Below are 121,431 nucleotides of genomic sequence, written 5' to 3' on the forward strand. Positions count from 1 at the left end.
TGGTGTTTACAATAACTTTTAATGATAAATTTGTGAAGGACAATCACATGAGAGATCTATTTGGAAGCAGGAAAGACAGTATATGTGCTTTGTAGCTAGTTACCTTACTCATCACTCTATATTTTGTGATCAATTTACCGCAACAAATTATTTTTGAGTTATCAGAGTCAGTGTTTATGTCACGGGGGTTTGGTCATTCTACAAGGTTCCTTTGTAAATTCATATTCATAATAAGGAACATAGAAAAAAAGATACCACAGTACATTCATGATTTCCACAATTGTTACGTGCAGAGAAAACGAACAAAAGGGTGAACTCAGCAGTTAACGTTTAAACAAAATTTATTACGAAAACAAAACTAATTGCTAAGTTAGGGACAGAGTACAAGCTTTAAAAGTGTACAGACTACTTATCTCAGCTGGGACGGCAAAGCTCCAGTCTCAGAGTTGTAACAGTCAGTTGAATGAATGAACAGTCCTTGCAGGCTTGCAGCTGCACAAAGTCCACAGTATAAATCCAGCGTTGACAGTGAAGGTCTTGAAAAGTCTTGAGAATGACTACTGCTGGAGTTTAGTAACACACAAGAGACACGATCCAAAAGTCTGACTGGAAGCTGTGCACGTCCCTTTTATAAAGGCATATAAGAACAATCTAGAACTTTTATTGACATGCTAATTACTGTTCTAAAATTATCTCCCTTACACAACTAATCAACTTTCCAGAACATTCCAAACATGACTAATTGAATTCAAGGTTGTTAGGTCATCAAGGGCAGTGACCTTGAGAATGTTCTAGACTAATTGAACTCAGGTCATGATGAGTGTGGGGGAAATGACCTACATAACACACCCCCTCTTCAAAAAAGAAAATTTTTCAATGAAAAATCTTTCTTTTACAAATGTAATCTTAAAAGTGTGAACAACAATAAGTTCTAAATACGAGAGAGACAGTCTGCAATTAATTGTCTCTGCCTTTGATATGTCTAATGTCAAGATTAAACTCCTGTAACATTAAACTCCATCTTAGCAATCTCTGATTTTTGCCTTTAAATTTCTGCAGAAAAAACAAGAGGGTTGTGATCAATATAAACCACTATTGGCTGATTTGAAGAAGTAACATAAACTTCAAAATGCTGTAAAGCTAATATCAAAGATAAACACTCTTTTTCAATTGTAGAGTAGTTTCTCTGGGATTTGTTAAATTTGCGTGAAAAATAGCAAACAGGATGATCTACACCATGACTATCCTCTTGCAATAAAACAGCACCAGCAGCCGTATCACTAGCATCTACAGCTAATTTGAATGGCAAAGTGAAATCTGGTGCAGACAACACTGGAGCACTTTGCAGTATGGCTTTAAGTGTATCAAATGCCTGTTGGCATTGCTCTGACCAAACAAACTTTACTTTCTTTTTAAGTAAGTTAGTCAAAGGCTCAGTAATTGTGGAGAAATTTGGACAGAATTTTCTGTAGTAACCAGCCATACCGAGAAAGCGCATCAGTTGTCGTTTGCAGTTTGGTATGGGAAAACTTGAAATGGCACTGATTTTGGCATCAACAGGTTTTACCTCACCCTGTCCTACAGTATGTCCGAGGTAAGTTACCCTCGCCCAACCAAACTCAGATTTGGCAAGGTTGACAGTCAACATTGCTTTACTCAGTCTCTCAAAGAACTTCCGCATGAGCTTGATGTGTTCCTCCCAGGTGTCACTATACAGGATGACGTCGTCAACGTAAGCTGCACACCCGTCTAGCCCGGATATGACGTCGTTGATCATCCGTTGGAACGTTGCCGGAGAGTTCTTCATTCCGAATGGCATCACCTTGTACTGGAACAATCCGTCTGGTGTAACAAAGGCGGATATTTCACGAGCACGATCCGTCAGAGGGACTTGCCAAAATCCCTTCAGTAGGTCAAATTTCGTCACATACTTGGCTTTTCCCACTCGGTCGATGCAGTCATCAATCCTCGGGATTGGGAAAGTGTCTGTCTTTGTTAAAGTGTTGACCTTCCTAAAGTCCGTGCACATACGATAACTGTGATCTGGTTTGGGAACAAGTATGCACGGCGAACTCCAGTTACTTTTACTGGGTTCAATAAAGTCATTGTCCAGCAGGTATTTGACTTCTTCCTGGAGATATTTTGCTTTTGTTGGATTCAGTCTGTATGGATGTTGTTTTACAGGCTTACTGTCCCCAACATCAACGTCGTGATAGATGACGTTTGTCCTCGTTGGAACATCTTGAAACAGGTGTTTATATTCGTGGAGCAGTTCTTTCACCTGTTGTTGTTGTTCTGGCTGGAGGTGTGCCAACTTTGTAGACTCCAGCTTCTCCAGGATTTCTGAGTTCTGAAGCTTGACCGAGCCCAGCTTTGAGTTTAGAGTATTTTCACTCAAGTCAGTTTCAGTATCACTATCTTCATAATGGCCAGAACTGACGGTACTGACAGGCTGAGTTATAGTAGGATTATCCCTATCCAAATATGGCTTAAGCATATTTATGTGACATAGCTGCTTTTGTTTTCGCCTGTCAGGTGTTATTATGATGTAATTTAAATCACTCAATTTCTTATCGATTAGATATGGCCCAAAGTAACGAGCATGGAGTGGTTTGCCAGGAATTGGAAGTAGAACAAGAACTTTTTGACCTGGTTCAAACTTCCGTTTTGAGGTGTTTTTATCGTATTTGGTTTTCATTGACTGCTGAGATGACTCAAGATTTTCTCTGGCTAATTCACATGCTTTAGAGAGTTTGTACGAAAATCTGACACATATTGCAAAATATTCAGACAATCATCATCGTCTGATAGGAATTTCTCTTTAACGAGCTTAAGTGGGCCACGGACTGTATGTCCAAATACAAGCTCAAATGGGCTAAAACCAAGAGACTCTTGAATTGACTCTCTAACAGCAAAGAGCAGAAAATGAATTCCTTCATCCCACTGCTTCTCTGTGTCAAAACAGTAGGTCCTAATCATGTTTTTCAAAGTTTGATGAAATCGCTCAAGAGCACCCTGACTTTCTGGATGATAGGCGGATGACCTATACTGTTTAATGCCTAGCTGATCCATTACTTGTTGAAAAATACCAGACATAAAGTTGGAGCCTTGATCGGACTGGACACATTTAGGGAGGCCAAATAAAGTGAAAAATTTGACTAAAGCTCTCACTATAGTCTTTGTCTTTATGTTTCTCAGTGGTATGGCTTCTGGGAACCGAGTTGATGTACACATAATTGTCAACATGTACTCATTTCCTGATCTTGTTTTTGGTAGGGGCCCAACACAGTCTATTAGTATCCTACTAAATGGTTCTTGAAATGCAGGAATTGGCTGTAAAGGGGCCTTTGGAATGGTCTGATTTGGCTTTCCTACCATTTGACATGTGTGACAAGTTTTACAGAAATGTGCTACATCCTGCCTGAGATTAGGCCAATAAAAGTGACTGAGAATTTTGTGATAAGTTTTCCTTACTCCCAAATGACCAGCCCAGGGGGTTTCATGGGCTAGGCGCAATATTTCAGCACGATAGGGCTTTGGAACCACAATTTGATGTTTTATAGCCCAATCGTCATCAACCAAAACATCTGGAGGTCTCCATTTACGCATGAGAATACCAGATTTTGTATAATAGGAAACAGAGCTATCTGAAGTTTTACCTTCATCATCTACCCTGTCAAACAAAGACAAAATATCTGGGTCTTTGTGTTGTTCTGCAATGAGATTTGATCTAGAAAATGTCTGACTTTGGTCAGCAGAAGTTTTACTGGAAGTTTCAAATCCACGAGGGATAACGGAATGATCCTTGTCAAACACCTGACTGAGAAAGGTGTCATTTAAGTCAACATCTGTGACATTATTTTTGAGAGTATTTTGATTCTCGGAAGTTTTCTTTGACATGGCTCGAGTAATGGCACATGAAGGAAATAAATCGGGTATCTCTTGTTCAATTGGCTCTGGATCCTGATCTAAACTAGGATTATCAGTCACAAGTGGATTAGTAATGACCTTGTCCCCAGCAAGGTCGTTTCCAAGAAGAAGGTGAATCCCTTCAAAAGGCAAAAAAGGCCTAATACCTAAAGCCACAGGTCCAGAAACAAAGTCCGAAGACAAATAGACATTATGGAGAGGAACAGGAATGTAGTCATTGCAATCTACCCCCTTAATAAGAACTTTAGAACCTGAAAATGACTTTTCAGAAAACGGCAGGGTATCTGCCAACAAAAGAGACTGGGAAGCCCCGGTATCTCTTAAAATTTTGACAGGGGTAGCGGAAGAGAAATCACTAGAAAGTGATATAAAACCATTATGAATAAATGGCTCGAAAATACCCATAATGCTATCTTGAGAAGAATTGACCTTGACCTCATTAATTGGGGATGAGAGGGGTTTAACCTCAGAAAATGTGTTGCACACATTATTAGACTCTAATTGAGTTGATGAAGAAATAAAGCCGGTTGGCTTAGATCCACTTTGACCACTTTGACCTTCACGTTTTCTTTTCAATTTGAAACACTCTGACATTAAATGGCCGTCTTTCTTACAATAATTACAAGAAAGTGTACCAAACTGTTTGTCAGAAGGAGATTGAGACTTGGGATCTGATGATGTGGGAGTGTTACTTGAACTCTGTGAACTGTTGTCATTTGATTTTCTACTCTCCTTTGAGAAATTCTTGGATGAAAAGGAGGAGTTAAATTTACCTGCATTGTTTCTGTATGAAAAGGACTGGGATGGTTTGCTGAGAAATGAAGATTTGTGGGTCAATGAATAATCATCGGCCAAACGTGCAGCAACCTCCAATGTATCTGCCTTTTGTTCATTGATAAACGTCTTGATGTCACTCCGAATGCACCTCTTAAATTCTTCAATCAAAACAAGCTGTCGTAATTTGTCATAATTCTGACTGACCTTTTCAGAAGAGCACCAACGATCAAACAGTTGTTCTTTTGTTCGAGCAAATTCAACATAAGTTTGATCCTTCACCTTCTCACAATCCCTAAATTTCTGACGGTAAGCTTCAGGCACCAACTCATAGCCCTTGAGAATTAATTCCTTCACAGAATCATAATCTGAAGCCTGCTCTACTGACAACTGAATGTAAATTTCTCTGGCTTTACCCACCAAAGCACTCTGCAAAAGCATAGACCAGGACTCCTTAGGCCAATTCAGACTCTGAGCAATTTTCTCAAAATGAAGGAAATATTTATCAACATCCTTTTCTTGGAAAGGGGGAACTAACCTGAAATGCTTAGTGATGTCAAACTTGTCTGAAGGGAAGAATTTTCCTGATTGTCCAAGCTCTAAACGTCTCATTTCTAACTGTAGTCGATGTTCTTCCAATTCTCTCTCCTTTTCTCTGTCTTTCTTCCATTTGTATTCTTTGTCTTTCATTTGTAATTCTTTGTCTTTCATTTGTAATTTTTCCTGCCTTTCCCTTTCTTCCATTTGCAATTTTTCCTTTTCTAATTCCAATTTCTTAAGCTCCAAATCTGCCTGTATTTCTAATTCTAATTTTTGAGTTCGAAGGAAGACTCAGGCTCATAATCTTTAAGGCAGACTCCTCAAAATGGCCAGAATTAACTAAATGTTTTGCAATCTTGAACTGAATTTCTCGCTTGCGCATAGATCTTTTGACATCTACTTTAAGGAAATTTTGCCAGTGCTATGAGGTTGTCTTTTCTGAGGGAATTAAATGTGTCCTGATCAAGGTCATCCATAAATTCGTCTGGCTGAATTCCGCCATGATTGAATTTCGCTGAGTTCACAGTATACAGTAGTTTGAAAAGGCTGTCAAAATGTTGTCAAACGGCTCAAAATATTCGTCTCCGGACGAGCCCCCAATTTGTTACGTGCAGAGAAAACGAACAAAAGGGTGAACTCAGCAGTTAACGTTTAAACAAAATTTATTACGAAAACAAAACTAATTGCTAAGTCAGGGATAGAGTACAAGCTTTAAAAGTGTACAGACTACTTATCTCAGCTGGGACGGCAAAGCTCCAGTCTCAGAGTTGTAACAGTCAGTTGAATGAATGAACAGTCCTTGCAGGCTTGCAGCTGCACAAAGTCCACAGTATAAATCCAGCGTTGACAGTGAAGGTCTTGAAAAGTCTTGAGAATGACTACTGCTGGAGTTTATAGTAACACACAAGAGACACGATCCCAAAAGTCTGACTGGAAGCTGTGCACGTCCCTTTTATAAAGGCATATAAGAACAATCTAGAACTTTTATTGACATGCTAATTACTGTTCTAAAATTATCTCCCTTACACAACTAATCAACTTTCCAGAACATTCCAAACATGACTAATTGAATTCAAGGTTGTGAGGTCATCAAGGGCAGTGACCTTGAGAATGTTCTAGACTAATTGAACTCAGGTCATGATGAGTGTGGGGGAAATGACCTACATAATTTCACAATGTTCCCTGATCTCAGCAAACTTGCTGACGCTGACTGCATATCATTTTTATTACATTTCACTAATCGCTCAATCAGCAAGTGTTATCAGTTCCCATGGTAACTAGTTAACAAGCTACAACCTTCATCCCTATCAATTGTAATGCAAGTATATTTTCACATTTTTGAATGTGCCTTTTTCATTTTTCAAATACACAACCATAGTTCAAATTAGTCAACGGTGAAATTGAGTACCGGATATAAAATGCCTTTTTTAACTGGAAAGACACAACCATCTAGTTGATCTAGATGAGTGCTGCTGGAAGCAATTGAAAGGCACACATTACTTTCATACACTTGTGCGAGTTCCAGAAGCTTATATTTTTAACCAAAACAAACAGATATGTACAAGAGAAAATACTAAACTGAAGACTACACCAAAAAGAACACCATTTTTTTAAAGCAGCTTTTTTCCAAGTTACCTTAGATACATTGGAGTATACGCTATTTGAAAAATTTAGCAAAAGTTTTCTTTAATAACCCACAAGTCTGTAAATTTCTTCATGTTATGAAAGCTGACTGCTGACCTCTGACCCCTGGTTCTAGGAATGAAAAGGTAGGACAAATATGGAAATCCAACATTTGACTGTTCATTCATAAAAACTAAGTACAAGTCAGTAATTGACATCTCTCTCTATTTTAAATACTGCACAATGTGTCTGGTTACACTACAAGACATTGAATTCTACGTAATTATTAACTGATTATCTACCTCTAAGCATCCCTTTCTGATTTTCAAAAATAAAACACAGTGGAAAATCAATGACGCCAGACAAGTCGGCATGACACACTGTATCTTGGTACAGCTACGTACAAAACTTGTGGAGCACCTGCAGAATGTTTGTATCCCTGGAGACTGAAACTCATAGAATGCTTTTCAAGTACTGTGCAAATCACAGTCACAAAGAGAGATCACTACATCAACCTGGGACACTTCAAACACAGACTTTATCTAAGTATGCCTTTTTTAACTCAGTTTGAAATATGCAGACTTCCCTGTTTATAACGTCCACAGACCAACGCTCTTCCATCGCTGCAGTCACTTTGCAGTCATTTTCCAAATATACTAGTCAAAAGGTGAACTGACAGAGGGTCAAGACACTTGTCAAAATGTGAACTGACAGAAGACAGGGTCAAGACACTTGTCAAAAGGTGAACTGACAGAGAGTCAAGACACTTGTCTAAATGTGAACTGACAGAAGAAAGGGTCAAGACACTTGTCAAATGGACTTACAAGACTTATAAAATAAGAGAAAAGGGCTAGATTAGAGTATAAACTGACTGTATGCAAAATAATGATTTTGATATATTTGATACCAGGGTCAACTGGTAAAATTCATAACATTGTTGTATATTCCTGCAAATATAACTTAGAAGTTTTTGTTTTTGGATAGAGTAACACTATAGCAAAGTTACATCTGTTACCAGGTTGATACATGGGAGAAACGACATCATGCATAAACCAATCTTGCACTGCCACAAAATAACTGCTACTGAGTCACTATCCAGAGTTTCCATTTACAATATCAGACATTTCTTTTTCTTGGGTTGTTCTGGGGGCTCCAGCGCTGCTAGAATTGCTTCATCAAAAACATTCTTTAGTCCTTTCTGTAGTATGAGAAAAACGAGAGAGATTAAGCTGGTTGCCAACCCATATGGTCTACTTGTGATTAATATGTCTTGTAACTCTTACACATCCCATTTGCTAGTACTGAGGTCCTATTCACTAATAGACGACAATAAGGCTCTACCATAGTGTGGCAGTGAAGGGGTAACACTGTTTTGGGTGGCAAGTACATGCATGTGACCACATGACATAAACACAGCCTAGTGGCTTGGGATATATATCTGCCAACAACAGTTTGTTTGGGAAACCAAGTCTGCTCACATTAGAAACTCACACATCCACTGGAAGCTTGTGGACAAAATGTTGAAGAACTGTACTTCTGCAAAAATATGTTCCCATTTTTTTTTACGGATGTTTTGAAGTCCAAGTAGATGAGATGACGCCATGAATAAATTCTGACATATACAATCTCTACTGATACAGCCCCGATCTAAATACATTTCACCATTATTTAAAAGATAATGGGGAAGATTTTTCCTCTTTTATGCCTGCTTACCTGTGTAAGTGCTGAACATTCAACATATTTGACAGCTTTTAATTCTTTGGCTAGTTTCTCTGCTTGCTCCGGAGAGATTGGTTTCTGTTTATTCTTTGCCAGCTTTTCAACTGTGGGTGCATCATCACGCAGATCAACTTGTGTTCCAACCAGCAGAAACGGTGTTTTGGGACAGTGATGAGTTATTTCAGGTACCCACTGTGCACAGGACAAAGACAAATTCATATGAGTTTTAAAGTCCTATCAATGATTTATGATCTTAAAATAGTTGAAGTCAAAAGAACAAAGTTGCTGTATTTGTACATCATTTTTGTTAATTTCCATTTGAAAAGTCAAGACTCTATTGGTCACAGCATTGTAAGATGTTGTACGTACACAAGTACCAGAAACAGCAAGTTGTGGCATGATTACAATAAGAAATATATGCTGATGACGTTACAGTACCCACTACTTTCACACGCTTAGGGTCTACACTGTCTACAGCTCTGTTTTATCCTTTTTCTACAAAGCTGGAGTTTGTCAAATGTTTTGTTTTCCAGAGTTCATGATATCTCCAAAGTTACAGTTCACAATAACTGAAACTATGCATTATCTTTGAACTTGCATCTTAAGTAATCTTAATAAGTTACATTTGATTTAGTGTCGCTGTTTAATGCCTGTCAAGTGTCAATATGGATTTTTTCAAATATCAAAATACATAACAGTTTTTGACTTTTGGAGATGTCACAGCTCAAACCAAAGGCTCTATAAAATTAAACTTTGTAGGACAATGGATCGGTTTAACATTAATATCATACATGATTACAATCACTTTAAATAGGAACTTCCCCTATAAAAGCCGGATTATCATAAATCTACACAAATATAAATAAGCAACGCTACTGATTGGATGTGCTGTATTTGGTCTCAGAGTCCCATAATTTTGTCATGTTTCAGGCGTTGATTGTCATTGAATTTTGGATATGATGTCTGTGAATATATAGCGACTAAACTTGAGTTGAAAATAAAATGACAAAATGTTCCGTTTTTGTCGGGGAACGCATATGTTCGACACGTTTTCCCTGTATGACCATTTGACCCCTCTTTTCATATGTCACAAAAGTGCCCATCATGATTATTCAAATTTATCATACGGTCAGATGCTATGAGAATTCAAAAACTCCGCCCAGTGTGTGCAAATGGCTGCGTCATCAGTAATCCCCCTATTGTACACCATGATCCTGTAACTGCCTGTTTAATTCATGAAATCCAGGACTGAATTGAGGTGTTTCATGACATTCATAAAGTTTATGGTTGATTTGAGGGAGTTTTATGATATAGAAATGCAATGAAGAAAAAAACAACTTTGTCTCTATGATACAACAAGTCATATAGCCTTGATTTGTCCTGTACCATCTTCACTCTAAAACATAAATTCCCATAAAGCTACTATTTTACCAAAACAAATCTGGTAAACAATATCCATAGTAACACTTGCATAAGGAAAATATCACAGGTACACATCACATGATTCTTTACAGGTCATGATGGCTGAACATCATCTGTCAAAACAATCTTACCTTTTCTTTGACATTTTCAAAAGATGATGGTGAAACAACAGAAAAACACACAAGGAAGACATCTGTCTGTGGATAGCTTAAGGGTCGTAATCTGTCGTAATCTTCTTGACCTGATACAAATAACATCCACAACAATTGAATATCATAAAGGCCTTCATCCTTCATCTTTCAAATTAATTACGTCTACAGCAATTCTCCAAAATTTTGTGTTTTTCCATTTATGGGATGTTGTCAAAACTACATGACAACTTATCAGCAGTTTTGGGCAATAGAATTCTGATGGTAATCAATGTGTGCATAGTATGGCAGAGATATTCCCCCTGACTAGTCATTCCTTATAATAAGAAGAAACTAACAAAATTATGCTGATCTCTCCAAATTGGTCATGAATACCAAAATGAATTTCATTGAAAGTATGCCAAATTTTCTATGAACTTACTTGATAATCCAACTATTTTCACAAGTTTTATTACATTTGATAAATCTTCAATTCAATGCATAATCTCCATACTGATGTACAATTTTGAAATGCTGAAACTGTATTTACTATTTTTTGAATTGTCATTGATATAAAAACAGATTCAAATGAACTACCAAAGCAATATTATTCCCAATACATTGAATGCAGCCAAAACTTCACTACAAGTCTAAGATGACAATGAACATACAGATATGTCATTTCCCCGCAAGATTTTGATTGCATCAAGGAAATTTGAATAAAGTGAAAAAAAAAACTGATGTGAAAGTATCAATAGCACTATTTCTGACATGAGTCTCTTCTTAACCTGTACATCCCCAATACACAGTAATTAGATCAAAAATCAGCACTGCTTACAGTGGGTTTGGGAAAAACCAAGCAATATGGTTGATGGAATCTAGAATTACACACTGCAAAGAATTCAACGCCTGAATTACAAAAGTAAACGACGCATTGTCCAGGGTATTGGATGGACGTTGTGATTTTGAACAAGTGCTTGAACAGAAATTTACCTAGAGTTATTTCTGAAACTGGCGGGACATAATCAACATTACAGGCATTAAATAGCTTACCAGCTGTATCAAATAAACCCAATGTGTATGGTTCTCCACCAATCATTACTGTCACCGCATAGTTGTCAAACACCTAAGTACAATGACAAGATTTCATCACCATTAGAAAATAATCAGAGTAACAATATGATAATGATATTTACTGATAACAAAACAAAATAACTATATACCTACTGGTATATCTCTTAGCTTTCAGCTTATTATAGCTTTTGGCACATTATAAATGAGGAGTGCCGCGGTAGTTAAAAAGACAGGTTGACAACAAGGCACAAATAACGGTGTAAATAGGTTAGAAAGAATTTCAACTTCATTTCTAATTTCACATAACAAACAGCTAAACAAAAGCTGATGAACAATAGATTGTTTCTAATATCAGTGATAGATCATGCCACTTAAAAGAATACCACCAAATGCACTGATTGGGAAATCAGATATAGCATTGTGAGAAGTATGTCATAATGCCACGATGGTTGAACAGTGTAGACTATTATTGACTATGCCTCTCAGTTTGTAAAAGTATTTCTTTTATAGGTCTCTGTATTGGAAGGTACAGCTGCTTAAGCATGGGTTTTTGAAGAGCCCTATCTGAGAGGGGTGCATGGAAGGACGTCAATAGAACACAATTTGTGTGTCAACTACAGAAGAACCTGAAAAACCTTACTTCCAAATGATCAAGAAACACCACAATTGTTTATAAGGTGAAAATTAGTAGAGGAACAGCCAATGTAAGATATGGAAGCAAATCAATAAGGCCTGATATTCACTATTCTAATCCCTTTGCTGCACTCTTGAACAATTATCACTTATTTGCATTAATATGAAGACGTGTATTTTAGATATTTGTTTATCCAAAAGCTTTATGAGTGAAGTTGTTTGTATGGAAGATTAGAAGCTATGATCTGAGAATTTCACTCAAGATTCATGACGGAAGTGATCAAAGCTCACCAAAGACATTTAAGGAAAAGCATTGCAGTATGTGAAAACAGATAAAGTCTCTGGTGAGCGGATACAGAACTGGGATTAATGAAAGCATAGACAATGAAGTATACTGTGACCTATTACAACACTTGAAAGTGAAACCAGGTGACGACATATTCACAAAGAATATCCCACAAGGCACACATACTAAACTTATTTCTCATACACAAAGAAGAATTTTCAAAATCTCTCAATATTCACTAACTCTGATACATGCAACGAATGGTTTATATAACAGACATGTAGGCAGTAAACAATTTACAGTAATGTAAAATTAAACATATAATGACTTACCGTTGGCACATATTCTGATGGAAATTTATTTGTTGTGTATGAAATCAGAAGACATGTTTTACCAACGGCGCCGTCACCAACAACAACACACTTTATAGTCTGCATAGCTCGATGCTATTCTGGTTGAAGTAACGCTGTAACAACTCCAAACAGTACCACAGTACAAACTTTTGACCTAAAGAATTGTAGAAAAAATAAATACAGAAAATCATCACAAATGCAAGAAAATATTTGGGTCTTCAAAAATGAGAAGTCAGTGTCAAGAGACATACATTAAAGAAATGACATCTAAGAAAGGAAGACACTTTTATCAAAGAGTTTTACAATTCTATTTATAGTAACGGTTTGTTATTCTATAAATAGAATATAGCAAGGGTTCTATAGAGTCTATCACTGTTAAGGGTGTTAGCTGTTTGCATACAGGTTTGACAATAACAATAGAATGACTCATACTACACATGTAACCATACACAACTAGTGAAACTTTTCTACTGCTATCAATGATAATTTAGCGCACAATACTTTTATGTGTTTTATTCATATCAATGCAAAATATTGTCCACAGTGTGTCATTAGACAGGAGTGTCAACATATCTGTACCTTTACAAACATGTTTGGTGTTTTTACACAGACATAGGGTAACAATTATTTGATAATATATGTAGATGATCACTGTTTTTAACTCTTATCCTGCCAGGCAGTGTCACTTATCATCTGCCAATTCTGTAAAACACAGCATTAAGACAAATCTATACATATTTCACCGACTTAGCAAGCATACTATAGAAGATTTAGTCAGTAAAAATCATGTGTACAGTATCAATGATTTCAGGGGCCTTCAGATATTCAAGTCTTTGTTAAAAATGCAATATATGGAACATGACATCACGTCTTATTGGTTTTCATTGCCATGTTTGTATATAAAGTACACTCTCTAAAAACTGCACATTTCTCACAGAATTTTCCAATGTTATGAAACCAGGTGTATGTGATTGGCAAACTATCCAAAACTAAAAGTTTGCAGTCTTCGTAATACTTTCTGCTTAGCTCCATTACAGATTGCCTTCATAATCAACAAATTAAATGTTTATCATTTTTTAAATTCAGCAAGTATTTTCAGCTCATCAACTTTCATTTATCCAATAAATTTAAAAATTATTGTCAGCTTAGGGACAAACAGGGACATAGTGAGAAACTCTGGGATGTCTAACTTGACTGTTCAAGCACCGACTGACTTTCAAACCAACGATGGGAGGATCCCCCATTGCACCTATAAAACAAATTATTGTGTCTACGTCACTACATGTACCCTCGCACAAAGTTTGAACTAAATCAGTTCAGACACAACAGTGCGGAGAGGTCTGGATTCCATATAATCCATGAGTTCCAAGTTTAGGGAAACTTACTAATGACACAAAGCTCTGCTGCATTCATCAGAAACATTATCAGCAAGCCTACTTTAAAATTGTTTGTTCCAGGCACAGACATTCCGTACATGTATGGTATCATTAGAGTGTATAATTGTAACAGTATCAATGATTGAGTACTTCTGATGTTTTTTAAGCTGCAGCTGTTGTTTACACGCTCTGTGTAAAAACTAACGAAATTTATAAAATTTTCAAGGGGAAGTAATTGACTGACACCATGTAAACAGCCACTGTTAACACGACCTAATGAAAGAACTAGGGATTGAGAAGGGGCTTTTGATAAAAGTTTCTATAAAAATGTCATAGAGAAGTAAAAATGCTTGGTAATAAAACTGATACACAGCATATCACAAGAAATGAGGTGGTTTGGGTCAAAAACTTGAATAGCTTTTATCCTTTACTGGACTTTTGACACTACCCAGGGGATATGGCTAATTACAATGAATTAACAAACACATTTATATCATACAACAATTGATGTCAGTCACTGTCGACCTGATGATGTCACTGTTAATAAATATTCAAATTTTTTACTTCCTGACAACAGTAATTTCTGGAAGGCTTTTCTCATGTGTTGCACACACAAGCCTGGCATTTCAGCATTCAGGCTACACCATCAGTGATTATAGATGACATACCTAAATGGTTTGTCATGTAATTATTTGCCAAATCTTGAAAAATACACACACACTAAACTATTAATTCAAGGGCATCTTAACAGTCAGTATGTCCACCATTTGTGTTTTTGTATGTGATTGAACAACATGAACACTGAGAAGGATGGGAGATGATATCCCTTTTGAATCAAGAATTTTTAAATGTTCATTCATTCATTCATACTGCTTGCTTCCAATTTTATTGGTATTACTGGTTAGTGTATTGTCTGTGTGAACATAGGAAGACCATATTTAAATAAGACACAGCCCGTTGACTCATCATGCAAACATGAAAAGTCAGTGAGAATTTCTGAGTGTACTTTGGTGTACATACATCCCATAGATGAATGTTGAGTAAATTTCTGCAATGTGGAAGACAGAAGTGCATAAAGTTATCTGAAATGGTGACCTTGTCCAAGACAATTATGAAGAAATATTACCATCAACATGCAATAGGTAGTGTACTCCACTACGTATATAATATATATCATATCTGCAAAACACACTGTTTTGCTTGTCACTGTAATTCACATATCTGTAAAATGGTGCATGTGCATTTCTCAAAAACATTGAATCAAGAGGTTTGTGTTATATGTTCGTCACAAGCGAGTGGTGCTTACTGAATCTTCCGCTTCTATGTGCAATGGTCGGGGTATATTTGAGAAAGAGCACCAAAGTAGATTTTAGTACAACTTAAATATTTCATCCAAGTCTTGCAGATCTTAAATCGGGAAGTGCGAGTGAAATGGCACCCCGCCCCATTATCCTCTGCTATCGTATAAGTTTGCACGTAAACAAACCAGGAAGTAATGCGCCTTTACGAACACACCCGACTTGTCTACATCATGTCAGAGCTATTTCTGTTTGACGCAATTTCTCAATATTTCAGAAAATATTTTATATGTTTCTACTCGACAATAAATACTGTTATAATAATACCGGAGCTTATAACTGTACTCGTCTGTTGTGTTCGATTCATTGAATGTGGGACATTACTGTCGTCAGCCTGCACTGTGTCCTTCTCAGTCATCGTGATTTCCTAACACTTTGTGACAGCAGTTTTGTAGAAGACGACGTTGAACACTTGAATTAATTCTTATAATTAGGCCAAGGTGCCAACACATGTCACCACAAAGACTTAGTACGAGTCTCTACATCGAAGATAGGTTTATAAAGTTACCCAAGAAAGTATTATTTCAATGAAGTATTGCCAAGTTTAGAGTCCGAGTTCGGGAGGTTCGTTATCACGACAGCGTCAGTAAATTCACAAATAAAACAATATCAACGTTTTCAAATACATCAATATTAACTTTGGATACTTCAATATGACAGCCTGGAACTTACCTGCTATTCAAATATAAAATAGGTGATCAACAAGTCAAATTCTGCTTTTAAAATTCTGGTCCTTTTTTTCCTATATCAGTTATGTCCGTCCGCCATGACACTCGACCGTTTTCCGATGTATTGCTGGGCGTTGGCATTAGACGGGTTTCCCCAGCTCAAAACCCACGGGTTCGGTTGCTGTAAAACAGTGGAGCTGTTTCAATTTTTCAGTGCACAGTTCTGTAAGTTTATATGATTGACGATATACATCTGTTTATCCGCAAAAATGGTTCCTGCTTACGAGGGATATGTTTAGGGTATAATTTTTTTTTTAATTATTGAGTATGTGTAGATTGATATATCCTTTGAGTTTTCGAAAACTCAGAGTTTTGCGGCGACATGGCTGACGCAAAAATGAAAGGCCTAGTAATTTTTTACTTAAAACTAAGTTTTTACTTGGACTCTTTACTGTGTATACGATTGTTCCCAATCAGTATAGATTAAAGCGCTAAACTTTCTATGTTGGATTTTTAGATTTATTGCTTTTGTCTTATTTATCACTCGCTGAGGGATCTTTCTGAGCCATATTAATTGAGTCTTGTCATCGAACAGACTTGTTTGGACAGGCGTTTTAGCGATTTCTCGCTTGCTCTTTCATACGGTACAAATTGCAAGTGTGCCAAGGAACGAACAGTGAAACTTTCAAAGTAAATTTTGGTTTGTAAAGCGTCATGGTCGTATAATCACATATATAGGCCTAGAGTGGCTGGCTAGACCGTGTAACGCTATGGTCGTAATTTCACTGTGATTGATATGAGCCAAGACTCATCATAGTTGAGTACAGATGCTTCATGCATGCTTCATTCATCCAATAATTTCATCTGGAACAGTTCTAAGGAAGTACTACAAGGGAAGTGACTAGAGTTTACTTCAGGAGGGGGGGGGGGTCCCTGTTCAAGGTGATTTTCTAGGGCCCTCAATTATGGCAAAAATTTATGATACCATGATCATGCAGAATCCTTGTTTTTCCCATAGCACATGGATATTTTCATGAAAAAAAAGGTGAAAGACCTTTGTCCCGTCGCAGGTTTAGGCCGACTGAGAGTCATAGTGAACAACAAGGGGATAGACCATGATATGCATATAAATTCAACATGACGTCGCTAAACTGTTCAACAAAAACACAGATTTTTCGGAAAGTTATTGAAGACTAATATTTTAATCATCAAAGTTGCAAACTAGAATCTCACGAAATAGGGCGTATCAACAAATCGCGATCGCCCTAAATTTGCAGAAATAAGTAAAATACTTAGCCCGGCCAGTATACCCATCTCATCGAACAGTCTGTATACTACAGATACTATCAGTACGACCACTGAAAGTCCAGACTTTCCCCGATCAACTATCGCTCAAACTTCAAAATTCCACTGCGTTACGGATTACACATCTGAGCTATGATGCCCCTGATTATTAGTATACTCAAGCTGAAACCTAATCCAATCATCTATAATCCTCATCAACTTTCATCGGACAGGCCCTCATTATGAAGTTTGAGTATTTTGACATCATGTTCATGATCGATTTCCGTCGTTATGTACAGACTCACTATGACGTTTGGGAAACCAAACCATTGTCCATATTCTCCATTAGGCCTAAACCTTATTATCCTTATTTTAAAATCATAGATGGTAAGAAACAGAGAGAACTGACTCTGATGAGGCTGTTATAGTAATTCTTGAGAACGATAGCAGCAGCGAAAGTGAAAAATAAGAAAGCATTTCCGATTACAGTAATAGTACTAGTGACATTGAACATTTACGAAGACAGATTACTTTGAGAAGTGGCAGGATTAAGGTGGTTTTGTTATGATTTATTTTTTTTAGCTCCAAAAGACTCCGTGTTTTTGCGACCCCCTAATTTCTCATGTATTACATTGATGCGACCCTGAACCCCCCGTACAATCTGGACACTCCCTAATTACAAGGCAAGTTTACGATGCCACATGGAATCCTTCGTGCCATGCGTCTGTAGAGTACATCAGATGATTAGATCATCTTATGAATCAAAACAGTATAGGCCTACAGATCGACACAATGGGATTACATATTGATAATCAACTTTCTCATTTCTTTCAATAATTGCTTTAGCTAGCTTTGCATACATAAAAAGGTTCCAGGACGAGATATCCTTTTCAGAAATTTAAAATTAACCATGAAGCACGTTCTCTAAACATAGATGTATTGGTTTACCTTTTGGTATCGGTAACTGTGAACTTGTACTTAAGCTTGTTTGAGGGACGGGAACATGTCGATAATAGGGGACAACATTGGGTGTACGCATAAATTACTTTCAACACAGTCCGTGATGACTGTGGTCTTATTGAGATTTCGACAATTTGGTGTCTGACAAATATTGCCTTGTTCGTCAAAATAAAACAAAATACGGTAGGCTACATAATGAAATAAAATAAAATAAGTTCCATTTTGACAAGTAAAGCATTTATTTTAAGTGATTTCTAAAACTTTAGTAGGCCTACTAAAATTCGAGAACATAGGCCTAATTATCACGATTGGAACTAATTTGGGATAGTTAATGGTGAAGTAATCCCCATTTAATCTTCAAATGCGATCTCATCTGCTTTTCTTTTTACATTACACACTTGTTTTTATGAGTAATTTGTAATATTGCAACATTCAGATTTACGACACCTAACACTTTTGAGAAATTTGAAAAATATGAAAATCCAATTATCCCAAATTAGTTCCAATCGTGTTAATTCTAACGCTATACAGGCCATATCGCCCCTGCTCAAAATTTCTACAGGAGCAGCCAAAACAAAAACTGCACAAGAGAAAGTCAAATATGACTTGGCAAAAGTTTAGAAAGCCTTCAGAAAGTTCACATATTCTCATTACAAGATATGATGTTCGTTATCATTTACATATATCCGCGAACGCGTCACACATTCGGATATCGCGTGCCGCCACGTGGTTGGGCGAGATATGGAACAATCGGATTTCCAATGGTTCTGTGTTCAACGTATTTCGAACGCATTCTTCCAGTGTTAGCGTCAGGAAGGAAAATATTCATGAAGATCGTTGCACATTACTGGGAGTAGTAAACATCATAGGCAACGAAATGGCACCACATATCGTCATCGTGGGACTATTTCTGACTGCCTGTGAGTAAATCTCATGACTTTCTCGTCTGGGCAGTGTGTGGTTTCCAATAAGTTTTATCTGCTGAATCTGAACGGTGAACAATGCTAAATTACCAAACGGCCTCGCTAAAGAGCAAATGCATCGATAATTTACGTGTCGGATATTATTCTATTTTCCAATTTGGTCCTTCAAACAGATGACAGCCACACTCTTCATTATCATATAGGAATTTGAATTTCACTGCATACTTTCACAATTTGTTGGATCTGCAACTGTCTTATTAGCTTAATAAGTTGTAAAATTGCATGCATTAGGAACATTTCTTTGTACCCCGGCCAGGTTTGCAAGGCTCAGTCAATTATGGAGCATTTGCGCAAGTCACCGGGGGTACGGCAACAGCGGGTACTGCAGGTACGGACAGTGGTATGACAGTAGTAACGGAAGAAGCAACCACTTACGGACAAACCGGAACACCAGAACCAGCATGGTGTCACGTTTGTGAGTTTGAAACTGACAATGCCGAATGTAACACCGTAAGTTATAGTTTGTTTTAATCTGGTGCTTTGGTATCGTACTTCGTGTTGTTGTTGTTGTTGTTGTTGTTGTTGTTGTTGTTGTTGTTGTTGTTGATCATGATTGTGATGATGATGATGATGATGATGATGATGATAATAAGGATGTTGTTGTCGTTGATGATGGTGACGATGATGATGATGATGGTGACGATGATGATGAAGATGATGTCGTTGATGATGATGATGATGATGATAACGATGATGGTGACGATGATGATAATGATAACGATGATGATGATGATGATGATGATGATGATGATGATGATGGTGACGATGATGGTGATGATGATGATAATGATGATGATGATGATGATGATGATGATGATGATGATGGTGATGATGATGATGATGATGATGATGATGATGATGATGATGATGATGATGAAGATGATGTCGTTGATGATGATGATGATGATGATAACGATGATGGTGACGATGATGATAATGATAACGATGATGATGATGATGATGATGATGATGATGATGATGATGATGATGATGATGATGATGATGGTGACGACGATGATGATCAGCAGCAGCACCCACATTTGAAGAACCGTCTTATTACACTTCTACATCGCATGCAGGGCTCGAAATTAACTTTTTCCCCTGGTAGTCCACTTGGGCTACCATTTTCTGAAGTTGGTAGCCCAGTGACAATGGCTGGTAGCCCATGCATTTCATAGTTCAGGGATATTTTACCCTTAACCAGGCAAGAAAAGACCTATTTTTCAAGACTCTGCCCAATGTGAATTTTCTATTCATTTGATGTAAATACTTGCACACCTTTAAGATTCCAAGACAAGAAATTGACCATTTTAAACCAACAATTCTCTAGTGTTTAAAAAGCTCAGAACCCCCGTAAATTGTATATTTTCGGGAAGCCTAGATATAGGGAAACAGTTTGGTTAACATAGTCACACCATTGTTTACATAACTATCACGTGACAGGTAATTTGCATAACCTTTCAAAAATCGGTTTTCCCTATGTTTTGTTTCAATGCTTTGAGATATGTGGCTGAAATTTGTGTGAGTGCAAGTTGTCAAAGGGTCTTCAAAATTATGTCTCAGAATTTTTTAAACCTTCTACAACAGTTTTATGCCAGAAAAACTTCCAGAGCAGTGAATTTAAGCGTAGTTGATTTCTTTAAAATTGTGCTCCAAAAAAACTAAGCAAGATATAAAAATCTGAGACACACTTGGAAGAGCGTTGTGACAGCTTACATTCCAGCAAGTTTGAGTCAGATATTTTGAAGTATTGAGACAAAACATAGGAAAAACCGATTTTTGAAAGGTTATGCAAATTACCGTGTCACGTGATAGTTATGTAAACAATGGAGACACTGTGCTTCGCAAAATGTTCCCCTATATCTAGGCTTTCAGAAAATGTATACTTTACAGGGTTCTGAGCTTATTAACCGTTAGAGAATTGTTAGATTAAAAAGGTCAAATTCTTGTCTTGGAACCTTAATACCCAAAGGAAAACAGTAGTATGAATTTGACAGCATTGACACTCAAAAGTTTGGTGACGTATTGACAATCCGTTTCATACTCAGAGTTGTATGCAAATTTTGACAGTCGCCATGACAATGACTTTCTCTCAGTCAATGAGACATACACTGTAGCGTAGCATGGCTAGAATACAGCATATGATTTCTGTGCAGGGGAGGAGACAATAATTTCCGTGTAACTGTGATTGATACATTATGATCTAAATGTAGTGAAAATGCATTTTCATTGGCCATAATTTCCTGTGCCTGTCAACCAAGTACATCATTTCAGATATTGAATCATTGTTGCAAAATTCCACTGCGCTGTTGTCTTTGCAATTTGCATGACAAAGTCATAGTCTGGCCTTTCTGTATCCAGCTAGCTAGCTAGGTTTGACTACATTCAGCTCATCCCAAAGTGACGGACATCGCATGCCAAGTTTCAAGTTCTGATTTTGGCTCTGGTAGTCCACGTTGGCTACCATTTCATGGATTTTGGTAGCCCCAGGGAAAAGTTGGTAGTCTGTGGACGCGGGACTACCGCTAATTTCGAGCCCTGGCATGAATCAAATACCTTCATGGCGCATTAAACATTGTCTCGCGATAAAACATATGACAATTCGCGTGGCTGGTGACGCGTGTATTGTCGGCCTTTTCAGAAAACTCACGATACGAGTCGTGCCATTCTAGCCGTGATGAAAGTTTGTTATAAAGTCGAACCAAAAGTGAACATCGATGGTTGGCAGTCCTTAATAAAAGCAAGGGGGACCGAATTTCTTTTATACATTTTCGATAATGTCTATCGATGTTATTATGATTGGAGGAATGCATTTGATAGCGCAATATTCTCTCCTACACTTTACATTTCAGGCAAGTGATGGTACGCCAAATATTGAATATTGTACAGGTCAGGAGACACCTACATGCTGGACACAACTTCGCTTCAATGAAAGGGGCAATGGATATCGTATAGAAGCAAAGGGCTGCATTGAAGTGGTATGTGCTTCATTTAAACTTTCAGGAAATTCTAAATATTTAAGTGATTCAAAGGGTCTGAACTGATCTCAGATAAATGACGTCATCAAGTTTTATTAGATTCTAAATGTACTTTCGAGAAATATCTGATGGGTTATCTTCTTGTTAAGGTAGAACGCACAGACATTCGGACTCTCAAACTTTTACAATTCTCTTCCGATATACCACATGTGGGGGTTCATTTTAAAGCTCTTGGTGAAAGAACACTTTTCACCTGCAAAGTTTTTCGAAATTCGAGTTAACACAGGGATGGCGGAAATTTTGAATTTCCAATATCGGAAATCTTGGGTAATTTGTTTCTCTAGTACCAAAATTTGCACGGTGACCCCCTATTTTTATTCTTGATTTTGAAAGAGAATGATTGAAAGGTTCCTTGAGGAAAGTAAGAGCAAAAGTTTAAGTCTTTCACTTTCGAGGTGCATACTACCTTAAACATCTTGAAAGTCTCCGATACGGTCACCACTAACATTCGAGATTGGTGACGTCATTCGACAGATTTGTTCAATGCAAATTTGCACATTTCCATCTATGGTAAGTCGGCCATGTTTACTCATATAGAGAACATCAGGCAGTACTAGAGACGCACTTGTTTTTTGCAATGGCTATCTGAGTGAAAATCAATGGTTGGCCACTATAGATATCCATGACAGAATGCCTATAATATTCACATGAACAGTTTGGATGCATTTGAAGAGCAAGTATAACAAAGGGTGTGGAATTTAAAATTTCCATTTTTTCAGAGAACTAAAAACTTTTCTAAAGTTAACACACACATTTTTGGAAAATAAAAGTTTTCTGCTTTTCACTTTCCCCCAAAGTGTATGAATTTGTGTTAGTCTACAAACAATAGGTTGGGGTTAAGTGCGCTTGAACAGTGTTGTTGAATTTTCATCTTTTAAGACGATCTTCTGCATAGTTATGTGGGTTTTTGTTTTGTTTTTTCTGAAATGGTATCATTTTTTGTCATGGTTTTTGAAAAGCATTGCGGAGATCGCAAAGGTGCCACTTATCTGCAAATGTGGTCAAGAAAATTGGAAGCATGTGGAGTGCCCTCAACCGTTGTATTTGAATTTTCCAAAGATGGTTTGCGCAATTGACATTAAGATTCTTAACATCCTGATTCAGAAACAATTTGGACAGAAATATGTTTCATGTTTCTTCAAGACGGCCCTTATTTTGGATGATACTCATTTACCATGGCATGCATCCTTGCGCATGCATGTCCCTGATTTGGGCACATTATGTGTGTATTCATATTTATCATATTGGCGTGTATCACTCCCTGTCAGTTTCTTTCCTGTAAGGATTGACCCGAATCAAATCATTCTTTTTCCTTTTATTACCAGGATGAATGTTACGAATATCTGGAATATGAAATGTTCAGTGATGACTACATGACATGTCATGGCGGTGAAATTCCAAACCCAGGTTTGGTATGCAACTATTGCTGCTCTCAGCATGATATGCCTGGATGCAACGATGATTTCCCATGGTACATCACAGTAAATGAACCAAATGAATGGGATGATGCATTAGATGCACCTGGTGCTGGAGTTGGCGCTATCTTTGCAAACACTCTACTCACCATAATATCACTCCTGGTCTCACATTTTTAATGCGCACTAAGTCATGTTTGGATACCCATATCACAAGAAAATTGTAAACATTTTGATTTCATGCTATCCTTGATCTAAGCAGAAAATTTTTCAGGCAAAAAGCAAAAATACTTCGGAGCAATGTACATGACATAACTTGAAGGGGAAATGAATGATGCATTTTTTATTTTGCTGATTATTTCCTCTGTAATCACAGTATTCTTGTAATGACTAGGTGTGCGAAACTTTCAACATTATGTGTATTTATGAAGCTGATTAAATGCGGATGATATACACATTATACAAGTCTCATATTCTTTTGATTCAATTTTGATGTATAAAAATCTTCCATAAAAATCTTGGAAAAGGAGTTTGTGCCAAATGGATTCCTTTTTATTGCTTATATTGGAATACACTGACATGCAGACTGTAACAGATGGGATTCAAGGCACATATCTACAATGGGATAGGCACAGGGTCAGGCTGAATTTGCCAGATAAATGTTGCATCAGAGCAATCGTTCTTTTACTGGTTCCATGATGCATAGCTATAGGGTATGCAAAGTGTACGTTACCCGTAGAACTTTTTAGCAATAGGGTAGACGCACAATGCAAGGGTCCATCCTGACTTATATTGTCATCGGCGATGGATATAAAATACACAGTGTTTTTGACGTTGCTCATTTGTGTCATTCTTGTATAACAATCCGTTGCACAACACAAAATCAGTAAGATTGTTGTTTGAGTGTGTATAGTTTTTAATGCAGCCACAGCAATGCATTATGGGATAACCGGGAAAAGGTCTATTATTCTGTCTCTGTGTATCACTTAAATACGGGCATCCACAGACATGCAGACTGTGACTGATATGGTACAAGTATAAAGCTATAATATGACAGACACTGTGAGGGACAAACGCTGTCACATCATTTAGCATTATAGCTACTATACTTCATGTTGGATAACATCACTGAGCACAAACTAACATTTTCGACACAATTAAAAGCCCAACCAAAGTTAATTTGGGTGTTGTTTTCAAGCAAACCACAAATTACCACTCATCAATGGAAATGTGAAGGTATTAATGTGAGTAAGAATACAGAGTTCAACAACCTGTACAATCCAAGTGATGTATCACTGATTAATAAAACCATGTACAGGCTTGGAAGAATGAAAACTGATCAGAGAAAACAATTTTACAAATCTAAGTAATCTTAGGGAGTTCTATTTCCAATAAAATTAGGAAAAGACCCTAATAGTAAATCCTACTTTTTTCATAAGGCAGACTGGTCCCATTGTCTTCAAGAGCACAAGCAAGTCAAAAGAAATTTTATTTTACGTCAGACATGGTTACTGAAGGTAGCAAATTTACGCATAGAGACACAGTATTGAAAATATTACTAAAGTTTTATTTTCAAAGATCAAGACTTCACAATGCAATGATTCATTTTGTTCAGAACTAAGAATTTCACTATTTTTTACACAGTTTTGGTACATAGTATGTCACATCTATAGATTGTGTCCTCAGTAAAATCCCTTGAATTCATGGGATGTACAGCTAAGTTGCAATATTGTATGCAGGAAACTTCCACAGTATTAACCCTTGCAACACTTACAACAATACACCACATCAAACAAACGTCAGCACATTTGCAGATTTACAACGGCTGAATAGAGATATAACATTGGTATAAAGAACTCTTGTTATTTCTTTTTGTTGTCCACCGTTAATTTATCAGCTGATTCATCAAATTCTCCACTCGTTACGTTCAACATTAGACTATTTGCATTCAAGTAGACTCTGTTCTGAGAAGCGGCAATCTGAAATAGAAGATGAGAAATATTTGAGTGAAATGTCTGCGCCAGGAACACAATCTCTCTCTCTCTCTACTCTCTCTCTCTCTCTACTTTGTACTTGAAGTAATTTGCATTATTATTTATTACGATCTGCTTTCCGCATTGAGCACTGTAATTTCCTATGCGGACATCTGTGTACTTCTTCGATCAATGTTATTGATGGTCTTAAAGACACCCTCTATTACAGAGTTTTAATCAAAGACAGGTGAAATATTATCTTCATCTTTGAGTATAGGATGCCATATCAGGGTGCATAAATATTCTCCATTGATAACAAAGAGTTATTTAGAAGTTATTACATGAAGTTTGGTCAATATCGTGTTGTATTTAAATGATGTATCCATATTTGGACAGGTAGCGCATAAACATGTCAAAATGCAAACTGAAGATCATTTTTTAATGCAAAAATATGGGTGAACAAGATGCACAGTGACAGAATTTCTTAATAACAGACACTTACTGTCCTGGCTATATTCTGAGCAGCTCTAACTTTTCTAAGTTTCAGGTAACCTGGATTTTTACCTATTGATTCTCCAATGTAGAAATACAAGTTAAGAAAAATCATCAGTGAGGAAATCATAAAGCAGTTGATTAATGGTCACCACAAAGGTTAAAGGTCATCAGATTACTAAAGATATTAGCTCATATCTGTCAAGAACGTGACTGTCAATAATGCCAAATCCATCCCATAATACCCATTCCCATCCCCCTCTGGCTGTAGTGTCACCTGATTACCTGGTTGCTGGTACTATGGCAACAAGACCGGCAAGGTTAACACCACTTAAATGTATGTCTGGCCTTACAGTGAGTATGTATGTATCTATCACATACCCACCAAGATTACAGACACTTGGCAAAATACTCTGGTTTTCTTGCTAGCTGTTCATTGACAGGTTAGCTGTAGTGCATTAACTCATCATGTGACCTTCAGTGACCAATCAGAATGTGTCCCATTTGACTGTACCGTGACAAAGAGCAGTGTCCACACACTCAACATCTGATAAGTGTTGTTAATAATATTTCAGGCCAATAAAATTGTTAAGATGGCGTCAGTGCCACTGCTTTTCACCTCTGTTGTTCATCTCACAGATAAAATGAATAGATAACTTCATTGTTACCTCATCCTGGAATCAAAAGGTTCACTCTATCTGAACTAAATTCACATATTCTTTCAATACATTACAAGTCCCCACTGTTCATGCCACACATTCTTTCAGTTTGTTTGAAAGGCTCCTTCTTTTGAAGAATAATGTGTGAACTCCAATAGCTTGTACAATATGAGGACATCTACTCCTTAGACATGCTTCATGAAGATATCGTAGGGGTCAGAGTCAAGGTATTTAAAGTGTTGGGAAGGTAGGTGTGGCCAGGGGGTGTTTAACCCAGACATGGTTGGGGCTAAGGTGAAGGCAAGTGTTGGGAAGGTAGGTGTCAAGGAAGTACCTGTCCAAGAATCAAAACTGACTCAAACACAATTTCAAAGGATATCATTTTAGCAGCTTGGGCTTCTCCCTCAGCTTGTACAACTTTCCTATTTTTTTCTTGCTTAGCTTGTTCTACGATGAATTGCGCCCTCTGTGCTTCCTGCTGGGCAACCTGCTTGGCTTCAACTGCAGCTGCATACTCCTTGCCTGGTTAGTCACAAAAATATGGCAAATGTTAACAAGCCTAGTGTAAGGTTTTAAGGCTGTGTCATGGGATGTCTATCATAAACAAGAGAAAAAGTTGAAGATTTTCTTTTCCTTATCCTCTTGACAAAATGCTGCATTGTAAATTGATTAATGAGTAACAGTACTGTTGAAAATCTGATTTAATGTAACAGGAATCTATGTCTGACATCCTTTTGCTTTCCTCAATAAAGTAATCATACAGACCCGCCAGAAAGTATTTACGCACCTCAAAAATAAACATTTGGCAAAAAATATAACTCAAAAATCGCACCAATGTGACTTATTTCCAAAAATAATTGATCTGCAGAAGGTTTAACCCATTTTAATCAATGCAGACCTGTTGTTGGACGTTAAATACAAACGTACGGCGAGTGTTTTCAAGATACCGAAATTTCCTATGGAAATTTCAATGGCGACGTACTCATTTGCATATCATTAACTCTGGCGCCAAAGTCCATGCGGTTAAATTTCTTCCATTCATATTCAAATATCGACCAATCAGGGTTTTTTAAATATAATTCTGATTAAATTTTGGGGCGGGAAAATCTGCCAGACTTGCTTATGAATATTCTGATAGAGGTCGTCGGAGGTTACTGTATAATTTCCTGTTGTTAAACATTGCGTGACTGAAACATGCCAAAAGTTCGAGAACTTCCGGAATACATGAAAGGACAAATAGAGGCACTTCATACTCAGGGTGTCAAAAACCGGGAAATCGCAAGGCAGCTGAGCATATCTGAAGGCAGTGTAAGGTACAACATCAAAAAACTGTCGCAACATGGTACCATGGCCAACGTACAACGGTCTGGACGCCCGAGGCTCACGACTGAACGGGAAGACAGAATGTTGGTGAGGTCGAGTCTGGCTGACAGGTTCGAGACAGCGCGCGAACTCCGTGCAAAATTTCATGAAGACACCGGGAAACTCTTGAGTTTGAGTACAGTGAAATCACGGCTTTACAGAGGAGCTAGCCTTCGTGGATGTGTTGCAAAGAAAAAGCCGAAATTGCAACCCGGCACATCGCAGCACGATTACAATTCGCTAGACATTATGTGAACTGGACACGGCTCAGTGGTCCCGTGTTATATGGACCGACGAGTCGAAATTTACGGTATTCCGAAGTCGCGGGAGAGTTTACGTACGACGACGACCTGGCGAGGAGTACGAAATACACTGATCCAAGATTTTACGATTTTTGTCTTTCATTGTCACCTATTTACGAAATATAGTTTAATTTTTCCTGAAAACCTTGTACAGTGTGTGCTATTTATTACTTTCGAAACTTTTTTACTGCTGAAACTAGGTGCGTAAATACTTTCTGGCGGGTCTGTATTTTTCACACATCATTTGTCAAGATTGGCAGCCCTTTGGTATATTTGGTCCAATATTGAACCGGGAACAGAAAACATGAACCACAAAATTTACATTTCTGTACAAAATTGAATTCATAACTGTGTCAGATGATCTTGTTGGTGTAACTAAACATCATCTTAAGGATTTCAATGTCTGTACGACCATTTTGACTATATAAATTGCATCTGTAACATCCCCTACACATTTAGACTGTGTTACGTAAAGGTCATCTGTGACATCCCCTACACAATATTCATTCTACTGAAACGTACACCAGCAAGGTGGCATTATACAGAGTATATTCACAATATATACTGATCATGTCATTTTTTTTGACATGCACTTTACAAGTGTAAAGCAGAACATTGGCTCATTCAAATACTTAAGACAGAAACAAAATCTGTGATTTGATCAGGAGCAATTTGCACAATGGGAGCATACAAATGCTGTATTTAGAAAAGCAGGTTTGCTTACCAAAACTAAGTTCAGTTATAGCTACATCATCCAGAATGATATAAAAATCTTTGGCCCTTTCAACCAATTGTTGCCTGACCATGAGACTCACCTGAAATTAAAACACAGAAAGAATTAACACATTAAAATCACAGTCAGTGACACAATGGAGTCAGTGGACAGCGCTGAAATGCTATGAACAGTTCAAGCACTACTGTCCTTGACTTGACAAGAAAGATACAACTTGATGTAAAGGAAAGGTAGAAAATGGCCTCCAGTCAGCAAATTCAGATCAAGATGAATTACAATAACTTATGTGATTTACCACATTGGTCAAACAATGTATTTCTTTACTGAGCAGCATTGCAACATAGAGGGCGCTCTTCATATTTAAACTTTGGATGGGACTCTGAATGGTGGTTACGCTTAGTTTTTCTACAGACATCCACTTTCATCATCACTCCATTCTGCTATTTTCCTTTACACAAAAACTTGGCAGGCTGAAATTCAAGAACTATAAGAACTATATGGATGCATTAACCCTTTTCCTGCCGAGCGCCCCTGTCCGTTATCCTGCCAAGTCGGTCAAAACCGGCCCCCTTTTCCGTGTCTACAGAAGATAGGCTCTCCTGCACGCTTTCCTGCCAGGCATTTGGCGGGAAAATACCGCATTTTCGGGGTACGATTACCGACCATATACGTGTTAGACTTCAAAAATTTTGCATGCCCGTATAGAGGGGCAACCGCTGATGAGGTTGTGTCCAGAAAATGACGAGGTCACGGGCGTTGTTTGCCCCGGGGGACGTGCACTTTTATGCCCTTTTCTAGCTTACTTTCGCGGAAGTAAAGCTCGTTCGCCGGCACGCACGGCCACACCGGGGAAACGTCACCTCTCTCGTGGGTTAGTAGAAGACCCAGGGGTTAGTGCTATGGGTGCGGGAGCACCCTCAAACCTGTCCTGTTTCCCTGGGTTGTGTCACTTGGCCACGTACTTTGAACGACTTGGAAGAGTCGCACATTGCAGTCTGCTTTGACGTAGTGTCAACGACATAGTTCCGCCATTGAAGGAAGGCGTGTACGTAGTTTGGCCAGTTCAGTGAACACTTAGCTCGTTAGTGTTACCGTTTCCTAACACGTTAGTTGTGCAGTTGTTACTAAGGTGCAGTTTTGTACCACCTTAGCTCTGGACAGTGCAACTGCTCTATGCACTAACCCCAACGACAGATGGTTGGTACAACGTCTACGTCGCACGAGCACAGCCTCCGTTGGGCTGTGCCCCTCCCACGTGATACAACGCACGTTCATCCATTACTATAGCGTCCTTACGGATCTGCCAAAAACGAAAGTGGGGGTAAAAAACAAAACAAACGAAAATATGCGATCCATAGATAGTATTTATTCGGGAATAATTTACATTATGCCGAACAATAAATCTCGGAGTCTGTCTCGACGTCCGAGTGCATGGTCCGTGTTTCAAAAATTACAATCGGGGTGGCAGATCCGTGTTTCAAAAATTATAATAGGGGGAATTGTACAAAATAATCCGTCTAAACAAAACAAACGAAAATATGCGATCCATAGATAGTATTTTATTCGGGAATAATTTACATTATGCCGAATAATAAATCTCAGAGTCTGTCTCGACGTCCGAGTGCATGGTCCGTGTTACAAAGATTACAATCGGGGATTGTACAAAATAATCCGTGTTTCAATTTACAATCAGCGGGATCGTAAAGCACAAACAAACGGCACAACCGTGCTCAAAATGTGATCATGGTCCGTGTTAAGAATACAGTCAAGCCACTGTTAGGCGAAGCTGTCCCCTGTCCGTTATTTACGTCGGGTTCTCTTGCTGATGGGTGTCGTCGGGGCTGTGTGAGTAGAGGTCTGCACGCCAATGCTCCTCTTACCTCGTAGCATCATGCGATGATGAAAAGCCGCAAAACACTCGCCCTCGTGAAGATGAACCCCGCACAGACTACATCCTTTGGACGTCTCAGACAGTCGTCCGCTCGCAGTGGTCTTACCCTCTCTGCTACATACTTTACAGCATTTCTGCCGCCCCTCCAAACGGCTGACAACGTGCATCGGCTGATTTTGTGGATTGATGTACGAGGCAAGAGAAACAGTGGCCTCGACCTCTCTCACACTGGGCTGCGATCGCCCACAATAACCGCCAATGAGTTGTTTCCCGACACGCAGATGAAACATCTTATGGGTCAGCTTACTATCAGGGTGTACATGCTTGAAGCATATATATGCATTTACCAGGGCAACATCAATCAGGTAACATGCCAGATATGTCCACCATCTGTGGTTCTTGCGCCCAGTGTGAAAGTACTTGCGCTTCTGGTTGGCTCGGTCGACGCCTCCCATGTACCGGCGATAATTATACAGCGACAGAGGCACTTGTCGCCGCTCGTCTCCCTCCCCCACTGGCACGCACTCCAAGGGTGGATAGACCGTATTCAAGATCAGCACCTGAGCGTTACTATCCTGATAAGCAGTGATGTTAAGACGAGAGTCCGTTCTGGTCGTGGCTTTCATATCCCCAACAGACAGAGGAAGGCGCTTCCTCTTACCCGGCGGAATTAATTGAGGGGGCATGGTGCGACGATTACGGCGGTTAAAACTCCCGACCATGTAGATCCCGGTCTCCATCAGCTCTCTAGCAGTAACGACCGTGCTAAACAGGCTATCACAGAATAGGCTGTGATTATATCCACAGAATGGCTGGACCAGCTCCATCGTAATTCTTTTCACCACACCTCGCTCCTGCCGTCTCCCATCAGTCCGATCCCGATATTTCACACCTAGGTACGGTGCAAAGTTAGCTATGTATGCAGTGGTGGAGTCGCACAGCTGCCATATCTTGAAACCGTCTCGATCAGGCTTATGCGGTAATCTCTGCTTAAATTTAGAACGGCCCTTAAATCGCACCATGCCCTCGTCGATGGAGATCTCTCTACCCATCTTATAATTATTTACGCACCGGTCAACTATGGGCTCCATCCATGGATTGATTTTATACAGGGGATCCTCCTGACACCGACGTCGGCGGCGTGCCTCATCAGGATCACGACGTGGATCGTTCTCTGGGTCTGCCAGATGAAGTATCGCATAAGCTGCTGAAAGCGACTGCGGGTAATCACAGTAGAAATACCCTGGTTTCTCAGAAAGGGATCGCTAGACCAATAATCCTCCACTGATGATTTACGGTCGATACCCATACAGACTAAGACGCCAATGAACGCCTGCACCTCTCGGTAGTCAGCGTTACGCCAGTATTTATCTATTTTCCTAGCGATATGTCGCTGGTGGAATTTGGCGTATTTATTAGTCTCGTCCTTGGCCAATCTGATCAGTGTAGCTGGAATAAACTTAAAAAAGTAATCGAGCTCACGGGCGTGGCTGGGCAAGGTGAAAGTCGGTCCTCTCTCATGGTCAAAATCGGTCTCCTCAAATATATTAGCATCGGTAGTCTCCGACATACGCCAGACAGGAGGGGTGTCGTCCTCCGCCAACACAGCAGCAACGTCATCATCGTCGTCAGAGCTTGCCTCACCTACATACTGCCTGTCATAAAAGTCATCGTCCTCTGCCGCATCCTCGTCAACCTCCGAGTCGGACTCAGCGGTGATATCACCGTCGTCTGGGCGTCTGGCCTGAACTCGCCCGTAGCGGCATCAAGGATCATATCTGGCTCAAAATCAGGTGGGCTATCCTGATAACGAACCCTCCGCACTATCTTTTTCGGCGGGGACATCGCAGCACACGAAACTATGGCAGGAGCGGGCTCGGCAGCCTCTGCTGATGACGAGGACTCAAGCTCTTTCGCACTGGGCACAGGAACTCTCCTGACGCAGGATGAGGGCTCATAGAAGCAACAGGTGGTGTCTCTCCCGGAGCAGCCGGGGGAGAACCAATGGCATCAGCCGTCTCATTACTCACTGTCTCACTAGCAGCAGCAGACGTAGTCTGTGCAGGTGAAGTATCTCCCACAAGAGCAGATGTAGTCTCTGCAGGTGAAGTAGTCTCTCCCGGAGCAGCCGGGTGAGAACCACTGGCAACCGGTGACCCGTCATCATCCTCATCGGCAGAACGATCGGTCTTACGTTTACGCTTACCACTGGGTTTTTCAGCCGGAGATGGCTTCGCCTTACGGGAGCGTTTCTTGCCCGACTTCTTAGAACGTTTACTAGGGACATCACAACGATCGCTACCACTACCGCCCGGAGACTCTGCATCTTTGAGCTTCAGTCGTCTGCTCGCCTTCAGAAAACTTTTGCGGTCCGTCAAGCTCATGTCTGGAACAGTGTCGACAGACTAGCAGGTCCCTCCCTTTTAAAGCCACAGGGAAACAAAGCCCTGGACATGATTGGACGCAGGGGTGTTAATATATGCATCCACCTGTTATTATAATGGACCTACGGCAATCAGTCCACCAACCGGCGCTGACATTCCTACCCGTCATGTAAATTGCCTGTCCGCACCATTTGATATGCTAATAATACTCATTTGCGATGCAAATCCCTCGAGCACTTAGCATAACATAGTCAATGTCATTAGCATCTCAACTTGACATTCCGTCCAGCTGGGTACGTGGCATGCGCACCTGCCACCCAAGGACGTTGGCCCAAGCCCATGTTTAGTACGGGTGGGAAACCCGTATCTTTAACCTCATGTCCCTTCTAAGTACGCCTGCGCAGGGCGTATTGTCATCCAAGTCGGTGACAAGCCAACCCGACAGATTGCCCATTAAGCAGTAATGGACTGGCCGTCTCGTTCTTGTACGGCAACGAACAGTGCTTCAGCGGCTTGTTTAGGTCATAACCGTCGCCTGCCGAGCGGCTTACCCAACTAAGGCGGTCAAAGATGAAGGATGCCAAAATTGTCAACGGCTGTCTCGGCCTCGTCCGTTGGGCAAACATGGCTCCTTCAAATAACGTGGCCAGCACGTCTACGTCATCAGCGGTGATGACGACCCGTCATTGACGCCCGAGTGCGTAAAACTCGGAATATACCGACAGGTACCTCTACCTGAGTCGGTCATACTACGGTATAAACCAAACACAGGTCTGCCAACTCCGTTAGACTCGGCCGTTAGCCGAACTTCACAGGGACAACATAGGCGTAACAAGTCGGTGAACAACGGTTCACGCACCTAACCGCAGCCGCCAAGTCGGTGAACAATGGTATCAAATTTTGAGGCCATGTTCCTGAATGGCAAGGCTGAGGCGGTGTGTTTCGTTGCACGGCTTGAACGTCTAGAGCCAAGTGCAGCCGACAACGTCCAACATCTGAGTGGGTAGTCTTTTCGAGAAGGTAACAAGTCGGTTAAAAGCGGTGGTTACCCTTCACAAATGTCGCTCAAGTCCGTTCGGATCAGTTCCATGTCAGGGACTAATCAAGCCGAGTCCGTCAAATCCGTCCGCACTTCCCGTCAATCAGGACCAAGTCCGTGATTTTCGTCTCGCACCATTGGCAAAAAATTGCACCGCCAGCTGAGGCGGTCTTAGGCGGTTGCCTTAGAGAAAGCCGAGTCCGTCAAATCCGTCCGCACTTCCCGTCAATCAGGACCAAGTCCGTGATTTTCGTCTCGCACCATTGGCAAAAAATTGCACCGCCAGCTGAGGCGGTCTTAGGCGGTTGCCTTACAGATTAGCGTTGCCGAGACGGTCAATTTCGGCCGCAATCTATGTAGTGCCTCAGAGCCAAGTTACCCCAAACTCCGCTAGAATACGTCAACGTGCTAACCTGCCAAGTACGCTACTCGTCCCCCCAAAAAAACCAGTCCCCCACCGGGGTGGGGACTGGCTGGGTAGCTTCCGCACCTTTCCCTGTCGTTGGACTCTCTGTGAACCCATTTCGAGAGCAAACGCCGTTCCTCGCCCAAAACCTGTCCTCGAACGACCCCTAGCGCGAGCAGGTTTGCTACACGTAGTTCCGTCGACTAGGCAGGAAAGGGGGTACCAAAAAGTAGCCCGATTTCACCGCCTTGGCAGGATAACGGCCGTGGCCTGCTCAGATTCTAGCTACACCGAATTTCAAGCGGATTTTCACCGACTTGGCAGGAAAAGGGTTAATGGGAATTCTCAGACTGGCACTGTAATCAAGTAATTAGGTTAAAGTATTTTTGTATGAGTTTTTCTAGAAGGCCAGCTACACTGATCTGCCTCCCCCCCATCCCCAAGGGTTGCTGTATTAACGATTCCTGAACCGGCATAAAATTGCACTATACAAATTCACATGGTCGGAGCAAAAATATTCTTGAACATGATTCAATTTACAGTAAAATGATGCCCTGAATGTGCCAACTTTTTTTCTGGTTTTTCGAGTACTAGTTAGATTCTAGGACTGCAGTGGTAAATATAACTTATCAAAATTCAAAAATCTTATTAAGCATACATGTACATATACACAGTACGTGGTTTATCCCATGATGCAACTCGATTCGTACACACAGAGATCACCATTCTACCACCGAGGGCGCCATTACAATTCTGACTAAAGCTGTCCAAAAATAGCCCCCAGCTTGAAATTGAGGTCGAATGCGTACGCATGACTTTTATCCTCGTTCGCAGTTACGTCAATGTGATAGCCCGAAAGACGTACATTTGCCCTTTTGGGGATATTTTTAGCTATCTCTTCTCTGGTTTTTTATCAATGATGCCTGAAAGAGTGCATACGCCATTGCCATGCTTGCTCCGAGTAAAATTATGTTCCAGGATTTTTATTTGACCGTCATTTGGAAATTTCAGCGCAATTATTTAGTAAAAAATGAGATTTTTAACGGAATTTTGGCTATTTCTCGATTACAAACGTGGATTTTGAGAAATGGTCAACATTAGATTGTCGTGCAACTAAATACGATTCCAACGATATACTGCTTGCCTATGTTGACCCCAAAATCGAGGGAGGAGATAGAGTTTGAAAACAGACAGTCACATCGGAATGAAAAATGTACTTTGCCATGTTATAATTTTGCTTTTGTATGCACATGCACTCAGGCTTACGCTCGCTTGTGCCGGGATTAAAATCGTACGAGACACGGCGCTGAAACAAATACAAATGACATGGCTCATTGCTGTATCTGTGTATTGTGTACCGGTATTAATCATGTAATTTCTCGATCGCACGAAATATGAATCAATGTTCATTTTTGCACGGTCCTTGAACTGTAAAGACTAGAACAGATAGGAACGTGGCTTTGCATTGCCAACTGTTGACAAAACCTTTTGTTACGATGCGTTTTTAGGGTTGCGTTGCCGTCTTCTCCCGGGGACCGGCTGATGTAAACAACACTGGCCGTACGTAAAACTACAAAGGCGCTACGCAGTACGCTGTTTCTGCACGATCACAGGATACTGAAGTGTTTACAGAACTTTCACGATCGCTTGTTGAAAACTGCGGTCGTTAAATCCTCACACCCGGCGTCAACAGCTTTGCTGGTTTGGAAGGGGTGTCGATTCAGTGCAGCTTGCGTTCGCCGAAATGTGTTTCTGTCAGTGTCACCGCGTAGCCAGAGCTGACATGACATTCAGTAACTCGGTAATGCATGCTATCAATGTATCAGACATCGCAGCATTTGTGCTAAAAGTTCAATCCTTATATCTGGCCGATGATAAATACATATACGTGAATACAAGAAAAACTTCCACTGTCAGTCTAAATATTTTCGAGGCGATCGCAACGCGCTGATGACTGTCTCTGCATGTACTCAACTATTGTATCGTGTTTCTATGGTGCATACGCGCAATGGGGATAACGGGCAGGCCGATCTCCGTGTGTACAAATCGCATTGCATCATGGGTACTTTCACGTACTGTGATATATGCACCCAATGTGTTCCTCCTTAGCTATGCAAATTAATTGGGAAACACTGAAGAAGTTTACAAATCCCCATAATACTAGGGGTTCAAGTTGGTTAAAATAGTTAGGGGCCGTCAATAATAAAAGCTGACGCACAAGAAATGTAATTACCCCCTCTCTCCCCCCTCAAAACGAAAGTTCTTATGCAAAATCAATTTCCTATTATGATACCGTTTCTGACAAACCCACACGCACCTCTCCATTCCGCACGCCCATGAAAAAATACCGGAAGGGCACATTAATTATTAAACCTCAACTTTACGTGTTTCACTTTTTAAGAAAAGGTTTCACATACATGCTTCAAGTTGAAAGAGCATACACATTTTTATTTCACACTCATGTCTTTTCGTTGTCTTTTCTGTCTCCGTATTTTGTGGTCATTCTGTTCTCGATGAACGCGAAGGTAGTTTTGCGTTCTCGCTGCAAAGTCGCACTTTGAAAACAATATAAAATGCTTATGCGATTTTGACGCACACAAAACTAAATAAGCTTTTACCCCCTCCCCCCTAAACAAAAGAATTACGTTTGTCGTGCATTACTTTTATTATCGATGGCCCCTTAGGGAATTCCCACTAACAAAACACTGTTTTTGTAATAAAGGCTTGACCCTGTGTCCTTAATGAAATGTCTGGATTTGGTCACAAATGTTGCAGCTGAAGCTGTAACATGAAGTTCAACAGCTTTTTACAGTGTTTTCTGTAATGAATCTGGAAATCTTTTCACACACGAAATATCATAAATAAATATAAATATTATAAATAAATAGTTAAAAGGACCTGATAAATGCTTGTCTAACGTACTCTTCATTAAATTACTTTCTAACTGAAGATTAAATCAGAAATGCGAGATAATTTGATTCGTGTCATACTTACAGCTGAACGTTGTGTAATAAGCTGAGACGCATTGAACTTTGCTACAACACTCTTCAAGACTTCATTTAAAATAGATGGAAGCACTCTGTCATCATAGTCTACACCAACCAGACGATACATATCTGGCAATGACATAGAATCAGGTCTGTGCAGAACACGGATACCAATGTTGACAACTTGAAGATCTGCAGGTCAAAAGAAAGTTGTGACATGGTGAATTCAGAAACGTTATTTCAGGGATGTCCTGTCCTCCTGACCCTAAGACGTTAAAGATCACAGTTACCATGTTGTACTAAGTCGAAAGAAAGGGTCATTTTGCATGAATTGCCGTCTAAACTATTTGCTATCAATTCTTTTGATTTCATAATTCATCCATTCACTGCCCATCAATATTCTCATCCCTTTCACAACAATATTTTGTTCCAAATCAATTGTTAATAATTTGGAACCTACACTTCATATTCACTGCATGAGTTTGGAACTTTATTTTGCAGTAACTCAAATCCTGCCAAGCTGATGGACATTGTATGGATCCTCCAAGGGTTTCTAGGGGATGGCTTTCAGAGACCACTATCTTGCCAGGTCACAGTTATACTATCTGGTCTACATAAAATAGCCGTCCAAGTCCAGTGACACACACCGTGTTTAAGTCACTTTTAGGATGCTAAAACTGTCAAGCTGGGTACAACACATTCATCCATATGTGACATGGCACATTGATGAAAATCTCTTTATCACTTTGTACTGATTTGACAGGAAGTGAGAGTGTCAGGCTGTGCACAAAACAAGGTATTTTTGGAGACCAGCAGGATACAGACATAGCACAAAACAAGGTTATTTTTGGAGACCAGCAGGATACAGACATAGCACAAAACAAGGTATTTTTGAGACCAGCAGGATACAGACATAGCACAAATTCACAAGCAATGGTTGACACAAGTTAGATTTGATATTTCTTATGAAGAAAAGAAATACTATGAAGCTGCATTTCTTGATAAACAGTCTTTTTCAGCATATTCATAAACTCTTTACTTTGATAACAGTGGTAAATATATGACCTGCAATTATGCCCTCATCTCATGAAAACAACAACAAAGTCAGTATTTTTGTTAAGAGTGGCACCTAGGTATATTTTACCTTAGTACAGTACGCAATGATTATCCCTTTTCCTGCCAAGTCCATATTTCACCACCAGGGCAAGATGGTTAAAATTAATGAAACACACATATTCCATATGGTGTATTTTAACATAATACTGTACTTTGAAAGCTGTTGAAAACATAAATACTATAAACTTGATTTTTTTGGACTAAAGATGCTATAACAGACCAAGCCAAGTGGGTGAAAATACGTCATGTTTTGGCTCAATACCGCTTTTTACTGACTTGGCTGATGGGGAAGTGATACTGTCTGGCAGGAAAAAGGGTTATACTGAGGTTCCCCTTGATATATCAGGAGACAACAGAAATGGTGCCAGGGTTCCAAAACCACTAGCTATGTACTTAAACCTCAACAAAACCAAAGAGAGTGGCGGGAGTATTCTCAATCTTTTCAGTGATAAAAACATAAAAATGTGAACCAACCTTTGCTTCCAGTTGGAGATGTGATCTTCTTCGGTCTTGTGCGGATGTCATAAATAATTGGATATTGAAACCATGGAATCCGAAGATGTAAACCCTCTGCCATGATGTCTTTTTGTAAACCACCGATACGATTGAAGAGGATTGCACGGTGACCACCTTCCACTGAAAGAAGAACAAATCTAGATCATTACAACACAAGTTCCTTCCACTGAAAAAGAAATGATTCTAGATCACACGATGAAAAGATTCTTCCACTGATTAGAATAAAAACCTGCAGTACATCTTTCAATGACAAGTAGCAATGGAATGCTGAAGTACTTTCTGACTTCGGGTCACTCTTGTTGAAAAGTTTAAAAATCAGTGTAAGAATTGAAGAAATGATTCAGACGAAAAAAATCATCTCTTGTTGGGGAGAGTGAGCATGTCATATGTACTGGTCCGCTGAACGTGAAGGACAATTATTTATAGTAAGAAATACAAGAGTGAGGGAGCTGCAATGCCTTTAATATCACTCTATTTATGTCTGCGGTCTCAAGTATTTAGTAAGTATATCATAAAAGGACTCCGACTAGGCGTTTTTTTAAGGGTAATGTGAGCCACTTAGACTGTTTTTGGGTTTGGCAAAAGAATATTATAACAAGACTAAGAAGTATGTGAAACTTATTAGGTGCACACTGTTATGCTGTGTGAAATGCGAGCCACCACTTCTTGGTTTGGTTAAGGTTTGTGCCACAACACAAAAGTATAAAACCTTTGAGTTACTTTGTATGATGACATCACCGATCTCACCTGCATCATCAGTTACAGTAATATTACTGGAAGTAGTATAGTGGAGAGCTTAGTAATTTATACTATTCAACGTTAAAGGCAATATTGCAAAAGAAATACCGTACCAGAAATAAAAACGTTCGCGTATGAGGTTTTGGAGACGGAGACATTTCGAAGAAATGTCCAGAAAACTGGCATGCACGGAGGTACCATTAGGAATACTGACCATGTGATTCGTTTAAATTCGGCCATGTCGGACTCGACACCAACGCTGCATGCAGTACCGTACAACTTACCCGTGTACATAGATTCTTTGATTCCGTAACCTAGAGCACCAGCTGCGATTAGTAGTTTGACGCCAGTCCCTAAACCAGCTGGTCCTTTACCCATTCGCCCAACAAAATCGCCAAGTTTTTGTGCCATTTTGCTGTGTATGACTGACTAAAATGTCTTTAACCCTACCGTGACCTCGTCCCTTTCCACATGGGTTTTGTAACTGCGCTGATAGCTAGTGCGCAATATACCCAAAGTAGCTCTCGCCATGAGCGATACTCTCGCGTGATTTTACAAGCAAGACTTGACGCCCTACCCCATTTCTACCGCTGGCTGCGCTGCTCACGATAGGCGAAGCTCGGCAGCGGTACAAATGTTGCAGGTGACCATATTACAATATCAGATATTGATTGTTATTGTTTTGTTTTGTTTTGTTTGTTTGTTTTTTTTTGGGGGGGGGGGCCGACGTCTATTCCATATTTTTTATAACTACCATTGGAAATTTTCAATCGAGCAAAACAATAAAAAAATCTTTGCGTAAACTGTGTCTTGTGTGAGAGCTATTAGGGATTGAACATGATGAGGGTTTGATATTTTCATTTAATATAAGATTTTAGGATTGGCCAGTTGATTCACAATTTATTTTTGTGCAGGACAGAAATGGCTATGCAAAGATTTGAAAACCAATTCAAATCAAGACGGTTTCTATAGTCAGCAACATTTGAAAAGCACTAACCCTCCACAATTACTGTAGTCCATCCAAGCGATAAGGTGGAATGTTACTCTGGCAACAAATCATTGTTCACTAATTTTTTTTACAATATTTCACTGATGGGCTGCTGGGTCACTACGAAGCCTTTGAAGCAGATAGAATCTAAAAATTTCATTTTTCCTCAAATTAACCAAAAGGTTTACAATTTCATATTTATTTTATTTTAGTTCTAAACTTGCAAAGTGACTCCTGATATCCATTCTTTGTAATGAGAGCGGCGCATACAATTCTTAAAGTGGAGACTTTTATTGAAATAATGTTAAACTTGGGATCTATTAATAGAAAGTTTTTCAGGAAATGTTCTGTTAATCTTGACTGGAACACTTGTGTCCTTGACTTTTTTGGTCAGTCCAATGTAGTGCAGAGCAATTCCTGTCTATGTAACCCGCAATGTGAAAGGAAAGAGTGTGTGCTTTATCTGCCAGTTTGTCTTGGCAACTTAGACATGCCATATCTGTTTATATTTTTATATTTGTACATCTACCTGATTTTATATTTGAGGTGTATCTATTAATGAAAAGCAATCAAGAAATGCACACTTTGTCTTATGCTAAGGGTCAAACTGCATGATATTGAAATGCATTGTGGGTAAAAAGTACTTCTCCCCATAGCAAGAGTTTGAGATAGTAATCTGATCAATTCTTTTCACACAGATGTAATCATTTTTGAAGCAAAAAGTTCTGTAAGTTTGTGGAACTATCTAAGCTCATCCATCTTTTCATCTTTTTCAGCATTTCTTGTATGAAATTCATGTATAACCTAAACTTTACTCTGACTTCTGTATGGTCTTGTGTTTCCTTGTAGAAATCTGCCATATTGAAAATATGGTCGATCGCCTGAAACTTCTATGACTCACTTAGGTGGCAAAATCATATTTAAAGGTACAGATAATTGTTTGCCATCTGTAGAACCTGGGAAAGATGTCCGCAAAGTAAACCAGAGAAAACAGAGATAAGTTTGAAATGAAATACTTTGATTTTATTATCTTTTCAATAAAATAAAGATAGAGGGTATTCTTCCATTTTTACAATATTTGACTGTTGCCTAGCAACAACATTAGATAAACACACAATTTGATGATTGCACACTAAAGTTAAATTTCATTTCACGACAGCTCACTATGGTAGCTATGATGATAGCTAACTATGGTAGCTATGATGATATCTATGGAAGCTATGATGATAGCTAACTATGGTAGCTATGATGATAGCTATGGTAGCTAACTATGATGATAGCTAACTATGGTAGCTATGATGATGGCTAACTATGGTAGCTATGATGATATCTATGGTAGCTATGATGATAGCTAACTATGGTAGCTATGATGATGGCTAACTATGGTAGCTATGATGATAGCTAACTATGGTAGCTATGATGATGGCTAACTATGGTAGCTATGATGATATCTATGGTAGCTATGATGATAGCTAACTATGGTAGCTATGATGATGGCTAACTATGGTAGCTATGATGATATCTATGGTAGCTATGATGATAGCTAACTATGGTAGCTATGATGATGGCTAACTATGGTAGCTATGATGATAGCTAACTATGATAAGTACAAGCAATAGCGCCATAACTGACAGTATATTCAAAGCTAAATTGGGATGTATTACTTCCGATTACAGACATGTATCTTGCGTTCCAAAATTTCTTTTCAACCCTGTTAAGAACTCTGTCATAAACCTGATCACTGGCAAAACAATATTTGTTTTGTACAGATCCTATTTATCACTCCACTGAAATATTTGTCAAATTGGTTGCATGATATCTTCATAAGTTTATTCTATACATAATTCAAGCTGCCATAAATTGTGACCCTGATCAACATACAAATGTTGAATCTTTCAAAATGCTGATCTAAACCCAGTGAAATGATTTTAATCTATAGCTCTATTTATCTGTAAAAAAATTTAAAAATTGATTAATACCCAGTATAAATCCACTTATGTTGAAATTACCACAATCTGACAGAATTCCCTACTGATAAGAATCAAAGTTACATGAAATAGCAATAATTTTGAAAAGAAAAACGTTTTTGCATGTTTATCATTTGTTGCCAGATTCCGAGTAAAAACCGCGATATCATTCGGCAAAAACCAAAGTACAGTATGTAACATCAGATACCAACAACTGATTAAAATTGGGAGAAAAACTGACAGAGTGCCAGTCATGTCCCATGCATTTAGAAAGCACTGACTTGCATTAAATTCCTGATAAGTTATCCTACTAGACCTGTCACTTCCCAATCCACCAAGCCAGTAAAAAGTTGTATTCAGCAAAAACTTAATTTTCATTTACTTGGCATGGTATGCTATAGCAGGTTTAGTAAGTAAAAATAATGCTACAAGTATCTGTCTTCGAGGGCCTTTAAATGTTTAAGTCTTTGTTAAAATACAACACATGGGACATGTTATGTCTTACTGGTTTGAACATGATTCGATAGTGACATATGAACTTGGCAGGACAATAGATTTGTCATGGCTAAGGCACAGTGGAGGGCTTGTTCATGAAAAAGTAGCCTTCAGGGGGCATAACTCATCATTGATATTTTATATAAAATAACAATATGAATGATATCCGAGTTTGTACAATACAAGCATATCACTGAAAATGATACATTGTTACTCAACCACACAGCAAGACAATTAAAAACTCCACTTTTCAGAAAGTTTCTTGAACAGAAATGATTAAAACTTCCTTTGAAAATCAAATACTGCTAATTGTCAAAACTTGAACAAATGTGACCGAGGTCATCCTGAGGACTACTTGCTAGGCATCATGGGTATTGGATGATAGATGTTTTGTAAAAGTGAAAGTTGATGGATAACAGACTATCACAGTCAGGAGTAAGCAAAAACTCTCTCCAAAGCTCATACACTAGTAGTTTTTAAGGCTGGACTACTAGTGTTTTGCTTCTAGTAGCCTAATGGTTGACTAAATCATTATTATTATTGTTGACTACTAAACCAGTGAAGCTGAGGAAGAGGTAGTAATTTGTTGGCTAATATCCTGAAAATGGTGTTCACTCCTGACAGTCGATAAACATGATACAAAAAACAGCTTCCCATTCAATATACTAAGATGGCAGATTTAAAATTTTGGAACAATCTCATAGCTTTGTTTACATTGATTAAAACAACACAACACAACACAACACAACTGTTGATATGCATGTATGCTGCCAATATTTCAGTTCTAAACAGTCCTTCATATTTAGGTAGCTTTTGATAAAACAAGATTTGCTAAGGTAAAATCAAAAATAAAAAGGCTGTCAAAGTCAGCCATTTTGGAATGTAAATGATGATTTCTGCAACAGAGTCATTGTATGTTGTCTTCATGTTAACTGAAGCACAGTATCTATTTGTGAAGACATGAAGAAATTGCAACAAATTGGATATTTGGCAGCCATGATGGATTATACATCCATGGTCAGTTACATTAGGATTCATCTGTTTGTTTATTGTTCATGTATGAAGTTTTAGAGTGAGTTGCAAAAGATTTTTAATGAAAGATCACAATAGATTACATTTGCAGGGACTACAAAAAGGGTTCTCTTGTTGCAAGAAATGTCATCCACTTCAAGTAAGGTTTAAGCTCAATGAAAGATGTAGTTTGTTGTCGATGAGCTAAGTTTGGATAAATTATAGTCTTTGGAACATCCAAGGTTCAGGACCTTGACAGAGAAAAAAGGAAAACAAGCCCTGTGGTAATTATGCTAGTTCATATTTTATGCATACAAATGAGTTGTTTATGAGCAAAGTTTGAAGTATATATCGGTGGAACACGAAGGTCTGATTAATGGTATCAGACATTGATAAAATTGCTCAAATGTAATAATAATAATAATAAAGTACATTTGTAATGCGCCTAATCTCTGAACAGAGCTCTAGGCACAAATATGGCAGCCTGACATTTTTATTGATTTATTCATAGGAAGTAAATTGTCATACCTCAATAAAAACAATGTATTGACCTTAAATTTGCAAAACAATTTTTGTAGCCATGTAAAGTTAAAACAGCATGCTTGTTTGGCAGACATTTTGAATTTATTGCAAACAACAGGTCCTTGTTATTATTCTGGAACAAAGTTTGAAATAATAGATCAAGGAATGTGCGATTTGAGTATTTGAGTGGATTGAACCTTACAGGCATCCAAACTTTTCCAATAATGTCCCTGATCCAGGGTTTTGTTGGTAGACAGAAGCATATTAATCAAATACTGACCTGAACGTCCATTCTTTGGCATAGCTGTATCAGATATTTGTAGACAAGTTAACTGAGATATTGAGTGGCAGGTCTTAAATAATATTACAGCACACAAATTTAGTTAAATAAAACGCACGACAAAGGAATTCATTTTAGGGGCAGAAGGTTCATCCCTGTTTTGATTATGATTGAGCAAATATGTACTATAATGCCATAGTTACATCATGGAAACCACATGTGTACATGACACTCTATTGCTGTGTCAAAATATTTGTCATTCAAATCTACAAATGACCACATTTTACTATGATATGCTCAGTCCTCTCAAAACACTAGACATCACTTTCTGACTTGCACATCTACAAGTGACCAAATTTTTCTATTTTAGGATTCCATTTATCTTTCAAGCATTTTGTAGGTTGTACATGTATGTGCATATGTAGGAAAAGTAAATATTCAACTATTAGCAAAACATTTTAGCTTTTTTCATTGGTCTGATTCCTACCCTGTCAACAAAAATAAAATCAAATTTTACAAAACACTTGATGTTTGATTCACGAAATTTCAATGTATAATAAAGATACTTGACAATGTATAACAAGTATAGATATTTGTAAAATTACCGTAAAAATTGGTACTGTTTGTTCATTATTACATACCGAATGATGAACCTTCCATTCAAATGAGAAAGCAGTGTATAAAAAAATATCTCTGTATTATTGTTTTCATCTAAGGTTTAGGATTATGGCACCAATGACATGAGATGGTATCAATAAATGTGGAAACAAAAGTAAATAGTAGAGTCAACTGAAACTTTATGTGTAATCAAAAATTACTTGTCTTATTTTAAATATCATAGATTGTTGACAGCCATTAAGATAGAATGTACCACTGGGACAGTTCTTCAGACAAACTTTTTACAATACTTTTCTGATTTATCATTTGTGGGGGATCATTTCAAAGCTCACGGAGTACATAAAGTTTTTACCATCTTTTGTGAAAATCGAAAATTCATTTTTTCCCTCATAGAGTACACACTGGGAAGTGGCAATTTTAAATTTCAAATATTTGTAAATTTAAGGTAGTCTGTTTCCATATTACCTAAATTTGTCCTGTGAGCACAATGGCATGGCCATGCTTTGATTATGTGGTTGAATTGACCACAATGACCACCATAGATGACTTACCAAACACTAAAGGCTACAAAATCGATGACGAAAGTGTCTGTTGACAGTCTAAAATATTCCTTATATACGTAGATTTACATTTCTTGCACAGTCCCAAGGCTATTTCGTAATAACTCTTTGTCACAAAGGGCAATGACTGTTTCAATTTCACAAAAGATTCCTTTCTAAACAATGCTGTTTGGTACTGGACTTGCAGACTTTACAAACATAGATCATTTCAATTTTTTCAAAAACACCAATCACAAACCAAAGTGATCATTCAGTAGACTGTGATGGTTTGATGCCCATTTCAACATCAGGACTCTTCAGTCTGTCTCCCTTCTTTTTCCTCTGTTCGTAGTCCCTTGCTCTGTTGTACATCAACACACCCAACACGACGATGACGGTTCCCAGACCGCTAAGCAATGTGACTGGGTTGTTGAAAACCACAACCGATAACCATATAAGGAGTGCACGTTTGGCTGTATTGGCGACACTGACAATAAGGAAAAAAATGTAAAAATATGTGAATCTCAGAATTCTCAGTTTGAGTTACAGAGAAAATGCATGTACAAAAATCTTCTTTCTCCCATGGAAAAAAAATTTGCTTGAAAGTGTGCTTGCAGTAAAGCGTTTTCTTTAGTTTGTCATTTTGTGTTTTCAAAAGCTACAAGCAAGATTCTACCAGCAGGTATCTAGACTTCCCACCCCTTTCAATACATGAAATGTAAAATGCTGATTGTGCTATGCAAGTGCAGGAAATGTAACATCTGTATATCTGTAGGATCACATGTCAACATTCTACAGTTCTGAACTGAAATACCATTGAATTGTCAGAATTAGCATTAAATTGTCAGAATTAGCATTAAATTGTCAGAATTAGCATTGAATTGTCAGAATTAGCATTAAATTATCAGAATTAGCATTAAATTGTCAGAATTAGCATTAAATTGTCAGAATTAGCATTGAATTGTCAGTGTGACAATTCAATGGTTAGACAATCTGAGTGCTAAAATGCTTAAATTATCTGCTAATATCATTGCCCCCTCATTATGCAAAATTTTTAATATTAGTATAAAAATTGGTATATTCCTGATCATTGGAAAGTAGCCAGAGTTGTTCCTTTGTTCAAGGCTGGTTGAAAACAAGACTTAGGTAATTACCGAACAGTTTCCATACTACCAATTATCTCCAAAACTATTGAAAAGCATGGGCATATTCAGTTGTACAAGCATATCAAGCCGCTATTGAAAAATTCTAAATCAGGATTTAGGAGCATCATTCGTGCAAAACAGCCTTGATTAAACTCAGCAACATGTGGCTAAAAGCTATGGATAATGGAAATATTAATGGAGTAGTGTTTTTGGATCTTAAGAAAGCTTTTGATCTGGTTGATCAGCGTGTATTGTTGGAAAAATTATCAATTTACAGGTGCGATGCTACATCTCTTTGGTAGTTTAAATCTTACCTTCAAAATCGCATGCAACTGGTTCAGTTTATAAAGTTTTACTCTCAAAAGCAATATATTTTGACTGGCGTTCCCCAAGGTATATTTGGGCCTTTATTATTCATCATTTACATAAATGATTTGCCACTTTATATTGATTATAGCATTGACATGTACAGTCCGGGTCAGCTCCAAAATTGGAGACTCATATGATAATGTATTCCGGCATTCAGCCAATCATCGACCAGATTACATCATTAATACAGTACAGGTCACGCTGGGTCACAAATTACCCACCAAGTGTGATCGGCAGTTTTGGGCCGCTTATTAAGCCCCTGTCTTGTGAATTTCGACGAATTTCGACAGTCAACATAATCCACGTGTTCTGCAGAAGGTCATGTCCAACAAGGAGTCCGATTAGTGAACAAATATTCGAAATATTGACGATTCATTTCTACCCCCAGTTTATCGATTTCGCTCAAGTACCGAGAATCATTTTGTGGATGTTCGTCATCTCTATTAGAAATACTGTTATAAAGGTTATTTGTGTAGGTACGCGTATAACATTTTGCAAGGAAGAAGAGCAATGTCAGAGCTTTAAAACGATAACCTGTTTTGTAGTTGTCAAACGCAGACTAAAAATGGTACGCGATTTTGAAAATATGTTGACAGAGTGGCCACACAACTGTTCCCCATACGGTAGAATTTGTATCGCTGCCATCACCGATACAAATGGGGTATTCTGAATGATCTGTGTAGGTACACGATTTATATTTCGCAGGACTTCAAGCCAGAGTCTAGGAATCACAGCGATATATGGGTTTGGTTGTCTTAGCCAGAATAAAACTGGTACGCGCTTTTGAAATTGTGTTTTGACAGAGTGGCCACACAACTGTTCGACATTATGACAGAATACGGCGCGGGAGTTTGACACAGTATGGCGTACGTAACGAAGGACGCATGTAGAGGTTGCCAGGAAATACAATTTTTACTGATGGCGCGCTGGCCGCTGATTGGCTAATGAGAGTGGGGAAATATTATGGTATAGCGCTCCAATTTTGGAGCTGACCCGGACTGATGTATGCTGATGATTCAACCATAACTATCAGTGCCAAAATGTATTCAAGAAATTGAGACAACCTTGAACTCTGACTTAAGTAATGTTCATAATTGGTGTAAGAGTAATACAATGGCCATTACTGTGGTTTTACGACTTATCCGGACACCAAACTTGCTAATTACCCAGCAACTTCGCTGATGATATTGAGACTTTGATCAGTAATTACCAAAGCACTTTGGTAATTCACCTCAAACTTGATACTTGATCTGGCTGCAGTAACTCCATGGGTGGCAAAGTGTAAACACAGACGCTGACAGCCACAGTGCATACAGTGATAGCATAAACCAATTTGAGACATGAGTTTGCACTCAAAGTTTTCAACAGTGTACCCATACAAAAATTGCTGAACAAAGTGATGAAAATGGCACAGGACTAATACAACTTGCAATGCAGTAAACCTGCCCACTGCACCAAAATATTTCTGTAACTTCAATCATGGTACACCCATGCTTCAACGGACATCATATCTGATTGAACAGTCTTACTTAAATACTTTTCCACTCAATTCTAGCTGATTTAGGCACAATTATTGAACACCACTCAAACTTTCAATCACTTTCCTAAATCAACTTATACCTGCAGAAATGGTAAAGGAAGCTAGAATACATGTAAGATTTTCAATCTCTGTATCTCCATGAACTGGCATTCCTCGATCACATTTATGCTGATAGACAACCATTGCCAAAAGGCAGCAAAACTCCGGGCTAAACTGACACAGTATTTCATATCCCTGCATCAAATAAAATTGAAAACACAATCCCATCAGTGACATTTGGTAAAATTTTCCCATGAATCATATCTTAAAATTAAAAAAAAGTGAAACAAAGACGTCTTGTACTTTGCCGATCAACAGCACAGTGTGAACTGTGAAGTGGCATCTGCATTGCCTGCACATAAAAGCAACTCAGCGTACCTCAGTATCAAATGGTCTGCATCTTATGAAAACAACAACTGGCAGTGAAAGTTGTAATAGTCACCGGTAAAAACTCTTCACAGATGAAAGTATAATTGTTTCAAACGAATGAAACTGCAGGTTTTAGAGAAGGAAAACCAATGGGGGATGCGCGGAGTGGGACTATTCTATTTAGGTGACGGATTATAAATAAACTGGATAACGTAGGATTTTCCTCACAATACTGTAATAGGAATTCCAATGTCCCCTTGTTTTACATTTTGTAACATAAGTAATAGTTTTGCTGCTCTGAAAAGTAATTAAACAAACTCTAACGACCCATTATACTCTTCTAACCTCTCCGTAGTTGAGTTTTACATGTAACACGGATGAACAGCACACATGTACATATGTTGGTTTTACTGAGGAATGCTGTTCAGTGGAATGCCAACCCCTGGTCACAAATTAGTTTATGGCACTAGTATGATACTTATCAGTGACTTTGTATACACATTGTGAACCCCATGGAGCGCTCATGCAGCCAGATCAAGTATCAAGTTTGAGGTGAATTACCAAAGTGCTTTGGTAATTACCGATCAAAGTCTCAATATCATCAGCGAAGTTGCTGGGTAATTAGCAAGTTTGGTGTCCGGATAAGTCGTAAAACCACTGTAATTGTGACACAACAAAAAACAATGACTGTAACGACGCAACAAAACATAGATATTTGAATAAACAAACTTTAGACTGTAAACTTGGTGAAATGGAATTGGAAGCAGTTCATTGTGAAAAGATTCTTGGTACGCTTGTCGATGAAAATCTGTCATGGAAGCAGCACTGTGACAAAATTTTTAAAAATAGCGTCAATGACACTGTAGCTCCCATCCTGGACTATTTAGTGTTTGTTCTCTGGTCAGATATTTGAACATGTGTGAAAGGGATAAAGTGCATGAAGTGAAAATACTTAAATGTAATGTACTGGAGATAGTGAAATATGTTTAATGTAATTATTCATAATATAAAATGGAAAAATCAGAATTAGATATATCGAATACTGTGATACAACATTAACTCAACAAGTCATTTACAATGACATAGTCCCCACTTGTAATAGGAGTATTAGTCTTGATGGGGCAGGAAAATGTGGTCATTAAGAAGTATCACTGGAGTGTATATGTAAGATCTATGGGCACATAGGTCTATGTCGTTGTTCCCAATTTGAAACACATGAGGCATGTCTAATTATGGTTCTAAATCGGGAAAAAAGATCAGACCTCTAGCAGTATTGGCCAGCCAAGAAATACATATGCACATTGAAAAAGCTTAATTCCCGTATGTATTGTCTTCGAAAATTAAGGTCTTTTAATGTAAGGAAGAGATCCTGTCTGCATTTTACAATGCCGTTATCAGCAGTGTTTTAAGTTATTGTATTGTCTGTTGGGGTTGTAACATCTCAAAGCAAGAGAAAGCTAGGCTTGACAAAATCATAAAAAAGGTGGAAACAATCATCGGAAATTCACAGCGACAAGTTGACCTTATCTACCATGATCGACTTGATAAGAAATTAACACTAACTCTGACCGATGAGACTCATCCTCTACATCACGACTTGGTCGATAAACGCATTGTTAGAAGTGGCACGACTTAGGCCACCGGTAGCCCTTACCCAGCGTTACGCAACACTTTTTATTCCACAAGCTGTCAGTCTTTTTAACGCAAATTTTAATCGTGGAAATTAACGGCCATGTTCTTTGTGTCTCTGTTTTTCGCTTTCATGGTCTTGTTTTTTGTGCTTTTTGACTTTGTATTTATTTTGTATCGTTCGTCAAGCAGGCATTCAAATTGCCCTTTTAGGGATTTAATAAAGTTTTTATCTTATCTTATCTTATCTTATCTTATAAATGAGGTACAAGATGTGAAATCTTAAGGTCTAATATCCTATCAAAATTGGAGGGTATAGAACTTGTGGTTACTGAAATATGCATATATATGTATAATCAAGGTCAAAGGTCATCGAGGTCACATGACATTTTGAAAAAAAAAATTATATTGCTAATTAATCCCTATATGCCAAAAAATCAGATCTCTAGCTCTATTCGCTTGCCCAGAATTAGATGTGTACATAATTAATGAGGTAAAGCGTGTGTTGTCATAAGGTCTCCCATCCTACTGCACTTTGTGGTTACTTATTTATTGACATAAACATATATTTTAGGTAAAAGGTCATCAAGGTCACATGACATTTGGTCAAAAATTTCTCTCCTATAGTTATCCCTATATACCAAAAATCAGACATCCAGCTCTATTGGCTCCCTCAGAATGAGATATGTGCATAATTATTGAGGTACAGTATGTGGCGTCATAAGGTGTCCAATCATACCAAACATGAAGGGTGTAGCACTTGTGGTTACCGAGTTATGGAAAAATATGTATATTTGAGGTCAAAGGTCACCGAGGTCACGTGACATTTTGTCAAAAAAATTGTTTTGCTAAGTTATCCCTATATACCAAAAATCAGACCTCTAGCTCTATTGGCTCGCTCAAAATTAGATATGTGCATAATTAATTAGGTACAATATGTGGCGTCATAAGGTGTCCCATCATACCATATATGAAGGGTGGTAGCACTTGTGGTTACTGAGTTATGGACAAATATGTATATTTGAGATCAAAGGTCACCGAGGTCACATGACATTTTGTCAAAATATCCGAGATATCTGCGTGAACGGATGGACTCACACGGATGGACGAACAGACGGACATGACCCAATCTATAAGCTCACTGGACTTCATCCGTGGGGACTAAAAATTGTGTCACTGCATCCTTTTTGCAATATGAATACAATGAGAAACTAAATTTTTATTTTTCGTGGCCTTATACATGGGAGTCTATGGAGATCTGCCTTATACATGGGAGTCTATGGACGTGTAAATTAAAAATATGCAAATTTCACCACAATTTGCCCAAATTGGGAAAGGTCACTCCTATGCACTTCCATACCAAGTTTCAAATCAATCGGACTTGTGGTTTCAGAGCAGGAGATTTTTTGACCAAAAATGGGAGAAAATTACAAAAAAATTCATGAAAATAGCAAGTCCAAGATACTGACCCAAGATGTGCACAATCATTTCATGTCAGCCCAAAGTACTTACATGCTAATTTTTCATGTAATCTGCTCAGTGGTTATTGAGTTTTTCAATTTTGACTGTTTTTACATTTTTTCACTTAATTTGCATATTTTTGGCAATGACAACTTCATTTGAACAAAATCTCATCTACAGCCATCATCCATGTACACACAAATATCAAGATGAAATGTACAGCGGTTTTGGAGTTTTTCATGTTGACGGACAGACATACAGACATACAGACATACATTTCCCTAGCCTATAAGAATAGCTTCCATTGCCATATATACATATGGCTATGGGAGCTAAAAAGTAATAGTAATATTGCTTTGCTCAAGAGAATAAGACAGTTTTTACCTATGAATACAAGAAAACTGTTATATGATAGCTATATTTTACCTAACTTGGATTACTGTTGTCATTTATGGGAAGCATCACCGTTTATGAAAAGGTTGCATAAGATTCAGAAATGTGCTATCAGAGTGATGTGTGATGCAAGGTATAATGCTTCGACTCAGGATTTATTTAAAACAATGCATATAATGCCACTACTTGATAGAAAAGTTTAGAAGAATATTTGTTTGGTTTTCAAATGCTTAAATAATTTTGCACCACAATATATGAAATGTCTTTTTACCGAAATTGATCACGAAAGAGTTACAAGATCTAAAGCAAAAAAATTGTTAGTGGTTTCTGTAACAAATAAGGATTTTTATCGAAAAGGGTTTACTAGAAATAGTGCCAATCAGTGGAATAATGTTAATTTAAATATAAGATCTGATAACTCACTGAGTAGTTTTAAAATGTTTCACCTTAAAGCTTGTTGAGAATAATATTTGTGTTTTGAATTTTAGTTTTCTTGTCAAATTGTTTGTGTCATTATGTGTGTGCATTCATTTGTCTCTTGTGTGCAAGTTCACTCCTGGCCATCTTTTTAATTCCATGTATTGTATTGTGCTGACTTTAATTATCATGTTTCATGTAGTTCTGCTTTGTATCAGTTTGTATGTTCAATTCAGGACCCTTGGGAAGATATGCATCATTACTGCAGCTTATTAGGCTACATTGTTATATAAGGTTTGATAAAATGAAATAAAATAATAATGTGAAGAAATAAAATCTTTTAGTTCTGTAGCTACAGCTGCTTCTAATACAGTATAACACAAACAGAAACCATAGTTATTTGGTGAGAAAAGTATGGTTACTGGTATGGTGGATAAAGACCTTTCCAAGTAGATTTTATTACAATAAAATGCAACATGTTACACACAGGGTTTGATTTACAGCCAAAAATCAAACAGACTGTAGAATTATGTCATATCATCAACTGTGAGTGCAAGTACTGAATTTATGTTTTGGCATGAATATTTCACATGCTGAAAACCAAGTACAATACGTACCTGTGAGTCACTGGTGAGATTCGTCTCATCAAGGCATACGCTGTGATACTTTGCAAGTGAAAAAAAAACCCATCAATAGCCAGTGCAGTTATAAGTTTATGATCTGGGTACCCCTTTTGGAATGGTACGCCCTGAAAATAAAAAAAATACCATTGTACAACTGGGAAAACATTATTTTTTTTTTTCAAGGAGGTAAAACAGAGCTAGCGGCCATTTTTAATTTTAAAAAATGTTGGTAAATTTATGCAATTTTTTACTCTAATCATAAATTTATCTCAGTAACCCTAGATTTTTTTTTCTGAATCATGACAGTGAATAGTTTAATGTTTCTAAATGCAAGTAAAAGCAAAAATTTGAAACATTCAGTTTTGAGGGATGTGCTATTGTAAGCTTATCACTTCAATCTAATGTCCGATATGTTAAAGGGACAAAGTCGGCCAATTTTACGTGAATTTTGTGTGGTGTGAGAAATGAAATGAAATGAAACCATCGCAAAAATTAATTAATGGTTATGACCATTAATTCATTTTCGCGATGGTTTCATGTATCGTGTCTAAAACCGGGGTTGAATATATGCATGGTCACCCATGTATTCAGTATCTTTCAACATGTCAACTATATAAGTAGTGTCTCATATCAAACAAAATTCATGAAAAATGGCCAACTTTGTCCCTTTAATAAGTATATTCATTTGTTCAAATATAGTAATAGATAAATGAAGAATATTTACTGGTCTAAAACTATTTCTATTTGGTTGGTTGGTTAGGTTATCACAAATATTCACTGGTCTAAAACTATTTCTATTTGGTTGGCTAGGTTATCACCAATATTCACTGGTTTAAAACTATTTCTATTTGGTTGGTTAGGTTATCACCAATATTCACTGGTCTAAAACTATTTCTATTTGGTTGGTTAGGTTATCACCAATATTCACTGGTCTTAAACTATTTCTATTTGGTTGGCTTGGCAATATTCACTGGTCTAAAATTATTTTTATTTGGTTGGTTGGGTTATCACCAATATTCACTGGTCTAAAACTATTTCTATTTGGTTGGTTGGGTTATCACCAATATTCACTGGTCTAAAACTATTTCTATTTGGTTGGTTAGGTTATCACCAATATTCACTGGTCTAAAACTATTTCTATTTGGTTGGCTAGATTATTACCAATATTCACTGGTCTAAAACTATTTCTATTTGGTTGGTTAGGTTATCACCAATATTCACTGGTCTAAAACTATTTCTATTTGGTTGCTGGGTTATCATCAATATTCACTGGTCTAAAATTATTTCTATTTGGTTGGTTAGGTTATCACAAATATTCACTGGTCTTAAACTATTTCTATTTGGTTGGTTAGGTTATCACCAATATTCACTGGTCTTAAACTATTTCTATTTGGTTGGCTTGGCAATATTCACTGGTCTAAAACTATTTCTATTTGGTTGGCTAGATTATTACCAATATTCACTGGTCTAAAACTATTTCTATTTGGTTGGCTAGGTTATCACCAATATTCACTGGTCTAAAACTATTTCTATTTGGTTGGTTAGGTTATCACCAATATTCACTGGTCTAAAACTATTTCTATTTGGTTGGTTAGGTTATCACCAATATTCACTGGTCTAAAACTATTTCTATTTGGTTGGTTGGGTTATCACCAATATTCACTGGTCTAAAACTATTTCTATTTGGTTGGTTAGGTTATCACCAATATTCACTGGTCTAAAACTATTTCTATTTGGTTGGTTAGGTTATCACCAATATTCACTGGTCTAAAACTATTTCTATTTGGTTGGCTAGGTTATCACCAATATTCACTGGTCTAAAACTATTTCTATTTGGTTGGTTAGGTTATCACCAACTTTACAGAAGCAAAGAAATTGATGGTCCAGAAGAGTAGGCTGACAATTAACAACAGAATTTCTGAATACAAAAGATATTTGTATGTACTATCACTTTGTGATTGGACACAATCATCTCATTCTCTCTTTATAAAATTGTGTATTTCAAGTATTTATCACGAGCACAAATTACAGCTAGCAACGTCTGTCCACCGCACCGTAAACAAGTCATCGTTGATGACACAGTCCCCACTTGTTAATGAGTACTTTGATTACAAGTCCTCAGAGAGGATAGAGTCCTCTTCATTAATTAGGTCTGTGATAAAAATACTTTGATACAGATGGCGCTCAATGGCCAAGAATGAGTTCCATGGTGATGAAAACATAAAACCAATGTAGGCCACCATCCTAAAGGTCATTAAATGAGTCAACTAGGAATTAATCAACAGGATGTTGCAAAACATTTTTGCATCCTATCATAACACTGATAGATTATCACTGGTACCATATTTTAATTTTATAAAGTTTGATGCAGTGCTTCTGGACATTCACCCTAAAAACAAAAGTTCATCATGTAAATGCAAATTAGCAATTAATTTAATTCATTGGATCGTATCACAAAACAAATTGACGTGCATATGTATGACATAGGTCAATGTCCTTGTACCAACTTTGTATAAAATCGGTTGAGATATGCCCGAGTTATGGCTCTGTACATGAAAAAATCGTAACAAAATGGCCACACAGCAGCCATATTGGATCATATCACAAAACAAATTGACGTGCATATCTATGACATTAGTCAATGTCCTTGTACCAACTTTGAATAAAATCGGTTGAAACATGTCTGACTTAGGTCTCTGTACATGAAAAAATCGTAATAAAATGGCCGCCTGGTGACCATATTGGATCGTATCACGAAACAAATTGACGTGCATATGTATGACATAGGTCAATGTCCTTGTACCAACTTTGTATAAAATCAGTTGAGATATGCCCGAGTTATGGCTCTGTACATGAAAAATCGTAACAAAATGGCCGCACAGTAGCCATATTGGATTGTATCACAAAACAAATTGACGTGCATATCTATGACATAGGTTAATGTCCTTGTACCAACTTTGAATAAAATCGGTTGAGATATGCCCGAGTTATGGCTTTGTACGTGCAAAAATCGTAACAAAATGGCCACACAGCAGCCATATTGGATCGTATCACAAACAAATTGACGTGCATATCTATGACATTGGTCAATGTCCTTGTACCAACTTTGAATAAAATCGGTTGAAACATGTCTGAGTTATGGCTCTGTACATGAAAAAATCGTAATAAAATGGCCGCCTGGTGGCCATATTGGATCGCTTCACAAAACAAATCGACGTGCATATGTATTACATATGAAGTAATCCTTGTAACAAGTTTGAATGAAATCGCTCCAGGCATCTCTGAGATATCAAAACTTGAAAAGATAAAACATATTCCAGGACAATTTACCGTCAAGTACGCAGGTGCCAAACTATGGAACAATAGTCCATGAAATGTCAGACTAATCACTCATAGAAACCAGTTCAAATGGGAGTTCAAGTTGTATTTAAAGACAGAAAATGTATAAAATCACAAACACTGTTCACTGTTAATATCTCTTTCTGAGTGAAGGAGTCAGACTAAATTAGGTATTTTCAAAGGACTATTTTCCAACTTCAACTCTTTTTAAGTAATGTAATCTTTGTTTACATAGCAATTACAATTATCTGATGGTCAAAAAATCACACACTATGTAAGCACATGAGTAAGATTAAGCTTGAAATATAAGAAATATAGAGTAGAGAAGAAAGTGGCTGATATAAATAAACTCACCATAAACATTAACCAGGCTGGTATCTGTACAGTGACAGCAGCTATACTGGTGTAGAATTGTAATTCAGGTGCACTGGTGTTTGAAATAACACAGAAAAACTCTTAATCAAATGTTTGATGATATAAATGTATTTTATGCGCACTGAATATAAAGCAGGCTCTGATATCAGGTGTATCTACAAACTTATGTGAAATAATTTAATCACTACACATCATTTTTTTTTTCTACAAAATAAGAGGCTTATGGACAGGCAGACAGCAGTGAATGGGCACACATGTCAGCCAGAATATATCAGTAGAACCATATGGTTGAACATTAATAGAAACAGGATGTAATCAAATTATATTCCATGGTTGCCATTCAAAGATCAAAGTAGATGCTGCAGACCTACTGGTGACCAAAAGACCACAATTACAACTAAAAGCTAGTAGTAGTATGCGCCTCAACAGTGAAAGACTTTTGGACATCACATTCCATCGGCTGCAGATTTTTATGAAAATTTTCGCAAACTTCTGGAAAAAACTGACTGGTGTATAATTTATAAAGGGGACAAAAATTGACTTTTGGCACTAAAGGGTTAAAAAGAGGATAGTAGAAAGTCTCCTAGAGGAAAGTTTGGGAAGAAATTTAAGTCTTTCAGTTCCAAGGTGCACACTATTTTGACTGTAACTTCTTATGTGTTTTCACATACTTGTTGTTTTCAAAATAGAATGTCTTGTTCTACTCACAAAATCATGTCACAAAGCCTCACATTTGACAACACAGTCAGTATGTGTGTTATGTCCAACGCTATTGTTGGTACCTGAATTTCTGTCAAGATTTGAATTGATTTGTCACAATTAGAACATCAAATATTGTACATAATGCACTGTGTCAAGGTGTACACTATACTTATATAATATAGAGAGGAACTTTTTTTCCTGAACAAAAATATAAAATGTTATCAAACATTACAGCTATGGTCTCTTACAGAGAAAGAATGGAAAAACACTTCTATACTTACGAGTACTTGTATTTTTCCCCGCTAAGTAGTTTCTTCGAAAAAACATTTTGTAAACTGTTTTAATGAAAAAGAAAACAAAGAAAATAAATTTAAACTATGCCTGAATGTTCAAGTCATTTTTGATTCTAGATATTTTCTATCTCTGAGTATGTCTATCTTTTCAATATTTTTTCACAATATATTTATTTCCGTTTTCTCAACCGTTAGAAGCTTCAATATGGTGCTTACATTAAAATAAATAAGCGATAAATAAACAGATAAATAATTAATTAATACATCAGTATTCTGCGGATCAAAAGAAATGAGTTTAATGCTAAAAGTAATGTGTTTGATGTGTCACCTTGCTTGGGATTGCACATAAACTATAACACTTTTGTGCGTTTGGATAAAATTGCTTCATTGTGCAACAATGAACCAGTGTAGCATATATGGCACGATTAAATCTTCATCAGAGACTGCATCAGTTCTAGAAACAACAGGTGTTGTGTAGTATTTGATAAACTCATAAAAATGTCACATGAAGGTCAAACAGTGAAGAATATAGAGTGAGTCTGATGTATTTCAATTGTGGCATGACAGTATACATTGATGGTACCATGAACATTTAGATTCATTACTGAGTTACTATTCTCAGTTTATGTAGATTCCAAATCAGCATGAAAATCAAGGTTCCAAGATTTTTGACACAAACTACTTTGACATGAGCTATTACTATCAGGTAAAATACGTAAAAAATCAATTACTATATGATGTGATTCAAAGCAAGATACGTCGGAGAAAAATAATGTATATGTCTGTTTTAAAGAATTTTCAAATGGTCAAGACTCTGAAACATATTGTTATAGTTTTTTGAATTAATAACCTTGCCTTGCTAATGGGAAATGAACAAAGCAGGAAAAGGTTTAATAATCATAACTTCTGGATAATAATTGATATAAAAAAATGTAAGATAAAAGTTTCCAAAAAATGTAACTTTATTTAGAGAGAGAGAAACTCACCAGTCGACAAGATTAGTTGCTATAGCGGCAACAAAACCAATGATATTAAAGCTAAGTTCATAAGCACTTGTCAATGCTAATCCACCCATCACAGGTATCAAAGATAAGTTAACCAATAAACCAGTTTTTTCACGCAGAATTATGAAGGCTATTAAGACTGTAAATAAGGGAGCTGTGCTTTTGATTGTCTCCGTAAATGACACGGCAATATTTTTCAGACTGACCAGTCCTAGCACCACTGTTGAAAATCTGGTGGAAAAAAGGAAAGAAAATCACATTAATGTAAAGAATCATTTCAACAACTCAAAACGATACCTCCATTATGGGATTCTAAAGAAACCACATGTAAACTATGGAATATATGAGAGACGTAAATTTATTCTAAAAGCGGCAATAAAACTACAAGTAACCATGGTGACAATTACAGTGGCAGATGTATTGCAATAAAGATGAATTTAATATCAGTTTACAGATAACATTTTCCAGTGATTATCATTCAATGATGGAAATTTATGTGATTACAATATCTGTGCAAGTATTACAATGTTACTAAAGGAAAAACGTTTTTATGTGAATGAAATAAATTCTTTGAACCATGGTTATTGAGACGATTTCTCTCTTCTTCAAAGATCAAAAAATACCGCAATTATACGGTGTCACTCAAATTTGATCAGAATTGGTATATACCAGTATGGGTAGCAAAGATCAACAATAAATATTGTTTCTATCTGTTCAGTGCAGGAAAATTCTATGTTGATGTTCTGACAATGATTTCTGCACAGTACAACCAGAAAAAAATCCTGCAATTATACGGTGTCGCTCAAATTTGATCAGAATTGGTACATACCAGTATGGGTACCAAAGATCAACAATAATGTTGTTTCTATCTGTTCAGTGCAGGAAAATTCTACGTGGATGTTATGACAATGATTTCTGCACAGTAGTACAACCAGAAAACAACAAGAAATATTTAAACCAGAAAAACAAGAATGACAAAGTAATTTAGGTCTGAAAACTTTGGGTACTGGAGGTCAAACTTTAGCAACATGCATAGCAGAAAGGCAGCTAGCCCTCCTTAGTTTGACCACAGACGGTCTTCCTCCCTCTACTGACGGTCTTCCTCCCCTCTACTGCATATGGTTTGAGCAGGTCTGTTAATATGTAACAGTTCAATGACAATGACAGGAAATGACTCAAGTCAGTGGAGTAAGCCTGTTTCAAGCCTGTTTCAGAATTTCGCTTTTTCTTACCTCATTTACACATTCTTGACACTGATGTGTTCATTTGAACAAATCACATCTCAAACCCTACATCTACCTGTACACCAAATACTGAGACGGTAGCTTTGGCGGTATGGGGACCTTTGTGTGTGACGGACATACATCCGCACATACCACAAATATACAGACATACAGACGCCACTTAGACTCATCATATAAGCTCTTTTTCGTATTTATAGACAAAACAAATATGAGCTACAACAATGGAAATATTTAAAGAGGAAAGTCCCCTACAAAAGGGGGATTATGGTAAGACTATGCAGATGTGAAAAAGCCACGCAACGGGTAAGACACACTCGATTTGCTCCGAGATTTCCAGAAATTCGACGGGTGAACGGCGTTAATTTCCGTCCAATCTCATACATGACACCTGTGAATGTATAGCGACTGCCTTTATGTCGAAAAAAACGTTGAAAAACACTGTTATTTAATACAGAGAACGCATATTTTCACAAAGTGTGGGTCCAGAATGTCCATTTGACCTCTGTTCTAAATGTTAATGTATGCTGCCAATCATGATTACTCAAATTCAAATTGCGGCCTAGGCGATCTTGATCCCTGCCGAGCACAACAAACAAAGCGTACTGACTTATCACTAAAATCACCGTTATGTACGTACCTAAACACACGCATACACAACCACATACAACGTAAACGATACGACACATGTAATGAACACGCAAGAAACGGCATTTTCTTTTTGGAGTGATTGGTGTCTTGAAAAAAACGTTTTGTATGTGTTCCTGTAAAAAGTTATGAACATTGAGAGTCTTCACACGTCGTTTTGAAGGCAATCACAATTTCATTTTTTCCTTCAGGCATCGAAACTGAATCTTTTGGCTCACATTTTGAGGAAGTACCTTTAGCATTGTGACAAGTTTGGTCATGTTTATATCAGTTGATTCAATTCAGTTGAGCTGAGTGGAATTGAATTTCAGTGTCGATTACATCGTTGCCACTATTGCGTTGTAGATCGATCATCCATGATCATCCATACTCGAGTACTCATCGACGACGACCACGGCCCTGCACAGCTGTCCTGGGGACTCATCAGCGTCATTTACTTTCTTTACCAATGTATTTCAAAATATTTGGCTGACCATTGTCACAGATTACTAGTAGTTTCCTTTTGTTGAAGATTCTGGCTTACATATCGGAACAGCAAGCAGCGTATGTATAGTATGCAAATATGCAGGCTCATCTATGGAACTACGGCAACTTTTCCACAACGTCTCAGTCACATGTCATTTGCATATTACGAACGGTCGTCGATGTTTTCCGAGGTTACCTATCCGAGGTAACCGGATATGCAATCTGCGCTCACTATACTTCGGGTCATGCATACCAAACTCTAAACTGGGGGTCGTAACGTTTTAAATCAGTTTACTCAAAATTTCTTCACCCTTTCTCTGATTTGTTCGAAATGCCAATATTACACGGAAAATAAGCTTACGAATGGGTGAAGATTTGTTTTTCAAATTCACAAGTTTTTTTTCCCGTTGCAAGCTGCGTGTAACCCGGCCGTGCGAAGTACCAGTGACCGGCTATTATCTACATCACTGCCAACCAAAAAAACCATAAAGCTACAAACAGTAGAAGGTTCTAACTTACGATTGCTTACGATCACAATCTACTACGTACCGTCCTTAGAGACTATCATCTATTTGCTAGACTTTCCCCTTATTTTTTATATGTCTAGTTTGCGCACTTGTACCGAACACGAGATGTTCAGGGCTAGATTTGAACTCAATACAGTGCCCGAGGAAATTCTCTCCTGAACTAAGTCAAGACCTTCGTTTTCTATCTTCCTTCCGAAACTCGTAATACTCTGTCCATTTCAACTACTGGCTTCAATCACAGCGCCTTCACATTCAAATCACCCGCTGCTGTTGTGAGAAAGTATCCGTTCCGTGTTGATGAAAGCCGGGGTTGAAACCAGGGGGTTGAAAACCGGGTCCCATTTGAAATCGCAACGGAATATGCACACATCTACATAGACGCAAAAAGTTAGCAGAAATTCAGAGATGTATTGAAAGCCATACATCGTTGCTGTTTATTGAGTAAATTGTATGATGGAAATTCGTCTCCGAACTCGGAGATACATGAGCGGCCATTCTGTTTCATAACTTCCTATACATGTATTTCTATTGCATACCACAGCGGTCATCGCATCGCTGTCTATCGAACCGCAAAACGACTGTGATTTGAATTCAGTAAATTTTGATTGGATTCGAACTCACAACGTACGGCATACAGTCACCTTAGTAGCGAAGAAATCACAGTCAAGGAAGGTCTAGGCTGTCGACCAGACCACAGCCCCTCGACCAGTACTCCACTCCACCCTAGTTATAATGTAGTCTCGAATTGTGTGAACCCTACACACTTCCGTAATATTCAGGCAGAGGTGATAATCGGTAGTTCCTGGTGTAAAAGATAGTTTATGTTTCTCTGATAAGCCAACGACTAAGCAAGTGTTTAACCATCCCGCCCAGTGTTTGCCATCAACCGACGTCACTACGACGTTGCCTATTGTGCGCCCACGGCGCTGGACTTTCCTCTTTAACACAGAAAAAAAAGAATGACAAAAGTAAATAAGGTCTGAAACTTTAGGTACTGGAGGTCAACTTTAGCAACATCCGTAGCAGAAACAGTTAGTCCCTCTCAGTTGGACCATTGACAGTCTTCCCCCCTCTACTGTCTATGGTTTGAGCTGGTCTGTTAATATGTAACAGTTCATAAACAATGACAGGAAATGACTCAAGCATGTTTCAGACACTGGCCATCACTCCTGCACATTTGCAGGATTTCCCTTTTTCTTACTTCATTTGCACATTTTTGACACTGACGTGTTCATTTGAACAAATTCACATCTCAACCCCTGCATCTACCTGTACAACAAATACTGAGATGGTAGCTTTGGCGGTATGGGAGCCTTTGTGTGTGACGGACATACATCCGTACATACATACCCACAAATATACAGACATACAGACGCCACTCAGACTCATCATATAAGCTCTTTTTGGTATTTATATATAAAACCAAATATGAGCTTAAAAGTAGACATGATGGAATATCCAAACACTGGTACAATATAAAAAGTTGCATAGGAACATAATACCTCTAAATGTAACACAAGCGACCTAGCGGCCGATATACGGGCTCCGCTGGTTTATGTAGAGAGTAACTATTTTGACACATGTTGATGAAGAAGGTGGAAATCTTTGATAGCTCAATGCAATGGCCAGAAAAAAGTGGCTAGAATAAGCTGCAAAAATACACAATTTCATCATACTTTGAATATATCACATCGGATCATCCCTAAGAACATGTCAACCAAGCTATCCATGAGTAGTTTTTTGAGAATGAAATTTTCTGACCAAAATGGCAACATTGCCCCAAAAATACAAAATTACAGATTTCATCAGAATTCAATATATATTACTTAGCTCATCTGTAGAAACCTGTATACCAAATTTCAAAGCTATCAGAACAGTACTTTTTGAGAAACACACTTTTTGACCAAAAATGGCAAAATTGCCCAAAATTACAAAATTACTGATTTCATCATAATTTCAATAAATATCATTAAGGTGATCTGTAGGAACCTGTATACCAAATTGCAAAGCTATCAGATGAGTATTTTGGAAATACACATTTTTTGACCAAAAATGGAAAAAATTGCCCCAAAAATACAAATTGCAGATTTCATCATAATTTCAATAAATATCATTAAGTTCATCTGTAGGAACCTGTATACCAAATTTCAAAGCTATCAGATGAGTAGTTTTGGAAATACACATTTTTTGACCAAAAATGGCAAAAATTGCCCCAAAAATACAAAATTACAGATTTCATCAGAAATTCAATATATATTACTAAGTTTATCTATAGAAACCTGTATACCAAATTTCAAAACTATCAGACCAGTACTTTTTGAGAAACACATTTTTTGACCAAAAATGGCAAAAATTGTCTTAAAATGCAGATTTGCATATTTCTGCACAATTTGAACAAATCTGAAATAGATTATCCCTAGGGACATATGCACCAAATATCAAAGCTATCTGACTTGTAGTTTTGAAGAAGAGATTTTTAAAGATTTTTTTACCAAAAATGACAAAAATTGCTTAAAAATACAAATATGCAAATTTCACCACGATTTGAACAAATCTGACTGTAGTCACCCTAAGTAAACTGCATATTGAATTTATTACCATCGCGGTAATTGTTGGTACACTGAAGCCCCAATATATTTAGGGAAACCGCTGGAGATGTTGATATATACTCAAGTAATTAGCAATCAGTGTTGTTGAGACATGAAGGCGGCTGTGTCGGTGTCTGCGGGAAGCCAGTCAGTGTCTGGAAACCGGGATATTCCATTTTACACAATGGGGGTGTACAGACTATCAATTATTAAAATAAATAAAGTTGTATATTTTCAAAACTTTAATGAGTTACTCATGTACTAAAGAGGATGTGTTTCACTTTGTTATTCCCGGTTAAATGTTATGATAAAGTTCTTTCGTAAAACTGGCCTAGAAATTGATTAAATGTATTCTTTCCACCTACTTCCCGAGCGAAAATGGTATCACCACAAGTGAATAACCGACATATTAGCAGCGCGCAATCCAAAACCAGAGTTTCAAAATGTCAGCCAACCAAAGAATTCCCGAGAACGTGCGAACCTCGGTAGTTCGACATTGGCTAAATGGTATGTCTATTAGATCGGTGGCAAAAGAAACGGATCTTCCTGCATCAACAGCGGCGAACATTATCAACAGATTCCGGCAAACAGGTCTCACCATTCAAGGCCGGTCAAGTGGACGTCCCCATGAAAAATCTAGACCTGAAGTCGTTGAGTACATCGAGTACCTAAAGTCAAGAAAACCGTCGATGACAGCGACTGAAATTCGAGCTGACCTATTACACAGTGGCATCTGTGATCTGAACACGTTACCGGCACACAGGACAATTTATGATATTTTTCGTCGCGATCTTAATTTTACATACAAGAAAGTGTCTCAGGTACCGAAAGAACAGCTCACCGAACGAAACATGCAACGCATTATGCAGTATATCGACATGGTGTCAATGATGAATCCGCTTACTGTGCACTTCTTCGACGAAGCGGAGTAAAACGGACAACTGGTAACCGAAGTTATGGTCACAGTCGGGTGGGAGAGAGGGCGTTCGAAGTTCAAAGGTATACGTCTGATGTGAATTTAACCTTGAACTTGTTGCACAGTCCTTTGGGAGTATCTCATTTTAACATTATACACGGGCCTTCAAACGGAATGGAAATGCTACATTTCTTCGATGAAGCACTGCAAGTTATCCGGGAAGATGGCAATCCAGCAATCAGTCCCGGCGATGTTGTGATTATGGATAACGCTGGATTCCACCACGGTGGAATAGCAGAACCAGAACTCAGAGAAATGCTCAGACGTAGAAATGTTCGTTGCTCTTCCAGCCACCATACTGCCCGGAGTTCAACTCATGTGAACTGTGTTTCCGACACATAAAGCATGACTTGCAGATGAACGATATTTTGGCTGTGAACCATACTGAGTTAGCTTTGATCAATGCAGTGGGCAATATAACTCCTGCTTTTTCCCGTGAATTTTTTAGACACTGTGGCTTTTCGATGTGATTTATGAACTTTAAAAAATAACCAAATGACACAATCGCAAATTTTTCAAATGCAATGAATATAACTCATTGAACAAATCTGCGAAATTTACAAACCTATTCTGTAACGTGACGGTTTTCATGGCACTTCCATCCCCAGCTGTCGTGAATTTTTATTAGACCCGTCGGTTTTGAAATGTAATTTACAGTATGAGAATGTTCCAATAAAAACGGCGATGTTTATACATTCATTGTTATTGTACTCAGTGTCTGAAAAAGGGTATTGAAGGATGATTGTATATGCACTGAGAATAAATACGACAGACAATTTGTGAACAATAAAATTTATCTTTAATGAAAACGTTGATGTAAACGGCGAAGTCAACTCCAATGATACTCAGATGAATAAACTAGTAATAAATCAGTAGAAAAAACTTGATTGTCAGTAAAAATGAGAGTTTGGTCACGTTGTGGTATGACCGAAAAAAAAAACTAGGTTTTGATTTCGCCAACCCTTGAATGTTGGTACGACAAACTAAGCTTCAATCTTTCAAGTTGTCAGTATATATTACTTCAACCCTGCGAAATCAAAACCAAATAACCTACAAATCAACAACATAACAAATAAACCTATTGGGTATATAAACTGCATTGTAATTCGTTATTCGCTATCAAGGTCCTACAATCATCTTGACAATTTTCATTTAAAAGCATTTTCAAAATGAAATTTCGTATTCTACAGGCTCTACTAGGAACGCTTAAACCTTCCAGTCGGCAGGAAAACTCAAATATCACAAAAAGGAATAAACAAAAAACAACAGCAAGAAAGTGAATTTTCGTGGGAAGCTAACACAATTCAAACAAACGTCTTACTGGTATCATGCAAACAGGGCGTCGATCCTCAAAATTCAGTGACGGTTTGGCGGTTCGCCTGCATGAGTCGAAAGCTTGTGCTATGTAGACTATGGAAAACTACGAACAAAACAAGTCTGAATCTAGGCATTTTGTAGGCTGTTATTATTTCACGAATGAACTTAGGACTATGTCACACAACTTTGTTCAGTTCTCCGACAACCGCTTAGCAGCTTCAAGGAGTTTTCCCACGTTGTCTTCGATGATTTCCATCGACTGCGACACAGGTATCTGGTTGTTATTCTCCGCCAGAACGCTGTTGGTACTTCTGGAACCGGGACTACGGTATCGGCGTTGTTACCATAGAATCTCGGTGTACTTGGTGCTGTACTTGACTCCGTAGCAGCAACGGTACATGTAGGTTGTGCATATTGCATGTAGCGGGAGTTGGCGTCACCATAGTTGGGCGATACAGCTGGGAAGTATCTGGGTTGTCCTTGTTCAAGTTGACGAAGCTGTTGTGGCGCAAATGGTGCTGGACGGGTGCGATCACCAAAATTATCAGTGAACTGTACCACCGGCCCTACAGGGTGAAGGTTGTGCGGCAGATATGCGGGCGAAGAGCTGTAATAATCATTCCAGTTGGCGTTGTCATAAGGGGAAGTCCGCGACCGTAAAGGTGGGCCCACGTTTCTCTGAATATGTCACGCCTTTGTCTACGCATGTATTTATCGTAAGCCTCTGCTTCAATATTGGTGTATTCCGAACCAGAACTATCCGACGAACTTCTTTCCCTTTTATTCTTTCGACGTTTCTTTTCGCTCTGTTCTGTGTCGCAACGCCGTCCTCGTGTTTTTCTAGATTCTGGTGAACTAGTACATTGACCACTCGAGCGAACAGGAGATGCTAAAGGCAAACAAAGTGTAAACATTTAGTTTGAAGGGATTCGTTTAGTTGTGAGTTTGATGCATTTTGACGGAAACATCACGAACTGGACATGTATGCATACCATAACGCACAAAGAACTTCAACGTCAATTTCTAAAATACTTACATTTCAAAAGCTCTTGGAGGTAGTCAGCGGAACACTTGCTACTTGACGGAACTTGTTTCACTGAAGAATAAACACTTTTCCCGACTTCCTGCAGTTGTTTGGAAAACTCTCTGCGATCGACATGCGAGTCGTCGTTCTGAGGTAGTTTGCTGATGTTGTTGTCATATGCTACCCGGAGAATGCCTATGTCATGTTGAAGTTCAACTTTCCCCTTTGTTGTTCGGGCCTGGTATTTTTCCGGGAAAGCTCGCATCAAACGCGGTGTTATTTCCGTTGTGAATGCCGAGATCGATTTGCTCTGAAAATCTTCTAACACTTTCAACTCTGTTTCCGTCTGTGTTATCTGTTTTGCTTTCTTTGATTCTTTCTCCTTTAATTTCTTTACTTGGGCAAAGTGATCTTGAGTATGTTTGTCTTTTCTCCCGCAGTAGACGAACCCCTTGCAAGCTTCGCCCAACAAGCAACCTTCACTGTTTTTGTTACCAGTGGCGCGGTGACCGCGGCGGTGGCAGATTGCGCATGTACTCCGTGTATTTGACCCCACTGGCGATGCCTCTCTTACCGGTCTCTCCAATTCACTGCGCTGATGCTCAAGCGCTAACTTTTCATCTTTTAAAAGACAAAGTTTCTTATTTAAGCTTTCAGCTTTGGTCTCCTTCCAGTTTTTTTCGGTTTTGAACTTGTCCGTAACAGCACTGTAAGTGAGCTGTCGCCGGGGCGGTACATTACATACATCGATGTTCTGGTTCTGCTCCGGGTACGGGTCGTTGTCTCGACTTTTGACTGGCGATGGAAGGCACTCTTTCGTTTCGGTGCGTTTTTTGCAACCATTGGAGAATAATCATCAACGACCTCTAACTTGATGCGCTTGTATTCGGCATTGGGCACTGTCTCGGAACATCGATACAGGTCGTTGATATCAAGTTCACTGTTTGACAGCGTAATGCTATCCCCTTCCTCGTTTTTATACTGAATTTGGAAATCAAAAGTTTCCAAGCTTGCAATGTTTCGCTTGATAAAATGAACGAGTTCACAGTATGTTCCCATTTATCGCCATATATATGACGAATTTTGCCACCACAGTATTTCACTTGAAATTGAAACATGGCTTACACATGCATGGAATCTTCATGCTTTGTGAATTGAAGGATGTTCAAGTTCAGCGCGGGAGCACGTTGATTACGCGCGTTTTCTGATTGTTGATACCACTTTCAAAAAGGGGGGTATCGCAATGGACTAAAGATTTTGCATCCAAGTTGTCTTATAATATTAGCTGTACACCGTATTTACATTAAAATATGCATTAAAGAGAAGTATTAAATGAAGACAAGAACTAAGGAACAGAAATGTGATGAAATACAGTCATTTTATTTATTCACTGCTCACATTTCCCCACAATCCCCATCATAAAAATTGAATATTCCGGTTTCTGGATGGCGGTAACTCTATATCAGTTTTATTGCCGAGACCGACACAGCCGCCTTCATGTCTCAACAACACTGATTGCTAATTACTTGAGTATATATCAACATCTCCAGCGGTTTCCCTAAATATATTGGGGCTTCAGTGTACCAACAATTACCGCGTTGTTGATAAATCAATCGGACTTGTGGTTTCAGAGAAGATTTTTTGACCAAAAATGGGAGAAAATGCCCCCAAAAATACAAATATGCAAATATCACCAAAATTTGAATAAACTTAAGTGAGGTCACCCCAAGTGAACTGCATATAAAATTTCAAAGCAATTGGACTTGCGGTTTCAGAGGAGAAGGCAATTGTTGACGGACGACGACGGACGACAACGACGGACGACAACGGAAAATCAACCTATTTGATAAGCTCCGCGTCGCTGACAGCGGAGCTAAAAAGTGGACTGAAACCACTGTGGTGCAAATTTTGCTGAAATCATATGACACAAATTTTGCAGTGAAAATGTCTGTATATGGGTGCGGTAGAAACCATTCATACTTTTATGGCCATTCAAGCATACCGGTACATGTAATTTCCATGGAAGCCATGTCAAATTATCCTTTCTTATCAGCTTTTCCAGGCAGTTACACATATTTCCAGGGAAAGATAGGTAGATATCAACAGAAAAATACACCAAAATATACAACAATGACACTGGTTCATTGTTACTGGCAAAACAGACCGGCATTCCTGATAAAAATGAGCTAAACTTTTTAAAAATTGTCAATATATCTTGTCACGTTGTGATAGTGAAGTAAATTTTAAAACTGGCAAAGTGAAGAACAATGCAAAAAAACCCTTGAACTTTACGCATTGAATTTCCTTTTATTCTTCAACTTGCACATTCAGTTTAAATTCTCTTTTTTATCGCAGATAATTTTATTGGGTGTTATTTCTGCAAATGACAATTCTGAAAATAATAGTTCAAAACAAGCAATTATAGAAATGTTATTACCATGATATGACACTTTACATGTAATAGTTGGACTATCAAATGGCTCTGAACAGTCTTACTTATGGAATCAAATGGACCTTTTAGGATAATGAATGTGAACTATGGTTACATTTGAATATTTGTTTGACACTGAACTTCACCCTTTACCCACCATGGTTTAGTCCACACCCCAACTGATTAAAGAGAGATGTACAGATGGTGACTTTTCAAACTTTGCTTGTGCTTTGCTGTCTGCTTTAGCTGATAGTTGCCTCAGTGTATCTGACCCACTGCCATAGGAGATCACATTCAAATAACGCACATCAACGGCAACAGTTGACCAATTGGAAAAGAGGTTTACGAGCCAACTGAGCATTTTCGTATTTTCATGAGACCGTGAAGTTGCTGCTAAGTCACTTCTATCTATATTACGTTCACATGGTCTCAACATAGACTGTCTATGATCTCAACATAGACAGTCTATGTTCTCAATGTAGACTGTCTATGTCTCAATGTAGATTGTCTATGGTATCAATGTAGGCTGTCTACGGTCTCAACACAGACTGTCTATGGTTTTGACACAGACTGTCTATGGTCTTAACACAGACTGTCTATGGTATCAATGCAGACTGTCTATGGTATCAATGAACTAACAAACTATTTGAGTATGTCCAGTGCAAGTAAATGTCATGTAAACAAGCAGTGTAGAATCTGTACAATTAATTACGGCAATGTGGTTTTCATTCCCCCTAGGGCCGTTGTTTATCAAATACAACCTGACTGGGCTTCAGCAAAGTGCAGGTTTTTGATGCAAACTCCTCTGGCAGAGGTTCAGATGTAGTGAGGAAAGAATACCCAAACTTGGAAAGATCACTATCTGTACATCTGATTTTAATCAGATTGGTCTACACCCATCTTATCATCAATGGTGAATTGGACCTATAGTATTAACAGAGAATTTGGGGATGAACAGGTTAATTCAACCTATCTTTGGTTAATTATTATTCTTTAAGGCTAAAGAGAATTGCATATAAACATGTTAAATGTTGAAGTTTGTTGGTGAAATCAAAGTCATGCTGTGTGCCACAAATAATAATCCTTCATTTGGGAAAATTCACCTACCTCATAATTCCAAGGAATACCATTGTAAGAAGAAAGTGTGGAGGACTTTCCTCACGTCTGGAATGCTGATAGAGACAGCACGGAATGTACATTTTACAAAAACCGCAACACATTGTTACAAACATCTGAACAGTACCTGTGGAAAATAAAATGTCAGTGAACAAAATTGGAATGAGATCTGACGACAAAAAGCTGTAACAAAAAACTTAGTTATGATACAATCTATCCATGCCTGTTATTGGCCGATATAATTTCTATCCTAGGTTGCTATTGGTTAGAATCTTTTCTATGTGTTTTCTTATTATATCAGTAACAAATATTGTTGTCTGCTATTACTATGTATGTTATCCTGTTGATGGTATCCCATCTACAGTATCTATGGTATCCTGTCTGTGGTATCTATGGTAACCTGTCTATGATATCTACCATAGTAGTGTACAGTCTATTATGTACATGTATGGTATCCTGTCTATAGTGTCTAGGGTAACCTGTCTATGGTATCTATGGTAACCTATCTATGGGTATCTAATGGTATTCTGTCTATGGTATCTATGGTAACCTGTCTATGGTATCTAATGGTATTCTATCTATGGTATCCAGGATATCCTGAACACATCAAGCATTTTGCTGCATATTAATTTCACATTCTCAATTGAAGCCATTTTGTTCTTTGATTCTCTATAGTGTCATTACATTGCGAAATTTTTCTCCTGATGTGCAGCGTGCTCAGAAGGTTCTATCTGATAGGTCGATTTTCACTATGACAGCAACTTGGGGAGTCTACTTGTATAATTTAATTATAACTGCAAGATTCAGCCACCCAATTGGATAACACCTTCTTAGACGCTGCACATCAGCCTGAATTTTTCTCAGAAATAGCAATCAAATGACCCTTGTAGGGTTGTTCAGTACCTTTAGGGCAAAAAACACTGTTACAGTACTTAACTCCACCCACTAAAAATACCGGTAGGTAGGGAGATTGGTTTGGCAAGTGTTGCTTACTGGAATGCACCAATCTGAAATTGTCTATTTGTTTTTGAAACACACATTCATCTATACATATGAAATGGTAGACTTTGGATCAGATTTGCTTGAATGATTAGTTATTGCCCGTTTCTCTTATCTGCAACCTTGGCAAAGAAATCCAATATTGGATAAAAATCAGATCAGGCAACCGGTAAGTAGTTAATATCTCATGTATTGTTGAAGTTTGATAGATTTACCGTAGCTCATACAAACCAAGTAACAGGAGAGCTCAACACACATATGTAACTGCTGCCAAGTGACAAAAATAGTGTCAAGAGTTGCTAATGGTCATAAGTACAAGACAGAATCCTAAACCTAGGTATGAAGACAATGTACAAATTGAATAGGTATTTTACTACTTTTTGCCAGTAAGTTCCAATTAAAATGTTTTCTCATCAGTTACAGGAATACACTTGCATACTGTTCCACTTTTCTGGACACCTCTCAAAGACAAAATGCTTAAAATGCGTAAACGTTTTTAGACATGATACTCACCAAGTGTGCTGGGATCACCTCCAAGCACAGATAGAATGTATTTGTTGAGGAATAGGGTACAAAAGCTGAAGAAGTACCACAGCAGTAAATAGACAATGGCGATGACATTTAACAATCCATCTCTACTATCAGTATCTTCTGTGTCCCCACTCAACTGCTGGAGTTGGTAGTCTGAATCTGAATCCGAATCTGAATCCGAATATTTCTGATATTGCTCTACGCTTGTCCCTGCTGAGTTTTCACTTCCATTAAGTTTAGTTGGTCTATTCAGTACTGGGTCTGTAGAGTTGTGTTGATTTTGTGATTCTCCTGATCTATTCCCAGAAAAATTACGGTCTCTTGACTTTTTATGTTCCAAATTTGTAACACTTTGTGCATTTAGCTTCACTGCCTGTCTTGGTTTGTCTTTCTCAGAATCTGAGAAAGTTCTACGTCTCCCTGATTTCATTGCTTCCTGTTTTATCTTGTCCATGTCAAAGTGAGCAACTTGACTCTTTTGAAATTCCAAATCAAGAACTGCTTGACTCAAGTCTATCTTTTGATGAGCACTAAAACCTTGGTTTTCCTGGATGGGAATCACAGGAAACTCATTTCCATGACTAAACCTCTTTGATGGCGATGGAGGTGGTGATATTGCTGGTGAATTACTCTTCCGATTGATCAACTTGAAATCACTTCCATCGCTCTTTATAATCCTGTCATCTTGTGTGCGTATACTCTCATAGCATATCTCTTTTCCCTCCATCTTCTCTTTCCCATCCTGAACAGCAGAGGTTGTCTCCATGGTGACAACTTTTCAGAGTACTCTCCTCCTCAGTTCGTTAAGTTCAAAGTTTTGTCTGGTCCAATTTGAAAATTAGTCTTGTCCTTAAAAAACAGCAGAGAAGTTTGCAACTAGATTAAATTTCAAATCCATCTTCTCACCTAAAAATAAATACATCGTTCAATTAAACATGCATCAATAAAATACAAAATATATATATGATATTAGCACTGTGATGGCAAGACAAATTATCACAATGCTTGGCATTATTGGAATGTCACAAGGCAACTACAATTTATACAAGCTCAGAGTCCGTTTAGTGCCTGATATGTTTTTTCTAGTTTTATTGAAAGTGATAGTTGCTCCATTCTAATTTTAATTAAATTGAGCTTATTCATCTAGAAATGAAATAATATATCACATTATATATAACCATATTAATTAAAAGCAATAGGCATTATATTATCTTTTGTGTTAACTGTGCATTTGATCAGTCTATTGATACACAGGTATACAATGCATATCATAAAATACTTTAGCGTTTGAACTTAAAAACAAATTACATGCGAAAGGTTTATCTACATTTTTAGACTTTGTTAAATCTGTCTTTGTCTCTGTAATTGTTCACACTTAATGAAAGTGAAGAATTGTAAATTGTCCACAGTTATCAGGAAAGTAAAAAATTCCTTGAAAGCAAAGTTTGTTGATCTCTGGAAAAAAGCCATAGAAAGTAATGTGAAACTAAATATTTATTGTAAGATTAAAACTGTTTTCAAATATGAGAAGTATCTGTCTCTTGTACAAAATCCTTTTGATAGAATAGCATTAACAAAAACAAGAATTTCAAATCATATTTTCCTAGTTGAAGTCAGTCGTTACAAGAATATAGACTTTGGTCTTTATGCAAAAGTGATGTTGGAGATGAATTTCATTGTATTATGATTTGTCAAAGTGCACCTGCACGTACGTGCGTACATACTGTAATTGTATTTTTGATATTCAGACTCTGCTAAAACATGTTGACAAGATGTCCTTCTTCAAATACATAATGTCTTGTTCCAATAATTCTTTTATGCATTTTACTGCAAAGTTCTTAAATGAGCTGATGAATGTTTATAAAATATAATTTTGAAATCTTTCTTGAAGTTTTTCTATCTTTTAATTATTTTGTTTTGTATTTCATTTTATGCCAATGTCACATATGTTTGCACAGCTAAATAAATAAATGAATAATCAGTCACTTGGAACGCTCTCTCACTTCTTGTATGATTCATTCTATGGTTGCTAGTATGTTATCATACCCAGTACAAGTATTTTCATCGTAGAGTTTTATGGACTACCACATAGCCACGTTGCCCATCAGTGGTTGTGTTCACTATCAGCATTGCATGCCTGTACTGAAGAGATATTGCCCATGCCACGTATCTCCGCTTCCCCAATAAAGTACCCATCTGTCAGTGAACTATATAAAACACCTATCGATATGGAGCTGGCCACTTCTCAGGTGTACTGCCACTACTGGATGGATGTGTCGCTGTGTGACTAAATATTCTGAATCATAGACAATAGGTGTGAACCTTGACACCAAACCCTTTTGTAGCTGCATATTGTGTGTTACATCGCGGAGCTCGGAGTAAATGAGGGAAAACTACCAGACTTATGTTGACGTGTGTGGGGAATATAAATAGACAGGCACTCACCCTTTATGATAACGCTGATTGAGTGATTCTTCTGACGGTGAAAAACCAAAGTCGCCGGCTATTTCGAGACATGATTACATCGTTTCCTTCAAAGTACTAATGACCAAGTAATAAGTGCGTGGAAAGACAGCCTTTCATGCATAAACAGCACTTTGCCGGTACGTCTTAGTCTTGATGCTTGAGTCCGAGCATGACAATGAAAGTGTCAGTGTACCTAGCTGCTTAACGAAGGTTCACCTGTATCTGCATCAACGTGTAAAAACTCCTTAACTTTTTGCTGATTTAAGGTCATCTGTAAATATCCAAACTCACAGCAAATCCAAGTCTAGGAAAAGGGTCGTATTTTGCAGATTTCCGCTTCAGAAAGTAACACAGTGTGTTCAGAGAGAGTTACTGGTTGTAATTGTTAGGCTAACGAGCGCGTAGAGGGGGATTTAATGAAAGCACAGCTGTCATGCCGGTCCGTACGAACTAATTTTCAGCCGAGCTAGGTGGTCCGCTTTCTGTCCGTTCGTTTGTTTGTTTAGATTTCTGTGCTTCTCTCCATACGAAATCTTGAGCTGTGCCACGCGTGGAGCTGAGCGGCATGCGGCTGTAGTGTGTATGCATCATCAGCATCATGGAATACATAAAACAAAGGCTTCGATATATGAGAGCCTGTCAGTACTTGATAGTTCATTCCATTTTAAAATGAAATTTACAAATAATATGAAAACGAAATGTTCAAACATAGCCTTGTCAAAAAATAACAAATTAAATGTAGGCCTATAGGACCCTACTGTAGTATTAAAAAAAAAAAAAACATGATTAAATGTGAAAATTATCTATCACTTGTTAAGTCTCCATTTCACAGAATTGCTTTGACAAAGGCAAGAATTTCTGACCATACTTTTGCAGTAGAAATTGGTCGTTTTAAAAACCTTCCTAGACATCTTAGACTTTGTACCCTTTGAATTTGTCATTCTGGTGTTGGTGATGAAATCCATTGTATTTTATTATGTCCAAGTAAACCGGCACGAACTGTACGAACAATTTACTTTGAAATAATTTTTAACATTCAGAACCAGTTAAAATGCTTTGACAATGATTCTCTTTTTAAGTACTTTTGTCATGTACTGACAGTTGCATTGTTCATGTTGTTGCAAAATACATGAATGAATTGTTCCAGATTTTCAGACAGAAAGTTTAATCACTTCTGAGCTAATTTGAATGAAGTGAATCTGAAAACTTTTTAGTGTTATACATGTTCTTCCCCTTCTCTTTCTTTCTTAGCCAATGTCATTATTGTGAACACGGCTAATAGATAAATAAATAAATAGCCTATAAATAAATAGATAAATAAATAAATAGCCTATAAGCTGAAAAAATAATACTATCAATCAATCTTTATTATACTAAACTCACACTAGCAGAGAGTGTGGTGTGGTACATTCCAAAATTAGACAAAGTACAAAACTCAACACTTTCAAGAGGACAACAAAGTATCAAAGTTGTACAATAAGCAAACTGTTTAACAGTGGGAAGGCTACTGGAGGGTTAGCACAAATCAGTGTTTTTCAAGAATATAGCAAGATCTAGAAAATTATACTCCGTAACCCTTAAAGGGCCGTTTCCTGTTGTGTGACACTGGAAAAAGTGGAGTAATCTATTCCACTTCTTGTAACAATAAAACTCGTTCAGTGATAAGTTTTAACATGAAAATAATAAATGAAACACATCATCTATTTCGTTGCTATCACATCTGAGACAAAGTCTATCTTTCAAAGGTAATTTTGGCTTACTTTTCCTACCGAATTCAATATTTAAACTATGATCACTTAATCTAAATTTCGATAATGCCCTGCGAAGAGTAAAATTTGACAAATCGTTTAGGTATTTTTCAAAATAAAATCCAGTCTTGAAAGTTCTATATGTACGCAATTTATTACCACCTCCATTTTTTCTTGTATCATTTGACATATTCTCTCTCCAAGTATTCAAATACTCGCTTGATATTTTTCCTTTTTAATTTCTTGTTTAACTGGGTATGTGATGTCACTCTCAAGGAGTTGAAAACATTAATATGATTGTAACTCCCAAAATTACAAAGAATAAAATTTGCCCAAGGAGAATTTATATCAATGTTTTCTTGAAGCGCCTGTTTCAGAATATGATCTCCTGGCAAACTATTTAACCTACACCATTATTTAATGACAGACATATAAAGATTGATCTTTAATGGAAATCTGCCCATATCCCTTCAAGTGGAGTAAAAATGAAAAAAATAAAACAAATGCGTGTGCACTTCTGCTCGCTTTATCGATCCCGTACTGGATCTGCCCGCCACTGCAACCTACAGTATATATTAGATTGCAATTGCGGGCAGATCGACTACGAGATCGATAGATCGAGTAGAGAATCGATCGACCTTGCAGACTACCCAACCCACAGGCACCTGTGCAGCTGTTGATACAGCGGCTATTCCCTCAATATTCTAGCAGGTATTTTCACGATGCTATGAAATGGTCCGATAACTTATGTCAATTGTTTTCGGACAGTCTATTTGTGTGTATTGTCTGTTTGTTTGTTTTATTGGGGAGTGAAGGGTTACAAGTTCCGCCAAGGAGGAAAAATGATTCCTTATTAAACAGACGAGGAACAACAGACGAGTAAAAGAGTTTTCCAGCTTACAAAGATATGTTCTCGCAATGCGCCGGAAATCAGCAAAATTTGGGACACCCAATTCTCTTGTATTCTCCATGGGATGCGCCGGCAGGTGTAACGGCGGCGCTAATATGTTTTTCGGGAGCAATAGTGATATTAATGCACTTACAGGCCAAACTTGTTAAGGGAGCAGTCATTATTTGCAACCGAGGGTGGGTAAATTTCATCGGAAACTCTGAAATGTCGCATAGCCTAGGTGACACCCCCGTGACACCCCTGCCTACCATAATGAATTTGAGTACCCTCTCTCTAACACAGAGATTTTGACTGCCCCGCCCCCCTCCCCACTTAAAAAAGTTAAAATATGAATACATGTATTTGTAAAATTTACAAAAATATAGCAATGTAAGGATCTTTCGAATCCCGGTGTACCCTGCTAGATTATCATCGGTTATCTCATGACGGTTGAAAATCCCGGTGTACCCTGCTAGATTATCATCGGTTATCTCATGACGGTTGAAAATCCAGGTGTACCCTGCTAGATTATCATCGGTTATCTCATAACGGTTGAAAAAGATGAAACCAACAAAATGAAATTCAAAGTCACAACAAAAAGCTTATACCACAACCAGTATATGGTATTATTATAATTTGGATGGGTATCATAAAAGAGTTTCACTAGGATATCTGACAGAGCAGAATTTGAGGGTATGCTTACAGGGGAACGCAAGAGGCTAAGGAGCAAAGTGTCAGACGGGGTGTCCCATCTCTTACGTGGAAAATCATTTGAGAAATGATGTGTGCAATGCAATGTAATGGTGCAGTTTAGTGCAATCTGATATGAGTCTTCAGTTTGTTTGTTTTTTACTGAGTAAAACTGTTAGAACACCCCGTGTTTTTTTACTGAGTAAAACTGTTAGAACGTTAACACCCCAAGGGAGAGAGAATGAGAGGAAGTGTATTCCCTCTCACATAAAATATTTTGAGAAGTTGATGAGTGCAATGGTGCAATCTGAGAGGCGTTTAAATTTATTTTGAAAAAATATTACTTCTTGCATGTACGGCTTTCATCATTGGTGAACTTATAGGCCTAAAGGTAGCCTAGTCCCTCGCCGGAGTGTTTTTGCCTTCAGGGATTGTTGGCCTTCGCCGGAGTATGGGTGAGGCCAAAAATATCCGAAGGTAAAAAATACTCCGGCGAGGGACTAGGCTAGCCTACATGTAAATTTGCGTAAAGATATTAATCCTAAATAACAACTTCAATGCAAAACAAAAGGCAATGTCACCTCCACAATTAATCCTCTTATAGACTAGAACTTGATTCTTGGGATCGAGTCACCTTCCTTTAACAAAATCCGAGGAGTACATTAATGATGATAATAATGATATAATTTTATTAGCACTACAACTCCTTTAGAGGTAGGAGATTTCATTAAAATTGCCAAAATGAAAAGAAAACATAATTATAAAACATTTTAAAAGGCAAAATATTTGTCAAAGTTATGACGGAAAAAAATAGTACTGACGAACTTGAACATAGAGACCTTTTCAAACTCTATGGTCAGGCCACCGCCTGCTCTATGGTTAGCTTTTATTGTAATAACTCTTCAGATAGCGTTTTCTCTCTCATCTTTTAGAGTTGAGCGTACAGAGTATTATGTCAGCTATTTCGCCAGTGTTAGATAAAAAAGAACATACATTGCGTGTTGTCATTTTGGTGACGATCTGAAATAGGGAACTTATGGTTTCCACACCGGAATTTGGTGAGACTGTCTGTCAGTAGTATACATAGATATTTTTTTCAGAAATTGTTATTTTAACGTCACTGTGCCAAATTTGCATGCTTATATCTTTAATCCTCTTTCTCCAAAGCTGTATTTATTTCTATGGTTTGTCTATGGAGCCTGGTAGGTTTATGTTTACATTTTTTGTAGTAATACCAAACGTTTGAGAAACCACTCTTAATCCAGGCTGACTTGAAGGAGTGTTTATCACACACACACACACACACACACACACACACACACACACACACACACACACACACACACTAACACACACACACACACACACACACACATATATATATAATATGATATATATATATATATATATATATATATATATATATATATATATATATATATATATATATATGTATATGCATGAACTTTTAGAAGTCTTAACATGAACGATAATTAAATCTTCTTTGAACTTATTAGACCGGAGTTAATAATTCTTTTTCCAATAATTCCATCGATACTGGTTTTACCCAGTTCTCCGTAAACCATACAATTTGCAGTTCTAGTGTTAGCCCTTTGAGGATTTTTCAAGATTTTTTATAATATATTAGTTTGAAATTTTGATGACTCCAAATTTCGCTCCCTTACAGAAGTATTTCTGCGGCGACGACAAACACATCAAATAATACACAATGGATATCTATTTGGAAGTTGGGTCGTTTAGCCTTTGTCTTCAAACTGAATATGGCTCTCCTGGCTTTGAAAGTGATACAAAAATTCACAACTCGAACAAAATCTGTCTTGTCTTTCATCAGTTTGAACTGTTCAATGTGTTTAATGTAGGATACCACTGCATCTTCTTTGCTTGTGAAGCTTGTCGATAATACGTATGTATTTAAAAGAACCGATGTATTTTGTCGGCTATTCAGGAAATATCAAATGGACATTTAAAGATTTGCTTGGCCGTAAAACCATCCTCTGTTAAAAGTGACCCTCCCCCTAAGACAGGTTTATAAAAAGTGACCCTCCCCCTTGGACAGTTTTCGAAAAAGTGACCCTCCCCAATCCCCCGGCCCAACCCCCTGTAATTACTGAAGGCTCCCTTAGTAAAGTTGCCATTGTAATTATACGAGGAGAAAATTGTTTGAAAGCTGATTTACGTTTTTTATGCTTCTTCTGATTGAGGATTCAAAATTATTTTAAGCCGCTCTGAGTATCACAGCGGAGTCAGAGTTTAGTTGTCATTAGGCTAAGTCTTGTTGCCCTTGCATTGTATGAAGTTCTTTGGCAAAAGACCCATGATCCACTCGAAGAGAGGTGTACATACTGTACGTGAGAAAGTTGTCGAAATGCAAGTTGATGGAAAGTCAGGTCTCTACCCTACAAACACAAATAATCATCAGATACTATTCAGTTCCTACCGGCCGACAGGCTTTGTTCGTCTTTCTCAACAACAATGGAAGCCTACTGTATCCGTCTGTTGTTTGCCGCAACTTAATTAACTACAATTACCGATCCTGTAGTAAATTTTGAAACAACTTTACAGACCAATTACACAGGTGTGATAACATTTAGATCAATTTTACTGTCAATTCTAATCTACAAAAGACAATAATGGAAAATAACCGGGGAGGGGGGGGGGGGAGTAAATTCTCATCTTTTTTACACCGACAGTACTTTGTCAATGCCAGTAAATTTTCCAGATTATTATTACAGTGTATCCGACATGTACTCGGCTTCTCCTCTTACATTGTGTCGTGCAAAGTTTGCTTTCGTCCATTATAGTCAGGGAGGGGATGTTACGTTATGACTTAAATAATTATAAAAAGGAGTCACCATTTTATTCAAGATTTGACATTATTGTACGTGCTGTAAATTAAATTCATATAAAACCTACCGTTTTTGCCATGGCGTATAAGCTTTTTCCAAAGTGAAGCTCTATCAATTTGGTCAAAGCTATTTTTATAAACAATATGGCACAGACAACCCTTCCGCGACCAGATAGATAAAAATCTACAATGTTTTGAAGCACAAAAATATGATCCATTGTGTTGTTAACTTGCCTAGAACCAGCTTGTTCTTTGTCGAGCGAAACAACCTATTTCCAAAGGCGGTTAAGCAGTATTATACCCCGGTAATTATCTAGATCATCAACTGACCCTTTTTTGTACAGAGTTTTAAAACATCGATGCAGGAGTCATTAAGGAATTAAACCCAGTATCCAATAGTTCATTGGACAACTGATGCGATCCGAAAAAGAATCATCCCTTAACCAAATCCGAGTCAGAATTGTAGTCAGAATTTGTTGTTGAGCGGCATCAATGAATGGCAACTGATACCGGCGCGGCGGAACTGAAGACGGCCACTCTTTCAGTTTTACCCTTCATATAAGAAGAAAGGTGAGCAAAATGAGTATTTCAAACTGCAAATGTATGTGTGTACGCTAACTAATTGAAATTATGGAGAGAACATTCGTACATCTCTCCCAACCCCCTGGAGAACGTTCCACGTGTGGTGGCCTACGCCGGTAACACGCACGCAGCCTAGCCCTACCAGTACCACGCAGAGCTATGTCATGACCTGTAACGTGTGCTTCTAGCACTTGCCGTTGTGTGCAGTACGTGTTCGTGTCTGTTTCCTTTCACATTTGTACATTGAAAACATTATAGCTATAATTATTGAGCTTGCTTGAGACACACCGTCGCAAAACAAATCGGCCACGGTTCCCAGGTAGCTGCAGTGGTGATTGCTCTGAGGTTTGACTCGGGTTACATGTACGTGGGTCAGTTTTGCCGTCTGACCCACAGGCAAAACATGGAGCTACAGCACTGCAGCTAGTTACGATTACCAGGGTACCTTGGGCCAATCTAGTAATTATGATTCAAGGAAATGTGGAATACAGAAGAATAAACTTAGAGCATTTGTATCATTCGAGACTAATTTTGAATTGAAAAGTATTGACATTGGATATAGAAACATTTAATCGTCAGGAGTAGCTGACAAAATTTAATCAAAGTATCTGCTCACACCTATCAGATAGAATTAGGTAGAAGGTCAATTCCAAAAACTCCTACAAATGAAAGGTTCTGTAAATATATTGAGGATGTATTTCATAGTCATGGAATCCCCCAAATACAGCACTTGTTGTGACATTTCGTTGTCTTCCATAAGTTTATATGACTCTAATTTTTATGATTTGAGTGAAAAAAAGAGTTTATTCACATCATTACTCAGAAAAATAAACTACCTTTTTTGAAATATCTTTCTTGTACTTAACTTTGAGCTTTGTAAAAACTTTAAGCTTTTTATTAAAATAAGTTAAATTTGTATTTTTCAGATTAGTGTTATTATTTGGCAACAGTCAGACCTTGAAGAATGATGTCGTTCTTGCTGACCATTCTTGTTACCATAGTGATTGGTTTTGTCATCATTTGGATCGTCTGTGTACGGTAAGTAACAAACATTTGATTGAAAATATCTTACACATAATGTATGATGTTTTCAAGACAGTAGTTTATTATGACCACTTTACAAATATTGCTGCCTTTAGACTGCATCGAAAAATCTGCTTATGTGTAATCCGATTAGATGTAAACTTGTCAGATATTGTTTTGATGTCACACAAGTCTGATTAGATTCAGATCTAGACTTGTCAATCAAAGCTACTGAGAATTGCTCAATTTAAAATAATCCAAGGTGGAAACATCACCATAATATCTCTGTACTAAAACCTTTGCTAAAACACAGACCACTTTGAGTATTGGTTTAATCACATGTTTCATGTTTCAGACGGCCAAGTCACATCAAAGTGAATTGCTGGTTCTGTAATACAGACACTGTAGTGCCGTATGGAAATAAAAATTGTTGGGACTGTCCACGGTGTGAACAGTACAATGGTTTTTCAGAGGTAAGAGCTAGATTGACATAACACACTTGAACTTCATAATTCCTATCCTTGCATCTATACGACTATAGTAACATGGAACATAGACTCCCTCACAGCCCCTCATCTGCCATGCATCTCTATCCTCAACCATATGGTGATGTGCCCTCAACAGTCTTTGCCAGCTTGGTTTGTCTTCGCTGGCTTGCTGAGCTGAGCTTTGCTTAGCTCAACTGCCAAGGGCAGTATTATGGTCCGAGGAGAAGCCAACGAGGGGCTCTGAGAGTCTACATGGAGCACAGCCAGATCTACAGTAGAATGAATTGAACATCAATCATGTTTATGGCTTACAATAAATTTATGATATCTAATGTTGTATACCATTATACGTTGCAAATTATATCATAACATATTATATACTGCTTTCAGAACACTTTTCTAAATTTATAAAATATCTTATCTATTTTGATTATTTATCACTTTTATTACTCCTTCTTTCAGTTCATCTAATTTTGATCAACTCTGTATTCCCACGATACCTCTAAATTATCAACTTTTTAGGTTCAGAAAAACTTATTTGTGGCGATTCATCACTCCAAATGGGAAAACACTTTTTGCACTTACAATACTAATAGGAAATATCTACGTAGACAGACAACATTTACACTGTCAATATGAATTAGATTCTAGATTGTAGACCGCTGCCTTTACCACTGTGGTATGCAGTTCAAACATTTCACTTAACTTGTAACATATTTCTTATTGTCATCAGGATGGTGGTTATAACAAACCAATACCTGCTCAATCTGATGAAGGGCTGTATCACAGTGTAGTGGCAGATTATCATCAACAATATGCCCCACACGATGGTAACCATAGCAACAACAGATTGTGCAACCAGTGTACAAGGAATCAACTTTTGAAAGTGAAGCAACTTGCTGCCTTCATACCGCATAATGAGGTAAGTTTGTACCACTATCTTCGGTCATCTTTTCTTCTTTTTTTATTTCACATTCTAAAGATCTTTATTTGCCTGAAAATGTTGATATTGTTGCAGATGAGCTATGATGCAGAAGTGGAAATTTACAAACACCACTTGGAGCAAGTGTACAGACTGTGTGGCTACTGTGAGCTTGTCGTACATGATGAACTCCGACAACAGAATCACTGGATAAAATCAAGATTACTAGGAAGCAGACTGAAAGAAAGCAGTGAAAAAAGTCTTCCATTAGTGAGTAGGAACCAATTCCCACGCAGATTGCATCACACTATTGTTACCATAGTGACAAGTTAGTGGTTACCAAGAAAGCGCTAAACTATAAACTGTCAAATGTTTTCATTTTAAACATTTGCTTCAGAACCCTGTGAGATAAAATGATATGACTATCACTTCACCAGTGGATACACATTGGAATAACTTCACAAATTGTACTGTAACATTTTATAACCTCACCAGTGGATACACATTGGAATAACTTCACAAATTGTACTGTAACATTTTATCACTTCACCAGTGGATACACATTGGAATAACTTCACAAATTGTACTGTAACATTTTATAAAATCAAGAGTGAATAGCGGCATAATTATCAGAATTAAGTCAGTGAAAAGCAATGTTAAGCCAACACGTTTTGTACGAAATACTATTTATATTGTTTGACATGTTGAAAGATACTGAATGAATGGGTGACCATGCATATATTTGATCCAGGTTTTATGACAAATAAAATGAAACCATGGCGAAAATGAGTTAATGGTCATGACCATTAATTCATTTTTGCGATGGTTTCATGTATCGTGTCTAAAACCTAGGTCTAATACATGCATGGTCACCCATTCATTCAGTATCTTTCAACATGTCAAACAATATAAATAGTATCTTGTATTGAACAAAACTCATGAAAAAATGGCCGACTTTGTCTCTTTAAATGCAACATTTGGAGCATATGCTTCACTGGTTTTTTGACTGAGTTGACCTGGTAGTGATATTTGAACTTGGCAGGATAAGGGTTAAATTGAAATGAAGGATCTAATTCAATGTACAATAACATCCACATTTCAGATTGTATTTAAAGCAGAGATGCTGTCAACACGTTTTGTTGCTGTATTACGTCTTGTTTCTCTATGTTGTGCAATAATCTGTTGCCTTGGAAACATCAGTCACCAAGGAAACGTTGAACCAATCATTTCTTCCTTTGATGGAGGTTAGTCAATAGATTTGTTTTAGCATTAGAATTGAAAAGGTTCAAGACACTTCTTAAATTGTTCACTTATTCATATCATATTTGTTCCGAGTCAGTATAAAGCGAATCGGTGAATTGTAACAAGTTGGCAGTTGTACAGGTTATGACAATGCACATTGACTATGGAAAAACACAACTTGCTCATGACAAACTTTGATCTCTGTGTAACCTATGACCTCAAGTGTAGATGTACAGCCAAACAGAGTGCAAAGGGTACTCTGGTCACATAAATCATCACTCAACCACCATAAAATAGCAAAAGATAGTTGTTCTTCCAAATTTTCTTACACATCAGCTTGCAAAGATAATGAGATCTCTCTGATTGGCTGATCAGTTGGTCCTATGCAGAAAGCAGCCTCGGATATGTACAGACTTTCATGATTATATCCTTTTGTATGTCAGTGTTAATCAACCCATATATTTTTTATTATCACAGCTGTTATGTGGATGTTATCAAATGCAATCAGTGACTACATGTGGCTGGCCATTTGCTGTGGAATGCTGTCTTCTCTTGTAGCGATATTGATGAACGGAAAAGAAAAGTGAGTCAATTTGTTTACAAAGCTTCAGCAAGATTTAAACTGCAACCACAGATCTCATGGAAGAATAAAATGTTCTTTTAACAATGAGTACATATGAAGCTTTAAGGGTAGCAACAAAATTGCTGAAAGACTATACACAGTTGTTGTTTGATGTTGAATGTTAGCAGAGGCAATTGTTGCAAAGAAATTGCCAGAACTTCTAAATTGACTCAAAGAATTCAGCTGTGTAACAAGAGGCAAAATGTTTATGAGGGACTTAGAGGGGACAGAGGGCTTACACAAAGTCAAAGAAATTCCTTCAGGAGTCTCCTCTTTTTGTTATTTTAATGTGAATTTTTTACTCAAATTTAACATCTTGATATTTTATAAGATTTCCTTTTATGTAAATCAGCATAACACTTGGTCTAGCTATATTTCTCAGACATTTCAGAATAACAGTTAGTCTTGCCATATTTCTTTTTCATTTCAGACTTGCCGGTAGAGATGTTCTCTGTACCTTCATGTGGCTGCTTTCACTAGGTCTATGCACTGAAGCTGTCTTTGTCCACTTTGAATGGTTGCCTTCACGATCAAAAGCACTTTGTGAAATCTTTGTTTCTGTCTGTTGTGTTTTTATCTGTGTTTATTGTTTATTTGATGGAAGATCAAGAAAAACGGCAAGATTTATGAAGAAAAGGTACCTATGTCATTGTCTTATAATATTCTAAATGATGTTTTCTGTCATCAAGTCCCCAAATTTTGATTTCAACATATTGGTCTAATACTGACGTAAACTCTTGTTTGTGAAGAATGTGGCATTTTTTTCAGAAATCTTGTGTGATGCATTTGTTATTTAAAATACTCTGTTCAGTCAAACTACTCAGTTCAGTCAAACTACTCAGTTCAGTCAAACTACTCAGATCAGTCAACTACTCAGTTCAGTCAAACTACTCAGTTCAGTCAAACTACTCAGTTCAGTCAAACTACTCAGTTCAGTCAAACTACTCAGATCAGTCAAACTACTCAGTTCAGTCAAACTACTCAGTTCAGTCAACTACTCAGTTCAGTCAAACTACTCAGTTCAGTCAAACTACTCAGTTCAGTCAAACTACTCAGATCAGTCAAACTACTCAGTTCAGTCAAACTACTCAGTTCAGTCAACTACTCAGTTCAGTCAAACTACTCAGTTCAGTCAAACTACTCAGATCAGTCAAACTACTCGGTTCAGTCAAACTACTCAGTTCAGTCAAACTACTCAGATCAGTCAAACTACTCAGTTCAGTCAAACTACTCAGTTCAGTCAAACTACTCAGATCAGTCAAACTACTCGGTTCAGTCAAACTACTCAGATCAGTCAAACTACTCGGTTCAGTCAAACTACTCAGATCAGTCAAAATACTCAGTTCAGTCAAACTACTCAGTTCAGTCAAACTACTCAGTTCAGTCAAAATACTCAGATCAGTCAAACTACTCAGTTCAGTCAAACTCAGTTCAGTCAAACTACTCAGTTCAGTCAAACTACTCGGTTCAGTCAAACTACTCGGTTCAGTCAAACTACTCAGTTCAGTCAAACTACTCAGTTCAGTCAAACTACTCAGTTCAGTCAAACTACTCAGATCAGTCAAACTACTCAGATCAGTCAAACTACTCAGTTCAGTCAAACTACTCAGTTCAGTCAAACTACTCAGTTCAGTCAAACTACTCAGTTCAGTCAAACTACTCAGTTCAGTCAAACTACTCAGATCAGTCAAACTACTCAGTTCAGTCAAACTACTCAGTTCAGTCAAACTACTCAGTTCAGTCAAACTACTCAGTTCAGTCAAACTACTCAGATCAGTCATACTACTCAGTTCAGTCAAACTACTCAGTTCAGTCAAACTACTCGGTTCAGTCAAACTACTCAGATCAGTCAAACTACTCAGTTCAGTCAAACTACTCAGTTCAGTCAAACTACTCAGATCAGTCATACTACTCGTTCAGTCAAACTACTCGGTTCAGTCAAACTACTCAGTTCAGTCAAACTACTCGGTTCAGTCAAACTACTCAGATCAGTCAAACTACTCGTTCAGTCAAACTACTCAGATCAGTCAAACTACTCAGTTCAGTCAAACTACTCAGATCAGTCAAACTACTCAGTTCAGTCAAACCACTCAGATCAGTCAAACTACTCAGTTCAGTCAAACTACTCGGTTCAGTCAAACTACTCAGTTCAGTCAAACTACTCAGTTCAGTCAAACTACTCAGATCAGTCATACTACTCGGTTCAGTCAAACTACTCAGTTCAGTCAAACTACTCGGTTCAGTCAAACTACTCGGTTCAGTCAAACTACTCAGTTCAGTCAAACTACTCATTTCAGTCAAACTACTCAGATCAGTCATACTACTCGTTCAGTCATACTACTCAGATCAGTCAAACTACTCAGTTCAGTCAAACTACTCAGTTCAGTCAAACTACTCGGTTCAGTCAAACTACTCAGATCAGTCAAACTACTCAGTTCAGTCAAACTACTCAGATCAGTCAAACTACTCAGTTCAGTCAAACTACTCAGTTCAGTCAAACTACTCAGATCAGTCAAACTACTCAGTTCAGTCAAACTACTCAGTTCAGTCAAACTACTCAGTTCAGTCATACTACTCAGATCAGTCAAACTACTCAGTTCAGTCAAACTACTCAGTTCAGTCAAACTACTCAGTTCAGACAAACTACTCAGTTCAGTCAAACTACTCAGATCAGTCAAACTACTCAGTTCAGTCAAACTACTCAGTTCAGTCAAACTACTCAGTTCAGTCATACTACTCCGTTCAGTCATACTACTCAGATCAGTCAAACTACTCAGTTCAGTCAAACTACTCAGTTCAGTCAAACTACTCATTCAGTCAAACTACTCAGTTCAGTCAAACTACTCAGATCAGTCAAACTACTCGGTTCAGTCAAACTACTCAGATCAGTCAAACTACTCGGTTCAGTCAAACTACTCGGTTCAGTCAAACTACTCAGATCAGTCAAACTACTCAGTTCAGTCAAACTACTCAGTTCAGTCAAACTACTCAGTTCAGTCAAACTACTCAGTTCAGTCAAACTACTCAGTTCAGTCAAACTACTCAGTTCAGTCAATACTACTCAGATCAGTCAAACTACTCAGTTCAGTCAAACTACTCAGTTCAGTCAAACTACTCAGTTCAGTCAAACTACTCAGTTCAGTCAAACTACTCAGATCAGTCAAACTACTCGGTTCAGTCAAACTACTCGGATCAGTCAAACTACTCAGTTCAGTCAAACTACTCAGTTCAGTCAAACTACTCAGTTCAGTCAAACTACTCAGATCAGTCAAACTACTCGGTTCAGTCAACTACTCGGTTCAGTCAAACTACTCAGATCAGTCAAACTACTCAGATCAGTCAAACTACTCAGATCAGTCAAACTACTCAGTTCAGTCAAACTACTCAGTTCAGTCAAACTACTCAGTTCAGTCAAACTACTCAGTTCAGTCAAACTACTCAGTTCAGTCAAACTACTCAGATCAGTCAACTACTCAGTTCAGTCAAACTACTCAGTTCAGTCAAACTACTCAGTTCAGTCAAACTACTCAGATCAGTCAAAATACTCTGTTCAGTCAAACACAGGTAAATTCAATAGAAAGAGCTGCTGCTTGACCTCTACTAAAATCCACTGATCCAAACTACAAACTGTAATGTAAGCCTTTTGAATCATTTGTTTTAATGACAAAAATATTTCTGAAAACTTAGGTATTATGTAAATGAAAGGTGGTTTCAAAATGTTAAAATTAATTAGTGCCAAAAATATGAATGACAAAGGCAATTTATATATATTAAATATCACAAATGAAATTCCCTGTGCACAGTTGATAAATTTATGCTTTTCATAAGCATCATTTCAGAAAGCTACTTATACCACTTCATCATTTTTCAGCCGAAGAAGTTACGACAGTCTTTCAAATATGTCATCACTATCATGTGACAGCAGTCCAGTGAGCTCATTGGCTGATGAGCAGGAATCTGTGATAACTCAAGAGAATGTATTTATGAGTTCATCCAGCCCCAAGACTGTAGATCTGAGTCACAGAGCAACGCCATCATTACGATCTTTTGCCTCAACAAGTCAGAAAAACTTGAACTGTAGTTATTTTGAAACAATGTCAGTGAGATCGCAGCCAGTATACAACAATAGAGCTGGATTAGACAACACATTGGATGCCATGTCGCTAGGACCACCAACAAATAGAAAGAAACAAGATCCTGGTAAGTTTAATCCTCATTCTCCCAAGTTGTATTTATTTCTATGGTTTGTGTATGGAGCCTGGTAGAAAGAGGATTAACCTGTCAACCCCCATTGCCTGTGAACAGGTCCACAATGACTGTTGATAACAATGGCATTGGACCAAACCACACTGGTTGAAGGGTTGTACATTCTGATTCAGCTGCTTTAGATTTACCAAGCTCAGAAGCTCCTGTTCTCAAGCAACTTGTAGATATACCTTTGCAGGACTAGTACACCCTCCCACTTCAAGACATCCACTGTCAGAGTTACATATACGACAATCTTCCTGTCACTGACATGTTAACTCACAGCTAGCAAACCCTTCCACCAACAGACCACCCCCCTCCTCTCTTTGCTTCCAGCCATGGCCAGCACACCTGTCTAGTCACAGACACCCTCTTCAAGAAAGAGCTCTCTGGCTCACTTTGTGACAACCCCACTCTTAGATTTTCCGCACATGTACCCACCTACAGACCTCATTCAAATTCAAACACCCTCCAACCTGCATCCCCTGTTCACACAATAACCCTAACCCAGCACCTATCAGAGCTGATTCACCCTCCCACCCTCAGATATCATTCTCAAAAGCTATCATACCCTCCATTCCTCTATTCACCTCTCATCCATAGATTGTCCCATTCAACACCCACCTAGCACACCATTCCATCCGTAGATATTATCCCATTTAATACCAACCTGGCATACCCTTCCATCCACACACATTATCACTTTTAGTACCACCTAGCACATCCTCTCATCCATATATAATCCTATACATCACCCAACGAGCACACCCTCTCATCCATATATAATCCTATACATCACCCAACGAGCACACCCTCTCATCCATATATTATCCTATACATCACCCAACGAGCACACCCTCTCATCCATATATAATCCTATACATCACCCAACGAGCACACCCTCTCATCCATATATAATCCTATACATCACCCAACGAGCACACCCTCTCATCCATATATAATCCTATACATCACCCAACGAGCACACCCTCTCATCCATATATAATCCTATACATCACCCAGCGGGCACGCCCACTCATCCGTATATAATCCTATACATCACCCAGCGGGCACACCCTTTCATCCATATATAATCCTATACATCACCAACGAGCACACCCTCTCATCCAGATATAATCCTATACATCACCCAGCGGGCACACCCTCTCATCCATATATAATCCTATACATCACCCAACGAGCACACCCTCCCATCCATATATAATCCTATACATCACCCAGCGGGCACACCCTCTCATCCATATATAATCCTATACATCACCCAACGAGGCACACCCTCTCATCCATATATAATCCTATACATCACCCAACGAGCACACCCTCTCATCCATATATAATCCTATACATCACCCAGCGGGCACGCCCACTCATCCGTATATAATCCTATACATCACCCAGCGGGCACACCCTTTCATCCATATATAATCCTATACATCCACCCAACGAGCACACCCTCTCATCCAGATATAATCCTATACATCACCCAGCGGGCACACCCTCTCATCCATATATAATCCTATACATCACCCAACGAGCACACCCTCTCATCCATATATTATCCTATACATCACCCAACGAGCACACCCTCTCATCCATATATAATCCTATACATCACCCAACGAGCACACCCTCTCATCCATATATTATCCTATACATCACCCAACGAGCACACCCTCTCATCCATATATAATCCTATACATCACCCAACGAGCACACCCTCTCATCCATATATTATCCTATACACCACCCAACGAGCACACCCTCTCATCCATATATTATCCTATACATCACCCAACGAGCACACCCTCTCATCCATGGACAATCCCATTTATCATAATTGTTAATATTGAATTACACAGGTATGTGGTCAGCCTATGCTTCACAGTTCAATTCAAAAGTATCACACAGTGTCTCGTTACCAACTCTTCAAAAACAAAAACCACTCATAAGTCCAGCAAGGCTAAATCTTTCCAGTATTTCAAGAGAGACTAAACAGATACCAACGCAAGACTCAAAAATTTCTACTTCTAAACAGCTGTTTCCAAGTTGTGTCGAAGGTAAGTTAGATTTGAATCAAAGATAGACAAAGCCTGACTGCCCTAGATCTGTAAATAATGTTGGTTTCTTTGATAAAGTAATGGGAAATTTCTCAATGTTTACTTCAAGACATCAAAAAGCCACTTTTTTTTATAAGAAAGTCAACAAGGAATCTGACATTTCAATTGTCCAAAATCGCAAGACCTGTTAACATTTTGAACCCTGACCTCCTGATGACCTATGACATTGCATAGAGATTTACCCCAATCAGTATTCACAAGGCTAACAAATCATGAGAGAACAAAAGAAGTGATCCACGACTCAATGAGTCAAGACGTTGATGTAGCTTATTCAAACCCATTCATCCCCATTTTGATTTGTAGGGGTTGAACTTAATCACGGTCCCACGGACCGTGACTTAATGTTTGATGAGACAAAAATAAATCTGTACTAAACATATTTAGTAAAAGCATTAATGCGATCTTGCAGACAGATCTGAACTCCTGTTCATTTTCATTCTGTATACATTAACAGCAGTTTCATAGTTTGATCTATTATTGAACGAGCAGTCAATTTCTTCCAGTGTTCTGTTTCATTCCCCATCAATCAACATTTTGTATAAACCTTTGTTCTTTCACTGGGACACTAATGTACTACGAACATTGATTGGGTGTTGTGGAATGAATATTCAATATACAAGGTGATTCAAACCTGAATCTGAATCTGAATTCTCTTCACAGAACAAAGTACATTCAGCGATGCAGCCAGTCAGAACAGCAACCATTCTAGTGCATCCAGCAATGTGATGTCATCATCTAAAGACACTGGTTTTGATCATAGCAAAGGTGAGTGCATTTCAATCAAAGAATTCCATTCTATCAAAGCATGTGAATTGGCTCTTTGCCGTACAAAATTGCAATTTAGGGTAAACATTGATGACAAGTTGAAAACAGGACTTAATGTTAAAGACAGGATTTGGGTGTTACTCAGAGACATGTCCTCTTTAGCGATTGTCTGATGTCAGCTTGTCATCTGTTTGTATCTATCTTTCTATTTTTGTTTCTGTAAAAAACTGGAAACAGTTTTGGATATCTCAATGCATGGAAGTACCATAATATCACAATTGTACCTCAAAGACAGTTCCAGCTGTGTTTCCTTCAAATATGCCAATCATTTCTATCATTAGAACAGTCAGATCATTAGAGTAATTACAGTATATGGTGGGAGGCATTATGGGCCAGTGGCTAGAGCAGTGGACGCATGATCTTGGAGCCTCGGCATGGCCATGGTGTTGTGTCTTTGAGCAAGGCACTTTATTCCTCATTGCTTCGATCTCCCCACCCAGGAGTGATGGGTACCTGGTAGGACAGTGGTTGTAATGTGTGCGCTTAGCTCTGCTATGCTGATTGGCTGTACATGTGAGCTGTTGTTTGCTCCCCAGGGAGTTGAGTGGTATCAAAATTAGGTCCAGTGACCAGGGGTAATAACTGTCAAGCGCCTTGATCACAAGTACTTATGGATATGTGCGCTATATGAGAACCCATTACTGTTATTATTATATATATTTAGAGTGTAACTCCATAAGTTATGCATCCAGAACAACCAATAAATTAGTTCAGTTTTCATAACAAAATAACAATTTTGATATTCATTTATTTCAGGTGGCGGCTGTGGTTCTGTTCTGCGTTTGTATGTGTTGGTGATCAGCATCATCATGAACTTTGCACTTGTACTTTATCTGTTTTCTGATAAAATCAAAGAATGTTGTCTATTATACTGACAATAGGTTCATATAGTCACAGTCATTACATTCTAACCTCCTACTGACCCAGACTACTCCTTGCCAATCTTTCAAATGCTGTTGCCAAGTTACAAGTTGACTCCAGAATGGTATCATAGAACTTGTCAGTGATGTTTGTATCTCAACAACATGTTCATTAGTGTAACATTTCTTATCACACACTTTGAATATTTAAAAATGTCTTTCACTGATTCATTGTGCAATCTCACCTATTGATACCATGAAATGATTTCTCTGATTGAAAACCATTTAGTGATTTCACCAACTGATATTATTGACATTGAGGGATATCATTGAGTAATTTTATCAGTCATTCGGTGATTTTATCCAGTAATATCCTTCATGGTTTTATTAAGTGATGTCATTAGATTAGATGATGTGAGATCTTTGAGGGATATCATTGAGTAATTTTATCAGTCATTCGGTGATTTTATCCAGTAATATCCTTCATGGTTTTATCAAGTGATGTCATTAGATTAGATGATGTGAGATCATTGAGGGATATCATTGAGTAATTTTATCAGTCATTCGGTGATTTGATCCAGTAATGTCCTTCATGGTTTTATCAAGTGATGTCATTTTGATTAGATGATGTGAGATCATTGAGGGATTTCATCAGGTTGGGTCATTAAATGATGAAATAATATCATTTTAAAAGTGATATTAGTTTTTAATGATAAACATTGCTTTGTCATTGATATCTTGTAAATGCTTTCACTGTCAAACCAACAGTTCTTCAGAGCGAAACCGGTCCCAGTATTAATAAGTAGCAGTGCATTTAAACAAAACTTGTAATTTGTATGAACTGTGACGACATAAAATTCATTTTTCATTGCTCTTCAACAACACATGTACACAAAATGCTGCTACAGTCGTACATAACATCAGTTCCATTGTAGTGTACTTGACTTTGATTACAGTTATTCATGTAAGCAAGTTAATATTTTGCCAGTAAAAGATTTTATGTGCATTGTTTTTACTGCCATGAAAATTTTTTTTCTGTCATTGAAACATTTTGGTGAATTCTAGTAATTGTATGTACTCATAATAATTGTTGATGTCTCGATTATCAGCCATTTTATATGTAATACTGTATTTATCCGAAAGTTGCTATTGTTGTTTTATATTTATTTATATTTACAATAAAGTTTTCATTTGTTATTTCAAAACTTGCAGTGTGACAAGGTGCTGTTCCTGAAACAAAACTTTGGAAAACAAAAGTGTTATCGCATAGAAATGCTTTGTTTCATTAATTTTAAACTTTGCCCTTATCATGAAAAGTTCAAAATATTGAAGCACCTTTGTCTAAAATGTGTGTGAATGATAACAAATATTCAATAATTAAAATATAAAACCAATTGGTTATGGAGCTTTGAGTATCCTCATCAACTCTAAGTACACAGTAGGCAGTCACTTTGCTTATAGGTTGTACCAGCACAAATCTGGACTCCTACTTAATATCTTCTGTTCTTTGCAAAGTTTTAATCATTTATAAAAATTAATTTTGACCCGTGAAACCAACTGATTGACAGTGTCATTGGTAATTGTTTTGGTAGCAATGTGTTCACAATCACAAATGACAAAATGAATAAATTCTAGTGAAAAGCATGGAAGAGGTACGTAATGAAAATATTTACATGATTCACATTTTGCAACTGCTATTGGATAACCATACATTTTATCAATCTCTTTATTTTAATGATAAATTTATTCCAACAAAATGGCAAATAAAACAAATCTACATAACTGTCGGTGTGTCGAACGAACGAACAAAATTACAAAGCAACTTGTCTCGGAAAAAACTCATTTAACCAGAAAGAAAGAAAGACATGTCATCGTATGAAAGCGTTCAGGACGGATCCACATAATGTTTATCAATCTTTTTTTCTGAAAGCAAAGTAGAATTTATTCACAAATAGTGGCTTTGATGGTAGATATGTTTACCATCAACGCTAAGTGTCATATTTACATAACTGTAAATAAGTAAAGCTAAGGGAAAATGTACTTAAAGAATGTCTTGAATAATAAAGTGATATAATGTGTTCATAATGCAGTTTTAACCGTCAAAACGATCTCTTGCTGGTACGCTTTAGAGCAAAGCGCCCTCTATTGATAGCCGCAGGGAAAAACATATTTGATACTGTATTGGTTGTCCAGTGCAGACCACGTCGTGAAAGCGAGACAAGTTCCTTGTTCCAAAATTCTCTTGTAGTTTCTTCTCAGTCAAGGACCTACCAGTGTCAGTGAGTTATTTCTGAGAAATCGTCAACACCCCTTGCCCTGACTTTGAAATGTCCTTGGACCTTCCATGTAAGGTAACACAGTGAAGACTCCAGACACTCTTAGGACAGATACGCCGGCACATCACCTTTCTCTTCATTTTTTTACCATACTTATACAGTGTGACCAGAAATAAGGATAAAGCTGAATTTCGTCCACTATAGAAGACAAAAACCTTTTAAAAAAGTACATTTTCAGGTGTTTAAGTTGAAGTTATTAATAAAAAGTTATTTATATAAAACAATTTTCGAAACGAGAAAAAAGATCTGCGATATAACATAACTAGATCATGAGTAGACAATTCTCTATGTTAGGCTAATGAATACACTCCATTGAAAATTACTCATTATAAGCTCATTTGCATACTTTGACAGCGCTCATGAATACATTGATTCGGGGAAGTGAGCAATAGATGGGCATGAGTTGTTCTTTTAGTGTGATGTGATCATTATTCCGTCACGTCTTTGGCCATAGTGTTACTACTCCACATCATTGCTGGTTAGGAGTGAGGGTTTTGTTATCCAATAAAAAGAGTCATTGCTTCTCAGCCTTTTAGAAGTTTTATGAAATAGGGGGTCCCGTCAGGACTCTAATAAACAGGGGAGGCCATTTCTCCTTACATGTTTTTGGGAAGGAGTTCGTTTCTTTCGCAATTATTGACTTGGGATATCGCCGACAGAAATGTTCAACTTTTCTCGACAGGAAAACAGTCCATGATTCAGCGACATGAATGAAGCGTTGTAATGAATTCATCTCAAAGGAGTGGTCACGTGATCAATAGGTTATGAAAACTTCCCTTGGGAGAGGCTTAACATTTTCATTATTTTAGAATGACTGAATCGAATTTATAAATATCCGTTCATGTTTTGAGTTAGCTTATATATTGCAATGTGGGAAATAATTTGTTACCCATTTTAATTATTTTATGTGAAGCTTTCTGTTTGTCTGACTCGGCGATAGGTTGGTGTGGATTATTTACTTTCGGCAATAGACATACGAGTAAAGAGGTAGTGATATTCATGATTTTAGAAAATTAAAACGGGAGATGTGTGAAGTTTGCAGAGTAGTTTTTTAAATCAACTGTCGGTTTTCGTCTGCTTTTACCAGTGATGCATATAGTGCCAGAACTGAGCACGGACCAAGCAACAGATGCATCAAGCGACATGGGGAACTCCTCGGAGAATACGTAGACTGGAATTGAACAATGTTTCTGACACAATTTACCACAAACGCTATTCCTAAAGCTACACAGACGATACTGTTAATGTTTTTCTTCTGCAATTCAATAATCCTTATGACAAGGTATAAAGTATAACTCCACTGATTTTTCATGCAGATTCCTACGATATAATTTTGACACAACTGAAGAACAGAGGTCTTTACTCTTCGGTGTTTGTCAAAGGATACGTACCCTTGCCAATAAAAAACAAAATATTTCCTTGGGTAATGTTGATTTGTAAACTAAAACACCATAGAAGAGCGCAGTCCCAACGACCTAAACCCTTAACCATAATTTTGACAAGAATAAGACAAAATGCCATCACAAAACAGGATCTACCTGGCCTGTTCTAAAAACTCTACATAAATGTAACTTTATGAACAATATGAATAAATGATCTTCCTCTGCACACAAAAACTATTAAAACGCAGAGTCGGATTTATCCGGGAAGTTGTTTTGGGCTCATAGCACGTTTTCGCTTACCCGTGTTATCGTTCAGTCTGTCAACATTATAAAAGCGCAGCTTGAAACTCATAATTTGAGGACCAGCAATAGAATTTCAGCAAATTTAAAAATAAAAAAATCCAGGATTTTTAACCAACACTTTAAAAAAAATTATACTACCTCTTGTGTCGTGCCTATTGTTTAAACCATATCGCTTACTTTCTATATTGGACAGCGTATGCATTCTAGTTATCATCTCGTTTTTACACAAAAGAAGTGTCCAGGAAAATTGGTTATCAGTAACCGGTGCTATTTTAGACAAAGAAACCCTACAAAAGAAGAGTCCCCAGCCTGTTGACCAATGCGAAGGAGAAAATTTAAATATTCATAACGTGAGCATCTGGAATTCACTGGAATGTAAATTGACACAAAGAAAGTGTCAATAAATACACAAAGTTGTCACACGGTAGTCTGTAGGTGTACGCTTTGCCGATGGTTTCGAAGTACTTCGAAACCAAACGAAATGTAAGGAAAATGTCTGTGGTATAACGAGAAGCACACAGAGACACACATCTTTTATACTAGTCAGAATCTACATTACATTACACAAAAAGAACTGAAACAATATACTAAATATTCGAATTAAGCCGTTGCAATATTAACATCTCTTATAGGGAGCCGTCATTATTTGGGCCGACTCGCAGCGATTTCGAAGCTGTTATCCAGTTGGTTGACAGAATCGTACCGTTATAATGAAATAATACAAATAAACTCCCTAAGTTGCTGTGAATAGTGACAATCGACCAATCAGATATAACCTTGCAAACACGCTGCGAGTCAGCCGCATTATTTACGGCCTTGGGGTCGGAGGAATGTGAGAGGGGACTCAAAGAATTGAAAATTTCAAGGGGGATTGCTCATATGTGGAGAGGAAGGGGTTACTCAATTTTTTGTGCGAAGTAAATTGAAACACCTCTCAGATTGCACCATTGCACACATCAATTTCTCAAAATTTTCGATGCGAGAGGGGGGATCTCCCCCTCTCGTGCTCTCCCCCTTGGGGTGTTCTAACAGTTTTACCGGTAAGAGACAAATTGAAAGTGCCTCTCAGATCGCACCAGACTGCACCATTGCACACTTCAATTTCTCAAATTTTCCATGCAAGATAGGGACAGCCCCTCAGACACTTTTTCCCTCAGCCTCTCGCGTAATCTCCCCCCCCCCCCCCGTACTTTCAAATTCTGCCCTGCCTGATATCCTCGTGAAAACCCTGTCATGGTACCCATCCAAATTAAACAATATACTATATGGTTGGATATGGTTATAGCGTGAGCTTTTATATCTGTATTTTGGTGTGACTTTGAATTTCACTTTGATGGTTTCACCTTTTTTCAACCACCATGAGATAACCGATGATAATATAGCAGGGTACATCAGGATTTAAATGGTCTTTACTATTGATGTATTTTGTAAATTTTATAAATTCATGTATTGGTATTTAACTTTTCTAAGTGGGGGGGGGGGTCAGTCGAAATTTTAGAGATAGAGAGGAGGGAACTCAAATTCATGGTCGGAATGGGGGTATTCGAAATTTCGGAATTTCCGATGAAATTCCTCCAACCCCCAGACCGTAAATAATGACACATCCCTTAGTGATAATGTCGAGTTACTCACAACAAATTGCACACGAGTTTCTTCAACAATATGAATACTCCTATCTTGTACGAAGCGCGCACGTTGACTTGACCGAGAATTGAAAACTGATGGACTGATTTCCCGACTGATTTCAGCAGGCATATATCTCCGGCCATATCATGACACACTGGCGACGTTGGCTCAACACGAGCACAGTTCAGAAGAAATACATCAACATCAGTGTGTAAAAGCACTCGGCAGAGACAGTCATGCCACATTGGTGGCAGTGATGTGGAACCAAACTTCAGCACCGTCCACAATTACAAGTGAAAAGGATATTCCAAATCTCAGTCAATATCCAGTCAGGTTTTGAGACAATAGTCTGCCATGATAATGGTAAGACAGTTGTGGCGTAAATTGATGAGTAATGTGTATGTTCTGCCTTTACAGAATTATTCGGACAACGACTGCATGTGATTTAGTTGCACCTGGAAATGTGAATAATTACAAGTAACAATCGGCATTTGTCTCTCATTTTATTCGTGAATAACGGAATCGTGTGTTTCCAGCTGTATTGGTTGTGAATCTGTCAGCTGTATTGGTTTGAATCTGTCAGCTGTATTGGTTGTGAATCTGCATTGATAGTAATAAAAAGAGTTACGATACTTCTCTAACACGTACAACCGTATCATAAAGTTAGTTTATTTGGTAATGTCGTCTAAAACTCGTCAAATTCGCAGTATAAATTTGTACAATACGAGTTCTTGGACTCCGAGGTAAACGGGATATAGTGGCCGCTTTTGGAGTCTTAGGAGCGCCGAGGACTTCAACTTAATGAAACCTCAAAAGTGGTCGCCATCTCCCGTTAATCTTCTCGTACGCGTACTGTAACTACCATTTATCAACTGCATTTAAAATTCTTCATCTTGGTCTGATGTCATAGAGATACCAAGGAATCTAGTCAGAGAATTTATCTCGTAAACTTTGGGAAAGGGGAATTATCATAATTACGCAAAGAAATACGTTAATCAATATTTAATATCTTGGCACTTTTGCCAAACAGAAAATAATTTACTCGGCTAACCAGAACTTCAATTTTTACTCACGGTAACAACCTGTGGAAAACTCATAGAGACAAATATTTCCACTCACAGCCTTTCAAGTATTGAGCCTATCCATTGTAACTAAAATCACTTTTTTACTCAAATGATCCATTTTAAATATATTTTTGTTGTTAATTGTGATTGAAATTAACGATTAAGGGGACGGAATCTCTCTAAGGTTTAGCTAAAGACGCTTGGACTTTAAGGCATATAAGTACTGGGGTTATACATGTTAGGTATTTAGGTTGCTGGGCGATATCTGCCATGTAGAAGTGTACATCGTATACGCCAAGTTTGAACCAAGTTATCAGCTGTATGTGGGCAATATGTCCACAGTCTAATGAAATTTGACATCGTTAATTTGGATAGTACAGGAAGACTTTTAGTAGCATGTTGCAATTTAAGCCAGTGGGCATTATTAATTTTTGTACTTATTAGTTTCACAAAAGATAAAACTTTCGGAAAATCCTTGCGTTTTTATTTTGAGAAGAAAAATCGCATTTTGGCGAGATAGCCAATCGAAGACAACAAATATTTTAATTTCAAGGATATGGATACAGCATAATAACATGATTAATTTATGAAAAAGCGATATTTACTAATCATATCTAATTGCAATATACTCAGTCCAACTTAACAAAAATCCGACAGTTTTACGTTGAACGTTTGTTTATACCTTGATTTCATTGAAACATTCCTGGGGTAAATCATGTAGGAATAGAGTGGTATTTAGACAGTGGTACGCTCTTCAGTGGTTTTGTTAACATAACACACACCGCGATCTCCCATTTGTTGATAAAATCGATGTAAATATTGTTATTTTTAGCCGTATAACATTATTTTTGACGTTAATGTAAACATCTTTGTCATGGGAATGTGATTTTGCGTGTCGTCATCATCTGTATGACACATGTTGCTGTTACATTAGCTATCGTTGTTGATATGTAGACACGTGGCGCGCTGTCTATTTTTCTCTTTGTGATTTCTCATTGTGATCCATGGATATGTCGTCTTCCACAGTTTATCCTTGGACGCATTCAACCGTTTCACATTAAACTCTTTAAAGTCTCGTTCACAGCTTTCAGCGCGTTGCTACCACTGTCACCGTCTTGCTGCCTTCAATGCGCTGCTTGCGGTGAAACGCTGTGATGCCGTCTGAAGGCGTCATGGTCTGGCTGAATGTGCTACCGATGTGCATAACGGTACTTGTTTTGCAGTCCAGGTGAATGATTGTGCATACTTACATAGCGTAGTAAGTAATTCCATGTTCGCTGCACAGTATATATGGTTCAAGAAAATACACAATACTGGATTAATTGTTGCATCAACTTGGAATAAACGTCAACATTACCGTAAAACACTACCAACAACAACATATATCTCACAAATCAAATTTCAAGTGATCTATAAACTTGAAAAGACATTAATTTTGCGACATGTTCATATGTCGAATTATTATAATATTTAATATTTGTGTGCAATTTTACGACAAAAAATCAATGTAACCTGCGCAATGCATGTGAATTGATACCGTCTGTCGTGGTAGATTTCGAACTTTCAAAACCTTGCTGTGCTATAGCTTGTGAAACAGAATTCTATGAATGGTTTGATATCGTTTAGCAAAAGTTTGCAACTTTCATTTGTAGATCATGGTTATTGCCTTGAATCTGATTTACGATGAAGGCTAAGACAATGGCAATCATTTTGAGGGCCAGTAACTGCAAAATTGATGATGTTTTGTCTGTTTTTGTTCTGTATATCAATTGCAAGTCCCGTTCTATTCCCCAAATTGTTTAAAAGACCAACTAATTAGCCTTTCAACACGGCGTCTGTACGTGTAAAATGCAATGTCATCATTTAGAGTCGAATTCTAGTCCAGAGCAGAATTCACTCGTCTGCAATAGCAATGCAGTCTGCACAGGCTGAGTGAACAAGCTGAATACTGTGTATTTCAACATGCTTTTTGGAGTTGAACAAGAAACCGTGGCATGGTCAACACTAAAGACAAAATTAGTGAATAATATCATCAGAAATCACATCTATCTGCACTTTGAAAATCTCATGTATGAATTTGTTAATATGGACTTTAAGATAGTTTGTTGGAGATTTTTAATTGGACTGAATGACCAAAATGATGAAACCAATCGTGTTATAATCTGTATAATATTACATAAAGCATGAAAAACAAGTGTGTTGCATACCTCAGAAGTTGTATTACAAGTATTTGATTCTTTCAGTATTTTTTCTTGTCAACGCAATGGTTTGCGGAAAGGAGTTTAAAAACAAGTTTTCTTTCCCTCTTCCCCGCTTACTTTAAGATAAATTCAGCGCTTGAACTCAGCCTTCGTCTACAGTTTGTAGCATACGTTCAATATTGCTATTTTAAGAGAATATCTGTTGTCCGAAGATCAATTTATTCCTCATGATCGTCGACAGCGCATCTTTTGAAATTACTCTTAGCCCTTCATTTTTCACGCAGCTTTTCAAAAACTTGATAGCAAAGTACCCAAAATGACTTTCGTTTCTATCTCGCACCGCACACTTTGCCATACACAATTAACATTCTATGAAGACATATTGGTGTCAAATCCTGCTTGTCATAAATACACCATCAAATACTGCAAGTGCGGACTCATAAAGACACTGTCAGGCATGTTCACACTTGCCGGTGTCTGACTCCTTAAAAAACCCCATAGTCAATCAGTTTCAGTCACCTTGTGGATTTATTCATACATAAATTTTCAATTCTTTCATTGTAACCTCTCATTCCTTCCATCCTGGTCATTTGAAGCATTTGATGAATGGGGAATTTCCTGTCATTAATTAAGTTCAGTACGATAAGACTGACAGGCCATGTGAGGTAATTTGACTGGCCCTACAAACTGATCGTATCGTAACTTATTTTTGTAGTTTGGTGTTCAACTCTGTACTGCATTTACTAATAAATTGATTGGGTAAGTCAGTCACTGCATTTACCAATAAATTGATTGGGTAAGTCAGTCACTGCATTTACCAATAAATTGATTGGGTAAGTCAGTCACTGCATTTACCAATAAATTGATTGGGTAAGTCAGTCACTGCATTTACCAATAAATTGATTGGGTAAGCCAGTCACTGCATTCACCAATAAATAGATTGGGTAAGCCAGTCACTGCATTTACCAATAAATTGATTGGGTAAGTCAGTCACTGCATGTACCAATAAATAGATTGGGTAAGCCAGTCACTGCATTTACCAATAAATTGATTGGGTATGTCAGTCACTGCATGTACCAATAAATAGATTGGGTAAGCCAGTCACTGCATTTACCAATAAATTGATTGGGTAAGTCAGTCACTGCATTTACGAATAAATTGATTGGGTAAGTCAGTCACTGCATGTACCAATAAATAGATTGGGTAAGCCAGTCACTGCATTTACCAATAAATTGATTGGGTAAGTCAGTCACTGCATTTACCAATAAATTGATTGGGTAAGTCAGTCACTGCATTTACCAATAAATTGATTGGGTAAGTCAGTCACTGCATTTACCAATACATTGATTTGGTATGTCAGTCACTGCATTTACCATTAAATTGATTGGGTATGTCAGTCACTGCATGTACCAATAAATTGATTGGGTAAGTCAGTCACTGCATTTACCAATAAATTGATTGGGTAAGTCAGTCACTGCATTTACCAATAAATTGATTGGGTAAGTCAGTCACTGCATTTACCAATAAATTGATTGGGTATGTCAGTCACTGCATTTACCGATAAATTGATTGGGTAAGCCAGTCACTGCTTTACCGATAAATTGATTGGGTAAGTCAGTCACTGCATTTACCAATAAATTGATTGGGTAAGTCAGTCACTGCATTTACCAATAGCTTGATTGGGTAAGCCAATAAATTGATTGGGTAAGTCAGTCACTGCATTTACCCGAATCACCAAACACCTTGATCAACGGTAGTTGCTTGCAACTGTAAAGAAAATCCCAAAGTTTACTTTTGAAACACTTTCTTTGTTGTAGAAAGGAGGAGTGTGTGTGTGTGTGTGTGTGTGTGTGTGTGTGTGTGTGTGTGTGTGTGTGTGTGTGTGTGTGTGTGTGCGTATGACACGTGTTTGGTAGAAAGAGTGGTGGTGTTTGGGACAACGTGACTTGACCGTGTGTTCGCTGGAAAGAAAAGTGAAAGTCCATGAATGTGAAAGGTATATATATATATATATATATATATATATATATATATATATTATATATATATATATATATATATATATGTGTATATGTATATATATATATATATATATATATAATACAGTGGTGAATGAAAAGTGACCCATGCGGGACTCGAACCCACACCCCCGTAGACATTACGGATGCTCTACCAACTGAGCTAATGGATCAGTCGGTCCAATGTAGGCGGTCCTGACTCTTAGATGGGGCTTTTCATTCTGTTGTGCGTGGATGGTGAGTAAACGGCTAAACTCATCACCTAACCTTTCAACCTAAGGATCCCGCGGGATTCTACAGGGCCTCGCACTCAAGTCACCAACTTAGGAATATATATATATATATATATATATATATATATATATATATATATATATATATATATATATATATATATATATATATATATATATATATATAATAAATATAATATATATATATATATATATATATATATATATATATATATATATATATATATATATATATATATATATATATATATATATATATATTATCCCGGCTGGTCAGATAGTGAAATAAACGATTTACAGGTGAAAAGTAGACTGATATAATACGATGTAAATAGAATCTCGACTGCGATACTTTGTAAACTATTCTGTACATACATCACTTTTGGATCGGTTTTATTCATACCCTTCTCGGTGTCTTAGATCATCACCAGGGGTCTCCAAAAGCAGTTCCTTAAAACATTTCCGGCTGTTCTATTAAGTAGAACCATGTAAACGGGCATTACGTGTGTTTTTTTTAGCTGTCTTTACTCTTTTAGATCACGGTGTTAACAGAGCCGTGAAACCATGCACGTCATTCCATCGGTTGATATCACGTACTCATTTGGAATACTTATCCTTCTTCAAACAATAAATCAAAAATATGTCAAGCTATGATATTGTCTATCGCTTAGCTATCACTTTTATCAGTGAATCCAACAATATTTATGAAATATGAAAGCTTAGGCTTACAAATATCATCTTCAGCCGACATTTTATAAAAGTTGGCTGAAACCGTACCAGCTTTGGTTTTGCACAATTGCCTCGCATTCACTCACAAGTTCGTTGAGGAAATAAGCATAACGATTCCTCTGAAGCCGTGTAACTCGCCATGCAAGAAGTGTTCTCGAAAAAATCACTTGCCCTCTCAAGGGTCTTGCCTGAAACATCCGAAAATTCCAAATTTCTTCGGGGGTGAAAAATAAAATAGCGGGCGGCCACGCTAAAAGTGGATTCCACTATGCTATAAAGCACAATTTTTTTATTTTACATATTTACGACAACAGTTGATTTGCCAATAATGTTCTTTTACTAAAATATCAATATTTCATAAATGTTGATGAATTTTAAATGCAAGCAGTACGCCAGTGTGCGATCAAATCTACTTTTACCCTGCCATGCTGAGGATGGTCCTATCTTCCTATCTACCATCCTGATCTAAGCATTAGTATGTAAACCCATAGCCTACACCGAGACATCTCATTTCGTATATTGGATGCATCTCCGGAGCGTAAACCAACGGGCAGACCCATAAGGTTCTGGTGGACCATTGTCCCATACAGATTTATTATGGCTTATTATCAAATTCCAACAAAACAAAGAGTCACTGAATTTCAAAATAAATTCTTCACGCTTTTCTCAATATTAAATTCATTCAACAATCTTTTCAACCGAAGAAGTTGAAAACAAACAATAATCGACATATATAATGTCATTGCCCGGATTGCGATATAACGGAAAATGATGGTTTCAAAGGAAACGGATATACTCTATACTGCTTTTCTTACAATAACTTTGTATAATGTAATAGTAACTTTGCCTACATATTGATAAAGCTTACAATTTAATGTTGAACTTTATTTTAATTTTAATTTCATTCACATGGTTGCGAATATACAAAGTATATTATTTCTATATAAAACATGGACCCTCTTTTTGAGGGTCTATGGTGTAAGTGTTAACTAGAGAGATTGATAAAGCACACGACATCGCGTCTAGAGCCGAAATTTGACGGACAATGTCGGGAACAGGTGTTGAGGAAATGACACATTTCACTGGAACTAATTTGCGAAACTTCAACCCTGACACTATACCCATAAAGATAAGATTACGTGGTGTCAATTCAATTCAATGCCTAATCTATCTTGTTATTGCATTTTTGACAATTTGTTGACGTTTTGGCGTCGCCGATAGCAGACACGTCCCCGTCACTGAGCTTCGTTTTGATAACTTTGCGGAAACACCAATTGACCTGAGAAGTTGGAACAATAAAAACAATTTCACGCTTGTCAATCAAATGTTCTGGCATTCTTTCATTTCAACTTTCAAGTTTCAGTCGCTCCAATTCTGTCCTGTGGCAAAAGAATTTGCTGGCCGCTTTTCTGCTCACTCTTTGCTCTGTAATACAACAAAAGATTGCATAAAAGTGCTTCAATTATGGCCGCTCATGTCGTCCGCCTTTTCGATACAGTTTTCAGGTTTAATTTAAATAAAATTTTTGTCCTGCGAAATTTGATTTTAAAATCGTTGACAAAGAGCGATAGTTCACGCTTATGTTGTTCATTTTTATATCTTAATGAGAGATAAAATTTACGAATATTTCAAACGAAGAACCATCACGACACACAGTCGAATCGAGCCAAACACGATTAAAAATTGATTGAGACCCGTCTGCTACATCGTCGTAAACCACGTGCCTCTTTACGGCAACAGCTCAGCGCTACCCGTCAAGAGATTTTGATATTTTTGCGTAGGTCAGCGGAGCGGAAATTATTTCTCTGGCTTGCGAGAATGGTCTGCTATGGTACAAATACATCTTGCTAATAAATAATTTATTAGAAGTAGGTATACTGATCAGGGACTTGGTCAATATTGCTAAAATAATTGTGTATATTTTCTCGCATTCAGATAGCGTTGAAAATTGAACTTTTAGCGGGAAACAGGATATACTTTAACATTTAGTTACAATCAATAGGATTAAAGTCCCTCAGAGACGATCACACACTAGTTTATCTGTAATGAGTTTAGATATCTTGAGTAAACGACTTAGTTGATAATTTTGATTATTCGGTATTAGAAATAACAATTGATTAATTTGTCTTCTCAAACAACTTTCAAATTTACATTCACCAGTCCTTGACGCAGGAGTATATAATTTGTTTCGTTGCGTGGTGGAGGCACCGTGCGAAATTTGCTGCGAAATTGAAACTCCAAAATCTAACCGATCTAAGGAAACGAGCACAACTAATGGTGGGGGAAGAGAAAAGTGTGATACGTATTATTAAAAACGAAATTGATGGTGATTGTGCTCCTTCCCTAAACCTGTGGGTTCATCCACAAGCTTGTTACATTTTTCACTGTCTTCTTTTTGGTGAAAATTGAAACTTTAATTTTTCCCAACGGACCTAATAGAGAGAATGTCGGCCATCTTGTATTTCACATATCGCTAATCTGGAGTAATTTGCTTCTCCGATCCAAACATTTGTACCAGGCAGATATTTGTTCCCGAACATACAGAATACATATAGCCTTGTTTAAACTTTCATCCAGCAAAGTGTAAAACCGTCACACTACACTATATTACGTGCCTTGTATTAAACGCCGACACATGATCCGATAAAAGAGAGATATTTGAACAATAGTGAATTGACAATAAAACTTCACTCATTATCAAATTGGCTTCGTATCATAACCTTTGACCTGAAGTCGTATTAGTTTTTGCTACAATGAAATGTACACTGTAAACACCATTCGTCGAGACTCATGGGATTCCTGAATGAATCGACATTACAAATTGAAGGTTTTCTTTCGATTTGTAAACTGTTAATGATGCTTGACTGCAAAAACTTGACGCTGCTGTTTAGCCTTCACAGGTCATACAGTGCTGTTGGAAACAATGTCTCTAAGAATTCTTGTTTCCGCTGCCAAGTGCCATGGATAAAATTGTCTTACTAAATTTAGTAAATTAGAAACCGGGCCACTTGAGCAAGTAGAAGAATAAAATAAATATGAATAGAGCAAACCTTAATGGAAACACATGTACACACAGCATTAGTTGTAGCTACAGTTATATTATAAAATATTTTGCTTGTGTTTGTAAAATTATCAGTCAACGTATTAAGGACAGGTATTTGGACTCTCAAACCTTTACAATTCTTTTCTGATCTACCGTTTGTGGGGGCTCATCTTAAAGCTCTTGGTGTAAGAAAAAAAATCGAAATAGAAAATTTTATTTTTCTCCATAGAGTTAACACCGGGATGGCGGCCGTTTCGAATTTCAAATATTGGTAAATCTTGGGTGATTTGTTTCTCCAGTACCAAAATTTGCACGGTGACCCCTGATTTTTATTCTTGATTTTGAAAGAGAATGGTTGAAATATTCCTTGAGGAAAATTTGAGCAAAAGTTTGTCTTTCACTTTCGAGGCGCATACTACCTTAAACCAAAAATTGTGTGGAAATGCCAAGTGATCAACAAACAAACACAGTCTGTGTGTTGTAATGCCCAATGTTATAATTTGCCAACAATGACACTACAAAACTGACATTGTGTTAGAAAGGACAGTTCTTTGTATTCCAACATACTTAAGTTTGAGGAGACGACTAAAACATCAACTTGTTTGATGAAAATATCGTCAATAGCTACAGCTGCTGTCTTTTAATACACGCCGGAAGACATTGACATTAGAAGTCGTTACTTGGAAACGTTTTCGCGGCCGGGGCGCGGTGTGCCCGGATGCCAGTACGGAACTGAAAAAGTTTTATTAAGCTATGACGCAATAGATGCATAGATACTTCAAATATAAAATTACCATCTGGGAAGCTGAGTTCAACTGAACACCGAAGATGATAAAACATTATTTTGTAAATGAAGTAAGCAAAACTGCATGAGATGGGTAGAATTTAACTATATTAAAAAAATCATCATTATCAGTTTATCGCCGTTGTAACCGAGCTGAGAGCATGTCCTGGCAGAGATCCTGGCCAATCAGTCAGTGCCATGACGTCTGACTTCGAACCACTCTCCTAAATGTATCATTTCACCTCGGAACTATTTTCAAAACAATATTCATATTTTGACGGCATATTTTTGTTTTATATTTGTGGCGTCTGTATGGAATTGTTGGACAATTTTCAATGTATGGTCTCAAGAGAAATAAAAACGAAATTCCATTCCGGTCGTGAATTAAGTTCTGTTTGGATTAGCTGCTTTGTCAACTTCAGCGCGTATGTAGACAAGTTTTCCTTGTATGGGATTCCCTTCACTAAACACTCTCTCTCAAGAGGTGGTAGGTAGTTAACCCACAAAAGTGGTTTTACGCTCGTATGTGGTGCATTCTCTAACCTATTTCCAGTTGGCACTACATCGTCACCTAAGCCGTTGATTTGGTATACATGCAGCATGGAGAATCCAATTAGCGGACTGGCCATTAAGAAGGAGCCGGGTCAGAATTTTAGCTGCAGGGCAGAAGAAAACGAAGCTACTACGCCCAGCGATGCTGCTAGCTCGCCATCTCTGCGCCAAAGTGAAGAGACCTTTGGAAAAGAGGAAAATGAAGATATTCTCAGCAAAGATGACAAGAAAACTGATAATCATCAAAAGCCTCCTTATTCTTATGTTGCACTTATTGCCATGGCGATACGTGAAAGTGTGGAGAAGAGATTGACACTGAGTCAAATATATGACTTTATAGTCACCAAATTTCCATTTTATGAGAAAAACAAAAAAGGCTGGCAGAACTCGATCCGGCACAACTTAAGTCTGAACGAATGCTTCATCAAAATTCCACGCGAAGGTGGTGGCGAGAGGAAAGGAAACTTTTGGACACTAGACCCAGCTTGTGAGGACATGTTTGAGAAAGGTAACTATCGACGTCGACGCCGAATGAAAGCTAGGCCTTACCGCGCTCCGCCACAAGCTTATGAAAAATCCTTGTTAGCTGATGCTGCATATGGTAGTAGCTATCCACCGCTAACGCACAAATATCTCCCAAGTACCTACAACAACTGGTCAGCGGTCCATCACAGCCAGACCGCTCAGCTTGGATACGGCTCCTGCCAAGCCACTTCGCAGTCCCGCCTGCCGCAAACCGTGGAGTTGACCGGCTACCCGACGCAACTACACCAGAACACTGGATCTTTGCAAATACCAGTTAATTCGTACAGCCAAGTGGATCTAAGCCCGGTTAATTCTATGTCAACGATGAGCGGTACATCCTCCAGTAATGCAAGCTACGGGGGACTCAGTTACCCGTGCCACCGTAATGCAGAGTCGGCTTTGCCTTACGCCTACTGGGCTACGGATCACAAACATGTGAGTAATCACTTGTGATCGACTCAAGTCAGACCAGAACTTTTACGACAATATCAAGTAAAATCATGGGACATTCAAACTCTGTAATATCTTAAAACACTACCGATTGCGTGACATGTGCAGTTCTAGATGACAGGGCGGGTGTTGTCAAAGATGAAAGTAGACGCGGAATTAGAGAAAGCGAAACATCTTAGAATAGTAATTAAATAAATAGGAACGACTGCAAACTTTGCTCTCTGCTAAACATAAAAAATCAATGCAAGGATTCTTAGAAATGGAATCGGCGTCGTGGTTTTAGAATTAATGTGTGCACCTGTTGTCATGGAAAATGGATGGACTAGTCTTTTTTTCATGATACAAAATTATTTTCTGTCTTTCTATTCCAGACATTTGCCAGTTTATAATTTGTTTTCATTTATTGTCATTCTTGTTGTTTAAGCAACTTATTTAAAACAAATTAATGTGAGTCAAATTTGAGATATGCCATACATTGATGCGCAGCCATTATCTGTTCAACATTACGTTCTTTGTTGACTCCATACGTATGTAGATACTTTTAATGTAGGTTGTAGCAAGTAGATAATAAATAATTGTAGGGATAGAAGCGTTAAAAATACCAACTATAGTGTCGGTGTCGGTTTACAAAATCAGATTTCTTTTTCACAACAAAACATTTCTGGCTTTGAAAATAAGAATTGTGTTTAATATCATTGAGCAACAAATCTCGGCAAAGAATTACTGTACGACATCCAACAAGGTTTTGCAAAAATTCTACCCTGAAAAGTCAACTCTCTCAATGTTGTCGTTTCTTATCATTCTAAGGAATAAATTGGTGATCCTGTATGTTTTCATTTAGTTTAATTACACCTAATTTTACCAAATTGTGGATTTTAAGTTTCTTTAATTCCTAGATACCATTGTTCTGAATTGAATTGTTTGAGGACCAAAATCTATGTGAGTGAATATTGCTGCCAATATTCCACATTAAGTTGAAAGACAGCAAGGAAAATGTTCAAACGAAAATAATCGTATTTTTCATTAATGTGGATGTTAAGTAATAGTTCTAAAGATCATTTTTCTATGATATAAGGTTTTTATGTTTGTCTTTAAGTGTTTGACGTTAGAAAGAAAATAAAGGTTTACGATAAGTATAATGTACCAGTGTTTTACTCTCAAGTTAAACTCACACGACAGGTTCTACAGTTGGAACACAAAGCGAGAAAATCAACGTTTCTCCAGGGTGTTTATAACTTATGATGATACATATATATTTAATACAGGGAAATCTTCTCAACTTTTCCTTTTGTTTTCAAAGAGAACGTAAATCTCTGCTTTCCCAGCGTTGAGTCAAATTGGTCAAATTTGCACACAACGATTTCCGCTTGAGTTACGTTCTCCAAAGCTCATAAACGGCAGAATCTTTAACAGAATTATTTGTTACAAAACATTGTCATGATATTACGAAAAATTACATCACTATATATCCTTCAAACTTTTGTATTGCTTTAGAAAATTGCAGAAATCATTGATGTTTTCACTTACTAGGTCTGCAGATGAGTTCACCCCAAACTACAAAGACAACGCACTACGGTTTGGCGTTTTTGAGAATTTTTTAAAGATTGGTTAGCCAAATTTTTAACGTTATTTCGAAAGATACGACAATTTTGAACCACTTTTGAAGAAGGATTCAGCGGCTTGTAATTTTTCCGTGATTTAAAGATCTGCACTTTGACATTCCGTTCTCACTAGTCAGGTTGGTAACCCAGTTTGACTTACTACTAGAAGATGCTATGGACTTGCCATCTCGAAGTCGTTCCGTTTTTATTTTGTAGCGAATACAATGCAATGGCCGGGATATTTCTCTGTTACTGTATCTAATACACACAATCTGAATCGGAATCTAAATAAACTTGGATTCAGTAAAACCATTGACTAGTGTGGTATAAACTACGACTGGAATTTCTACATGTCCCAAGTGAAGACAATCACATTACGATTACTCAGTAGACACGCAGTTCATCGTCGACGTGTTCGCCTCTATTTATTTGATGACATATTTTTACAAATAAACACTCGAGGGTATTTTATAAATATGTCATCCATACCTCGTGATAGCTGCTTCTATCCCGTCATGCATCAAACAAAATTCCACAATTCACTTAGAACACCGACTCAATTTGATGTTTAAAGGCCAAGGAACAATCACAGAATAAGTTGGTAAAAAATTGAACAGTGCACGGATGTGGGAATGGCTGCTGGTCTAGTTTTCCAAGCGACGCGTCTCTGACAAATGTTTAGTTTAGCTATCGTATTATGTTTATAGAAATGTGTGTACTCCGAAACATAAACATAGCCGTAGAAATCGAACGTCGGTTGGAAATTTTATCGCATATTAGAGGGCTATTCTAAACATCTGCTATAGTCCTAAACCGAAATACTGGGCCATATATTGAACCTGTCATAAATGATGAAATTTTGTCCGCCATATTTCAAGGATTTAATCTTAATGCTGCATCAAGGAGACACCATAACTACATCTACAAATCTGAAATACGCAAATAGCGTTAAATTTCTAGTTTTGAAAAGCCATATAAAATATGCTTTTATGTAGACTATTACTGTAGATTTGGAAAATTGTAATTTGACATTTTGCCCATGGCAGTGGAAGAGCATATATAGGGAAACATCCTGAACATTGGGCTAAGCAATAGCAAACACTCCGGTTAGTCTTTACGAAAGCCAACAAGATTTATTTGAATAAATGTAACCTCTGTCGGAAATAAGAGAAAGGTGCCGCGTTCTGCAGTTGACGAACACCGTATACTGCAACTCTGCAGTTGACGAACACCGTATACTGCAACTCTGCAGTTGACGAACACCGTATACTGCAACTCTGCAGTTGGCATCACTGTTAACCATTCAACTGGACCACAAACTGTTTGCGATCATCCAAGTTATACTGAGTCTTGCCTGGCCAAAGACCATGCACTGTTTACAGCGGTTTTTGTGAAACTTCTGTTAAAAGTCTGTCAGTTCGTTATATTCCTGCAGATGCTGGAATTTTTCACTTTCCCGTAAAATACCTCAGAGTCAGTACTATAGCTATCAACGCATTAGATGTACCAATTGTAAATAAAACGCTTTTATTTGTTAGCATTATTCCAGCACCGTTTAACATTAGCGAGCCGGTCCTTAAGTCGACGTTTGGTCTGCGAGTTGACTGTAATGACAATTTAATGAGATGTTTAGATTCAAGTTTGTTTACCCGTTAGTCAATCGTTCTACTTTCGTTAATTGTTTGTTATGAGAAAATTCGGGGCGATATATTACCTTATTAACACTTTAGCCAAGCTCAATTACCTTTTAATGCCAAAACGATAACTTTATTTATCGAGTTTTTCGAAGTTTCCCGCTGTAAAGCTTTCCTTCTACAAGTCAGCCAGTTCACTGCGACACAGTAAGGTTAGATTAACCACGGTCCGTCTATCACATAGAGGGACCATGGATTAACCACGGTCCCTCTATCACATAGAGGGACCATGGATTAACCACGGTCCCTCTATCACATAGAGGGACCATGGATTAACCACAGTCCTTCTATCACATAGAGGGACCATGGATTAACCGTGACTAAGACAATGAATTGCGAGTCCGTTCCTTAATGAAGAACATTACTCTGCACATGTGTCTGAATTACGGCGATTAATGGTTTCGACTGCAGGATTATTTGTAGAAATTTCGCTGGTAACAAATCTCCGTTGAGGTCATTTCACCGAGGGTTGAAACCATAGTAACGATATGAACGGTGCAGATACTGAAGAGAAGATTGTCTACATAGCTGTACTAAGATTGGAAATGATAACATGATGACTGTGGCGTGAAAAGTTTTCAGTTTTATAAAGAACTATTCTTCATAAAGCTGAACACTTCTGTGACACAAAACAGTTTCAATTATCATTTGGCTGCAAATGTAAAAACAGGATAGAAGTTGACGAAAAGTAAACATGTACACCTTTCGGCATACATCATCAAAAACGAGTTCTTCTGTTCTAGGTTAACTGTATTAGAACACGACTTTTAAGTTAAGGAATATTAGTTCGACCTATTTATGAACATGTTCGAGGTGCGAATCTGTAACATGCCGCAATGTGCACGAGATGTAGTCTATTAGTGTTCAACAGTTTCAAAGTCACAGAAAAGAAACAATGACTTCCCTTACCTATTTTTAAACGATGAACAGTTTAAAAGAGTTAAAGTGAACTACAAATGATTCAGTTCTCCTCGGATTTCGGCAAATTGAGAGTATATCGCGATATGTCCTTTTTTGTTTTTTGAACCCAAATAACTCACATCGTCCGACGCGAGAAATTCACATACGTTTATGACAATCGTCGGGCCGTTTTACCGATCTAAGAAAATATTTCAACCAGTTGGTGAAAATATACACATCTCGCTCCTTTGTCAGGGTAAATGGCAAAAACGACCAAACTCGTACTTTTTACAATTGGTTTCAATACAGTTTCAATAGAGCAAACCCTACGTCTCATCAACTTCGACTGCAACGTGTCTTCCATGAAAACCACAAATATTCCCATGGTAACCAATATATTGTCATCAAAATTCCACAGCTTTGGTCCAAGATTAATATATACAGTCAAGTCTCTACTTGAGCTAAAAAGCATTTTCATGTTTAGTGCAGGGCACATAAAATTGCAGAGACTTAATGCCTTGGTATCGAGTACGGACGAATTACCACGTTTATAAATACAAAGCTCGTCCATAGTTTATATCGAGTATCTATGTTTATTTGTTCAAACTCGAGGCACAAAATCGTGACCCGAGACTGACCGCCATTGTTCTCTCAAAAATTGTCTTTATTCGTTTGATCGATAGAAAACAGCAGTAGGCGATCAAGTAACTTACAAGGTATTGGAGGGAAAGTCACCAAATAACATGGATGTCCAGTTGAGATAATTCAAATACCTGGGATGAGTGATTCCAGATAGAAAATGACACGAACGGGAAGGTTTACGCAAAGATATTATGTGTACCCAAGAGAATACATGTAAATGAACTATGCCGAACTCTGGCTGCAGGTTTTGGCAACGAGTGACAGACGACGGTCGTGTCACGTGATATACCGAGTATGAGGGATCGGCTGCCGGTGAAATGCCAGCCGGTCAATTCGATTAAGGTCAGCGAATGCTAAATCAAATGATAATCTCGACATCAGATTCTCTATTTTTACGATCCTAATTCACCTGGTAGATTCAAGAGTTACCGCTAGTATTATCTGACAGTTATTTTATGTACTGTGTAGGTAGCAAACACGGAACCATCAAACTTTCCAATTTTAACATCTGCGTGTAACCCGTGATATTCCATTCATGATCAAAGTTGTGAATTTAGCTGGGGGTCACATGGCCACAAGTTGCACAGTTCTCCAATAAGCGATACGTAGAATACAACTAGAACGAAAGATTTAATGAAGAACTGTTTTCTATATGACACGATTCGGATTTTTTGCATTTGTAAAATCAGAGACAACCACCGTGATCTGTGCCCAGTAACTCTGACGCTGCATATGAATTGACAACCGTCAAAAATTAAAGACATTTGTCCATTTTGTCATGTGTCACTATTGTCGGCCAAAATCTCTGTATCGGCAAACAGATTTTACCATGGACCATTTTACGGACAAATAAACAAAAATACAACTCTGCAAATCTGCTTTAAAAGGTCGTCGTTGCGACTCAGGTACTGGACGGCCCATGCAATTTTATACGAAGACGTACGATGACTGACAATCTGGAAAACAGAGTCCATCTCGGTGCTGTGTCGGAATGCGAATTGTAGGAAAGGACGAGTTCATGGTCAGCCAAACCCGTCCACAACAGTATTCCTCCCTTTCGTGCCTGTCTGTCTGTCTGTCTGTCTGTCTGTCTGTATGTATGTACTGTATGTCCGTCCGTCCGTCCGTCCGTCTGTCTGTCTGTCTGTCTGTCTGTCTGAATGTATGTATGTACGTATGTATGTAAATACACGTGTGTAATTACATGTAGATGTGCGAGCGTGTAAGCTTGTATACAGTGTGTACACAAAATAATGATATACATGTAGGTGCATAGACATCAAATCAGGTCCAATAATCGTTATCATTCAAGGTAACTAAGAAAGTTACCAGGTCCAAGGAAATACGCAAATGTGCGTGTATAGATCAAGAAATAAACATGTACATAAATACACACATGCATCTCTCTCACTCACTCACTCACTCACTCACTCACTCTCTCTCTCTCTCTCTCTCTCTCTCTCTCTCTCTCTCTCTCTCTCCTCACACAAGCACACACACACACTACGGAGGATTGGTTTCGGCGTCCTAAGTTACAACAACAGTGGCCCTCGAGATAAGCTTAACATCCTCATCAGCAAGGAACGGTAAACAAAGGCATGAGAAAGTGACTTTTATCAGAATTAGGTGAGGGTGTATTTCTCAACCGAATGTCTTGCATGTATGCTTGTAACACGTTTTTTTCAATTTAAACCACCTTACAGTGTTACAGTGGACAGGGAATTAACATGCTAGACAGACCTACACGCAGATTTCAGAGGGATGTGATTTCTGCAAACGTTTAAGTCATTATTGCGGTTTTTTTTAAATTTCGGATGTTTAAAACAATGAAATATGTAAAATACAAGGATTTCAAGACTGGGTCAGAATGTAAATATACTTGGTCGTCTGGTTTGGGATGGCATTGAGCCTGTCAGGCCTGTACAGCGATTGCCAGTCGCCTCACAGGGGTGGTCACCATTGAAAACACGACATCAATACAGGTTAGATGGGATAGCTTGTTGAGAGCCCAGTAGTCGAGCCGTTAGTAATGTCTTAACATGTGCTAAACAGATGAAAACATTTACCAGACTACCGCTAAGTACCACAGAAATCGTACTCATTCCACAGCGGAGACACGCAGTTGAAGTCAGACTCGTTTTCAGTCTGCGAAAATTCCCGTTCTAATGATTGGAGGTTGTATACCTGTTTAGTTTTCATTTCGTTTGAAAAGTATTGAACACTCTGTCTACGTCCATCAAGTTCAATATCAAATAGAATGCATGTACAGGCTTACCAATGTGATTCGTATCGCACTCTAAATCAGAAAATACTTCAAACAGAATTGGATGCAGTCATAGAAACATTATTCCTTGGACTTTAAGGTTCATCATAACATCCAACCAAATTTTAATTTGCTAGTATAAAAAGCAATCCATGGCACATTTATGGAAAATGCGAAAAATGTCATGTTTTGATTTGAGAAATGTATACATCTCTTCACAGCTTCCATGGAGTTGGTTTGGGATTCAATTTTCTACCAACTTTGAGTTTGACTTCTCGATCATCAACCGCCTCTGGATTAACTCCCACAAGACGCATGCAATAGTTTAAACTTTTGGCAATATTTTTACCATTTTAACATGTAAAACTAATACGTTTCCTGATTCTTCTTCGTAAAATATGTTGAAATACTATTATCCCTGCTAACACAATGCGTTGTGTACAGTAAATGACGTTATGTTGAATTCTAGTGTGGATTAACATTGGCCATAACACATGTCAAGGTTGTATCGACAAGTTGAACGTCTGCCATGTCAACGTGATTTAAGAATTACAACAAAATCTGGGGAGAGCAGCAACCCCCTCCCCCAAAGATAATATCAGAAGTAAAGGTAAATGGAGCTTTAACAAAGAATGTTTACATTTACCAAGTTGAAGTTCAACGTCTGCCCCGAATCTATCACCGATCAAATATTTACGATGTAACGACACAACACAGGGTATCAACAAAATTTGGTATTTTCACACTTCATTGTCCAAATCATGTCCATGTAAGACCATGTGATTACACTTGACGGCGTCCAGTGGTGAAATCGAACAGCCTGGACTAAATCAAAATTTGAAATGTACCTCATTGAATTCCGTCGATACACGATCACCCTTCGACTTCTTCTTAAAAACTCAAAGTTGATCTGGTGAAGTCCCAAAAAGCGTACTAGTACATCTCATAAATTGACTTATCTCATAAATTGACTTACGTATCGAAGTTTAACCAGACACTGAGAGAATACCGTAGTAAATGTCATCTGGATTATTTATTGACACACCAATTAACAACAAATTAAAGTAATTAGATGGGAGTGATTGCTCGGAGTGTGGTACCTACGTGGATAGCATAACGATGTTTTGATGGATTGTGTTACAGGGTCATCAGGGTGTATCGTCTTACACTCTGTCTCTGTACAACATTTACGCCAGCAGAACCCTGGGTTCCCCTTGCTCTACTAAGGCGGCCACACTCCACATGAATGCTTCCAACTACCCTGTGCACAGTTTACAGAGCAACATCTATTGTGTTGAATGCAGGATAAACCCGT

The 121,431-nt window shown here is 37.8% G+C and overlaps 6 protein-coding genes and 1 non-coding gene across 9 annotated transcripts; 3 read left to right on the forward strand and 4 right to left on the reverse strand.

The window, feature by feature from the left end:
- Nucleotides 1–6,422: 6,422 nt before the first annotated feature.
- On the reverse strand, nt 6,423–16,026 carry LOC139137721 (cell division control protein 42 homolog). The gene is made up of 6 exons (XM_070705969.1): nt 15,889–16,026; nt 12,462–12,636; nt 11,190–11,262; nt 10,140–10,249; nt 8,581–8,778; nt 6,423–8,065 (listed from the first exon to the last, which is right to left on the reverse strand). Exons 2-6 carry the CDS (start codon nt 12,564–12,566, stop codon nt 7,976–7,978), a joined length of 576 nt encoding a protein of 191 aa, XP_070562070.1. The 5' UTR covers nt 12,567–12,636; nt 15,889–16,026; the 3' UTR covers nt 6,423–7,975.
- Nucleotides 16,027–18,918: 2,892 nt separating this feature from the next.
- On the forward strand, nt 18,919–24,079 carry LOC139137723 (63 kDa sperm flagellar membrane protein-like). The gene is made up of 4 exons (XM_070705971.1): nt 18,919–19,048; nt 19,368–19,561; nt 21,964–22,089; nt 23,475–24,079. The coding sequence occupies exons 1-4, from the start codon at nt 19,006–19,008 to the stop codon at nt 23,742–23,744; spliced, it is 633 nt and encodes a 210-aa protein (XP_070562072.1). The 5' UTR covers nt 18,919–19,005; the 3' UTR covers nt 23,745–24,079.
- A 1,031-nt stretch (nt 24,080–25,110) lies between these two features.
- On the reverse strand, nt 25,111–40,688 carry LOC139137722 (prohibitin-2-like). Its single transcript, XM_070705970.1, has 7 exons — nt 40,447–40,688; nt 39,383–39,544; nt 37,800–37,984; nt 29,077–29,167; nt 27,066–27,210; nt 26,040–26,115; nt 25,111–25,543 (listed from the first exon to the last, which is right to left on the reverse strand). Exons 1-7 carry the CDS (start codon nt 40,571–40,573, stop codon nt 25,427–25,429), a joined length of 903 nt encoding a protein of 300 aa, XP_070562071.1. The 5' UTR covers nt 40,574–40,688; the 3' UTR covers nt 25,111–25,426.
- LOC139137851 (small nucleolar RNA U85) lies at nt 26,195–26,504 on the reverse strand. The gene has a single exon (XR_011553462.1). It is a non-coding gene; the product is annotated as a small nucleolar RNA U85 (small nucleolar RNA).
- Nucleotides 40,689–42,147: 1,459 nt separating the features above from the next.
- LOC139137724 (solute carrier family 35 member E2A-like) lies at nt 42,148–77,067 on the reverse strand. Of its 2 annotated transcripts, none has more exons than XM_070705972.1 (8): nt 76,589–77,067; nt 74,126–75,049; nt 72,605–72,740; nt 60,263–60,511; nt 59,265–59,318; nt 58,261–58,333; nt 54,562–54,692; nt 42,148–47,069 (listed from the first exon to the last, which is right to left on the reverse strand). In XM_070705972.1, exons 2-8 carry the CDS (start codon nt 74,907–74,909, stop codon nt 46,850–46,852), a joined length of 1,647 nt encoding a protein of 548 aa, XP_070562073.1. In that variant the 5' UTR covers nt 74,910–75,049; nt 76,589–77,067; the 3' UTR covers nt 42,148–46,849. The 2 variants fall into 2 exon arrangements, with proteins under 2 accessions (XP_070562073.1, XP_070562074.1); XM_070705973.1 differs by having other exon boundaries at nt 74,126–74,992; nt 76,589–76,852.
- A 6,187-nt stretch (nt 77,068–83,254) lies between these two features.
- Nucleotides 83,255–96,957, forward strand: LOC139137725 (transmembrane protein 201-like). Of its 2 annotated transcripts, XM_070705976.1 has the most exons (13): nt 83,255–83,372; nt 84,311–84,422; nt 84,763–84,880; nt 85,629–85,817; nt 85,914–86,087; nt 86,920–87,061; nt 87,537–87,642; nt 88,112–88,318; nt 91,553–91,881; nt 93,807–94,004; nt 94,725–94,829; nt 95,646–95,774; nt 96,431–96,528. In XM_070705976.1, exons 2-12 carry the CDS (start codon nt 84,349–84,351, stop codon nt 95,762–95,764), a joined length of 1,761 nt encoding a protein of 586 aa, XP_070562077.1. In that variant the 5' UTR covers nt 83,255–83,372; nt 84,311–84,348; the 3' UTR covers nt 95,765–95,774; nt 96,431–96,528. The 2 variants fall into 2 exon arrangements, with proteins under 2 accessions (XP_070562077.1, XP_070562076.1); XM_070705975.1 differs by having other exon boundaries at nt 95,646–96,957.
- A 14,988-nt stretch (nt 96,958–111,945) lies between these two features.
- Nucleotides 111,946–114,159, forward strand: LOC139137726 (forkhead box protein L2-like). The gene has a single exon (XM_070705977.1). The coding sequence runs from the start codon at nt 112,090–112,092 to the stop codon at nt 113,017–113,019; it is 930 nt and encodes a 309-aa protein (XP_070562078.1). The 5' UTR covers nt 111,946–112,089; the 3' UTR covers nt 113,020–114,159.
- The last annotated feature ends 7,272 nt before the right edge of the window (nt 114,160–121,431 follow it).

The sequence above is a fragment of the Ptychodera flava genome, chromosome 7, assembly GCF_041260155.1.
Source record: "Ptychodera flava strain L36383 chromosome 7, AS_Pfla_20210202, whole genome shotgun sequence".
NCBI lineage: Eukaryota > Metazoa > Hemichordata > Enteropneusta > Ptychoderidae > Ptychodera > Ptychodera flava.

Excerpts from the sequence above, each read along its gene's own strand:
- LOC139137725 (XM_070705975.1), top strand. The coding sequence starts at position 84,349 with ATGATGTCGTTCTTGCTGACCATTCTTGTTACCATAGTGATTGGTTTT. Across the intron at positions 86,088-86,919 it reads GTGAAAAAAGTCTTCCATTA|ATTGTATTTAAAGCAGAGAT; the intron begins GTGAGTAGGAAC and ends TCCACATTTCAG. Across the intron at positions 87,062-87,536 it reads CATTTCTTCCTTTGATGGAG|CTGTTATGTGGATGTTATCA; the intron begins GTTAGTCAATAG and ends TTATTATCACAG.
- LOC139137721 (XM_070705969.1), bottom strand. The coding sequence starts at position 12,566 with ATGCAGACTATAAAGTGTGTTGTTGTTGGTGACGGCGCCGTTGGTAAA. Across the intron at positions 11,263-12,461 it reads CATCAGAATATGTGCCAACG|GTGTTTGACAACTATGCGGT; the intron begins GTAAGTCATTAT and ends CATTGTACTTAG. Across the intron at positions 8,066-8,580 it reads AATGTTCAGCACTTACACAG|AAAGGACTAAAGAATGTTTT; the intron begins GTAAGCAGGCAT and ends CTCATACTACAG.
- LOC139137723 (XM_070705971.1), top strand. The coding sequence starts at position 19,006 with ATGGCACCACATATCGTCATCGTGGGACTATTTCTGACTGCCT. Across the intron at positions 19,049-19,367 it reads GGGACTATTTCTGACTGCCT|GTTTGCAAGGCTCAGTCAAT; the intron begins GTGAGTAAATCT and ends TACCCCGGCCAG. Across the intron at positions 22,090-23,474 it reads CAAAGGGCTGCATTGAAGTG|GATGAATGTTACGAATATCT; the intron begins GTATGTGCTTCA and ends TTTTATTACCAG.
- LOC139137726 (XM_070705977.1), top strand. The coding sequence starts at position 112,090 with ATGGAGAATCCAATTAGCGGACTGGCCATTAAGAAGGAGCCGGGTCAG.
- LOC139137722 (XM_070705970.1), bottom strand. The coding sequence starts at position 40,573 with ATGGCACAAAAACTTGGCGATTTTGTTGGGCGAATGGGTAAAGGACCA. Across the intron at positions 39,545-40,446 it reads CAAAGAATCTATGTACACGG|TGGAAGGTGGTCACCGTGCA; the intron begins GTAAGTTGTACG and ends TTCTTCTTTCAG. Across the intron at positions 37,985-39,382 it reads ATCTCCAACTGGAAGCAAAG|ATCTTCAAGTTGTCAACATT; the intron begins GTTGGTTCACAT and ends TTTGACCTGCAG.
- LOC139137724 (XM_070705972.1), bottom strand. The coding sequence starts at position 74,909 with ATGGAGACAACCTCTGCTGTTCAGGATGGGAAAGAGAAGATGGAGGGA. Across the intron at positions 54,693-58,260 it reads CAGCCTGGTTAATGTTTATG|GGCGTACCATTCCAAAAGGG; the intron begins GTGAGTTTATTT and ends TTTTATTTTCAG. Across the intron at positions 47,070-54,561 it reads ATCTCACCAGTGACTCACAG|TGTCGCCAATACAGCCAAAC; the intron begins GTACGTATTGTA and ends CCTTATTGTCAG.